This window comes from Ictalurus punctatus, chromosome 19 (assembly GCF_001660625.3).
Source record: "Ictalurus punctatus breed USDA103 chromosome 19, Coco_2.0, whole genome shotgun sequence".
NCBI lineage: Eukaryota > Metazoa > Chordata > Actinopteri > Siluriformes > Ictaluridae > Ictalurus > Ictalurus punctatus.
Genome location: NC_030434.2, coordinates 12,451,177 through 12,559,302, shown reverse-complemented (window position 1 = coordinate 12,559,302; position 108,126 = coordinate 12,451,177). Strand labels below are relative to the sequence as shown.

Genomic DNA, 108,126 nt, shown 5'->3' with positions numbered 1-108,126 from the left:
TTCAAGTTCTAATTATGAGATAAGGCTGAGATCAATCAGATGACAGAGTTTCCGAGATGGGAGTAGTCCTAAACTTTCAACATGATTGGAGGAGCGTCGTCCGTGTTTCATGTTCTTTCTGACAACAAAGAATGGGAACACTACATTCTCATAATTACCACTTCAGAAGTGGGAAGCAGGATCATTCCAATAGCACATGAAGGCAGCATATGTTTAGTGGTAAAGTATTGCCACCATTGAATGGTAGAAGGGGTTCGAGTTTGTTTTCATGTGTGACTTTTGTTCCCTTTCTTATCAGGCTTTCTTCATCTTTGACTACTTTGAAGGAGAACAAAGAAAAAAAATGAGTACCTCTCCCTCTCCTTTTGTGTGCTGATCCTGCAAGGGTAATTGCCATTTTGTCGGTCTTGGACTCAAGTCCGGTCTCTGAGACATTTTCTGTATTGACTTGGACTTGTCTCAGACTTGTCATCATTTGTACTCAGCCTTATCTTGGTTTAGGGCATTGGTATTGTTAACTATTATCTTGGTCTTGACTGAGAGTTTGTAAAAATTATTTTTGTATTGTTTGTGGCTTTTGAGATACAGAATATTTGACAAGAAGTAATCCCTTCCGACATAGACGGACTTAAACATAAGCTAGTTTGAGCTGCAGGGCTCCAGGTGAAAAAGGGGCCCCCAATTGAATCAAAACCTATCAGTAAATTTTACTGTCTGATTTGCTTAAAGTTGCACATCAGTAATATTTGGCTTTTGTTTATTTGTTCACATTTTGAAAATATATATATTTTAAAGTAGATATTTATATTTTAGATATATTTTTTAAATATTTTATATTTTATGGAGCACATTACTGTCTGTTAACAAGCCATAGTAGCGTGTATTGTGTGCGTGATGTGGCCACGTAGAGATTTGGTGCTAAGCTGGCATCATATTTCTTTTACTGCTTTAAACTTAGTTTCATATTCAGACATTTGAGTATTTCTGGTCAGTAGTGTACAAACAGCATGCCAAACTAATAAAAGACTACGTGTGATATTATGCACGGAAGGAGCCTCCCCTGTCGCACCCTGGGTAATGTTCAGTATCATACTGCTGAGCAGCTAATCCTTCTACCACGATGGTTCCAGTATGAAGTGGAACTTTGACATGAAAAGAAGAAGACATGTGATATCAAAAGAGAACCAACTAAATCTGTTTAATCAAATGTTGTTGACACATCAGGGACTATTACTAAAGTGTGGCAAGAAAACTACGTACATTTGATATTAGCAACCGTGCGATTTCAATTGAGTCTTGCAAAAGATCTATGAAGAGGAAACCACTCCAAATAAACTACTTCCTCTACAAACAAACTGAATAGCTGACAGTAGCTCTAAAAGCAAACAAACAACAAACAACAAAAGACACCTTCTACAACATCCACTATTTGGGCATATGTAATAGAATTAAATAATCTCATATTTAATTTAATATTTTAAATACCTCACATAATTTCTAACCTTTATATTGCAGTTTTATTATGATGATTAATTATAATTTTAAGATTTTCCATTTCACATTTCTGGTTTCAATCTGTCATTCAGTTTCTGTGCTTTTGTGTCTGGGGTGGACTTTGCATCTCTTTGTCTCTTTCTGCTCAAATAAGTTACTGTTTTGTGCTATAACAGCCTTAGTTTTTCTGCTTGAAGAAGTTGCATATTCATGTCGTGCTGTATGTATATTGGTCCTGATCTTGAATCTTGAGTCTTGGTCTCGCTTTCATTCCGACTCGATCTCACTAGTCCTGGTCTTGGACTTGTCCTGACTACAGTCATAGTTCCTAATCCTTCGCTTTCCCCCTTATACTCTATGCGAGTGCATATATGCGTGTGTGTGTGTGTTGTGTTGTGTGTGTGTGTGTGTGAGTGTGCGTGCATGTGAACCGGTTGTTGGTTAATGTTTTAATTTGAAGTAAAAAGAAAAACCCCCACAAATGACTGCAGTACATATTCACTGATGCATGTGCAATTTACTTCAGTACATATTTGTTGATACATAAACATTTTAGTGGCATGTGACGGTAATTATGTACATAATGATTTGCTTTGATATTTGCCAATAAATAGTTTTATTTCTTGGCCTCCTAGGTGTGACTCACTATCACTCCCATCATAGATTTTGTTTGGAAGTAGCTAAATCTGTTTCTTACAGGAAAAATGTTCAAACCTGATTCAAGACTAAATGTAAATGAACCTGTAGGAACCTGAAGGCCGGTTGTAAACATTTAAAAGGTCTCATAATTGACAGCTAATGTTAAGATGGTGGTATTTCTTCAGTTATTCTTGACGTCAACTCCAGTGCCATTAGCTGCCTATTTGAATGTTTTAGCCTTATGAGCAAGTCTTGTAGGGCAGGATCCATTTGCATTTGTCTTTAAAACAAATATTCCATTGAACAAACTCTCTCTTCGGAACACATTTGGCTATCCAATCATCATTACAGGATGGTGACATTTTCTCAATTCAAATTTGTATCATCTACATAAACAGCTAAACAGGATGCATGAAGTTGGTTCATTTCTGAATCACATGAAACGTATTCAGCAAATCTCAAACCATTTATTTGTTCCACAGTGCTGGTTTCTGTTTCCTAATCTTTAAGAAGAATGGATCTGTTTTGCCTACTTAAGATAGTTCCAAACATTAACTGAAGCATAATTACTTCTAAAGTTGTTTCTATCAATACCTTTGTGCTCTGTATCCACACATTTCCCACCAAACTTATAGTCAATTACTTAACATCCGTGTTCCTGAAAGAAACCCAACTCTGTTTTTAAGTTTTGCTTGCACTGTTGCATCAAGAGAAACTGCAGAAACAATGCAGGAGGGATGGTGCCTTGCTGCCCATTGACCCAAGACAAAGCAGTAAAATTATAGTGCAGTGTTTTGGAGATTTCTGATTAAAGGTGAAAAAATGCTATTGGACTCGTTTAAGGTGTTCATTGAATTGAAAGGGGAGGTGGGGGTGTGGTTGGGGGGGGGGAATGCTTAATCTTAAATTCATTTCCTCATGCTATTCAAAGAAGGGGACTGGGTCTGGCTATAAAATGCATGGCAGTAAGGCGTCCTTTTACACTCTGTATGCCGGTTTTATGTTCACAGGGTCAGAACATGGCTCAGAATAGTATAGTTTTAGTCATTTTAGTGTTTTTTTCAGGTAAGTGCTTTTTGTATAGATTAATATTTAAAGTTTGAACTTCAAACTGGAGGCCACACATTGTAATTGTCATGAACAATAAAACCAGACATGTATTGCACATTATTTTAATATAACACTTTAAATGTTATGTTTAATTTCTTTTTTCCCCCAGGTCAGTTTGGCTCTGTCTCAACCCAAAGCTCAAGTAAGTACAACAACAATGTACAACACTACTAGGCTTCTCAGGGTTTATGTTTTTAATGTTGTAATCATCTATTTGTTTGTGGGGGGAAAAATATAGATCATATCATTCCATTCCAACTTTTGACTTTCCAGCTTTAATTTTTTTTTTCCAGATGTGTGCAAGACCTTTGGCAGTGGGATCATGCAGACTTTCAATGGGACCAGGTTCCATGTGAAATCCACATGTCCTGTAACACTGACACACTTCTCTCATGCTGGAGTAGACTGTTTTATCTCTGTGCAGCGTGATCCAACTGGTTTCATGAAGAGAGTCGAGATTATCGTGAATAAAGTTGCTACCATCATTCAGGATGGCACACTGACTGTGGAAGGAAACAGGTATCTGGAATAAAAGAATGATAAATTAATTCAGCTTTCCTTCCTTAATCAAACTGAATGTTAATAATTGCCTTATTATATTTGTTTCATTTACAACTACTGATTTTTAATTAAAACCGAGTCACCATTGTACTTGAACTCGAATTGAACTTTCCTTAATGATTAAAATCACTTACTAGGACTAGTGAAGTTAATGATTCTACTAGGTTGTACGAAAATGATACATTTATATCTTTTATCTACCCTTATCTCGTTCTGGTATGGAATTATTACACATTTTTGTTTAAATCATGAAACATTTTCAGATTGGCCAGCAGAGGCTGGTCATTGTGCATTAGTAAAGCATTTACCGGTACAAGCATTGTGTGATCACTACCAAGTGATCCTTACAAAACTGACTTCTTTATGATTTTCCTTTGCAGCATCTCTCTGCCCTATGACCACACTTATCAGAGTGTGTATACATTTGGCATTTATACCAAGCTTAGAAGCAAAGTTCTACCTCTTTCTGTCATATGGTACAGTTTTCCTGATGGTGTTAGTTCACTTTCGGTTAGTACAGCAAGAAACTTTTTTAGTATCTCTATACAACCTGAATTAGAATTGATTTTTGATAGCATGTGATTGAAAGATATACAAATAAGAAAATGTTAGTGTCTAACATGATATTCCTGTCAACACAAGAAATAACAAGTACATTTGAATATAAAATTATTTTATATTTAATAAAAATGTATATATGTTATATGTATGTAATCAATGTTTTGTAATGCATACTGATATAAACTTTTTTGTTGTTAAATTATGACAATTGAATACTAAACATTACAATTCAGTGTGTGTGTGTGTGTGTGTGTGTGTGTGTGTGTGTGTGTGTGTAAATATATGTATATATATATATATATATATATATATATATATATATATATATATATATATATATATATATATATATATATATATATATATATATATATAGTTGGTCATAGAATAATTAGATTAGATTAATAATTAGATTTTTTTTTGCCCTTGCTATAGGTGCAGCTGGACCGGCCCTTACTGGATGGGATGACTGGGATGTGTGGGGGACTAAATAGTTCAGGTTAATGTCATGAGTCAATATTCTTATAAAAAAGTACTATAAAAAAATCCACATTGGTTTGTAGAAAATTTAATTATTTTTAATAATTATTTTTCTTAAGGATTCATTGAGATTTAAGATTATGTCATACCACTGAAATATTTTTCCACCAGATAATCAAGCACAGCTTCTTGATAAAAATGTCATCCGTGATGGGATATGTGTGATTGGTGATTCCCAACCAGTAGACGATAAGGTAAGGGTTTTAAAAACACCAGCTTTCAGGGAGCCAAATTATTCTAGAAACTAATCCTTAAATTTTATGGACCAGAAACTAGATGATGTGTGAAAAATTGGGGATTCAAAATGATGAATTAATTTTCCCTATGACATGTAACAAAAAATAAATTAATTAGCTCAACATAATGAAGGAAAATTGTCTTTCTGGTCTTTCAAAATGTACAAGCAGGTGAGGTGCCTTATCCTGTTTCTTATGGTATAGGATCTTCTAACTCAGAAAGTGTTGCCACAGGATAGCAGAGAATAACTTTCACTAATGTCTCACTAAAGACTGTTCTGTGGCTGAAATGGTTATATTTTAGTCTCCTATCATAACTATCATAGTCTCCTATCCCAGATTGTGTCTTTTTTTTGTGTCGTTTCCAAAGGAAAGTTCAGCCAAGTGCCTCTAAATCTTTGCATGTCAGAAACCACACAATCAATAGCATGCATGAATAACTGAAACATTTCAGTTTTGTTTTCCAGATTTGCAATGAGTTTAAATCCTGGGCCAGAGAGTGCCTGGGCAGCAATCTTAAGATTTTTGGGACGCTCTGCAAGCAAAACATGTATACTAACATCCATGAGTCTGTAAAGTGTTCTTTCTATGAAGAATTCATTCGCCTATGTAATGGCTCAGCCACCCTGCAATCAAAATTACAAAGCATAACTTCATGTGGTAAGTGCATTAATTTTGTACACAACACATCATTTAGAGGGCTCCTTTTTTTTTCTTTTTTTTTTTCTTTTTCAAAATTGTAGAACAAATAACAAATGTGAAATTCTCTGCAGGGGACCATCAATGTCCTGGAGATCTGCAGTTTAAATCTCAAGGGGCTGCTTTTCCTCCCACCTGCTCCAACCCCCAGCTTCAGACAGAATTTCTTACCAGCACTTGTCTTCCTCCAGAAGGTATGTATTTCTACCTGCGCTCTTAAAATGTTACATATTGACATATTTCTGCTATGAGGTCACAATTTCAGGTGACAGTATTTTCAGTATGAACCTTGTTTGCACATTCGTGGGCAGGCTTGCGAGATATTTATTTTGCAGACAAAATTGCGATTAACTATTTAATCATCCAGAACCAACTGGCATTTAAACCGTTTAGCATTTTACCGATTAACGAAAATCTTTTCAGATTTAATATTATTATCAAATTATGAGAGGGTATAATAATATTATCAGCTGTGCAACTGTGACCTGCTGTCAGTGGCAATTACGAAAACTCAGCTGGATGCTGAATTTTTTGGTGATTCTGCAGAAATGCACAGTAAACAATGACCCTGTTTTGTTGCTCAAAGTGTTTGAAGATGTCTGAGCATTGACAGGAGAGCAAAAAAAAAAAAAAGGCCACTGCACAACAGTCATTTCAGATTAATATGACAATTGGCATATCTCTTGTTTTATTGGGGAAAATAACTGATGTGGTCTATGTATGAGTTATGAGTAGCAGCATACTTCTAATAGCAACATAATCCAATGTCAAAATATTATGGGAGTAAATGTCAGTGAACAGCCCGGCAGTGTAAGACTGTGTGGAGATGATTAAATCATTAAATCACACAAACCTAGTATTGTTCTTACAGTATTTTATTCCTATTATTTTTTTTGTCGTGACCCTGAAAAGGATAAAGCGGTAGAAGATGGATGGATGGATGGATAGTCGAGTCATATATGCTTGACCTACCATTAAGTGATAGCCAGCCTTGCCATTTGTTTTTCTCTCACTCTCTCTTTTAATCTACCTCTCTCTGCTTCTTTCTCTCAGGTTTGGTCCTGAATGATCGAGCTGAAGGCTACCACAGTATTAAGGTGGAGGACTGTCCGTGTGTACACAGGGAAATAACTTATACCCCAGGGCAAAGGCGCAGCTCAAAGTGCCAAACTTGGTGAGATCAATCTGCCCTAATGTTTGGGTCATATAGTCAGATTTGAACTAAGCTGCTTATATTGTATTATCCTGGCTTAATACACATTTGCCTCTGTTTTCTTATTAGTGAATGCATCAAAGGAAACTGGAATTGTTCATCTAACACCTGTGTTCCTCCGTGTGTCATTGAAGGCTGGTTTGTCACTACCTTTGATGGTAAACAATATTCTCTGCCCGGAAAATGTACATATGTGGTTGCAATGGTAAGTAAAATATGTAAATAGTAAATTCAGTTTTTTTTAAAAATGTCATGTCATGTAAGATATGAATTTACCATGTCATTCCACAGGGACTCAACTGGACTGTGACCATCAAATTTTCTGATATGACTATAGAAGAAATGTACCTTGATGTGTATCAGGTGTGTTTTACACAATATGGAAACGACTTTAAAGCTTTTCTTTCAAATGGTTGTTAATAGTGATGTTTTTCTCGATATTTAGGAACGATACACCTTCTCCTTAAACAGAGTTCAACTAGGGGAAAATGATATCACTGTCACAGATCTGTCACAAACTGGTAGGTTCTTTACAGAGCAGTAAGAAGCTGATTTAGAGAAACTGTAGAGTAGCCTTTCTTAAGTAAAAACACTTGGTAAAGTAAATAAATAAATAATAATCAGTAGCAGTTAATCTGGTAATGCAAATAACTATAAAAAGTAAGAAAGTATGTAGTGGCATGTCGATGTAGTTTAATTCAAACAAGCAGTCATGATGATGGTAATAAAATCAAAACCCTTTAATTTAAACAAGTGGACACAAAAGTAATTTTAATTTATTTTATGCTTCATTTTAAACCATATTACATATTATAGAGGCTACAAATACTATCTATGAACTATAAAATCATCTGACAAGCACAATGACATTATTCTCAAACGTGATGTGTTTTTGTAGGCTAAAATGTCTACATCTCATAAATGTAAATCATTTTACATTTTAGAATATGTCACTATCTACTGGCAGTCTTCGATGTTTGTTAAAGTCCAGACAACGTTTGGAATGAAGATGCAAGTACAAGTTTCTCCAGAAGTTCAAATGTACATGTATTTGCGACAAAGTGTAATGACCTCAGGTATCCACAGCCTCACATTTCCCTGTTTATTGTGTGGGCTTGATATAATCATTCACAGTCACTGTTTGTTGACAACATTGTGGAATTTATGTGTGTTTGTGTGTATGTACATTTTATCATTAAAGGCCTTTGTGGATCATACAACAACAACACAGAAGATGACTTCACTACGAGCAGTGGTATTGTGGAAAACTCAGCTCAGCCTTTTGCTCTATCATGGACGCTGGGGGACTGCACAAATATCCCCCGTGTCTGCATCAACACTGACAATGGTACAATTGCTATTTTTATCATATCAAACACAATATGTTACTAGCAAACCATGCATTATGGAATAGTATTCATTGTCTTGATATTTCCTTCTAGTTGTGTTTGCATTCTCTCTCTCTCTCTCTCTCTCTCTCTCTCTCTCTCTCTCTCTCTCTCTCTCTCTCTCTCTCTCGCTCTCTTTTTTTAACTGATTTTGTTTTGGTATCTTATTTCTCTGTAGAGTTATTTGCTGAAGATAAGTGCAGCCAGCTGAGAAACATAAGTGGTGTGTTTGCCCAGTGCCATGACTATGTGCCGGTTAACCCTTATTATGACGTAAGAAACAATTCATAGCTAACTTGATGTTTTTATGAACAATTGCAGCAATTCTAAATGCAATATTTAAATCTACAGGCCTGCGTTCAGAGAACCTGCCAGGCTACTTCTGGCTTACAGGAGCGTGCGTGTGTTGGTCTGGGAAACTACGCTAAAGCCTGTGCCAGTCAGGGAATCAACATTGGTGACTGGAGAACAGAAACAGACTGCAGTGAGTCCAAATTTAATTTAAAAAGGGGCACACAGATGAATATTTTAAAATACCAACTACAGCATAACCTGCTGAACGATAGCAAACAACATACATACAAACAGAACATAACAAACCACATCGTATTATATAATTAGTTTGCCATTTATCAAATCCTATAACACATTTTAATGTCTTAAATAATGAAAGATAATACATATAATAAAATACATTATAAATTCTAATTACATTTTTTGTTGAAAATTAAACTGAACACAACTTCCCTAGCCCTAAGGATAATATACAGCATGGAATGCATTTTATTGATAAACACATACAGAGTACACATCCACACAAGTAGTCAATTGGAGACGACTCTATCTATCCAGCTCTTACCCCAAATTCACATGGGATGCATCACATAATCACATATCACATATTGGGGGCAGCAAAACCCTCGTTCTCCACATTGTTAGTTGGATCACATATGTAAGGTTGGGTCACATGATATAAAGTGACAGATGGCAGCCAGGCCTTTTTATTAACTTAAGAAAATCTAAATGATGGATGTAGTGGATGAACTTCAAATGGTAGTTAGCAGTCACTAGCAAAAAATATTGCAAACTTAGTCCTTTTAGTGAAAAAATGGCAATGATCACTGAAAAGAGCCATAATTCCCATCAGTAATCGGGTCACCCGTAACAGCTGTTAACACCAAGTCTAATTTTGTCTCAAAGAAAGGAGAACAAAAGCAGTAATGTGGAACCAATTGGTGGTTTTATATTGCCTTCTCTCTGTGTTCCAGCTCATCCCTGCTACAGTAATCTGATATTTGATTACGCCATGCAGGCATGCAATCATACATGCCGCTCATTGTCTAGCCCTGACCCGACCTGTGACATGTCAGATGACCCAGTGGAGGGCTGCGGATGCCCATCTGGCACTCACCTCAACACACCACTCAAGTGCAGCCCTCGTGCCCTCTGCGATTGCAACTACCCAGGTGGAACATCACCTCCAGGGCCCGTGGTTATTGATGGATACCAATGGTATGCTGTGCTTATTCTCCGCTTTTCAAACATGCTGCTGGAGCCAGTAAAGGAGTTCTCAAGGAAATGCTTAGAGGATTTTTCCATCAGGAAGTATTTATATAGTTAGTTATTATTCCAGCAAGGATAATCCCAGTGAAGCTAAAATAGACCTTCTCAAAGCCACATTTTAAAATACATGCGCACAATATTAACACACATTACACACAAATATAACCAAATATAAGCAAGAAAATTTATATTCTCATGCTATATATGTAACTATAATATATCTACATGACTGTTTGATATTTGTCTTGCAGCATATGTGAAAATGGAAATCTCCAGTGTTCAGAAGTTTGTGGTAAAGTTTTTCATCTTTTATATATGCAATATTGAACAATAATAAAAAAAATATACAGTGTAAACCTAAGACTTAGATTGTTTGCAAAGATTCCACCCTATTTGTAGTTGTCAGGCTTAAGATTCCTGTGCTTTCTAATGAATCAAAGCTGTTTGTTATCTAAATGTAGCTGTGTGACAGCAAATAGTAGTTAATGTAGTTAGTGATGTTAGAATATTTTTAGGAGAGGTGAGGCAGATGCTAATGAAGATTATTCATTAAGTAAAGCGCTAACAAAAAAAAAACAAAGATGTGAAAACAAGGACCATAAATATTGACAGTGGTTATGAAGCAAAGAACATACAAACTATGAGCAATACTGTGGCACACTCAACAACACACGAATACGACAACAAAAGCTTGACAAAAATGCTGAAAACAGGAACTTATGTAGTGATCCTAACTGAGGTGAAATGAGACTCAGGTGAAAATGACTGAAACATTTGATGGGCTAGGGCTGATGGGAAGTGTAGTTCAGCGCATCATTTGCGTATCATGAAAAATGACTTTAGTGGCAATACATCAGTGGATTATATTAATGCAATAATGCTGAATATTTGCTTATGCAAATATTTGTATAAAAACAAAACAAAAAAAACAAACAAAACAAAACACATTTAGTGCATTTGAAGCTGCACAATTCTGTGATTTTAAGTTATCGAATATTAAAATCTATCAAATCTATGGAACATTTTGATGCTCAGTAAAACCAAAGCAAATTATTTCAGCGTTATATTTTTTGCCTGCTTTTACCCAATATTTTTGGTGTAAACATCTCACACACTGTATATTCATGCTGTTGAAACAATAATGTATTTATAACATAACTCACTCAGAGATAGCAAGAACATTATAATTCTAAGGTCTCTAAATAGATGGGGTGTTGTTGGATGTAATAAAGGTAATTTTGCTTTAACTCAAAATGTGTGAGGCATTTCATACTGGTCTTACTTTGTCCTCTAGACTGTCCACATGGACAAATATGTGTCCATTGTGCACGAGAACCAGTAAACACAGCACAAAGGACATGTGAGAGCCTGAGCAAGCCTTCTGTGAGTATTTCTATAGCAGAGCATATTAATTATGGCATTGTACTACAATTGCAGAAGAAGCTGAGATGTCATTTATTGCACACATTATTTTGTACACAAATCATAGCTACATACACTTTTTATGTGAATATGAATACATTTGCTGAACATGTTCATAATTAAGATACATATAGATATATGACACCTAAATGGAGCAATCCAGGAAAGAATGATAAAGGTTATTGTTAGAAAATATTACCAAAAATAAAATAATTAATGCAGGTCATGTGGTGTAGTATGACAGGTTGGAACATACAGAGGACACAACCTGAGTCTATAAATTAATTTAGAGATTTAATCTATTCCTGACTGAACTGACTTGCCTTTACAGAGGACTGATGAGACATGCATCAGTGGCTGTTACTGTCCAGAGGACCAGTATGCAGACCATACAGGCAACTGTGTGACTCAGGAGAATTGCACATGTGAATTCAGTGGGATGGTTTATGAATCTGGGCAGAGTGTGGAGTCAAACTGTAAAATATGGTGAATGAAATGTCTTATGACTTGAACAAACTTCATTAACATGTGACTAGATTTTACTGTTCAGCACTCTGGTATAAATATGAAATCCAAGAATTTGTAAGAGCGATTTCATTACAGTGTCTGTGACTGTGCTTTCAGCACTTGTGGAGGAGGCCAGTGGGATTGTCAAGGGGATCCATGCCCAGGAGTGTGTGAAGTGTTTGGCAATGGACAATATAAGACATTTGATTCCAAATGGTATCGCTTCGATGGCCACTGTCAGTACACTCTAGTTGAGGTTAGTATTATTATGTAAAAACAACACACACACAAACACATACACATGTGTGTGTGTGTGTGTGTGTGTGTGTGTGTGTGTGTGTATATATATATATATATATATATATATATATATATATATATATATATATATATATATATATATACATATACACACACATACATATATATATATGGTCTAATGAAAATGTTAAGAAAATGTTACCTAATAAGGTGTACATATATGTGTGTGTCAGGACATCTATGGGCAGTTTTCCATTAAAGCAGAGAGTGTGCCTTGTTGTGATGAACTTCTGACCTGCTCCCGCTCCATCTCAGTGACACTCAAGGTGAATCTCTCTCTCTCTCTCTCTCTCTCTCTCTCTCTCTCTCTCTCTCTCTCTTGTTTATAAACTGACAACCATTAGCAAAAATCCCCACAGTCACATGCCAAAATATAGTGGAAAGCCTCCCCAGAAGAGTGGAAGTTATAATAACAGCAAAGTGGGCCTTTGATCAGATATTCAACAAGCACTTATCAGTGTGATTGTTCAGGTGGCCACATACTTTTCACAATATAGTGTACATATACTATGCCTAGACTGAACATTTAAAAAAGAGAAGAAAGTACAAGACAACATGGTTGGCTGTGGTTCAGGTGGTAGTGCGGGTGGTAGAGCGGGTTGTCCACTAATCGTAGGGTTGGCGGTTTGATTCCCGGCCCATGTGACTCCCCATGCTGAAGTGTCCTTGGGCAAGACACTGAACCCCAAGTTTCCCCTGATGGCAAGTTAGTCCCTTGCATGGCAGCTCTGCTACCGTTGGTTTGTGAGTGTGTGTGAATGAGACACAGTGTAAAGCGCTTTGGATAAAAGCATTATATAAGTGCACCATTTACAACAAGATTTTTAAGTTATGTCAAACAAATGGTCAGTATATACGTTATATAAAATATTATATTTTAAATATAAACAAAATCTAATAGCTTTTCATTTAAAAAAATTGCAATTGTGAGATTCTGACCTTTAAAATGCTACATTGCTTACTATTGATGACATTTTTCACTTACTTATATATCTGTATATTGTGTCATGCTTGAACTCAACAAAATTTGTTGCTTGAACCTCAAACAGAATGAAGTGACTTTGATCCTCCGTGATATGAATGTAACCGAGAAGCTTCTGGATGGGTGGCACTTCAGAGCTAAGTCACTGTACTCTATCCATACTGTGGGCCTGTATATCATCATCTCTGTGCCTGAACTGGGCCTCAATGTGATTTGGGACAAGCAAACCAAAGTCAAAATTGAGCTGCAGGTCTCATGGAATGTAAGAAGCACTTTCTTTGTATTAAACCTGAAATTAGTCCACTAAATTACTATAGAGGGCTTGATATTAACTTGCCAATACCATGCTATCAATAGTTTAGAACTGTCCATTGTTTGTTTGGAGTATGATCCTGTTCTTAAATCCATATACCTTGTGTCCAGGTTTCCCTGTGTTTTCAAGTCTGTCTTACTCATGTTTCCTTTGTGTGTGGACTGACAGGGTAAAGTGCGGGGCCTGTGTGGTGACTTTGATGGGAAGTTAATGAATGACATGCTGACGAGCAGCTCCACTGTAGTGGCCAGCACACTGGATTTTGGGAACAGCTGGAAGACAGCCGTGCCCCCCTGTTCAGATGTGACCCAGGAATTGTTTCCCTGTGAACACCACTCATACTGCGCTGCTTGGGCGCAGAGACGCTGCATGATTCTACACAGTGACACGTTTAAAGCCTGCCACCTAAAGGTTCTTTACTAGCAATGTTTTTTTGAACATTTATATTTAATTTATATAATTTACATTTATATTTTTAATAGTATAGTTTTCACAGCAAGCCATTTCTGATTTGCCTTTGTGCAGACATGAATGCATCTGTTACATGATCATTTTTCATGTAACATTTTTCATGTTTGCTTGTGACACGTGTGTTTGTTTTGGTTTCTGTCCTGTCTCCACCCCTGTTATGTTAGTGGTTGTCTCTTAATATGTCTCAGCTTTTTATGTTTTACCCTTGATTACGTTTAGTATTTAAACCCCTCGTGTGTCTTTGTTCACTGCACTTCATCTCCCATTCGTAGTTTCTTGATCCTGTTTTCGTCCTTGCGTTTCTGATTTTTGTTCTGCCTAGTTTAGCCCATTTATAGATCACCTGACCCCACGCCTGTTCTTGACTATGTATTTGCTTATTGATTTGGATTTGTCTCCCTGTCTCGTTAACTAAAGCTTTTTACTCTTCTTGCATCTGTCTCCACCTTGTACACATGACACTTTAGCTTTCATTTATACAGATTCTGAAGCCACTTTGGGCTTTTACTGTACCACTTTCATTTAATTATTTTTTTTATATAGGCAAGAAAGAATGAGAAGAGTTAAAAGGGGAGAGAGAGAGAGTCAGATGGGCAGGATGAAAAAAAACCCTATATTAAATTATTTTGGACCACCTGGTAAAATGAAGTTCATGATATGGAAGTTAAGGATAAATTAATTGTATTTGTTTTGTGTGACAAATAATTCATGAATGTTGTTTATTGATTTTTCATGTGCCTGTCTTGATACTTAAGAATGCATATTGTTTAGACGAGACGTGAAATAAGTGTAATGCTATTATACAGAGGTATTTATATGTTATATTTATATTATATGTACATTCCGGTCATCTGAAAGTGACCCCACCTCCCTAACTAGAGTCCCCCTAGTGTATCTTGGCCATTTCCACAACTGCTTATAACATTCAAACATCTATCTAAATTTTGAGAAGAAAACAACAGCTTTTCATTACATCATGTCTGACTTTTCAATAACTTGCAGGTTGATCCAGCACCTTATTACCAGGCCTGTATTCTGGAGTCATGCTCTTGTGATTTTGAGGGCAAGTTCCTGGGATTCTGCACAGCTGTGGCATCATACGCTGATGCCTGCACAACCCAAAATATCTGTATCAAATGGAGGACTCCTGACTTGTGCCGTACGTGTTTTGCAACATTAAAAACATTAAATATTATTGTTTCTTTTTACTTATGAAAGATGCAGTAAGGAAAGAAACGATATCTCTGAGCAATTATTTGTGAGAAGAATTGCAAATTCAAGATACATGTGTCAGATGTGAATTATTTAGTCGAAATTCTAACCATAATTTAACCAAAACAAGGTTTTTTTTAATTATTTTTTTTTTTATAGATAAATATAAATATAATATAAATATAATTCACTAGGGGAGAAAATAAAAATGGTTAAAATCATATGCCATTGTGATATAGGGGTCTTCATCAGTTTAGTTTGGGCTTCCCAAAAGTCCCAGATACTAATCATAAAATTGCTTCCTGGTGGGTGGAAATGTACTCATTAGGTGTTTGCTTACTGGTGCGATCAAAATCCATTGTGTGTGCTCTTTCTTCCACAGCGGTCTATTGTGACTATTACAATGAAGAGGGTCAGTATAACTGGCATTATGAAGCATGTCCTCAACAGATCAAGACTTGTGGGAAAAACAACAAATTCTCTGGAGAGCTTGAAGGTTTTCATTTTTCATTTTGCATCTTTTCAATTTCTTGCATCATCATGTCCTAGTTATGCTTTTTGGATAATAATGGATAACTTTATTAATTGGGTTTCTATTCTTTTTTCGTCAGTATGTAAGATGTTTGCACTAAATATTTATTATGAGTCTATTAATGGCTAACAGTTATATGGTGATAAACATTTATATAAGTGCATGTTTTGGCTAAGGTTGTTACCCACGGTGCCCTGCTGAGATGCCATATTATGATGAGAACAGAAGAATATGTTCCAGTTTGGACAGCTGCACTTGTTACTTCAACAACACTGTGGTTGGACCTGGTGCTAAAGTGACTACACCTAGTGAATGCTGGTTAGTTTGAATCATATGTGCAATTATGAGTTTTATTTATTTATTTTTTTTAAATAACCCTAATTATGAGTTTTTTTTCTGCTACCCCTAATACCTTATGATTTGTGTTCTTTTGCCATAGTGATTGCATTGGTGGGCAAATGATTTGCGGTGAGTTTTATACCCTGGATATGTTTACAAGATGTCAGTTTTGATTCTAATGTATCCAATTAAAAATCTGTTTACTAATGTGTTAATACCCACAGAAATTTGTAAAACAACACCCAAAATGACACCAGAAATCACCCCGCTAACAACTATTACAACAGAGGCAACTGTAACCACCACAACAATATTAACCACAACTGGACCTACAACTCCAACTACACTAATTACAACTACACCAGAGACACCTGTAACAACCTCTACCTTTTCAACTCCAACTACAACAGAGACAACAGTAATCACACCAACTACAGAAACCACAACTGAAGAACCTACATCAACTTCTACACCAGGAACCACCACTACAAAAACAACTGAGGAACCTACAACTACAACCCCACTTACAATTATAACAGAGACAACACTGACCACCAAAACATCAACCCCAGAAATCTCAACTGATGAACTTGAAACTACAACTCCACTAACTACAACTACAATGCCATTAACTACAAGTACAACAGAGACACCCATAACCACAATTGTGTACACAACAGAAACAACAGCACCAAACATAGAAACTGGGACCACGTCCACCCACTCTAGTCCAGATTTTCAAGTGTCAACCTTCACAAGTACTACATCAGGCACCACCACTACAAAAACAACTGAGGTACCTACAACTACAACCCCACTTACAACAATTACAACAGAGACACCACTGACCACCAAAACATCAAGCCCAGAAATCTCAACTGATGAACCTGAAACTACAACTCCACTAACTACAACTACAATGCCACTAACTACAAGTACAACAGAGACACCCATAACTACAGTTGTGTATACAACAGAAACAACAGCACCAAACATAGAAACTGGGACCACATCCACTCACTCCAGTCCAGATTTTCAAGTGTCAACCTTCACAAGTACTACATCAGGAACCACCACTACAAAAACAACTGAGGAACCTACAACTACAACCCCACTTACAACAATTACAACAGAGACACCACTGACCACCAAAACATCAAGCCCAGAAATCTCAACTGATGAACCTGAAACTACAACTCCACTAACTACAACTACAATGCCACTAACTACAAGTACAACAGAGACACCCATAACCACAGTTGTGTACACAACAGAAACAACAGCACCAAACATAGAAACTGGGACCACGTCCACCCACTCTAGTCCAGATTTTCAAGTTTCAACCTTCACAAGTACTACATCAGGAACCACCACTACAAAAACAACTGAGGAACCTACAACTACAACCCCACTTACAACAATTACAACAGAGACACCACTGACCACCAAAACATCAAGCCCAGAAATCTCAACTGATGAACCTGAAACTACAACTCCACTAACTACAACTACAATGCCACTAACTACAAGTACAACAGAGACACCCATAACTACAGTTGTGTATACAACAGAAACAACAGCACCAAACATAGAAACTGGGACCACATCCACTCACTCCAGTCCAGATTTTCAAGTGTCAACCTTCACAAGTACTACATCAGGAACCACCACTACAAAAACAACTGAGGAACCTACAACTACAACCCCACTTACAACAATTACAACAGAGACACCACTGACCACCAAAACATCAAGCCCAGAAATCTCAACTGATGAACCTGAAACTACAACTCCACTAACTACAACTACAATGCCACTAACTACAAGTACAACAGAGACACTTATAACCACAGTTGTGTACACAACAGAAACAACAGCACCAAACATAGAAACTGGGACCATGTCCACCCACTCTAGTCCAGATTTTCAAGTATCAACCTTCACAAGTACTACATCAGGAACCACCACTACAAAAACAACTGAGGAACCTACTACAACCCCACTTACAACAATTACAACAGAGACACCACTGACCACCAAAACATCAAGCCCAGAAATCTCAACTGATGAACCTGAAACTACAACTCCACTAACTACAACTACAATGCCACTAACTACAAGTACAACAGAGACACTTATAACCACAGTTGTGTACACAACAGAAACAACAGCACCATATATAGAAACTGGGACCTCGTCCACCCACTCTAGTCCAGATTTTCAAGTGTCAACCTTCACAAGTACTACATCAGGAACCACCACTGCAAAAACAACTGAGGAACCTACAACTACAACCCCACTTGCAACAATTACAACAGAGACACCACTGACCACCAAAACATCAAGCCCAGAAATCTCAACTGATGAACCTGAAACTACAACTCCACTAACTACAACTACAATGCCACTAACTACAAGTACAACAGAGACACTTATAACCACAGTTGTGTACACAACAGAAACAACAGCACCATATATAGAAACTGGGACCTCGTCCACCCACTCTAGTCCAGATTTTCAAGTGTCAACCTTCACAAGTACTACATCAGGAACCACCACTACAAAAACAACTGAGGAACCTACAACTACAACCCCACTTGCAACAATTACAACAGAGACACCACTGACCACCAAAACATCAAGCCAAGAAATCTCAACTGATGAACCTGAAACTACAACTCCACTAACTACAACTACAATGCCACTAACTACAAGTACAACAGAGACACCCATAACTACAGTTGTGTATACAACAGAAACAACAGCACCAAACATAGAAACTGGGACCACGTCCACTCACTCCAGTCCAGATTTTCAAGTCTCAACCTTCACAAGTACTACATCAGGAACCACCACTACAAAAACAACTGAGGAACCTACAACTACAACTCCACTTACAACAATTACAACAGAGACACCACTGACCACCAAAACATCAAGCCCAGAAATCTCAACTGATGAACCTGAAACTACAACTCCACTAACTACAACTACAATGCCACTAACTACAAGTACAACAGAGACACCCATAACCACAGTTGTGTACACAACAGAAACAACAGCACCAAACATAGAAACTGGGACCACGTCCACTCACTCCAGTCCAGATTTTCAAGTGTCAACCTTCACAAGTACTACAACAGAAACCACCACTACAAAAACAACTGAGGAACCTACAACTACAACCCCACTTACAACAATTACAACAGAGACACCACTGACCACCAAAACATCAAGCCCAGAAATCTCAACTGATGAACCTGAAACTACAACTCCACTAACTACAACTACAATGCCACTAACTACAAGTACAATAGAGACACCCATAACCACAGTTGTGTACACAACAGAAACAACAGCACCAAATATAGAAACTGGGACCACGTCCACCCACTCTAGTCCAGATTTTCAAGTATCAACCTTCACAAGTACTACATCAGGAACCACCACTACAAAAACAACTGAGGAACCTACAACTACAACCCCACTTACAACAATTATAACAGAGACACCACTGACCACATCAACCCCAGAAATCTCAACTGAAGAACCTAAAACTACAACTTCACTAACTACAACAGACATACCTATAAGTGTATCAACACCAGAAATCACAACTGTATCTAAGCCTACAACTTCACTAACTACTACTACAACAGAAATCACAACTGAAGAACCTACATCAACTTCTACACAAGGAACCACCACTACAAAAACAACTGAAAAACCTACAACTACAACCCCACTAATAACAACTCCATTAACTATAACAGAGACAACTGTAACCACATCAATACCAACAACCATAACTGTACCTAATACTGATTGCAAGGATCTGATTAAAAACCACACTTGGCAAGATGGTTATCAATGGACAGAGGACTGCTTCAATAAAGCTTGCATAAATGGTGTTATTGAGTTGAGACCTGTGATATGTCAAATGCCAGAAAAACCTGTGTGCCCAAGAGGAATGATACAACTGGTAAAAGATGAGCAGGGCTGTTGTGAAACCTGGCAGTGTGACTGTGAGTGCAATGGCTCTTTCTACTGTTTTAGAGCACTGTAAGACACATATAACAAACTAATATTGTTAAAATAATATCTGGGGATATTCCAAATGCGATCTCATTTGTTTCTACTACATTTTTACAACATAGTGTATAATATCGTAGATATTTAGCTATTTATTTATTTAGTTACTCAACCTGCTTTTTTCTTTTTGAGGACCTCCTGAGAAAAACTATAATCCTAAAATAAATTTTTACATCAGAACTCAACAGCAATTACAACAACAGATGGCATTGCCTGATTTCCTCAAAGGCAATCATGTAAATACAATTTCTGCTGGGCAGAGTGCCTAAAGAGGTTCTTTTATTTTACATACTCTAACATCATTAGCCACTGATATTACATCCTGAAATTCTTATAATAGAACAAGCCTATAGTCTTGAAAGTCATTTTACATTAGGATTCTTTTCAGAAGGAAAGTCTCTTCAGAATTCTACATTTTCCTTATATTTTTATTCACACCAAATATACCAGCTACCTAAGCTATGCCCTGAGATTCTACCCCTTTTGTGATTACAAATTGTGCTAAAATTTCTCCAATGTTTTCCCCAGGTCAATGTGATATCTTTGGAGACCCACACTACACTTCCTTTGCTGGACAAGACTTTGTGTTCCTGGAAAACTGTACATATATTCTGGTGGAGGAAAGGACTCCACATCACTATCTCAGCATCAGCATTGATAATTACTACTGTGAGCCATCTGCTTCCTGTGCCAAGGGCATCATTCTGAAGTACCAAAACAACACAGTCACAATTCAAGTGCTTCAAGATCCTAATGAAATGCCCATGTTAGAAGTAGGTCTATATAAATGCACAGACATGAATACCATTATTGTTCAGTACAAGTTGTACAAGTTGTTCAGTTTTGTGGTGAATCTCAGGTAGAGGTGGTAATGACTTGGTCCATGTGCATTTGAGGTGCTTATGATTTTAGTGTTTGTACATGTTAAAATATGGTACTCTGTATTTGTGCAATGTTTGTGCAATTGTAAGTTTGAATCTTCTCTGTTATATTTTCAAGACTACTCTGAATCAAGTAACAATAACACCACCATATGAAGTAGATGGACTCAGGTTTGAGAGCAGTGATGCAAAAATCTACATTCACATTGAAGAGATCCGCTCATACATGTTTCTCAGTGTATGGAACACACTGCAGATCAATCTGGCAATGGAGCACTTCGTCAATAACACACAGGGACAATGTGGTAAGTGACCAGCAGTTCGGCTTGCTTTGTAACTGTGATATATGCTTTTTTCCCCAAATAGTGTACTGAAGGCTAACAGGCATTAGCTGCAATAGCCAAATTTCACAAATATGTTGAAAAGTGAATGCCTCATACTGTATCAGTTCAAAGTGTTTTTAAATATTACTAATGTAGAGTTATACTGTAAGCACATGTATTTTCAGGTACTATAGTCATAATATTGTAATGTACTGTTCATGAGAAGTTATACCATGTATTATTTTAGTTTCTCTGTATGGAAGGAGGGCGGAGCAATGAACGAGAGAAAGTGAGAGAGAGAGAGAGAGAGAGAGAGAGAGAGAGAGAGAGAGAGAGAGAGAGAGAGAGAGAGAGAGAGAGAGAGAGATGGAAACACGCAGTAAAATGAGTCTGCAGTAAATGGTTGTCTGTGTTATCCATAAAACATTACACTGGTGACTAGGATTGGAATACCCTATGCTTAGAAATAGCAAGGGAAACTCTGAAGAATATAGCAGAACATAAGAAGGGAAAGGATGGTTGCCTGCGAGTCCGAATGGACGGAGGCAGAGAGTGTCACTAGCTTTATTCGTGGGGTAGGGTGACATCTAACGGACAGAGTGAGCAGAACAACCATGTGAGAAAATAAATTACACAGGAAAATGGCCACAATAGGTCGAGTGCCTGAGTTTACAGTTTACAGAACTAAGGAGGATTTTGATACTATTTAGAGAGATTTGAGCGATGGATCTCAGCAAATGAAATTATTGAGGGGAAAAAAGCAGATGTGTTCCTGAGTATTTTAGGACCTGTGGAATACAGCCTCTTAAAAAGTCTAGTTGAGTCATCAAAAGTACGCAGCTTAACATATCAGGAATTACTCAGATCCTGTCTGAACATTTCAAGCCCAAGATTTTACCAACATAACCAAAGTCCAGGGGAAACGATTTCTGATGAGTTTTTGGCATTGAAACATCTTGCAAGTTCTTGTGAATTTGGAACAATTTTAGGTGAGGCTCTCAGGGGCAGATTTGTCTGTGGACTTGCAGGAGAGGTTTATCACAGAAGGTTACTGTCAGAAAAGGACCTTACTTTTAAGAAGGCATGCAATGTTGCTCTCACATTAGAATTAGCGCACAAGGACAGCAAGGAGTTGGGTGCTCATCCATCAATCCTCATCCATCAATGAGGAACTGTTTAAGTTATTTACTGTCTACACTGCACAAGCCAAGGTAGATGGCATTTATATTGATATTCACAAAGGTGGTAGAACAGTTAGCATGCAACTAAACACAGGAGCTTCCTTGTCTTTGATCCCAGAATACATCTATAAAAACAAATTGAAGGACAGTAGGTTGCATCCAACCTCTATTCATCTGGTTTCATACACTGGGGACAAAAGTCTGGGGACAAAATTCCTGTGTTGGGTGAGCTCAAGGTTTCTGTCACATATGAGACAACAATGCTCATTACCATTGATTGTGGTCAAGGGAAACAAATCTCCATTGCTGGAGTGTAACTGGCTCCAGAAAATATCCTTAAACTGGAAGGAGATCTTTAGTTTGAGAAAAGTGACATCGGTGTGTGTTCTTTCCCTCTCTGATGTACTTGAAAAACATTTGGAGATGGATATGGCAAGATCAGTGGCTTCAAAGCAAAAGTGAGAGTGCAAGAAGGATCTCAACCTATCTCTTAACATATGCTCTTAAGGAAGCAGTAGAGAAGGAGCTTGATTATTTGGAGAGAAATGGAATTATCTCTCAGTTCAGTAGTAGTTATTGGGCGGCCCCAATAGTGGTTGTGCCAAAAAAAGACAAGACAGTGTCTGTGTGGTGTGTGGTGATTATAAGACTGTGTGGTGATTGTGAAGTCACAGTCTACAAATGCATTCTCACAGAGAAATATCCACTACCAAATGTGGAGGATCTCTTCACCACATTGGTCTTCAGTAAGCTTGATCTGTCATTTGCATATCAGCAGCTTGAGGTGGACGCTGAATCCGAACAGTATCTTATCATAAACACGGACAAGGGCCAGCTTAAGTAATTTCCTCGCTTATGCTTGCCTATGGAATTTCCACAGCACCTGTGATTTTCCAACACACAATGGCACAAATCCTGCAGGGACTCGAACATGTAAGTGTGTTTTATGGATGATATTTTGGTTTTGGCGGCAGTACTAGAACATCAGGTAGTACTGGACAAAGTACTCTCGTGACTTCAACAACATGGAGTAAGGGTAAAAATTTTTTTAAATGTGAATTCCTCTGTAACTCTGTAGAATACTTGTAGTTTAAAGGTGTATCTCACATGTGTTACCTTCAGGGGAGGAACACCCCATTGCATTTGCATCAAGGACCTTAACAGAAAGTGAGCAAAACTATGCACAGATTGAAAAGGAGGCCCTGAGCATAGTCTTCGGAGTCAAAAAGTTTTCCATATATTTATATGGACGTACGTTCCATCTGCTAACCGATCATAAACCTCTTCTTGCTTTCTTAGGTTCCAGGTCTGCCATTCCTACATTCCTACACTGCTGCCCTCCGCATGCAACACTGGATTTTGCTTCTGTTGGCCTATGATTAATGATAATGATAATGATAATGAGACTTTATTGGTCACATATACAGTAGAGCATTATGACAGAGTACAGACCGTTGTCTGATCACGCAAATGCGGATGTCCAGATTACCATGTGAGGAAACCTCTCACATGGGGGGGGGACTGTATTTCAAGTTTCAAATGTAGAGGAATTGCCCATCTGTGCAAAGGACATTGCCCATTTGGCAAGAGGATATCTCTTGTGGCCAGGGCTTGACCAAGACATCCAGAACTTTGTAAGTCAGTGCACTCCATGTGAATTTGGGCGAAATCAATCCCCCAGCACTCCTCTTCATCCATGGTCATGGACGAAAACACCCTGGGAGCGCATTCACATCGACTATGCAGAAATAGACAAGCAACACTTCTTGGTGATTGTGGATGTCCAGTCAAAGTGGGTGGAAATTTTCTGCACTCAGCTGACCAATGCTGAGAAGACTGTTAACCTCTTGTGTCATCTCTGGGCTTCATATGGATTTCCAAAAGTGCTGGTGTCAGACAATGGTCCTCCATTAATTTCTAAGGAGTTTGAGTAGTTCTTATGGAACAATGGTGTGCGTCATGTCTTGTCACCTCCATATCATCCAGCCACAAACGGTCAAGCAGAGATGGTTGTACAAACCTTCAAAAAGGCATGGAAAAGGTTGCACGCACAGGCTGTAGAGTAACAGAATGAACACCTGCTAAACTGTACCTTTAAAGACAACCTCGTATCTCTCTGACGTTGTTGAAGCCTGATATGTCTGCTGTAGTTGTAGTATATAATATGTCACTTATCACTTAAAAGGTATTATTGTACTTGAAGTCGTACTATATGTGAATAGTATATGAATAGTTAAGGTGCTGTATTTCTTGTTAGTATATTGCATAATAAGCTTTCAAAGAAATATAATTAATAAGTCAGTCAGTTACATCGCAAATGTTGGTTTAATTGTATGGCTTATGTATATGGGATCATTCTAGGTTCCTCTTATTCTCATTTACAGGTGTTTGTGGAGGTGCCTCATGTATACGCAGAGATGGTTCAGTTGAGCGTGACGACTGCTGTGATAAGACTGCATATGAATGGATAGAGGATGATCCACTGAAATCATACTGTCAACAAGCCCCCCGGCATGTCCCTTGTTTCCCTGACAACCCACCAACAGATATTTCTCCAACGACAGTACCACAGTGCACGGCTCCTCTCTGTGAAATCCTTAGACATGAGTAAGCTTTTCAACTCGTTCTTCAGCTTCAAAGTCAAGGAAAAGAGTTGCTGGGTTTTTATAATGTACATTACAGATCGTCTATCAAACTAGCAAATAAGTGTATTGACATACTGTATATAGTATATTCATATGCACTAAGGTATCGATTTTATAAAAGTTTGCAAAAAAAAAAGTTTTTGCATGTGCAAAAACACATGGACACTTCAAAACATCCATAAAAATTACCAAGTTGATTAACAACAGGTTTTAAGGAAATTAATGCTCTTTATTTATGCTCCTTAGCAGGTTTACTAGGTGTACCAATATAATAATTAATGAACAAGGAACTCAGCATACAGTGTATTGTTGAGAATGCATTTGCATTTACTGTACAGTGGTGCTTGAAAGTTTGTGAACCCTTTAGAAAGTAAATGACCAAGTATAATATTTTTGTTTCACTTGTTTAATTTGTTTCTCTTTGTCTACTTTTAGGACTTGTGTGGAAATCTGATGATGTTTTATGTCATATTTATCAGAAATATAGAAAAGGTTTTCAAGCTAACTTTCAAGCACCACTGTACATTTAGAGAATTTGGCAGATAATTTACAGAATTGCTTTGTAATCTCCATCAAAAACATCATGCTAACATTTTCCTCTGCGTGTGTTCAGTTGTGTTCTGCAGTGGCTAGCTTTATGTGTTTCAGAGGAAACACCTAACAATAAAGTACCCTTAAAACTAAAAGCCTATCTTAAAAAGCAGAGAAAAGGTCCAAGATACAAAACTTTATAGCACACATTTTGTAAACTTATTTATAAATATATCCTAGCCATGGGAAGGAATTTTGCATATCTGTTTCTGTTTCCATATCCATCCATCCCTCTTCTACCGCTTACTCCTTTTCAGGGTCACGGGTTTCCATATCGTTTGAGATTAAGTGAAATGACATATAATTAGAGGTAATTTAAATTAAATTAAATAGAATTATATCGCTATAAAATTAAAACAGAAAAGAACAGTGTAGACAGATGAATTTTAGTCAGGGACTACCTGCAAAAAGGGTGGTAGAGCTACATTCTCAGTTTGTTGCATTTCTATTTTCTGGTTGTTTGTAGAATATATGTAAGTATAATTAATATAAGTATGCTGTTTGAATCTCAGAGTGTTCAGCGAATGCAGTGGGGACATTGATGTGGAGAGACTGGTGAGTAACTGCAAGTTTGACTACTGTGTGGCCCACAACCGTGCCACTGTGTGCTCCCCACTAGAGTATCTAGCTAACCACTGCATGAAGATGGGCTTCTGTGTGGCCTGGAGAAACCTCATCAATGGAACTTGTGGTAAGGCTGTTTTACCTGCATGCATAGGACACTTGCAGAGATTGCAGATGTCTTATTGGCTGGTAGCGATAGAGCTGATTCAGAATACTGATTCAGACTGTCTGTCTGTCTTTTAGAAATTGTTCTTTAAGCATTAAAGGCATACCTTAGGTCCAATGACCTCTGACCCCACCCAACCTCCATCATACAAACTTCCAAATGTAATATGTCACATGATCCAAGTTAAAAAAAGAGAAAATTTATATTGGTGCAAACTGCTGTCCTACAACCAAATAACATTGAAAAAGCATTTAAGTATTCAGATCTTAGATATTTACTATGATAGCTTTCTATTATCTATCTATCTATTTAACATTTAAAATATCAGTAAGCGTAATTTATATATATTCATAATTTATTGGGTACTTTCAATTGGGAGGTGGCTGTGCTGAACCCTAACCCCTAAATTTCGACTTATGAAAATTATATTGAAATGATGTTTGCATTTTATTCCATTGTTGTCTTTAAAAATATATTTTTGATTAAAATAAAATGTGATATATATATATATATATATATATATATATATATATATATATATATAACATTTTATTTTAATCAAAAATATATTTTATATTTATATACATAATATAAATATATATATATATATATATATATATATACATACATATATATATATATATATATATATATATATATATATATATATATATATATATATATATATATATATATATATATAAACGGACTTTGACATAATTTAAATTATGTTAAATATGATTGCCAGAAATAAATATGTAGTATAGTATATGTAATATAGTAAAGCATCCATGTACTTTAGGGTTTGAAACAGATACAGGCATTTTACAAACAGGTTTATCTGCTGTGACAGGATGAAATGCTTCATGTTGTCCATTCTTTTATATGTTTTAAAACAATATTTCCTTTCTTAGACATTACTTGTCCTGAAGGAATGATTTTTGATGAGTGCCGGAGCACCCCAACTGATTTCTGCCGTGGCGGGTTAGTTTCGTGTCTATTTTGATTAACAGTGTTTAAATGTGCTGTAGCTAACTTGTGGTGAGTCTGTCTTATGTATGTTCTTCACATAGTGAGCGTGTTTCGGGGACAGAGAGGTCTGGTTGCTTCTGCCCAGACAATCAGCTATTTGCTGAGACACACAAGAAGATCTGTGTATCTGAATGCACCAGTGAGTGGTTACCATTCTTTAATGTCATGTATAAACATCATCAGGATTTCTTGTGCCCTCTGTGTCAGCATATTTCATATACATAAATTGAAATAATATGTGTTGAAAATCATCTTTAAGCTATACAATTTAAGCATGTCAGGTGAACCGACAATTTTCTTGTGGCTATAATACACTTGAATTAATGCTGACATTCTGCACTCATGTCTTTCTTTGTCACTGAAAGATTTTTGTAGTATCAAAATGTGGATTGTCTAGTTCATATGTTCTTATCTACCCCATATTTGTTGTTATCTCATTAGTGTTTTTAAACTGACATTTCCTGTGTGAGATAAATGTGTATAAATGCCTGGTTTGCTTTTTTATTAGACTGTAAAGGTCCACTGGGAGAACCCATGCCGGTGAGATATTACCTATTACCTATGATTAATAAAGGCTTACCAGTTACCCACAAATCAGTGACTGAGCATGAGGAAATTCCTGTGGCATTATAGCATGTATCTATTAACCAAAACCACAACTAAAATCTTGACCTTTTCACACACCTTCTTAAAGAAAATCAGCAAAGCCTAAAATGGCTCTGAAACAGATATATAGATAGATTGTTAGAGTGGAGCCTTTCCATTAATTTCAAACTGATCAGATTGTTAAAAAAAAAAAAAAAAAAAAAAAAAGGTTTATTTCCCACCAAGTCTCTGATTGTAATCCAAATCTCTGTCTAAGGTTGGGGCAGTATGGGAGTCAAATTGCCACATATGCACATGCAATAATCAGACTCGGACAGAAGAATGCACGCCAAAACCTTCTGCTCCAACTCCCATATGCGGTCCTGGTTCTGTTCTCATCTCTGACTGCTGCAACAACCAGATATGCGGTAATTTAGCACTTCATCAACTCCACTTCAGCCTTTCAGTACATGTGCTGTAATTACTGAAAAACCATGTCAACCCTTAAGTTCTGTTAATTAAAAAATAAATTCAATGTTCATTTCAAATAAAACTAATAGTGTGATCACCTACCTTTGCAGGAAGGATTATTTTGGGGTTCTACATCCATAAACATTCATTACATAGCTAAATACTGAGGTGAACATTAGTTATATTGGGTATTTTAAGATAATATTAATATTTCTATCAAATTTTATCAGATTATTTTACAATTTAAAGCGATGATCTGTTAATCATGTTAAGTGAACAAACATAAACGTTAAAGCACTGTGCCTAAAATATTACTACCACTCTCTGTAATGTTTGCTTTCATTAGCATGGAATCAACTATTGCAGACTTCAAAATCCTTGATAATGCTATTGACTAGATGTTGATGGATCAGTGTCACTTACTAAACCTTCATAATTTCTCAAAAGCATTGCTATATTGTTGTAATTAACATTGCTTAACCCTTTCATTCACAGTTGAGAAGACTTGCGAATATGGTGGAACAATATATAAGGTCAGTTCCCGCTATTTTGGTCTCTGTGTACAGAACGTGGAGAAGGTACTACAGGTTAAGTGGAATATTTTTACTGACCAGGATAAAGTGGTTACTGAAAGTCGATGAATGATTTTCTCACATTGTTGACACACATGAAAGAAGTAGAGTTCCCCTACCTTCTAAATCTCAATTTAACACCTGGGTATATGTAATGCAGAATAATTATCAGTATTTTATTCAAAAACATTCATATTAATCTCAAAGAGCACTCACAATTTCCAGTACTAATCACATTAGGAATTAATTAATCCTGTGTTATCCTGGGTTTAGTGTATAGCAGAGCTCTTCAGGCTTATCTGCCAATAGCTGGTGTAGCTTCACGTTGTTTAGATAGATCGATACTTACTTACTTACTTTATTGATCCCAAGGGAAACAGTCACAGTAGTGTTAAAAAGAGAAACATTTAACAATAACAATAAATACAGTAAGATAGCTCTCTACAAAAAAAAGTGTCACCAAACTTGTAAACAATGCTCTTAGATATTGTGCAAGTGTGTAAGAAAGTGGGGGAGGTGTCAGTTAAAATGTAGCATGAAGTAGTTACCGTATTATTATTATTAGTCCAGCCAATAAGAAGATACACCTAATAGTAGTAGCAGAAACAGAAATGTCTCCTGCTTTTCTGGAGTGAAGACCTACAGCACACCATCTTTTTGTGTACAAGAGAATAAGACCTATCCTGAATGACACTGAACAAATGGAGTGTATAATGCTGATGTTTTTTGCATGGACACCTCAGGTGGCTGAAACATGGAAGGACCCCCGGAGCCCTTGTGAAACATTTCATTGTACAACAGAAGGCACTGAAATAGAGAAGACTGTGTGTCCACAGCAGACCTCTCCTGAGGTGAGTCTGCCCAAAGTATAACACACTTGCAATCTTAGCATATAGCATCACTGGTATGGATTTTAAGTTCTCTCTGACTTCTTCTTTTTTTGATTGTGCTTATCTAGGAACATTGGGATGAACATCATTGCTGCTATTCATGTATGTGAAATATCTTCATCTCATTCTTTTGCTTTTAAACAAACACAGTGGAATAGTTTGGGAAAATTCTGAAGAATTTATAGTGGATAAATACATGGAGAGATTATTTTATGAAAAAAAAGTGCTTGCCAAAATTTTTTGGTGTAAGCTTTCTAGTACACTTCTGGGTGCAACATATAGATGGACATTTAACCATTACTTTCATTCAGTCATCTCTTTTTTTTTTTTTTTTTTTTTTTTACCAAAATCAACACACCCATTATTTGTAGTGACAAATGTGACACACACACACACACACACACACACACACACACACACACACACACACACACACACACACACACACATTTACTTCAGTTACTATTTTATGTTGTTCTCACTTGGCTTGTGTAAACCTTCTAGGTAACACAACGTGTGGAGTCAGACTATCCAAAATGACTGTTGAGAACTGCACTGAGGTGATGCTGCCCACCTGTGAAGGCAACTGTGCTTCAGGCTCCCTGTAAGACTCACAATTTATTAAGCTTTTTTTGGTCATGGTTAACCTTAAAAGTAAATGATACTCTTATGGCAATAAAGCTTTCTAAACAATAATCCTTAAGAGATGCATTCGTAATGTGAAATATTTACACACATATTATATATATATATATATATATATATATATATATATATATATATATATATATATATATATATATATGTATACGTACCTTTATGTGCCACCCATATTTCCCATTGTTTTGGTTCCAATCTAGTTAAAGCATGGCTGCAGTTAATTATTAATTATAATAATATTGATTTTGTACATATACATTTGTCCTTTTTGAAAGCAAGCAAATATGAGATTACAAACAATCTAAAACCATGTACATTTTCAATGCATGTGTCCTGTAGTCCATTAATCAATTAAGCCTAATATCAAAAGAATACACATAGACCTATGTGAACAAAAATTTAACACTGCTTTCAATTTAAAAAAAAATATGAACCATATGAATTCAATATGAACAAAATAATTTACTCAAGTAAATTATTGCATTTCCACACTGTTTTGGTGAAATATATTTATGCTTTCTTAAAAGTTTATAGGCAGAAATGCCCCGTCCCCTTTTTTTGTTGCCAAAATACAATTTATTTATTTTTTATTTTGTAACCTTTTTTTCATCTGATTGCCAGAATTCAGACTCAGTGATATCTGATTGGTTTTCCCCAGTTACCACACGTACATATCGAATGAGTTGTATGTTCATGGTTAAGTAATGCTCGCGTGTGCTGTTGTTTTGTAGCTGGGTGATTTCTGGAGAAGATCTGCAGTTAGAGCATAATCGGTTCAGCTGCCGCGAGAGTAACTATGAGATGAGACAGATCTCTCTGGACTGCAGTGGAGCTACAGTTGCACAATACACCTACAAACACATCACCAGCTGTGAGTGCCAGCGTGAAGTCTGAAGGTTTTTGCAATGTCACTGTAATGCTCAGAGAATTGAGGCTGAGGTTTTACATCTACAATCCATACATATATCTTGATTTGCACGATTTGTTGTCTTTATACATGATCAGTGATTGAGCTGGGAGTTTTAATTAAATTATCTGTCTTTTTTTGTGCATGTAATATCTGGTGTTTTCTGCTTTCAGTGCCAAAATCCAATATGAATTCTCTGTCAGACATTTGTTTTCTTTAAATTTTAATCATGTGATTAAAATAAAAAATCTAACAATCTCAGGTTTAAAAGTTAATCTAATATAGCTAAAGTTGAGATTGCTGCTTTAATTCTTTTATGCTATATCATATCATATCAATGCTATATCATGTTCTTGAATATTTCCTTTTTGTTTTTAAAGCACTTTATAATAATGGTTGTAAATGATTGTATAATGCCTCTCAATGATGGATTCATATGTAATCAATAAATAAAGATATGCAAAGTAGTGTTTAACATGTATTTATTTCATTGTCTGCTTTTTTGGTAACAAACTTAAAACACCATTGCTGTTCTGAGAAAAATGTCCACCTTGAAGTTTTATTATAGACAGCACTTATAGTATGTTTCACAATGTCTCTTAGACATGGAGCGATTACACTGGTTGGGATTGGCAGAGGGAGAACTTTGTACTGGCTAGATCAAATACGCTATTATAAAAGAATATTGAAAAAGCAGCAGTTAACTCCCAGAGACCCCTGCTCAGGACAATCTGTTTGCTGGAGACAGGATAATCTTCCACAAGAGACTCAGCCATTCACCCAGATAACGTAATCAGAAAGCATCACCCATTAATAGGTTGTTTGTGTGCGTGTGTGTTTTGGGGGGGACAAAGTCCCATTTAGAAAGCCACCACTATCTTTATACACGTCTCCCTTACTCTTTCCATTCTGAAGAACCTGATCTTGAGTGCAGGTAATTGACCATTTTCTTTTTCTCTCTTTCCTTATTTAAATTGTTGTAATTTTGAAAAAATTGTTTAAACCATTAGTGTAAATGTAATTGCTCAAAGTGTAAAGTATAACAAGTTATATGCATAATTGTTATGTGCAATTGTTATATTTCAGTTTGATTAATTTATAATTATATGGATTTTTGCATATGCATTTTTCCTTTTTGAAAGCAAGCAAATATAAGATTACAAACAATCTAAAACCATCTACATTTTTAATGCGTGTGTCCTGTAGTCCATTAATCAATTAATATCAAAAGAATACACATAAACCTACGTTCAAAAATCGTAGTCTGCTTTCTATTAAAAAAAACTATGAATAATACTCAAAATAATCAGTCAACAATATCATTATATTATTTTATCATTATTTATCATATTCTTTCAGTTTTTACTTCACTCTCACTTTTGCTGTTTTATGTAGTCATTTAAAAACTGTTTTGTTTGATTCTATGATTATTTTAAATGTTGAAATCAAATAAATTGAATTCAAATTGAAATTAAATAAATGGATTTTCACATATACTTGAACATATTATTAACCAAATTCTGTCCCCCTATTAAGTACCCTATTATATAGTATGTACACAAGTCTGATACACTAATCAAACTTATGTTAAAGCAGAGGAATAGTGGTGAATACACTCTTCATATAAAACCAAATGCTTTGCAGTTTGCCCTATGATATTCAAACTCACAGAATGCAAACCTCAAAAAGATCTTTTCTCTAGTTCCAGACATAATACTCATTGTCTTTATCATGAAATCAATATCATGGAGGAATTTACAAACGGAAAGGGATTGTGGAAATCATCCTCAAATCCTTTGATTTCTGTAAACACCCTTCCTTTTCTAGGAAATGGGTGGTGTTTCCTGAAAATCTCCTGAACAGGAGTCGTCAGGGGTCCTTCCTTTCGGCTTCTGTATTTTGAGAGTTCAAATAATGTTCAAAGGTTCAAAGTGCACAATAATGGTAGCTAGAAGTGTGGGTTTAATTTATTAGCCTCATTTCTCTTGCTCACATACAGGCTACCATGAGTGTGGAGAAGAAAGCACCCAGGCAGCCATGCTGCTCCAAACTGAAGGTGAGTGATCCTCTCCCTTAAAAACAACCCTTCAAATTCAGTTTCATTTTATGCTATATGTGTGATTATGTGTTAATCAGACATTGTGAAGTCATGTAACACATAATACTGTTGAGAGATTTTTGTTACATTTCTAAATGTGTGCATTCCCACATAGTCATTGTGACTATGTGTATCAATCAGTAAAGTATGCAACATTCATGCAGGTGCTGTTGTGCATTATGCAATAAACAAAATAAGCTCTATGATTCTAAAGTAGTCTTCACCACTTAATAAAAATAAGTATTGGGACACTTTTTGTTATTTGATATACTAAAGTGCACATATTCAGTAAATATTTACACACATAATATCTTTTGACTTAAAAATATAAACAGAAAAGTATGTAATCATAAATGTAAAGGGATTCAGATAAAAAAAAAAAGTTCTCAGGCAAATCGCACCTGGTGCAACACCCACACCACCTACCACCACCTTTAATATGTCTTCTGTCCATTCATCTTGTATTAACCTGTATTTATATATATACACAGGTATATATATATATATATATATATATATATATATATATATATATATATATATATATATATATATATATATATATATATATATATATATATATATATATATATACACAGTGGTAATAATATGCCCACACACCCCTGTTAAAATGGCAGGTGTTTGTGATGTAAAAAAAACAAAACCAAAATAAGTCATGTCAGAACCTTTTCTAGCTTTATTGAGAAATTTTAACCTATTAATTGAAGTGAAAAACAATAAGAATCATTTTAGGAAAAAAAGAAAAATACAAAATGGAAAGTAACCTGGTTGTATATGTGTGCACACCCCTAAACTAATACTTAGTTGAAGCACCTTTAGTTTTCATCACAGATTTAAATCTTTTTGGGTAAGAGTTGATCAGTTTGGCACATCTTAACTTATCAATACTTTGCCATTCTTCCTTGCAAAAGCATTCTAACTCCACCATTAAGAGTCCCACCATTAATGACCTTGTCCTCCGCAATGCACACCAAGCTGTCCAGGTGAGCAGATGTTGCATGGCCCTCTTGGCAGTTGGCTTAACCTATCGGGTCTCCCTCATAGTGAAAACATAAAAGGGGTTTTATCACTTCACCTCAGCCCTTTAGGCAACCTCGGCCACTCCATCATGGTGACACGCTCGTGCTCAGCGGCTCTGTGCCACTGGAGGAACATGGGTTTTATGGTCATGGCACTCCTCTCAGGGCAGTCATGTTGAGAAAAGTGGTGATGACAGATGCGTCCTCAACAGGATGGGGAGCCACCCAGGAGGGCAGAACAGTGAATGGCTGTGTTCCAGCTCAAGCATACCTGGTGTCATTAATGAAGCCCTTGATTAGTTGCATCAGGTGTGCTTGAGACAACACCTGTTTTGCATATTTGTGCTGTTGTGAGGGATTCTATTCAGGGGGTTGAATAATTTTGAAAGTGGAGAAATCATTATAAGTTGCATTTTCAGTTGAATTTGGGGAAACCGGTTGAAGCAATTTCAATTGCTTTTGTTTGAGTTGTTCATTGCAAACAGCTGAAAGTCTGTAAATTTTGACAATAAACGTGATTTGCAATGGGGGTTGAATAATTTTGATTGCAACTGTGTCTGTGTATGTATATACACACACACACACACACACACACACACACGTATCTATATGCATACATAATTAAAATGGTGTATTTCTTTTCTCATGAGTTTGTCCTAATGTTTGTGTCTTAGATGTTTCTCGTCTCCTTGGCCTTTGTCTACTTTGCCAAAGCATTACAAGGCAGTTACATGAAAAGCTCAGTCACACAGATTGAGAGACGCTTTGACATTGCCAGCTCCCAAATTGGATTCATTGATGGAAGCTTTGAAATTGGTAGGAAGAAACATGTACATTTCACCTATATATAGCTCCTCATCTGATCACCTAACATTGTGGCTTAACTTGACATAACATTTTGCTGACTGTCTATGCAATTTACAAATACACTGTGGGCAGATTAGTCCATGCTGCATGATTTGCTACTTCAGAAATCCTTATGGTTGGAATGATCCAGCCAGATATTCTCTTTATTTAAACTGCTGTGTTGCTTTTTCTTCACCTGTGTAGGCAACCTGTTGGTGATCGCATTTGTCAGTTATTTTGGAGCAAAACTTCACAGACCCAGACTGATTGGAGTGGGATGTCTGATCATGGCTGTTGGCTCCTTCATCACAGCCCTGCCTCACTTTCTCCAGGGACCGTGAGTTACAATATAACTTCATTCAGGCAAATGGGTACAGAGGATAATCCACGTACTGAGAAGAGATAATAAATAAATAGTTCATAGATAAATAGATAAATAGATAAATAATCCAAGGGACATAACTAAAAACAACACTATACAAACAATACTTGTCAAGAAAACAAATACTGAAAAGCATGCTGTATATAAGTAATTACTAACAGTTGTCATGTTAAAAAAACAAAAAAACAAACCATTAACAGTAGAAATGAGCTCAGAACTTCAGAGATTGAGATCTCTGGTGGCTGGTATGGTGAGTGGATGTTACAGAAACAGTTTGTTGTCACAAATGTTGCGTAGAGATGGATGCAATTGCATCAGGAAAAAACAAGGTCAAAATACAGGCGTGAGTCAGATGATGTGCAAATAAAGTATACTAGGCAAAAAAATCCCTTGTGAATTAAAGACAGACAATAATCAAAAAAACAAAAAGCAAAACAAAAAAAACAGAACATGTGTAGACCTGACACTTGTTGACTGCCCTTGACATTGATGTTAAAAGATATCATCACCGGTGATCCATGAATGTCATTTTTGCATTTATGATGACATCGAAGGTCACATGACCGTGCGGACATGGTGGATGTAGTATGTCCAGGATTGCAGTCATACTACACACACATACTGATTAGTACGTACTGTTTCAAAAGTTTTGCAATAGGTACTGTACTGCATCGAATGCAGTACTTACTGTCACAGTATGCGATTTCGGATGCAGCCTGGGTCCAGGTTATTGAAACGGAATAGTGTGATGGCAAACTGATGTGTTCCAGGAGTAATCAGGTGACTCAGTGGGCACAGGTGCTTAACTGGACATCATGTGATGAAATGTGGACGGAGAGCTACATACACAGGCATGACAACAAGTACCTTTCACAGTTACTTTGAGCTTGGACTTGCATAGAGAAAATGATGCAGCTACTGAACTAAAAACCCTCTAGCTCCTTTTCTGACAGAAATTTGGCATCTTTGTAAACTACCTCACCCAACTCATTAAAATATCTCTGGAGAACCTCATTAATGAAGTCTTAGAAGTGAATGTTGACCAGACCAAAAACATTTCCAGATATTCCTAGTGTTTACAGTTTATAAAATCTGTTTTACATTCAACATCTTCAAAAAGGTTAAATTGTTAATACCTTGAATGGAAAAGAAATTAGAATTTTAAATAATGACAAAGTTTGTTCTATTCTGCATGGTGAATGAAAAATTGCTCAGTCCTAGGGCCTAAGAAAAGCAGTTGATACGCAACTGTTAAAGAATCAGGATTTCCTTATCTTTTGCAGGAATTTCCATATGAGTGGGAGAAGTATACAAGTGTCATGTCAATGGGGCCTCTACACAATTAATACTCCTTTGCTCCTTGAAAAAGCAATATTATGCTGGGATAGCTACAGGAAACACAGGATCAGTATGGGGTATTCCATGGATTGGATGACACACATACATCATAAGCACACCAATATATACTGATAGGTACTGTGCATTTTATATTCACAGGAGATAAAAAATGAGGGACTTATCTGTCTTGGTGCTGGTAGTATGGGATGGTTGTGACATACGTTTAATCTTCTATACTTGATTAATTCTAATTTATTCTATACTTTATATTGTGCTCGTTCATTCGGATTCCGTGTTGAGTCTCGCGCCGGCCGTGTGCACGGATCTCATGGTCACAAACTCGCCAGTCTTGGTCATTAGCCAGAGGTAATTGACTAATACTATTTAGATGACTGCCCCATGCTTACCCTTTCCTAAATAGTACTTTATTAGTCCCCTTAGATAGTAACACTTAGTTATAGAAACGTTATCTCTAGTCAGAGGTCATGACCACTAAATCTACAGAGACAGACCAATAATATCTAAATAAATTTAGCTTATATAATCATGCCATAGTTTCATGTGTACCTGTTAACTAGAGAAAGATTACAATAACCAGAGGTTTAGACTTCCCTCTATTTAGACTGGGTCGATCAACTTTATGTTGTCCTAAACGGGTATTTCATATCGAGCCTGTACACACTAAGTATACTTAACTAGAGCCAAGTCATTAGCCTGGTCTCTTAGTTCCCTTAGTTAGTAACACTTAATTACAGTAACGTTACTTCTAGCCAGAGGTCATGACCACTAAATCTACAAAGATAGACCAATAATATCTGAGTAGAATTAGCTTTATATAATCATGCCATAGTTTCCTATGTACACACTAGCTAGAAGAATATTACAGTAATCAGAGGTTTAGACTTCATCCTATTTAGACTTGGTCAATCAACTTTATGTTGTCCTAAACGGATATTTCCTATTGAGCCTGTACACTCTAAGTACACTTAACTTAATGCCAAATTGTTAGCCTGTACTAACCTGGTCGCAGATTTGCTGTAACAAGGACTTACCGTAATTTACTAGAGACAATACATTCAGAATAATTCAGAATATAATCAAGTCTAATAATTTATTTAACCAGATATGAAAACATCCAAATCCAACACTCCTACTGATAATAATAAGAAAGAATTACATGCAACATTACATTCCAATCAAATCCAAAACATAACATTACAACATAAGAGAGACAATACTTACATACCTGGTAGAGAAAAAATACACACAGTGATCGTGTGGGAGATCTGTCTACAGATTCCACGAATCTTTGGCCAGCTCTCCCCTAAATACCCAGATGCTCTGTGGGTCCAAGAAGGTGCTGTTTGTGATTATAATTTGATGTCTGTGGAAGGATGTACCTTATTTACATACAGGAGGTAATTTGAGAGAGGGACCTTGGGAGGGTATGCCTTTAACGGCATGTACCATTTTATTTAAACTGCTGTTGAGGGAATGAGACCATATTTTCCAGTCACGCTGAGACCTTTTGTATAATACAGTAAACATGTATAGGTGACATCTTATTCACATTAAAACATGTTATGTAATGTATACAGACTTTGGGTGTGTTTAGGGTGATCTTGACACAGAGAGAGAGAAGGGTGTGAGGAGAGGCAGAGGTGATCTCGACACAGAGAGAGAGAAGGGTGTGAGGAGAGGAAGGAGGAAACAGTGTAGTGATGATTTCCTGGTCTCTTCTCAGCATGATGTGCTATCTCAGGTGTGGATGCTAATTCTGTGGGAGAAAGATTGAGTGTTCATTCTCGAAGTAGTCCTTTGTCCTCTGAGAGTAGTCCTCTCTAGGTTCAGACATCTTAGCACCAGCCTTACAAGGTCCTGTGTCTGCCCAGGTGTCTCCGTTCAGTGAGACATGCCTAATACAGCTCTAGTGGGAATTGACCAGGGCGCATCCTTTTAAGCTGCCCAAACTGTCTTAACTGGCCCCTTTCATTTTGAGGGAGCAGTGGCTGTACTCTGTTGTACCTGGTTTATAAAGCTCCTCACCCTATCTCAGTGGTTAAGCCCAGAAACCCTGTGCAGGAACCTCATTTCTGCCACCTGTATTCTGTACTCTGAACTTTATTCTTTCAGTCACTACCCACAGCTCATGATCAAAGGTGAGCATAGTGATGTAGATTACACAACAGTACGCAGAACAGAACTCTTTGTCCACAAACTGAGATCTTGCATCACTGCCACAGACCAGTACAGTAACCCTGACACAGGATTATACAAGGTACCCAATCTTATTAAGAGTTGAATAAACATGAAAATGCAAACTGGTATTCCTTTTGGGCTAGATTATTTTGCCGTGCTTCAGTGAGGCCTGTGAAGAAGGTGCAAGCTCTTCCCCTTTTCTATTTTAGCGAAGCTGGATGAAACTCAGCATGTACCAGTTCCCTCAATGCATTAACAGTTCCCTACATTTGTTGAGAGTAAGCCTCCAGAAGTTTCCCCTGTGCAAACACAATGGTTTGGAGTTCACATACCTCAACTCCATCCACTCTGTAAGAAAACAAGGAGGATTTGTGCAATTTAGAGAATCCATGTATAGAGTTTCCTAAACTCACAAGAATAAAAAAACTGCATTGTTTAATAATGGAATCATAGTCTGGACTTTCCAAGTTAAACTGAAGACCACAGGCAAATGTGTTTAGAGGGCAAACACAGCAAGATCCAAAGTCCAAAGTTATTACTACAGAAAATAACTAGAGAACATGCTAAGGAAACAACATACCCATTATAATGTATTTACAGGACTTCATAGCAAACACTATGAAACATAGCATTCATATGGACAGTGGCTAACATGTTATGTGAAATCAATAACAATGGCAACATGCTCATTAGTCCAGTGTCTGAGACATAGAGCATGCTGGTTGTGATGGTATTGTATTGAATGGATGTATTAATTTACATGTTTGCATTATTAGAGAAGTTGCTCAGCTATATCTTGTCTTTGGACAGGTACAAGTATGAGACAACAATCACGCATGTCACGGAGTCTAGTGAGACTGAATCCATTTTCCCATGTCTTGCAAATGGGAGCCATTCACAAGAGGATGAATCTAGAACAGCTGAAAGTCAAACAGGTGAGTGTTAGCCACTCTATCCAATCAGAAGACATAACATAACATAACATAACATAACATAACATAACATAACATAACATAACATAACATAACATAACATAGCACCCCAGTGGGGTTGAGAAAATGGATGACTCAGGTGCTACGAGTGCATATTTTTTTAGGATTCTTTCCAGATTTTTACCACAGCCTTTAAAATTCCCAACAAACAAAAGTCAAAAGTTTTTCACATTTGCATGTCTACACACACAAGCTCAGCAGAATGATGTCAGGACAGATTGTTTTGTTCCATGCCACGGTATCTCTTGACTCCACTTCCACACACCCCAACACCCTGGTGCAAAAAACAAAACAAAAAAAAAAAACAGGGAAAAATTAGAACATTATTTAATAACACACAGCTGTACACTAATTTATTAAATCACAGAGTCCTTTCTCCAAGACTCCTTTATTATCAAAACCTGGCTAAATCTTCCCCCACCACAAAAACACAAGACAACACAAGAGAATAAATCATTATTTATTTTCTCCCCTGCAAGAACAGTGTCTTGGGGAAAATGATGACTACTGCCTGAAACACTGAATATATCAGATGTGCATTGTTTTTCTCTTATTCTCCTTTTCCTTTTCATCACTTCTACCTTCTTTGTATTTCCATCAAGTGGCTTTGCTGCTTATCAAACTGCCATCGTTTATATGAATTTATTCTTAATTACGTGCCTGGTTAAATGAAACATAATTATAAGAAAATGTCTTTATGGATGACTCGCTATCATCATACACTGACCCAAACATACCCAATATAAATCAACATAGCAAGTTTGGGATGCTGTAATATGATATCAACACCCATTAGGCATTGTCTAGAGTTGTCTGAATGTGACCTTTGCACTTGCAGAGTGTGAGAAAACGTCAGGATCCCATTTATGGATCTACGTGTTTCTGGGTAACATGTTACGAGGGATTGGGGAGACTCCAGTGATGCCTCTTGGACTGTCTTACATGGATGACTTTGCCAGAGAAGAAAACACAGCTTTCTACATTGGTATGAAGAAGTAAAACACACCCAAAGGCTTATCAAGCTTACAGTTTTCTAAAGCATGAAGTCAAATTGATAATATTATCTGTGCTCAGTAGCCTGCAATTACACTCATATATTATTACAGCTCTAGATATTATTGTATTTTCACTTTATATGCCAGTGGTTATTACACTGTTATTGTAATGCGTTGCGGAATAAAACCTATCATACTACCATGCTACAAAATTGTTTACATTGATATTGGAAATCACTTTATCCGGCAGAAATTGAAATCTCTCTCTCTCTCTCATCTTCAATAATCTAATTCTCTGTGTACTGTGATAAGACTTGTTTTCCTAATGGCCGATGCTACTGTCTCTCTCTCTAAACACAGCATGTATACAGAGTTTTGGTATCCTGGGGCCTGTGTTTGGCTTTATGCTGGGTTCCTTCTGCGCCAAACTCTATGTGGATATTGGAGCTGTGGACTTAGGTAACAACTATAAATCAATCAATCAATCAATCAACCAACCAACCAGTCAGTCAGCCAGTCAGTCAGTCTGTCTGCCAATCCATCCATCTATCTGTCTGTCTGTCTGTCTATCTATCTATCTATCTATCTATCTATCTATCTATCTATCTATCTGTCTGTCTGTCTGTCTACCTGTCTATCTGTCTGTCTATCTATCTATCTATCTATCAACATATTTCCATCAGAGCCATCCTTATTATTGACTAAGTTTAGTGTGGTACAAAGGATCATTCTGTCGCTATCTGTTCACTCAAGGTGCAGCAGTTATAAGAGCACATGACATTTATTTACTTTTTTGTTATAGCCAGAGTTTGGGATTTGTTTTATTAAAACTGTTCAAAAAGTGAATTTCTGGTGATATATTTACTGGAGCTTCTTAGTGTAATTTATTTATTTATTTTTTTCTGTATTTTTCCTGTGATTGGATTAGTGCTTAGTATGACTGATAGAACATTAGATCATGGTAAATTACAGAATAGCTGAGGAAGTAACCAAACTGTGCTCTTGTGACTTTGTACGTAAGACACAACCTATCTTTATGTCTCATAATTAAGAATGAAGAGAACAAAAACGTCAAATAATAATACATCACATTATTTGCTCTACTTAAATCGATGATTGAACTGAATATGCGCCAGTGATGCATTTCCCATGCCAGCCACTTTAGAACATCTTACCTGTTCATCCACGCAATTATCCAGTCAGCCAATCATGCGACAGCAGCACACTGCATATACAGGTCCTTATAAAGAGAATGGTAGTGTGCAGCCAATGGTAATGTACCATAATATTTAATCTGTATATGGGTATATTTTATTACAGTGCCCTCCACTAATATTGGCACCCTTGGAAAATATGAGCAAAGAAGGCTATGAATTTTTTATTTTATTGTTTAACCTTTTGATCTTTTGTTTAAAAAAAAATCACAAAAATACTCTGCTCTCATGAATATCAAACAATTGCAAACAGAACACACAAAATATATTTGTTAAATATAAGTGTGCACAATTATTGGCACCCTTTTAGTCAGTACTTTGTGCTACCTCCCTTTGCCAAGATAACAGCTCTGAGACTTCTCCTATAATGCTTGATAAGGTTGGAGAATACATGGCAAGGGATCTGAGACCATTCCTCCATACAGAATCTCTCCAGATCCTTCAAATGCTGGTGGACTCACCCCACAGGTTTTCTATAGATTTTAAGTCAGGGGACTTGGGTGGCCATGGGAGGACCTTGATTTTGTTGTTAGTAAACCATTTTTGTGTTGATTTTGATGTATGTTTTGGATCATTGTCTTCCTGGAAGATCCAACTATGGCCCATTTTAAGCTTTCTGGCAGAGGCAGTCAGGTTTATATCTTTTGATATTTGATCGAGTCCATGATGCCATGTATCCTAACAAAATGTCCAGGTCCTCTGGCAGAAAATCAGGAACAAAACATTAAAGAATCACCACCATATTTAACCATGGGCATGAGGTACTTTTCCATATGGCTAACTCTCTGTGTGCACCAAAACCACCTCTGGTGTTTATTGCAAAAAAGCTCTATTTTTTTTTTCATCTGACAATAGAACCCAATCCTATTTGAAGTTCTAGTAGTGTCTGGCAAACTGAAGAACTTGAGTTTGTTTTGAGATGAGAGTAGAGGCTTTTTTCTTGAAACCCTTCCAAACAACTTGTGGTGATGTAGGTGACTTCGAGTTGTAGTTTTGGAAACTTTCTGACCCCGAGATGCAATTAACTTCTGCAATTCTCCAGATGTGATCCTTGGAAATTTTTTGGCCACTCGAACCATCCTCTTCACCATGCTTTGAAACAAAACATGTCCAGTTGACTGAAACTTCTTAGTTATTGCCCGGATTGTAGAAATTGGCATTTTTAATGCTTTTGCTATTGTCTTATAGCCACTTCCCATTTTGTGAAGCTCAACAACCTTTTGCTGCACATCATCTATATGGTGCATCCAGAAAGCATTCACAGCCCTTCACTTTTTCCACATTTTGTTATGTTACAGTCTTATTCCAAAATGGATTAAATTCATTATTTTCCTCAAAATTCTACAAACGATACCCCATAATGACAACGTGAAAGAAGTTTGTTTGAAATCTTTGCAAATTTATTAAAAATAAAAAATAAAAAAACCACATGTACATAAGTTTTCACAGCCTTTGCCATGACACTCAAAATTGAGCTGAGGTGCATCCTGTTTGCACTGATCATCCTTGAGATGTTTCTACAACTTGATTGGAGTCCACCTGTGGTAAATTCAGTAGATTGGACATGATTGGGAAAGGTACACACCTATCTATATAAGGTCCCACAGTTAACAATGCATGTCAGAGCACAAACCAAGACATGAAGTACAAGGAATTGTCTGTAGACCTCCGAGACAGGATTGTATCGAGGCACAGCTCTGGGGAAGGGTACAGAAACATTTCTGCAGCATTGAAGGTCCCAATGAGCACAGTGGCTTCCATCATCCGTAAATGGAAGAAGTTTGGAACCATCAGGACTCTTCCTAGAGCTGGCCACCCGGCCAAACTGAGCGATCGGGGAGAAGGGCCTTAGTCAGGGAGGTGACCAAAAACCCGATGGTCACTCTGACAGAGCTCCAGCATGTCTCTGTGGAGAGAGGAGAACCTTCCAGAAGAACAACCATTTCTGCAGCACTCCACCAATCAGGCCTGTATGGTAGAGTGGCCAGATGGAAGCCACTCCTCAGTAAAAGGCACATGACAGCCCGCCTGGAGTTTGCCAAAAGGCACCTGAAAGAGTCTCAGACCAAGACCAAGACAAAGATTGAACTCTTTGGCCTGAATGGCAAGCGTAATGTCTGGAGGAAACCAGGCACCAGTCATCACCTGGCCAATACCATCCCTGCAGTGAAGTGATTAAGGTGCTGGGTTACTGTTCAGAAAGTTGGGGGTTCAAGCCCCAGCACTACCAAGCTGCCACTGAGCAAGGCCCTTAACTCTCTCTGCTCCAGGGGTGCCATATCATGGCTGACCCTCCACTCGGACAGTCTGGGGTATGCAAAGAAAACAATTTCACTGTGTTCTACTGTATATGGACCAATAAAGATTCATTATCATTATGAATGACTAAGGAAATTTGGCCTATGTGTTACCTCATATTTACCAGTGGTACCAATATTAGTGGAGCACTGTAGGTCTGACAAAATGTAGATCATATGATGGAGTAATTTCAACTGGATAACACCATTTTTAGCATGTCCATAGGACAAACTCATACAATTTATTATTTGCTCACACTCTTATTCTGTAAATTGCACACCTAGGTCTTCCTCCCACAAACATTTAAAACATGTAAAAAATTCGGTATGAATGGAACTAATTAAACTTTAATTAATATATTTGTTTTTCCTCACTGTGTCCATAGACAGCATCTCAATTAACCACAAAGACTCACGCTGGGTGGGAGCCTGGTGGCTTGGCTTCCTGGCCAGTGGTGCTGTGATGTTACTAGCTGGAATCCCATTCTGGTTCCTGCCCAGGTCATTGCCTAAGCAAGTAGAGGGTAATGCCAGGGAAAGCCAAGATGTCCATCACAGCGAGCAAGATTCTTTTATCCCTGTGGAGAGCAAAAACTCTCCACCATCTGAGAAGGCTGACCCTGTCAACATGGTTGCCATGGCCAAAAGTACTTCACTGCTATTAAGAACCATCTCAGTTCATTTAAATAGTTTTTGATCATTTGATCATATAGTGATTCCCACAAAGTAGTCTATGAACTGATTCTCAGAACATGTCAAATAATCTGTCTTTCAACATGCCATAGAGTTCAAATGAACTGAATTTGAACTTGTGATAGGACTTGGGAAGACTTAATAGATGATACCATAAACATTAATAGCTATAAAGTGAACCACCCTCATAAAAGGAAGGGAAAAAGGTACAAGTTGATAAGTGTTTATGGGTTATCCACATCATTAAAAAAATCACCAGTCCTAAATCACAATATCTGACATGTTTAATTCAACCTGACAGGTTGCTGACAGTCAGTAAACGGTTTGTTGACTGTCTATATAGGACTATCCAAATGAAGTGGTACTGATCATTTTACCCAATTGAATAGCATTGAAATAGCCACTGGTTTGTATTAGTACAACCCCAAATTCCTATATTGTTGTGTGTAGATTATTAAACCTCAGATAATGTTTGTTGATTGTGTACTTTGGTTAATACTATAGATTTCCTGCCATCTTTGAGGAGGCTTTTCAGTAACACTGTTTACATGCTTATCATCTGCACCGGTACTGTCCAGGTCAGCAGCTTTATTGGAATGATCACGTTTAAACCCAAATACATGGAGCAGATTTATGGCCAATCTCCATCCAAGGGTATCTTATTGATAGGTAAGTGTTTCTGTCATTTTCAGAAGTGTTGGAAATGAGTAAGCTGATTTATTCACGATATTTTCAGTTTTAAAGCCATATCATAGAGTGAACATAGCATTGTAAATACTGAAATCCTGATTCACTGCCATGTCCCAATATTCTACCCTCATTTGTGTTTGATTTATACATTAAGAAAAACATGGACTTGTGACTCAGTACCTGGTCACATGTGTAGTGATGCTACAACACATTTAACAACACATTAATTGATTGTAGGGATCGATTGTAACAGACTGTAACCTGAGCTCAGTTTCAAACCATGTGAGGCAAAACAATATTCGCTTCAGCATCATGCCACCCAATAACATGGAAAAGAGTTATTCGATTATTGAATAATTTATTTTAAAAATGCCTTTGGGAAATGTTGTTACAAGATAGTGCTGCTTATACAAATCACTGGAAAATCAAATAATGGGAAAACTTAGGTTGAGTTCACAATAAAGGCCATGTTTAAAACTTAATTTTTTAAAACAACTATTCACATATCATGCTGATCAGACACCCCACCTTCACATCTAGTGAAATGAAGAAAACCCATAAGAACCTATAAGAGAACAAGTTATGATGACCAACTTGTCATTTTAACTTTCCACTTCTAACACAGTTTGCCAGTTGCACACAGTATGCACACATTCTGGCACACATAGATCAACCACTTAAAAACGTCTGGGTTACACATGTAACCCTGTTCCCTGAGAACATGCATCTGGCATCTGAAGCGTGTGTAAAATCATGCCTATTTATAGGCCTGCCATGGTCAGGTGACGTGGCAATTAAGTGCGTCAAGTGATAAAAATATGGCACCCGTGAACCACGCCGTCAGCCTCTATTATCTGAAGCGAAGACCCAATTCACAGGCCTACCCTGGTATGACAAAGCTACGCAACATCTCGTTCCCTTCTCGGGGAACATGTGTTGCCCAGACATTCCCTTTCAAAGGGACCCAAGCCCGGGGGTCACTGCAAGACACTTGAGCCTGAGGCAAAATCAATATCCAGGCTGTAATCGAATGAATGTGTGTGGCGTAGACCACCCTGCAGCAGCACACACATCCTGTAAGGATACCCTGTTGGAAAAAGCCTTCGAGGAGGTGACCCCCCTAGTGGAATGAGCCCTTATGCCCAGAGGCGTAGCGAGATCTATCTACTATCCACTATCCAAATAGAGATGCGCTGCTTGACATAGCATCACCTCTACTGTCGCCGCCAAGCAGACCAGCAGCTGCTCCGACTTACGCCTCTGGGTGGAGCGGTGGACGTAAATACAGAGAGCTCTTACTGGACACAGCAGGTGCATTCTCTTTTGTTCCAGTGTGAGGAACAGTGGAGGGCAGAAAGCTTGCAACACCACAGGCTGGGCAGCAGATGTAGGCACTTTAGGAATATAATCCGGCCTAAGATACAGGAAGGCCTTGGCGAATCCAGGGGTAAAGGCAAGGCAGGAAGAAGCAACTGAGAGAGCTTGTAGATCTACTACTCGCTTGAGAGATGTCAGGGCCCACAGAAGAGCTACCTTTAGAGTCAGAAGCTTCTCAGAGGCTGACTCTAAGGGCTCAAATGGGGCACCTGACAGACCTTCCAGGGCCACAGAAAGGTCCCAGGAAGGTATGCGCGGCCTGCAGATGGGCCTCAGCCGCTTGACACCATGCATAAACCTCAAAGTTAGAGGATGTTGCCCCACAGAGGCTCCATCAACAGGGGCTTGGCTGGCCGAAATGGTGGCCATGTAAACCCTGATTGTAGAAGGAGCCCAGAGAATGAGAAACATTCTTGTAGGAACTCCAGGACTGTAGCTATTGTGCAGTTCACTGGGTCTACAGTGCATCCCTGCGGATAGGAATCTCCCAAGGAGTGCCATCTAGCAGGGATATTATCTCTGAGAAACATATTCGAGCCGGCCAATAAGGTGCTACTAGCAGCAGACTGACTGTGTTAGCGAACTCTTGCTAGAACTTGTGGGAGCAGAGCAATTGGGGGAACAGTGTACAGATGCGTACAGATGAAGGCCGCTCCAGAGACTGTGAGCTGGATAGCTGTCTAAGACCGCGCTCCAGCCCGTGAGGGAGGTGTCTGTCATTACCGTCTTGTGCTAAGGAGACACCCGTAGAGTGTGACACAATGCTAGAAACTGGGGACACTCAAATTTTCAGAGCACAAAGGCATTGCCATGTGACACTGATTACTCTCAGAGGTTTCGTCCTTGGATGAAACCCCCAACTTCTCAGCCACCACTGAACGGTCTCCTGCGCAATAGGCCCAATGGTATGATACTGGCTGCCCATAAGCTCCAATAATCTCCCATCGTGCTAGAATTAACCAGTCGTACAGGTAGTTTAGTACACGGATGCCCTGGAGTCACAATGGAGCCAGAGTGACATCCATGCACTTTGTGAAGGTGCGAGGGGATAAAGCTAGCGATATTTCTATGTGGAAATATGCACCTTTTAGATCTATCATCACAAACCAGTCCTCAAACTGAATCTGGAGAATGATAAGTTTGGGCATCAGCATCTTGAACCTGTATGTCTGAAGAGTATAGTTCAGATGACGCAGATCTAAATTTGGCTGCATACTCCTATTTTTTGCAGAGCAGGAAATAATGGCTGTCAAAACCTCCCTCCCTCAGGGAACGGGGTACATGTTCTATGGCCCCTTTGTCCAAGAGGGATCTTACTTCCCGAGCTTACGTCCGGCTCTGGTCTGTACTGACTACTGTGGTGAGCACACCTCTGAACCGGGGGGTCAAGCTCTAAACTGGACCCGGTAACCCTTTTCTACGGTAGACATGACCCATGGAAACACATTTGGCAGTAGTTTCCACACTGCCAGACGGTCTTTTAGTGACGTTAACAATTCCACATTCTATTGGAGGGAAAGCATCAGATTTTCTTTGCCCTTTGACAGCTCGCTGACCAGAGAACACTGAAAACTTTGGACAGCCTTGGCTAGGGGAGGCCCTACAGTAGCACTGGGGGCTAACTGCCCTAACAACCTCATGTCCCCTGATACATCCCTCCACGGCACCCCAGGACTGCTCTTCTTTGTCTGCTTGGCCTTTATGACCGTTTTCATATCAGGCCTAGTCGCAGGCCGTGACTGTGGCCAACCGGTTCCCCTCACTGTCTGCAGGGGTTGGTAGGTTGCCATACTGGCCTTCTGTGTCTCGCTCGCAGTAGTGCTGGCCCAGGCTCCACTCATGGATGCCCGGGTGAACTTGACAACAGGGAAGGAACTGGCTGAATGCCGCCATATGTCGAGCTCACTCAGCAGGTCTGCTTGGTAGGCCTGCAACACTGTCATTGTCTGCAGTGACCCACAAGCAAGACAACTACTGCATAGGCCTTGCCCACCAATGCCATAGTGGCCTTACACGGTGGTTTGGATGGCAAAGCTGGCCCCCCTAAATTACCTGCTGTCGATGGAGAGAGGTAGCTCGCAAGCGCCTCCTCCACCTTCAGCATATCTAAATAGCCATGCTGTTCATTCCCCACAATGGCCGAATGATCCAGCATCGTGGGGTTATAAATATGGCTTATGCATGGTTTTCCCCCAGATACTTGATATTTTGTCATGCACTTCTGGAAGAAATGGGAGTTTTCTGCAGTATGAGGGATTTACTTTCACTGGGGTGAAAAAAGCTCATCCAGCCTTAGTAATCACTTCAAGCAGCTCTTTATATGCTGCTCTCAGTTTTAAGTACACCATTCTGGCTCCTCGGAGTCAGAGAGGAATTATTACTATTATTATTATTATAAATTGTTATTTTGTTTAAAGAGCTTATTTTTTCATTTAGTACCGCCCTTCAGAAGTGACATAAGATATTTACATGTTTCCCAGAAGACGAAAAAATAACAATTTACACCGATAATACTGTTAAAAATGTGTTGCCTTCTTGAGAATCATAGAATGTTTGCACCGTTTGTAATAGTTATGTATGAGTTCCTCAGTTGTCTGAAAACCAAATAATGTGCAGAACTTGGAGGATTTTTCTTAAGAAGAGTGGGCAGTTAACTGCTCAGGACAAACAAGGGACTCATGAACAACTATCACAATTATCATTGTTCATGAAAATTCCAGTTGGATCTATGTATTTTTCATGGAGTTGTTTCTACTGTTTCTACCAGGCATTATGAATGTGCCTGCTTTGGCCTTGGGAATCATCTTAGGAGGCTTTGTGATGAAAAAGTTCCAACTGAGCGTGCTTGGTGCAGCCAAGATGACTATGTCCACCTCTTTTCTGGCTTTTGTTCTCATGCTGAGCCAGTACTTCCTGCACTGTGGAAATACACAGGTGGCAGGACTCACTGTGAACTATCAGGGGTAAACACAATCCCAGTGTATACTTACATTCTTTACTTCTGTCGAACACTATGATGAGTTGAAAGTAGCTGGAAAAGTAAACATTAGACTTGCTACACACATACATTGTGTTAATAACCACATTTACAGATAGTGAGACGATAAAAAAACAATTCAAAGTACAATGGCACTTAAACATCAAAGATGCATATGGCGAGGTCTGATCATAAAATCATCATGCACACATTCTGTCAACAGCTACCTTATTTAATCTTTGCTGTATCGGTCTGATCATATACATGTCTGGTCGGAGTGTGTGTAAATTTGGGGATACCATTTTAACAATGGTAAATGTGTAACAATGAATAATGCTTGATTTGCAGTAAAATAATCAAAATCGATATCAAATTCATCAATAACTAAAGCATAGCAAATAGAATCACAATTTTGCATATAGGAACCTCATACAGACATATAGGTTATGGGGTTTAGTGTCAACATGTAAATTGTTAATGTGAATCAGAATTAGCAGACGTGTATCATTTCATTAGTCCTTCATTTTAGTATTTTTTTTTTATTTTATTAATTTTTTTTATCATTAGCAATAGTTGCATTTGCATAAAAGAAGCACCATAAAGTTCTGACATAAAGATGTAGACGCTTGGACATTACATGATTTTGGAGTTATATATTATATTATTTCATATGAAGACTTCATATGAAGAGCTTCGTTCTTTTACAGCACTAGCGATATTTCATGTAGGACATAATAATTATACCTACTTTGTGACTTTCCTTCTCTTATTAACAGCCAAAGCTTTTGTAATGATTATTTGGGCTTTGTTTCTGCCTGCCAGTTTTCCGGACATTTCCTCCCAGCAGCAGAGTTTGTTGTCCCAGTGTAACTCAGGGTGCGCCTGCTCTCTAAAACACTGGGACCCAGTATGTGCCTTTAATGGCCTGACATATTCCACACCCTGCCTTGCAGGCTGCCAGAGTTCCACTGGATTCGGCAAGGAGATGGTGAGCTTCTCTGCTTCAAATAGTTACCTTTATCCCAGCACTGTTATGGGTACAATAACACACAACCTGTCATTTTCAACACAAAATCTCACACACACCCCAAAAAACAAACATTTTCCCAATGTTCGACTGTCTTTATTTTCACAACATGTTAACAACACAAACTTGTCAGCATCAGCAGTTAAACAAGACAACTGAGAACAAAAGTATAGACAATGGAACAGAACAAAAGAGAAATTGTGTGTAGAGGGAGAGTAAATGTTTGTTTGTGTTATTACGTTTGGGGAAAAACTTTCAAAAGGGACCAAAACTATGCATGTACTCCAAGTGGTTCAAGAACAGCTAAATATTTTTCTTTGGGTATACCTTGGATAGGCGTTTTAGACTAATTTTACTGGATTGTTAAGAGGTTAAAAAAGTGAGCGGTTATTGCATCTGCATTCAGACCAGTGCAGCCTATCGTGAGGCTCGAGACCTCATTATATGTGATATAAACTAATTATTTAAACAACATATATTCATTAACATTTAACAGTAATGGAAGAACACTACCAAATGTAGCAAAGTAAAAGTACATTTCTGTGATTAAAAATGTACTTGAGTAAGAGTATAAGCATGCCCAGTTAAACCTACTCTTAAAAGAACATTTTTTTATTCAAAAAGTAACTAAAGTAAATGTATTGAAGTAAATGTAGCACGTTACTACCCACCTCTGCATAATGCCCAATATTACCTTTGAATTTTTCTATAAATAATGACTAGCTGTATCACTGCCAGTTCCTTAACTGTTAATCATTTACAGTTATCATCATTATCAGCATTTAACATTAGATATTTAAAGAACTGACCTCATGATGCAAACATCTGGGTTCCTAGATTACACAACCTGCTAGAAACTCACTCCTCTTGTGGCAGTTTTATTGCTGTCCAGATGCAAGAGTTTTATCACTGAGAAGACAGAAAAAAAATTATGAATAGGCTTAGGTACCTGAAATTGCCCTTTTGTTTTTTTCCTTAAAGGTCTTCCACAACTGCTCATGTATAGCTGAGGCACCGCTACCTAGTATGAACATGTCTGCCGTGTTGGGTCAGTGTCCACGCAAAGACAACTGTGACTACATGTTTAAGATTTACATGGTGGTGACTGTAATAGGGGCCTTTATCTCAGCCAGTGGAGCCACTCCTGGTTACATTGTTCTTCTCAGGTAAGCCATTACAGAACTTTTAGCATGTTTGCCTTCAAGTTTATCAGATTTTGATGAAAATAATCCTCTCCTCTATCGTTTAGGTCTATCCAGCCAGAGCTGAAGTCTTTGGCTCTTGGAATGCAGATATTAATAGTCAGGACCCTGGGTAAGAGGATTAGCATTTTGCTTCTTCTAAATATTTTGATAATGCTGATGGCAATGTATGAGAAGTCTACTAAAGTGTTTGATATAATCCTGGATTATTTTCAGGTGGAATCCCTCCTCCAATATATTTTGGAGCTTTGATTGACAGGACATGTCTGAAGTGGGGAACAAAGCGATGTGGAGGCCAAGGTGCATGTCGACTCTACAACGCTGACACTTTTAGGTGAATACATCCATAATTAAACAACAACAATAACAAAATAGTTAAAATTTGTTATTGCCTTAGCAGTAGCTTGAGAAATGAGATATCACAATGTGGAATTTTAATGTCCCAGGAGCATTTCTGGCTATGGCCATTTAAAATTTTATATATATATATATATATATATATATATATATATATATATATATATATATATATATATATATATATATATATATACACACATGATATGAATGTTTCTCTTTATTTTGCCCAGCATAGTATGAAATGTAGTTGTGGCTCTAATTGGTAAACTTAATATGGTAAACTTAAAGTAAACTTAAATTGGATGGTATGACTCGAGTAGTGTAAGATTTGTAAAAATTTTTTTTTCTTACACCTGACTGTTTTACCCTTTAGAATGACTTTCTTGGGCCTCATCTATGGCCTGTCCTCTCTGACCTTATTGCTGTGGATGCTAGTATTCAACAGACTATCACACCGCCAACGGCAGCAGGCACTGCAAAACCAGGCCAAAGGCACAGAGCCAGAAGCCAACAACATAGCCAGCGATAATGGAAATGCCCCGTTGGCTTTTGTGAAGTGCAAGGAAGAGCTGGATAAAGAGACCAGTATCTGAATTCTAATGTGGCTAAAAATGTTCTATAAGCTCTATTCGTGCTGATTACATAATGAAAATTTGTACAGTGTACAGTTTGTAATGTGAGCTGTTCTGAGCTAGGAATTCTCTTACAAGATTGTATGTGGCCCTGAGATTGCTTGTTACAACACATTTTGAATGGACCATTTACTTTGTATATTTTTCACACAGAATTCTTTACATTTCCCAAGATTAGACTGTTCCATTACCTGGTCAGTAAAACAATCAGTATTCTTAAATGTAAAATATTTAGTTATACCTTGTCATATGTTTTTGTATCTTAATTGTTTTATAGAGTTCAAGATTATAATGCAGTGAGAACTGATTACAAGTGAATAAGTGGATTTTTACAGACAATATTATTGACATTAACTTTTATGTTCCTTTATATGATTTAAACACTGCTATTTAACAACATAAAGAAATTTACTAGAAATCTCTAGTCTTAGAAAATGCAGAACATTCTGTATAACAAAGATAACTTTGGCTAACAAGAAGTGACAAGCCCTGTACTTATAAAGTTAATGCCTCTATCAATTTATTTTCATGCTTCATATTACTATAATTAATAACTTCTGTAGTAAAACTACTTTCATCTGCAAAAGAAAAAATAGTTTTGGTCTTTTTAGCTGAGAGATCCCCTCCCACATGATTGGAGTGTGGCATACATACATCTAGGCTAACTCCATAGAATTCTTGTTACCATATATTTCATGTTTTAAGTCAGTAATGATATCTATTTCATTCACATAAGAGGTCATTTCAAAATAATAACTAACAAGACAGATTTATTTCAGCTTTTACTTACTATATCAAATTTATTATATATCAAATTATATCAAAGGCCTAACAGGTTTTTTTTTCCCATCTGACCAGAGAACACTCCTTCAAAAGGTTAGGTGTTCATCCTGGTGATCACCTGCAAGCGTCAGTCTTACATTTTTTTTATATGCTGGTCTTGAAGTAGGGAATTCTTCCATGCTGCACGTCTTGCACAAGCGCAGCTGAGTGTTAAATCTTCACCAGAAGAGAGCAGCACTTCTGTGACTCTTAGACCTCCTCACAGAGCAGAATAAAGCAGCAGTTCCACCTCAAACAGTCCCCTCTGAAACTAACAGCAAGGCCAATAATTTTTGTTTTGTTTTTGATATACACTAACGACATTTGTGTTTGGGATCAACAGATGAATATGAGATATTAGAGCAGAATTTCAGCTGTCATTTCATTTGATCATATTATGTACTGTAGATGAGATATTCACAGCCTTAACAATTTTACATTTAGGAACATTATTTTGAAACCAGAGGGTCACTGCAAGATACTCAAGCCTGGGGTGGAATGAACATCTAGGCTGTGATAATGAATGAATATGTGTGGCGTTGACCACCCTGCAGCAGCACACACATCCTGTAAGGATATCCCTCTGGACAAAGCCTTTGCGGAGGCGACTGCCCTAGTGGAATGAGCCCTTATGCCCAGAGGCGTAGCGAGACCACGTGCCTCATAAGCAATCGAGACTGCTTCCACTATCCAATTAGAGGTGTGCTGCTTGACACAGCATCACCTCTACTGTCGCCGCCAAGCAGACCAGCAGCTGCTCCGACTTACGCCACTGGCCGGAGCAGTGGACGTAAGTATAGAGAGTCCTTACTGGACACAGCAAGTGCATTCTCTCTTGTTCCAGTGTGGGTAATGGAGGAGGGCAGAAAGCCTGCAACACCACAGGGTGGGCAGCTGATGTAGGCATTTTAGGAATATAATCTGGCATAGTATACAGGAAGGTCTTGGCTAATCCAGGGGCAAAGTCAAGGCAGGAAAGGGCAACAGAGAGAGCTTGTAGGTCTCCTACTCGCTTGAGAGATGTCAGGGCCAGCAGAAGAGCTACCTTTAGAGTCAGAGGCTGACCCTAAGGGCTAAAATGGAGTCCCTGACAGACCTTCCAGGACCACAAAAAGTCCCAGGAAGGTATGCGCGGCCTGCAGATGGGCCTCAGCCGCCTGACACCACGCATGAACCTCGAAGTTAGAGGATGTTGCCCCACAGAGGCTCCATCAACAGGGGCTTGCCTGGCCGAAACGGCGGCCACGTAAACCCTGATTGTAGAAGGAGCCCACCCCGCTGAGAAACATTCTTGTAAGAACTCCAGGACTGTAGCTATTACGCAGTTCACTGGGTCTACAGTGGATCCCTGCGAATGAGAATCTCCCAAGGAGTGCCATCTAGCAGGGATATCATCTCTCAGAACCATATTCAAGCTGGCAAAGAGGTGCTACTAGCAGCAGACATAGACTATCTTGGCAAACTCTCGCTAGAGAACATGTGGGAGCAGAGTGATGGGGGGAACAGCATACAGATGTGACCTCGGCCACACGTGCACCATGGCGTCCAGCCCTAATTGTGCGGGAGGAGTGAGGGTGAACCACAGATGGCCATGTGTTGTCTCCTCGGAGGCGAACACATGCCATCCCACTTGGCCAAACCTCGCCATATGGACTCCACCACTTGTGGTTGGAGCCACCCTGCTCCAGATGTGGGCCGCACCAGAGACCGTGAGATGGACAGCTGTCTAAGACTGCGCTCCAGCCCGTGAGGGAGGTGTCTGTCATTACCGTCTTGCGCTAAGGAAACACCCCTAGAGTATGACCCAAGGCTAGAAACCAGGGACACTCAAATTCTCAGAGCACGTAGACATCGCCGCGTGACACTGATTATTCTCCGAGGTTTCGTCCTTGGACAAACCCCCAACTCCTCAGCCACCACTGAAACCCCCAACTCCTCACCACACTTCACCCAGAAAGTGTGCACTATTCCCCGTGATGAAACGGGAGCAAGGCGTAACACACTTCCTGAATTCTCTCACTCATATTTCTCTCTCTCTCGCTCATTCCCCTCCTGTGCAATAGGCCCATAAGTGCCAATAGTCTCCCAAGATCCAGTTTTATCTTGCTCAGTGTTGATAGGATTGACCCTACGCATGTTGGGGATAGAAACGCCCTCATCGTAGTAGAATCCTTATAACCCCTAGAAAAGTTGTCCACTGCACTGGGGAAAGCATACTTTTCTGAGATTCAACCTGAGCCCCAAGCTCTTCATGTGGGTGAAAACAACATCTCGATGTTGAACCGCCAGTTCCCTGGATCGTGCTAGAATTAACCAGTCGTACAGGTAGTTTGGTACACGGATAACCTGGAGTCACAATGGAGCCAGAGTGACATCCATGCACTTTGTGAAGGTGCGAGGGGATAAAGCTAGCGATATTTCTATGTGGAAATATGTACCTTTTAGATCTATCATCACAAACCAGTTCTCAAACCGAATCTGTGGAACGATAAGTTTGGGCGTCAGCATCTTGAACCTGTATGTCTGAAGAGTACAGTTCAGATGACGCAGACCTAAAATTGGCTGCATACTCTTTTTGTGTGTGTGTGTGTGTGTGTGTGTGTGTGTGTGTGTTTTTCACTTTTTCTTTCCCACTTTTGGCTTTCCATAGCGGAAGGAGGAGTCACAACGCGAGCTCCAAAATCCAGCGGAGAGCTGGACCCGGAAGACAGAGCAAGAGATGGAGCAGCGCTCGTCTCCGGCTCCTCTTCCAGATCCATAAGAGATCCCCCGGACCTGAGACGGCTAGCTGCCTCGGCAGTGGACGGCCCAAATCCGTGAGGCTCCGAAACCCAACTCGCTTCTGGTTCCGAGAAGAGCGCGAGTCGCGAGCCAAGCTGCTTAATGTAGGCATTACCATGAGCAGCCTCTCGAGGCTGCCATCGCATGCTACACTCCTAAACACTTCACCCAGAAAGTGTGCACTATTCCCCGTGATGAAACGGGAGCAAGGCGTAACACACTTCCTGAATTCTCTCACTCATATTTCTCTCTCTCGCTCATTCCCCTTTTTTCTTCTCTTTTTTTTTAAAGGGATAGAAAAGTTATGAGATTTTGAGAAAAGATAGAGAGGAAAAGAAGCGTCTTTTTGTTTTTTTTACACAAACAACAGACATGCAGTCTATCAGAAAATAATAAGGCTGGTGGAGTGGTTCACATGTGCCATATTTATATCACGTGACGTGTTTAATTGCCACGTCACCTGATCATGGCAGGCCTATAAATAGGCATGATTTTACACAAGCTTCAGATACCGTCACGCGCGAGAGGCACTTCCCATAGTGTTATGCTAAACGCAACGTCGAAATTTCCTTTGAAAGGGAACACTAATTTACTGCTTAGCCGCTCATACTATATGTGGTTACAAAACAAACCAAAAATACATCCAAAACTAAAGTCAACAAAATAGACACTAACCCGACAAAAAATAAGAGAAAAATAAAAGACTAGGACAAACAACAAGAACAAGAAAGAATAACGTGAAAACAAAACAAGAAACCAATCAAGCAAAACAGTAAGTAAAGTAGATCGGGTGAAACAAAACAATGAGGTAGCGCAAAACACTGAAGTAAAACAATACAATTAAAACCATGAAGCAAAACAGTAAGTAGAACCAGAAACCGTTCAAGCAAAACAGCAGCGGCGTCACATGTAGCGTCTTTGGCTAGGGATTTGCCTTAGATTAGATTTAGATGCTCAACTCCCCACTCTCACCTTAACACAAAGACTGGAGTCAAACTAAATCTACCAAGTCCCAATGTGAAAAAGGGAGAGATGTACTTACCATAGGGTTGAACAAACACCAGACGCGAAGTTGTAGGATTACTCACAGGTACTGCGGCTCGACATACATATTATTCAGCCACCAGCTAAATGTTGCGATCACTGAACACGATATCTCACAAAAGTGAGTACACCCCTCACATTTTTGTAAATATTTGATTATATTTTTCATGTGACAACACTGAAGAAATGACGCTTTGCTACAGTGTAAAGTAGTGAGTGTACAGCTTGTGTAACAGTGTAAATTTGCTGTTCCCTCAAAATAACTCAACACACAGCCATTAATGTATAAACCACTGGCAACAAAAGTGAGTACACCCTTAAGTGAAAATGTCACCGCATCGCGACCATGTGATTACTTCACAGAGATCTTCATTGAGTCTAGGCGGGTCTTCTGTCACGATTGAACTGACATTGGATTAAAAACATGGTGTGTGAATTAATCCATATCCGTTTTAAAAAAAAACCCCCAAAAAACCTTGAGAATACTTACCCTCAAAGTTGTTGGTATAAGTCGAAACATAGCATTTAAAGCCATTCTCCTTCTTACTAGATGGAGTGATAGATGTCAACCTCACAATGTGACTGACATCTTTAACAGTAATCTGTGGAAGATCTTGCAAGCAGTGAGTGTTGCTGACAGCACTCATTGAACCGGTCAGTAAAACTCACTTCAAGTCACAGTGGCCACTGAGACTAAATGCATAATCCATTCCACTGCGTGAGTAACGGCTTCATCTACATGCCTGAGTCTCCAAATGGCTCCAACATGCACATTCACTCCAAAGACTCTTTCAAAATGGTACATCGTCTACATTGGGATTGTGTAAAATTATAGCTTTAGCATGTTGTCTTTAGTTCTTTTGTGGTTTCTGTTTTTATTAAAATATGACTTTATCCTGCTTTTCTGCTCTTCAACTTGAGAAAACCATGTAAAGAACAAAGCATTGAACTAAGAGACATGTGTGCATTAGCATATAACAAAAAGAATTTTGACATTTTAAATTGTCAAGGAGAGAATATTTATGGCATATCAAATCTATTTTACAGCTGCATAATTTGATTAGATCTGCTCAAGATAATACATATCAAATCCAGATTTTTTTTAAATGAGGCTAAAAACAAGTTTTGGCTACAATTGCAGATATTATGGTGAAGATACAGTGTATGGGGGACATGTTGTGGATGTGACTATCACACACATGTGTGGTTCTTTTCCCTCACTTTTTTGCATGCAAAACACAGCAGTCTTTATTATGTTTTTTGTCTGAAAAGTGTCTCTTACATAATATAAGCTGTTCTGTTCTGAGGAATGGGCTAAAATTCATCCAGGCTGATGTGCAGAACTGATCAACAGTTATTGGAAATGTTTAGTTGCTGTTATTGCTGCACAAGGGGGTCACAACAGATACTGAAAGCAAAGGTTCACATACTTTTGCCAATCAGAGATATGCAATATTGGATCATTTTCCTCAACAAATAAATGGCCAAGTATAATATATTTTTATGTACTTTTAAGACTTGTATGAAAATTTTATGATGTTTAGGTCATATTTATGTAGATATATAGAAAATTCTAAAGGGTTCACAAACTTTCAAGCTCCACTGTATAGCTGTGTCAAATACAAAAATGAAAAACATGTTTACTCAAGAAACAAGAGATAAAGCCAATAAATAGAAATGAAAATAAACAATTTTAAAAAAATCATAGTTGCAAAAAAAGCTTTCACAATATTTAGTGAACACACACACACACACACACACACACACACACACACACACACACACACACACACACACACACACACACACACACGAGTATACCCTCTTTCAATTTTATCTTTTTATTTATCAGGGCCTAAATAACAATTTGTGTGGTCCTCACCAACTTCTACAAACCAACAAATAATCTCAGGTGAACAGATTTCAATATGTACCAATAGTTTTACACAAAGTAAACCAATATTTGGAAACCAGGTGGGAAAAATAAGTATACCCTATAATTGAATACTATGTACAACCCTCTTTGGCAAAAATAACTACACATTTAATAATACACATTTCCTGTAGGAGTTTATCAGTCTCTCACACTATTTCAGAAATTTTGGCCAACTCTTCTTTAGAACATTGCTTCAGTTCAGTGATGTTTGAGGACATTTGTTTATGCACAACTCCCTTAAAACCCACCACAGCATCCCAGTTGGGTTGAGGTCTGGACTTGGCCAACAGCTTGATTTTTTCTTCTTTAGCCATTTAGATGTCAATTTGCTGATGTGCTTGGAATCATTGTCCTGTTGCATGACCAAATTTCGATCCAGCTTAAGCTTCTGGACAGATGACTTCAAATTTGTCTAAACAATATTCTGGTATAAAAGTTCATTGTTGTCTTAATGACAGCAAGCAAGTTTCCCATGTATCTGGTTATGATCCAAAACATACAAGCTAATTGGTCAATCATAGTGGAGGTAGTGACATGGCTGCTTCTGGAACGGTTCAATAATCTTTATTGATGATGTAGCTCTTGATAGTAGCAGAAGAATGAATTCATAAGCTTAAAAAAACATACTGTCTGCCAATTTACAACAAAATGCATCCAATCTAATTAAGAGGATCATACAGCAAGACAATGACCCAAAACACACTGCAAACTCAACAAAGGACTTCATCTGGGGGAAAAAGTGAAAGGTTTTAGTCTGGCCAAGTTAACCACCAGACCTTAACCCAACTAAACATGCATTTCAACTCCTGAAGAGGAGATTAAAGGGATAAACCCCCCGAAACAAACAACAAATGAAAGAAGCTGCAGTACAAGCCTCAAAAAGCAACACAAAAGAAAAATGCAACAGTTTGGTGATGCCAGTGGGTTGCCAGCTTAATGCAGTTATTGCATGCAAGGGATATGCAACCAAATATTAAGTGTTATTTACTTAAAATTTACTTTAAGACTATCTGTTCCTATAGTTTTGCTCACCTTAAAATTTGGTAGACTGCCAACAAAAGTCCCATGTTCTAAGTTGTTTAACACAACTAGATGTAAATATCAGGAAATGAAGCTGAAATTCTGACCTTTTGATTTCCAACCCAAATGTCTTCAGTGTATAGCAAAAACAGTAGAAAAGGAACTGTATCTCCGTATATGAATAGGTCATATGAAGATAAATATTTGGTGACTTTGCTGTCAAAGTTGTTTGTGTGTTATGGACAAACTGTCCTGTATATAAAAGATTTGAAATATACAATCAGTTTTTTTTTGTGTGTGTTGGTGTCTCTAAAATTGAGCATGGTAAACAAATTTTACAGAGAAACACGATGTATCTGGATCAATGTCCTTCATCACAAAGCAAACATGTAGATAAAGGTTCCAAAGAAGCAATACACTTCCAGAGAAACAGGATGTTTCAAGCGGATGTACTTTAACAAATCTTCAATCAAAGAAATACACAAAAATACCTTCGCTGGTTTACCTCTGCTTATCAGCTATTTAAGCAAACAAACTCACAAAGTTGACATATTGAGGTGTACGTGTGTTTGTAAACCAAACACTGAATTAAAGATTTGGAGTGGCCTAGTCAAAGTCAAAGGTTTCTTAGGTTGCCTTTGTTTCATGATGTATTTCGTATGAAGATCTTAAACTATTTAGTATGACACATACACAAAAACAGAAAAAATCAGCAAACACATACACACAGCACTGTGTGTATGTGTGTATATATATATATATATATATATATATGTATATATATGTATATGTATATATATGTATATGTGTATATATGTGTATATATATGTATATATATATATATATATATATATATATATATATATATATATATATATATATATATATATATATATATATGTATATGTATATATGTATGTGTGTGTGTTTTAGGCACATGCAAAGAAATGTTGTAGAGCAAAGATGCCTTCAAAATAATCAAATTAAATGTTTCTACTTTTAAACAGTAGTAAATGAATCAAAGTCAATATTTGGTGTGACAAAAAATAGAAATAAATATAGTAGTCACTGGTACACTTTGTGCAGTTTTATAAGGAAATGAGCTGTAAGTTTTATTGAGCATCTTACAGAAGCAGCCACGGTTCTTCTGGAAACTTTGACCGTCACACTCCTTTTTTTTGCGGCAAAACCCAGCAGCCTTCATTGTGTTTTTTGCCTGAAAAGTGTCTCTTACATAATATGCTGCTTTCTTTAATGACATAACATAACATAACATTTTTTCTGTAACATTTAATTTTGTGCTAGAAAACTAATTTTTGCTAATCTAAAATTATTTTGGACTGACTTGATAATGTAGAGGTCATCCTCTTTCTGATGGCTTTTCTTTGCAAACCTGATAGCACAGTGGTTAAGAAGTATTGATCATGAGTTCAAACCCCAGCACCACCAAGCTGCCACTGTTGGCCCCTTGAGCAAGGCCCTAAACCCTCAACTGCTCATGTAAGTCGCTCTGGCTAAGGGCACCTGCCAAATACTATAAATGTAAATGTTAAATTGGTTTATCATTATTGATGGAAATTTTTTTTTAAATGTAAAGATAAAGTAATCTTTCTCTCATTGGCACTGAAAGGTAGTATTGCAAAAGATGCAATCATCAGCTCACCTGTCTTTTCTCACTATACTATGTTGCATGAAATTAATAATTAAATTGTATATGATTATTGTGCTCCAGATATCTTTTCTATTTTCTCAACAGTGGACTCAGAAACAGCCCTGAAGAAGTTGATGGGGTCCTCCATTCTGTCAAAGAATTTCAATTCAAGTACATAAACATTTGATGTTACCAAGACCATTTGTGGAACATCTAGAGATGATGCAATATGCAGAAATACAGCTCCTTTTCAAAAACATGCCTACATGTTCTTTCTTTTGCTCTATGACACTAATTTTAATAGACTGATGACAACCCTTCACCTCAGCAGAATGAGACCACATTAGAAATTAGAGAAACACCGATGTATCAGCCAATACCGATTATCGGCAGATACATCGGTGCATCTCTAATTTCTAATTTCTAAAGGCTATTTTTCACACTATCTGCCGATAGTTTAAAAACATCCGATGTTCAGGGCCAATTATATCCTAGCATTCAAAAGAGGGTGGGAAAACACATCGATTTCATGCTGTGTGTAAAGAAGATGTCTCTTGTGTGGAATGATGACAAGACTGCAGTTTGTAATCTCTGTAATCTCTGCACTGCTAAAATTTTACACCGGAAGTGAGCAGCAGTGAAGCGGGAGTTTGGGTAGGAGTCAATTTATTTTCATTTTTTTGCTGTGCTGCTCGAGCTAAATTAAAGGGCCAGTATACCGTTGAAAGATTTAAATGAACATGAGTTGACAAAAAAGTATATATTGCAAAGAAAAATATGTTTGTAGTGTATTTCATATCCAGTTAATGTTAATATATAAGAAAGTTTATATTATATATTACCTGTTTGATGTTCAATGATGAAGTAGAAATGCTTTTGTTTGTGGTGTGTGAATGTGAGCCTAACAGGAGGTTTTTTATAATTCAGTCAATGTTAATATGAATTAATAACATTCAATATGTTAAGAAATCTTACTTTAATCTTCAGAATTTAGTGCGTGTGTTAATGTTAATTTGAGTAATGTGTTTTCTGTTTATGAGACCAGTTACTGTGAAACGTCTGGGTTACGTATGTAACCCTGTTCCCTGAGAAGGGAACTCCATGTTGCGTTTAGCATAACACTATGGGTGCACCCAACATCTGAAGCTTATGTAACATGCCTATTTATAGGCCTGCCTTGATCAGGTGACGTGACAATTAAGCGCATCACTTGATGTAAAAACGGCACCTGTGAACCACGCCATCAGCCTCTATTATCTGAAGTGAAAACGCAATTCACAGGCCTATCCCGGTATGACAAAGCTACGCGACGTCTCGTTCCCTTCTCAGGGAACAGGGTTACATGCGTAACCCAGACGTTCCCTTTCAAAGGGAACTCCACATTGTGTTTAGCATAATACTATGGGAACGAGAATACCCACTCCATCATACCGAGGGTACGGCCTGTTCAAAAAGACCGAAGCCTGAGGGTCACTGCAAGACACTCAAGCCCATGGCAGAATGAATATCCTGGCTGTAATATCGAATGAATGTGTGTGGCATAGACCACCCTGCAGCAGCACACACATCCTGTAAGGATAACCCATTGGACAAAGCCTTCGAGGAGGTGACCCCCTTAGAGGAATGAGCCCTTATGCCCAGAGGGTGATAAATCAGCCCTCTGGCTTGAGACAGTAGATCCCTGTGGATGGGAATCTCCCAAGGAGTGCCATTTAGTAAGGATATTATCTCTGAGAACCATATTCGAGCTGGCCAATATGGTGCTACTAGCAGCAGATTTAGACTGTCTTGGCGAACTCTCGCTAGAACTTGTGGGAGCAGAGCGATTATGGGAAAAGTGTACAGACGTGACCTTGGCCACATGTGCATCATGGCGTCCAGCCCTAATTGTATGGGAGAAGTGAGGGTGAACCAAAGCGGGCAGTGTGTTGTCTCCTCGGAGGCGAATACATGCAATCCCGTTTGGCCAACCTCTGCCATATGGACTCCACCACTTGTGGATGGAGCCACCAATCCCTGGGCCTCAGCCCCTGCCTCAACAGGATGTCTTCCCCCACATTCCAGTTGAGCAGAATGTACATTGCACTCACTGCCAAAACTTTCCCTCTGCCCAGAAGAGAATTAGTTGCGCCTGCCTGAACAGGGGGCGCAGACATAATCCTCCCTGGTAGTCAATATATAAGACCACCGCTGTGTTGTCTGTAAACACATGGTGACCTCTCAATTGACATTGGCTGCTATTGACGTTGGCTGCCAAGCTCCAGCTTTATCTTGCTCAATGTTAATAGGATTGACCATACGCATGCTGGGGATAGAAACGCCATAATTATAGTAGAATCCATGTAACCCCTAGAAAAGTTATCGACTGCAGTGGAGAAAGCATACTTTTCTGAGGTTCAACCTGAGCCTCAAGCTCTTCATGTGGGCAAGAACAACATCTCGATGTTGAACCGCCAGTTCCCTGGATTGTGCTAGAATTAACCAGTCATCCAGGTAGCTTAGTACACGTATGCCCTGGAGCCACAATGGAGCCAGAATGACATACATGCACTTTGTGAAGGTGCGAGGGGATAAAGCTATCCAGAAGGGAAGAACCCGATTTTGGCTATGTGGAAATATGCACCTTTTAGATCTATAGTCACAAACCAGTCCTCAAATTGAATCTGTGGAACAATAAGTTTGGGCATCAGCATCTTGAACTTGTATGTCTGAAAAGTACAGTTCAGATGACGCAGGTCTAAAATTGGTTGCATACTCCTCTATTTTTTGCAGACCAGGAATAAATGGCTGTAAAAACCTCCCTCCCTCAGAGAATGGGGTACACGTTCTATGTCCCGTTTGTCCAAGAGGGATCTTATTCCTGCTCTAATGTTGGGCTCTGGTCTGTGCTGACTACTGTGGTGAGCACACCTCTGAACCAGGGGGGTTGAGCTCTAAACTGGACCTGGTAACCTTTTCTATGCTAGACAGAACCCATGGAGACACATTTGGCAGTAGTTTCCATGCTGCCAGACGGTCTTTTAGTGATGTTAACTATTACACATTCTATTGGAGGGAAAGCATAAGATTTTCGTTGCCCTGTGACAGCTCGCTGAACAGAGAACACTGAAAACTTGGGACAGCCTTGGCTACGGGAGGCCCTACAATAGCACTGGGGCTAACTGCCCTAACAACCTCATGTCCCTTGACGCATCCCTCCATGGCCCCTCAGGACTGCTCTTCTTTTTCTGCTTGGCCTTTATGACCATTCTCAGATCAAGCCTAGTTGCAGGCCGTGACTGTGGCCGACCGGTTCCCTTGGCTGTTTGCGGGGGTTGGCTGGCTGCCATACTCGCCTTCTGTGTCTCCCTCGCCCTAACGCTGACCTGGGCTCCACTCATGGATGCCCGGCTGAACTCGACACAACACGGAAGGAACTGGCTGAATGCTGCCATATGTCAAACTCCCTCAGCAGGTCTTCTTGTTAGGCCTGCAACACTGTCATTGTTTGCAGTGACCATAAGCAAGACTACTACTGTATAGGCCTTGCCCACCAATGCCACAGTGGCCTTACACGGTGGCTTGGATGGCACAGCCAGCCCCCCTAAATTTCCTGCTGTTGATGGAGAGAGGTAGCTCGCAAGCGCCTCCTCCACCTTCAGCATAGCTAAATAGCCATGCCGTTCATTCCCCACAATGGCCAAATAATCCACCATCGTGGACTTATAAATATGGCTTATGCATGGTTTTCCCCCAGAAGCCCGATATTTTGTATTTCTTCCACTTCAGGAAGAAAGGGGAGATTTACTTTCACTGGGGAGAAAAAAAGCTCATCCAGCCTTAGCAAGCAGCTCTTTATATGCTGCTCTCAGTACACCATTCTGGCTCCTCTGAGTCAGAGAGGAATTATTACTATTATTTTTATGTGTTTTTTCTTCCTTTTCTTTTATTGGAGGGTGCACTGGTGGAGTCCATATGGCGGAGGTTTTGCCAAGCAGGACTGCATGTGTTCACCTTCGAGGAGACAACAGACTGTGGTTTGCCCTCACTCCTCCCTCACAATTAGGGCTGGACGCCATGGTGCACGTGTGGCTGAGGTCACATCTGTATGCTTTTCCCTGATCGCTCTGCTCCCACAAGTTCTAGCGAGTTTGCCAAGACAGTCTATGTCTGCTGCTATTAGCACCTCTTTGGCCAGCTTGAATATGGTTCTGAGAGATGATATCCCTGCTAGATGGCACTCCTTGGGAGATTCCCTTTCACAGGGATCCACTGTAGACCCAGTGAACTGTGAAATAGCTACAGTCCTGGAGTTCTTACAAGAATGTTTCTCAGCGGGGTGGGTTTCTTATACAATCGGGGTTTATGTGGCCACCAGTTTGGCCATCCACGCCCCTGTTGATGGAGCCTCTGTGGGGCAACATCCTCTAATTTCGAGGTTTATGCGTTGTGTCAGGCGGCTGAGGCTCCTCTGCAGGTCACGCATACTTTCCTGCGACCTTCTGTGGTCCTGGAAGGTCTGTCAGGCGCCCCATTTGAGCCCTTAGAGTCAGCCTCTGAGAAGCTTCTGACTTTAAAGGTATCTCTTCTGCTGGCCCTGACATCTCTCAATGAGTAGTAGATCTACAAGATCTACAGTTGCCCCTTCCTGCCTGGCCTTTACACCTGGATTAGCCAAAGCTTTCCTGTATCCTAGGCCGGATTATATATACATCTGCTGCCCAGCCTGTGGTGTTGCCAGTTTTTATGCCCTCACACCAGAACAAGAGAGAAAGCACCTGCGGTGTCCAGTAAGGGCTCTCTGTACTTACATTCACCACTCCAGCCATTGGCATAAGTCAGAGCAGCTGCTGGTCTGCTTGGCATGCAACAGTAGAGGTGATGCTGTGTCAAAGCAGCGCATCTCTAATTGGATAGTGGAAGCAATCTCTATCGCTTATGAGGCGCACGGTCTTGCTATGCCTCTGGGCATAAGGGCTCATTCCACTAAGGGGGGTCGCCTCCTCGAAGGCTTTGTCCAACGGGGTATCCTTACAGGATATATGTTCTACTGCAGGGTGGTCTACGCCACACACATTCATTCGATATTACAGCCTGGATATTCATTCTACCCTGGGCTCAAGTGTCCTGCAGTGACCCTCGGGCTTGGGTCTTTTTGAACAGGCCGTACCCTCGGTATGACGGAGTGGGTATTCTCGTTCCCATAGTATTATGCTAAACGCAATGTGGAGTTCCCTTTGAAAGGGAATGTCTGGGCATGTAACCCCATTCCCTGAGGAGGGAACGAGACATTGCGTAGCTTTGTAATACCGGGGTAGGCCTGTCAATTGCATCTTCACTCCAGAAAATAGAGGCTGATGGCGTGGTTCACAGGTGCCATATATATATCATGCGACGCACTTAATTGCCACATCACTAAATCACGGCACAGCCTATAAATAGGCATGATTTCACACAAGCTTCAGATGCCGGTCACGCACGAAGGGCGCTCCCATAGTGTTATGCTAAACGCAACGTCTTGTTCCCTTCTCAGGGAACAGGGTTACATGTAGTAACAGGGTTTTCTGCAGTGTGAGGGATTTATTTTCACTGGGGAGAAAAAGAGCCCATCCAACCAAAGTAATCTCTTCATGCAGCTCTTTACATGCTGTTCTCAGTTTTTAGCACACCCTTCCGGCTCCTCGGAGTCAGAGAGGAATTATTACTATTATTTTTGTGTGTGTTTTTTTAGCCGGACCCGGAAGACAGAACAAGAAATAGAGCAGCGCTCGTCTTCGGCTCCTCTTCTGGATCCATAAGAGATCCCCCGGACTTGAGACAGCTAGCTACCTCGGCAGCAGCCGGCCCAGATCCGCGAGGCTCTGAAACACAACTCGCTACGGCTTCCGAGAAAAGAGCAAGTCGCAAGTGGAGCTGTATAATATAGGTGTTATAATGCACAGTCAGACCTCTTGAGGGCTGCCATCACATGCTCCCTTCTAGACACTTCACACAGAAAGTGTGCACTACTCCCCATGATGAAACTGGACCAAGGTTTCTCACTCATATTTTTCTCTCTCCCTCTTTCCTTTTTTTCTTTTCTTTTTTTAAAGGGATAGAAAAGTCCAGAGATTTTGAGAAAAGATAGAGAGGAAATGAAGCATCTTTTTGTTTCTTTACACAAACAACCGACATGCAGTCTCGCTGAAGATAATAAGGCTGACGGTGCGGTTCACAGGTGCCATAAATATATATATATCACGCGACGCGTTTAATTGCCACGTCACCTGATCACAGCAGGCCTATAAATAGGCATGATTTTACATAAGCTTCAGAGGCTGGTCGCACACAAGGGTGCTCCCATACTGTTATGCTAAATGCAACATGGAGTTCCCTTTGAAATGGAACAACTTGGAGAGAATAAAGGTTTTTTTCTTTTGCATTTCTTTCAGAATTGTGGAATTAATTATTATAAATTCAAAAGAAGGTATAAAAGGCAGAACTATCGGTATCGGTTATCGGTATCGGCTGATATCACTCTGAATAATCGATTATCGGTGCATCTCTATTAGAAATGTTTTGTGGCAGGGGCATGAAACTTTATGTAGGATAATTCCAGACATGCAAAGGAAGCTGCAATATGAGTCTTAAAAAATATATGAATCTTGTATTAAGCAGTTGCCGCACAACTACTGAAGACAAATTGGACCTTTTAAAAATAAAGTAAAAGTCAAAATTTACAATCAGCATGTTCTTTAGATATCCAAAGTCCTTGAGCTTTAATTTGTGCAAAAAAGGCAGCAAGCATTCACTGATGCTAAAGGAGGAAACACACTACATTAAGAGCAGGGTGATGTAAACTTTTGAACAGGGTGCACTTGACCATAGGTGAGGATAGGGACATAAATTGACAAGTAAACCACTGGAGTAGAGGATGAGCAAGCACAGCATGTAGGGCAGGGGGGGCCCAGCATTCAGAGGCCCCCAGATCAGGACAGGAAAAAACAACCACACAAAAAGTTTAAGGTGCTTTTACATAGTAGTCAGTTTCTGAGTTCAAATCAATGAAAATCATATCACATTTCAGTAGCACTTCTGTTCTATTTGCTTACTTTGTGACTCGTCGCTTATGTTAGCAGCTTACATAGATATATAAATGTCGCCTGCAACCCAAAACACAGGGCATGTTTGGTTTCACTCACTGTATTTGGCTCAATTTAGCACTGAATCACTTTCGCACTGCCTGTGACTCACGCTAGAATTCGACTTAAACCTTACCGACACCATCTCAGCAAGATTGCTGTTGTCCACTACGGAGTGTGATTGCTGTGCTCTCACCTGCACAAATGAACAGCAACAAAGAGGAAATTGCACCGGGGCTCAATTCAACCAGACTAAAAACTGCATATGTAAAAGCACCCTTAATTATCTGCATGGATCATGGATATTAACGAAAGAAGAAAAGCATATTTTGATCACAGTTAAAGGTAATAATGTAGCATACTTTTTCCACAATTCCATGTTTACAAATATGGACATCTAAGTAGTAGCATTTGAAAATTTCACACTGATGTGCTTGTGAGAATAAAATTTCTTTGTTCTTTTGGCTGGGATTAGGGTGAACATTTTATGAGGCAGCTTAAAACCACTGGTAGTAAATGTCTAAAGTATGAGACCTCTCAATTTGAATGGACAGAAGCCAGCCAGCTTGAGTCAGTGCTCATCAATGATATTTTTACAATGTAGTTTCGGCCCGGTAATGTTACTCCCTCACCTGGTCCCATAGGGACCTCTCCCTTGCTCTTGCAGCATACCCGGTAATTTTGCATTACACCACTGAAGTAGAAATAGAACTTTGACTTCGAACTGAGCTCTTGCTTCACCAGCACAGACTTGTAGCGTGACTGTTGCTGAATCAATCCTGCTGTCCCTGACTCTTCACTTTATTCCATCACTCATAAAGATCCCAAGATATTTAAACTCATCCACAGAAGTAAGGTCTTTTCACCTGAATAGGACATCCCAATCTTTTCAGGAAGAGAACCATGACCTCAAACTTTTATCTTAGCCACGTCAGACTGAAAACATTTCTGTTCATTTGTGCCTTTTAAAATACATAAGCAATTGCACTGCTCTTTTGGTATTTTTCATGTTCTATTTCTTTACTAATCACATTTGGCTATATGATCCCCTTTACAGGATGCTGCTATTTATTCAGTTATAATTCAAAACAGCTAATATTTACATGCTTTATCTATCAACATTTTTCTTTGACAACTTAGTGTATTTATGAGGTTGGTTCATTTCTGAATGATCAACCTTCTGATGGTTATCAAATAAGTTACTTATCTGGTGTTTACTTTGCCTCACTTGTGACGGTTTCTGTTTCAACCACAGTCTTTATAAAATATTCATTGTATGCACTGCATGTTTGAGCAGCCTTGCGCTCAATAAACTCTCAATAAAGCATCAATTTAAAAAAACCCTCACGTTGCCCTTGCCTAACTTGTGATACTAAAGTATTAAACATAATACAATTGTTTGTTTTTGTGTGTTAATATTGGCACGTTTAACCTTGTAACTCAAGAAATGATGAACATTGTGTTGGTGCATTGTAGTCAGTAAATATGCATATATCTGCTTTGCAAAATGTTATTAATGTTTCATATATTGTGGTTAATATTTCATATATTGTGGAATACCTTACTTTTTGCGCTTAATCAAATAACTTAAATCATTATTTTCCCCATAATTATGAAAGCCATCACTGAGTATTTAGATATGTTATTTCTTTACATATTTCAAATATTATTTTTTTCTTTAATTATTTAATATTTATTTGTGATTTTCTGTCCTGTTGGTGTATACATTTATTTTAGATACTAAACTTTAAGCAGTGTCCGTCTACAGAGAACGGAGACTAGGAATATCATTTCCAACAAAAGAAAATAAGGTGCTTAATTTGTAATTAGTCTTGCTATAATGATGACCAAGACACTGTATGTGATGCTTTGAAATTAAGTTATGAAGAAAAAAGATGGGGAAGGTTATTAAAACTTCAGCAAAGCTTTGAAGCACTGTGAAATCCATTACAACAAAGTGCTTAGGCGTGATTGGCAATTGTCAGAGAAGTGTCCGAGAGTCTAGCTACAGAGATCTATGGGAGAGTGGTCAGAAGAAAGCCACTTTTGAGAAAAGCTATGTTAAAAATGTAAAAGATTTTGTTGTCAGCAGAAACCAAATACAACCCAACTCCCTGGTAACACCATTCCTGTGATCAAGCACGTTGGTGGTAGCATCATGCTCTTGGGTTGCTTTTCAACAGGAGGAAATGGAAAACTTGCTCCAAATATAAGCAAATTGTTGAGGGGAATCTGTTTCAGTCAGTCATACCTCTGCATTAAAGGTGGAAATATATGCTCCAACAGCACAATAAGGCAAAGCACAAGCCAACCATTACAAAGGACTAGCATAAAAAAGGTTTGTGTTTTGGAATGGCCGAGTCAAAGCCAAGATTAAATCTAACTGCTTGACCAGAAATGTGACCAGAAGCTGTCTACCAACATTCTCCATCTAATTTGGCAGAGTTAGAAGGGATTTGCATTGAATGCATGCACACCATGTATTAAATTGAATGAAAGAAAATGCCAAAATCAAAATATGTAAAGCTCATAGATACAAATCCGAGACAACTTAAATCTGTTATTGCTGCAAAAGGACGAGTAACACTGAGAGGGTGAATACTTATCAATTAAGCAACAATTAATTCTGATATCTAAATACTTTATTTATTTTTTAAAAATATGTTTATATTTAATTTCTGAAAAAAGTAACTTCTAAAGGAGCAGCAAAATATCCCATTCTGATATGCATTTTAACATTTGAACATTTTGATGCTCTCAGTTGTAGATGGACTTGAATGAGATTACACAAAAACTCACTTCCAACCATTTATTCATCCCACAGTGCAGTTCCTGTTCCTTCATCTTTCATCATTTTTTCAACTTTTTCTTTTACAAAAAAACATCAAAACATCCATTGATGCCTGACTTCTTGTATTAATAGTTTTGTTCTCCGTATCCACACATTTCTCGCCAAACATATAGTCAGTTACCCAGCATCTGTGTTCCTAGAAGAAACTTCATTTTGTCAAAGCTTTGCACACAGAAAATGCAGAAACAAAGCAGGGGGGACAGGGCCTTGTCTTAAAAGCAGAGATATTCCTCACAAAGCAAAAATGACAAATACATTTAAATTACAGTGTCTTTTGGGTGAATTTTATTGATAAAAGGTATTTAATATATAATCTAAGACATTCATTGAATTGAAAGGGGAGGGGTTCTATGCTGGTACATTCATGGTAAATTAATTTCCTCATGTTATTCAAAGTATGGAACTGGGTCTGGTTATAAAAGGCATGGTGGGAAGGCATCCTTCACACTCTTAATTCATGTTTGGTAGTTACAGTGTCCAAACATGACTCAGTACAGGACACTATTAGGGATTTTAGTGTTTATCACAGGTAAGTGCTTTTGCTTGGACTAATTTATAATTATAATTTTCTAACTACATTGTAGAGGCTTTGCATGTTATGTCATGAGCAATAACACTAAAATGTTATTTGAATAATGCACTTTAAATGTTGATTGTATTTTTCTTCCAGGCCAGTTTGGCTCCGTTTCAACCCAAAGCCAAAGTAAGTAGTCATCCTTGGACCTAAATACATACATTAGAATTTACAACTCTATCTCAAATGCATCTCAGAAATGCAGGGTCTGGTCAGCTAATAGTGCCCAGATTTTTTAGGACAATTCATGGTGAGGCAAATTTCTGCTACTATGCTGCCCTCAACTGGAGATATGTACAGCTTTTACAATTTTCAATTGCAGAATGAAAACAGTTTATGCATGTTTTCCAAAATCCTCAAGCAAGTACTACTACTGTACTACTCCAACACTTTAAAATTCACATTCCTTCTACTTTATTTTACTTCATTCCTAATTAATATATCTTTATTTTGATTATTTTAATCTGGATCCTATTTTAATTAATGATAATTATTTAAATAATAAAAACCTCTGCATTGCCTTGTATATTAAGTTGTGATACAGAAATATACTTGTCTTGCTTTCTCTACTTATTTATTTTTTATTTACTTTATTTATTTTTAGATGTGTGCAAGACCTTTGGCGGTGGGACCATAAAGACTTTCAATGACACCTTGTTCTATGTGAAATCCACATGTCCTGTAACATTGACACAGTTCTCTCATGAGGACGTCGACTGTTTTATCTCTGTGCAGCGTGATCCAACTGGCTTAATGAAGAAAGTCGAGATTGTGGTGAATAAAGTCGCTACCATCATTCAGGATGGCACACTGACTGTACAAGGAAACAGGTATCTCACACAACACCTAGAATAGACACAAGAATGACATATTGATTCATCATGAATGACATATTGAGTACTTTCCTGAATTAATGTTAGTCATTACCCTAGTATCCATATTTCCTGTTTAATTAGAACCGAGTCACTATTGCACTTGAGAACTTTCCTTGATATACATTTACATGTATTCATTTAGCAGACGCTTTTATCCAAAGCGACTTACAAATGAGGAAATACAAGCAAAGTGATGCATCAAGTGGAGAACAATACAAGTAGTGTAATTGAGTTGTAGAGAAGCAAACTGCACAGAGTAGAGGTGTAAGAGTCAGAGTAAGGTGTATTTTTTGTTTTTTTTAATAATGTGGTGTTGGCATTTTAGGGGTTAGTTAAGTGCTCATTGAAGAGGTGGCTCTTTTGCTGTTTTTTGAGGATTAAAAGCACACACTTTGCTAATATATTGAATTATTATACCAGGTTACAGGAAAATGATACTTTTATATGTTTTACCTAATGTTTCATCACCTTATGGTATGCAAAAATTTTGTATCCTAAAGTTTTTTTAGATTGGACATAAAAGTTGTCATTATACATTACTTGTCAAATACAAGCATTGTGTGATCACTACAAAGCGATCCTTACTGATGTTTTAATGACATTTGTTTACAGAGTCTCTCTGCCCTATGACCAGACCTATCAGAGTGTGTATACATTTGGCATTTACACCAAGCTTAGAAGCAAAGTCCTGCCGCTTTCTGTCATATGGTACAGTTTTTCTGAGGGTGTCACTTCACTTTGGGTTAGTACAGCAAAAACATCACGACGTTTCTCGTGCCTCTATACAACCTCAATTAAAAATGATTATTCAGAGTGATAATAGTTATAACAGTTGTGAGGAATTATCCCGGGGAAGGGCGGCGTACAGACCCACAGGAGGCAGAAGAACGTTCACAAACGGTGGTTTATTGGTGCAAGGGTGAAGTGAGTGGGTTGTGAGGGGATGAGTGCGGGGCTTGTGGAGGCGTGACTGCCGGTGTAGCCTACTCGTGGCGGAGGCGGGATTCCCGAGACTGGGCGAGGGTTTTCCCGGGCCGGCGTCCTCCGTAGGTGGGACTCTCACCACCCGGCGATCTCGTCCGCGCTTGCGCCTTTGAGAGAGAGTGAGTGAGAGAGAGAGAGAGAGAGAGAGAGAGAGAGAGAGAGAGAGAGAGAGAGAGATTAGCGTGGGGCGTGAGGTTACCGTCGTGCTCGGTAATTGCGAGTCGCTATGTCGCTGGAAACCACGCACCGACTCCATCTTGTCGCTACGGTATTCTCTCCTCTCGTACGGCCGGAAGCGCGCCCTTTTATCCTCCTCCGCCGTCGCCTGAGTGGTGGAATTTCTCCGTTGGGTCCCCCAATCGCTGGCCGGTGTCGCGTCAGTCCCGCCCCGCCGCGGTGGTCCTTCCGGCTGGCGGAATGTTCGGCACGAAGCTGCCCACGTCGTGCCGGTGCGGCAGTTGGAGAAGGAGCGATTTCCTTCTTGTGTGCGCCGGCTCTCTGGCCGTCGCGACACAGTTTCTATCTATCTATCTATCTATCTATTAGAAACACCTGTACAACTGCACAGTTATTTAATCAACCAATCATGTGGCAGCAGCACAATGCATAAAATCCTAATAATAATAAAAATAATAATAATTCCTTAGAGTGCACGGTGGCTTAGTGGTTAGCACGTTTGCCTCACACCTCCAGGGTCTGGGGTTTGGTCCCTGCTGGGGCCACGTGTGTGCGGAGTTTGCATGTTCTCCCCGTGCTGCGGGGGTTTTCTCTGGGTACTCTGGTTTTCTCCCCCTGTCCAAAGACATGCATGGTAGGCTGATTGGTGTGTCTAAAGTGTCTGTAGTGTATGAATGGGTGTGTGAGTGTGTAAGTGATTGTGCCCTGTGATGGACTGGCACCCTGTCCAGGGTGTACCTTGCCCTGTGCCTGATGTTCACTGGGATAGGCTCCAGGTTCCCCTGTGACCCTAAAGAAGGAGTAAGCGGTAGAAGATGGATGGATGGATGGATAATTACTTAGATTTATATTGCACTTTTATAGGTACTCAAACCATCCACCTGGATGATGCAAAGGCAGCTATAGTGCGCCAGAACACCCACCACACACCAGCTATTAGTGGAGAGGAGAGAGTGATGTAGCCAATTCAGAGAAGGGGATTATTAGTGGGCAATGATGGATAAGGGGCAATGGGGGAATTTCACCAGGACACCGGGGTTATACCCCTACTCTTTTATGATTAGTGTCCTGGGATTTTTAATGACCACAGAGAGCCAGGACCATGTTTTAACGTCTCATTCAAAAGACGGTGCTGTTTTACAGTATAGTGTCCCCATCACTATACTGGGGCATTATGACCCACACAGACCACAGAGTGAGCGCAACCAGTAATCATTCTCAGTATAAAGGGAAACATTTATGGATTAGCTAAATTAGCTACAAAGCACATTTGCTCAAAGCACTTTGTAAACAAAGCTATGTTTCATACAGTAGGCCTACTAACAATCAACTAACATTAACTGTACAACATAATAAAGAAAAAAGCATATTACCTAACACAAAATATTCCACAAAGCTGCTATGTCAGTGTCCTCCTACTCTTCCCTGTGTTACTTTAAGTGTCTGTGGCAGTCCTGTGTCTCTTACATATGTATGAGCGCATAAATGGCTCTGGATTAAACTCTGTAAGCAGTGGGCGCACATTGTTCAAAAACATCAGAGACAAGATGGTAGGGATGATAAGGGATGCACACTGTGAGCTACAAATGAGATTCATTTTGGAGAAACCCTGCTCGCACTCCACTCAAGAATGGTATGGTATTCACAGTAGGCAACAACTGCCTCAGTCCTGGATCAGTTTTTTTTTTTTGTTAAATTTTTTTTTTTGTTTGTTTGAGTCCCTGTACTCTCTAAAAGCCCGAATGACTGTACATGGGCTGTTAACTCCATTTAAGCCCTGGTAGTCATTTGGCAAATGGTCGCCAAATTTCTTCATCAGTGACTTGCTACTGCTCACTCTCTACTTGACTTTTTAGTAGTATTCAGTTTTCTCATTGTTGATGTTTGTGTTCTTAAAAATGCTTTCTTTTCGTCATGACACAACAACACCTGCTACATGACTGTAGGCTTTGCTTTGTGACAACGAATTCAGGTAAACTTTGAACTTCAAGTAATAACAAGAAATAACATTATGTGAAAGAGGCTATTGATCGGCTGGTAGCAAAATTTGAGCGTCGGTACTATAAGATTAGCATATTTATTGCAGTTTTTGTTGTTCTATTTTATCTTTGGTGGATTAAAAACTAAAACTATTTCCTTTGATTATATTGCTGCATAAGATTTTAAACACCCAGCTGCAGAGGTGGTGGATCAACATGTAAAGGTTCTGGAATGCATGTCTGATACATTTTAAAGGAGCAAATTAAGCTCTGGGTACCAGAAGGGCTGGTACCTGTGAGTCTGTACTCATGATAGCCTCAGATTCCTGCTCTTGGTTGACAGGAGTGGAACCTGATGTGATTTTCTGTTGTTGTTGACCATCCACCTCAAGGTTCGATATTTTGGGTGTTCTGAGATGCTTTTCTGCTTACCACGGTTATAAAGAGTGTGTAAAGAGTAATTTTTTTTGAGTTTCTATATCCTTCTCGGCAGCTTAAACCTATCTGGCCATTTTCCTCTGACCTTTTCTTATCAACAAGGCATTTCCACACACAGAACTGTCACTCACTGAATGTTTATTTATTTTTTGCACCATTCTGTGTAAACTCTAGAGATGTGATGTGAACATTACCCAAAGCTCTTTTGCATTGTGCTGCTGCCACATGACTGGCTGATTAGATACTGTGACTGCATGAATGTGCAGGTGTACAGGTGTTCCTAATAAAGTGGATGTTGAGTGTAAATATACAAATTTCATAACTTATCAAAACATATAAAAATGATAAGTTTACAATAGGAAATGATTATCACCTTGACTACCAGGATCATCCAAATCAATCTCTGTTTGATCATATGAGGTAAAGATGTAAAATTTTTTATCTCTCAATTTTCTTGTTATTAATGTATTTTAATAGGCTATTTAACATTTCATGTTTAAAATGTTTTGATGATGATGATGATGATGATGATGATGATGGAGCAGGACCATTCGCACATTCTGACAACCAATATCTGATAAGTGTACTAATTCCATTTTTACAACAGTGTGCAGCTATCTAATTGTTCTTATCAATTTTAGACATGTTTAAGCAGAACATTGCTTTTGTTAAACAATTTCCTTACCACATGTGATCATTGCAGACATCATCAAGACACCAAGTTTAGAAAATAACCTTTTTTTTTGTTGTCCAGTTTTTAACTGCACTGACAGGTTTTTATACACCATCACACACAAATAAGATTTTGGAGTAAGCTTTGTTTTTGTTTTCAATGTTTCAATATTTGCTATAGGTTCAACTGGACCTGCCATTAGTGGATGAGATGACTGGGATGTGTGGGAGACTAAACAGTGACGGTTAGTGTCAAGATTCAACAGGAACAATAGGAACAAGTCCATTTTGCTTTATAGCAAATGTGGTTAATAACATCTTTTTCATGAGCACTTTTATGATTTATTGAGATTTATGAGCATGTCCTAACACCATTTTTTTCCCCACAGAAAATAGAGCACAGCTTCTTTATAGCAATATCATCCGTGATGAAAAATGTATAATTGAAGATAATACAGAAGTACCTGATACGAATATGGTAAGTGTTCTAAAAACAATCCTGCTTCAGAGAGCCATCATAGAATTATTCAATTATTCTAGAAACTACTCCCTAACTTGTATTGACTAGAAACTAGATGACATCTGAGAAATTGGGTATACAAATAGCTAAATATATTTTACTGGCAATTTTACTGAAATTTACTGGCTGAATACATAGTGTAAATTTATATATATATATATATATATATATATATATATATATATATATATATATATATATATATATATATATATATTTATATATATATATATATGTATATATATATATATAATGTGTATATATATATGTATATATATGTATATATATATATGTGTATATATATATATATATATATATATATATATATATATATATATATATATATATTTTACAAAGACCTTATGAATCAGCTTAATCTGGAGTAGTAGAGTAGTAGAGCAAAGTTTTCTTTAAAATTATTGCGAATAATGAAATCAAATAATATTTCTTGAATTATTATATTAAATTCTTGTCCCTGTCATGTGAACATCGCCATCGGCATCGAACATCTGCTCCTAGAATACAGCGCAGCCTACAAACATGGCCGCCAAGGACTACAATTCACAGCCATTACAAACACTCTTGCATTCATGTTCATCCTACTACTGTTTGTACACACCTGGACTCAAACATACATACAATATAAGCACAGTCACTGAACCTTTGCATTGTGATGTATTTGACTTGTTTATACCAGTCATTACCAAACTTTTGTTGGCTTGATGCTTATGCACTGACCTCCTATCATAACCAAGCTATCCCAGATTTGTTGCTTTTTGCCCAAAATAAATTCTGACTAAGTCACACTCCATTTTTGTATGTCAGAAATGACACAATTAATTGCATGCATGAATAACTCAAACATTTCTATTTTGTTTTCCAGATTTGTCAAAGATTTGGTTCTGAGGCCATGGAGTGCGTGGACAGGGATTTTGGAAAGCTCTGCAAGCAAAACATCTATAATGTACATAATCTTGTAAAGTGCTCTTTCTTTGAGGAGTTCCTTCGGCTCTGCAAGGACGTCTTATTCTTTCCCCCACAATCAAAATTGCGAGAAATAACTAACTGTGGTAAGTGTGCAATTTTTTACACAGCATATCATTTAGAGGGCCACCATATTGTCAAATTATATTACATATAATAAATGTGAAATTCTCTGCAGCTGAACCTGCATGTCCTGGAGATTTGAAATTTCAGGATGAAGGTCCTGCTTTTCCTCCCACCTGCTCCAACCCCCAGCTTCAGACAGAATTCAATACCAGCACTTGCCTTCCTCAAGATGGTGTGTATTTCTAGTTGTCAGTGCTGCGATGAAAATTATAACCATCAGTGTTTAAAGTGTGTTTTATTCTTAAGTACACTGGTCGTCTAATGATTAACATAAGCAAACAAATGACATAATTTGACATATCAGCTCACGGTGTTGGGCAACAGGTTCTGAAGGATGAACGTTTTTTTTTGCAGATTCAAATTCAGTGTTTAGGCTTGTGTAATGTTGATTTTCTCCTACTCCCACAAAAATCATGATTTAATTGTCCAGACCGGCAGGGCTAGTGCATACCTATAGGTGAACTAGGCAGTTGCCTAGGGCAGCAGCACAGCCAAGGCAGCAAAAATGAGAGAGAGAGAGAGAGACAGAGAGACAGAGAGAGTGAGAGAGACAGTTTAATTTTATATTAACAAAATATGTCAATTCATTTGTCAATTCATCAATGGAATTATCACAGTCATATCAAAACATTATATCACACCATTAGTTCTAAATCTAAATTCAGAGTTGGGTGTAATGTGTTACTGTGATCTAATTACTTTTTCTGATAATGCTGTAATGTAACACATTGCATTTTAAATTTATGGAATTTGATGGCAGTTAATGAAGTCAATAATTACGTTACTTGCATTACAAATGTATTGTTAAGAAAAATATATTAAGTAAAATGTATTTTTAAAATAAATCACGTTTTGCCCCGAAGATTTTTTCTTTAGCCCCGAATAATTCTCCACTAGGAGCAGTTTGTCACTACGTAACTGAACGTCAGTAAAAGAAGAGCACCTGTAATTTTATATCTTCAGTGAACGAAGGCCACGGTTTACAGGAAAATACATTGAAACACTCGTGTCTTACTGGCTGACAGTTTCTCAATTCTGCCAAACACTAGCTCACAGTCAGTTTGAGGAAAAATACATATACGCCGATTTTTTTTAACCAGTAAATGGGTTGAAACTGAAACACTGTCATCCTCTGATGCTGAGCAGGAAAAGAAGGTGTGTAAATGTCTATATGAGTTCCAGTTTACATGAACATGATAAGGATAGATAATGTACTTTGCATAACACTGTAGCAGTTAAACCCATTCAATGATAGCTTAGTTGTGCCTCCCCTTGTCTAGTGACACCAAACTAGACTAGTTAGAAAAGTTTTATATTTAATCGGTCTGGTATTCCTACAAACAGTGACAACACCCAAGGCAAGTGTCCTGATAAATCCAACTTTTTCTGATCATGTCATACATTGACTTGCGCTAAAATGACTGAAAGCACTACGAGTTTCACTTTGTAGTATATTTTTGTAGGTTTGATATGTTTTGAAAGTAACGTGAAAGTAAAGTAATTAGTAGTATTCAGGACAGTACTAAATAAAAAATAACATGGGATTTTTATGATCCCTCTTATTTTGTTAAAAGTTTCAAGATTTTGGAGATTTTGCAAGGCGTATGTAAACATCCGACCGCAACTGTATGTGAGACTGGGGGAAGTGGGCAGGGGTGGTTTCAGTTAATATCACAAATTGCTCATACTTGCATACTCTGATTGTAAATTCTGGAGGTGCTATAGAAAATGTGTAAAGCTTGGCAGACCTGGTAAGTAATATAATCTGAGCAAATGTCACTGGACACTATTATAGTATAAGATTGCGTAAAGCTCATTTAGTTGTTATATTGCTCATGCCTTATTTTGTTCTAATTTATTCTTATTGTTTTCTTTCTCACAGTTTGAGGCATATATGCTTGACATACTATCAACTGATAGCCAGCCTTGCCATTTATTTTTCTCTCAGTCTCTCTTTTACACATTCCTTCTCTCTCGTTCTCTCAGGATTGGTCCTGAACGATCGAGCTGAAGGTTACCACAGTGTTAAGGTGCAGGACTGCCCTTGTGTGCACATGAGAGTAACATATACGCCAGGCAAAAAAATCAGTTCAAAGTGCCAAACTTGGTGAGAACATTTTGCTTTAATATTCTTGTTTTATCGTATGATTGGATCTGGTCTCTTGAGATGCTGTTTATAGTGCTTTATCCTATCATCGTACTTTACAAACCATATTATATAATTAGATTGACATTTATCAAATCATATAATATTGTTTTAAGGTTTTGAATAATGAAAAACAATACACACAACAGAATACAGTTTAAATTCAAATTTAAGTTGAACACAAACTAATGACATGGAATGCATTTTATCGATAAACACTTATGGATCAGTCCAATCAGTGAGAACTGGACCTTATGGATCTTATTAGCTCTTGCCCCAAATATTTGCTAGATGCATCACATAAGTGTTGTGACTGGCAGTCAATTCAATTTCATCCCGTACATGGTCCACATACTCTGTTGGGTATGAATTGACGTTTAGGCTACATAGCCTACACTCTGCTACACAATTTCCCAATAAAGTGTAATATTATAAACATAATACAACATCAATCCATCCATTTTCCATACCACTTATCATACACAGGGTTGTGGGAGAGCCTGGAGGCTATCCCAGGGCACTCAGAGCACAAGGCATGGGTACACCCTGGACAGGGTGCCAACCCATTGGAGCGCAAAACGCACACCCATAAACACAGTATGGACAATCTGGAAATGCCAGTCAACCTACATTGCATTGCCACCCCACAGCCTGTGTTTGATTGCGTGTGTGCATGGTGCCTTGTGATGGGCTTGCTTCCCATCTGTGACCCTGACCTGGATAAAATGCTTACTAAAGAGGAATGAATAAATAATTAAATTATAGGACATTCTGTCCCAAGCATAAGAGAACAAAAAGAGTAATGTGGAAGCAACTAATGGTATTTATATTGCATTCTCTCTGTGTTCCAGCTCATTCCTGCGACAGTAATCTGAGGTTTGATTACGCCATGCGGGCATGCAATCGTACATGCCGCTCAGTGTCTAGTCCTGACCCAACCTGTGACATGCCAGATGACCCAGTGGAGGGCTGCGGATGCCCATCTGGCACTCACCTCAACACACCACTCAAATGCAGCCCTCGTGCCCTCTGCCAGTGCAAATACTCAGGTGGAACAACGCCTCCAGGGCCCGTGGTTATTGATGGACACCAATGGTATGCTGTGCTGTTCAGTCACACTGCTGTTAAAAAGGTGTACTGGCATAATTTAGATTCACCTTGTTGGAGTAAAGAACTAAATGCAGAACCACAAGTACTCACTCCAGTAAAATGAGTAGAAACATTTAAAAATATTCTAGAATATTATATATACATATACATACATATACATACTTATATATATATATATATATGTATATATATATTTTGTGTGTGTGTGTGTGTGTGTGTGTGTGTATGGGTGAAATCATATGTATACTACATTCATAGAAACATGTACAAGCAACAAATTTTAATTTATAATTTTAATAATACAAATAAGATATATGTAAATTATGCTGGATCTTTGTTTTGCAGCATTTGTGAAAATGGAAATCTCAAGTGTTCAGATAATTGTGGTAAAATTTTTCTTCTTTTACATAAGCAATATTGAGTTGTCAATAAATGACTAGCTATATGCTGTAATGACTGTGGACATTAATGGTTATAGTGTAGTGCTTATTTATGCAAATATCTATTCAGATAATCATATGGGGAAAGTGCAATGCAAAAAAAAATCTGGCAGAAGTAGATCAAGAGCTTTGAATTAATGTTTAAATCAAATATAAAATGGGGGTGGGTGAAATGTTATCTCAGTGACACTGACTATGGCATGGATTTTGGTGCCAGATGTATTGGTTTCAATATTGCAAAAACAGCTCATCTACAGTAACTCAAAATGTGGTGAACAGAAAAGCATCTCAAAATGCTGCAACAACAGAAGACCACATTGGCTTTCACTCCTGTCAGCCAATAACAGGAATCTGAGGCTACAGTGGGCACAGGTCCACTGAAACTAGACAGTTTCCAAATTAAAAAAAAAAAAAGATCAAGTGATGTTTTTCCAATGTTCAAATGTCCAGGTTTGGCTGAGCTCCTGACCTGTATCTGCAGGAGTTTATGGCTGATTGGATAAATGCATGAATGAGCAGGGGTACAGATGTTCAGATTACAATCCAATTAAATACAATCAATATTCCAGTTCAATTTGCAGTAAACATTAATTTAAAAAAGCAAACAATATATATTGTTTTTTGTTTTGTTTTGTTTTTTGTTTGTTCGTTTGTTTGTTTTTTGTTTGTTTGTTTGCTTTTTTTTAAAATTAACTTTCACTGCAAAAATGAACTGGCATTTAACTTAAATTACCGTTCTAATAATTTTGTTAAATATATACCAAAAAACATTAGAATTCCAAATTGTCTCTAAATAGAGGATTGCCATTGGAGGTAATTACAGTAATTTTGCATTATCTCAATGTGTCATATAAATGTGAGGCCTTTCAAAGTGTTCTTACTTTGTCCTCTAGACTGTAAAAATGGACAAATCTGTGTCCATTGTGCACAAACATCAGTTAACACAGCACAAAGGACATGTGAAAGCCTGAGCAAGCCATCTGTGAGTATTTCTACATCAGAGTACATGAGCTGTCTCACTGCAGAATTAGCTGAGATATAATTGAATCCATGCATCATCTTGTAAATAAGAATAAATAGGAACGAGTATTGGAATGGAATATCAATCTTTATTAATCTTTTAGTACAATTTAGTACAGCCTAGGCCAGACTGAATGAAAAAAAAATCTGCCAGATTTACACACATTTCAGAAATGTTGATTTTTGTCATACACATATGCACATATGCACAGAAAGTGTGAAATGAAGACAAAATGATGAAAGAAATGGAATTTCTCAGAAGCAGAAGTTTTGACTCACATATTATTCAGCCATATAAAAGGACCTGAAAATGCTTAAATCTTTAGACAGAAAATGTGAATTAGGTGTGAATTAAGTGTGGTGAAAAGGAAATAATTCGACAAAAAAAGATATGTACACTGTATCTAATTTATCATGGACAACAAGCGCATCATGTAGGGAAACTGCTATGTTTAATTGTTTAAAGTGTCTCTGTGACTGTTATACCCTCATTGATGCTCATTGAAATGCCCTCATTGCTGCTTATTGAAATACCCTCATTGCTGCTCATTGAAATGCCCTCATTGCTGCTCATTGAAATGCCCTCAGTGCTGCTCATTGAAATACTCTCACTGATGCTCATTGAAATGCCCTCATTGCTGCTCATTGAAATGCCCTCAGTGCTGCTCATTGAAATGCCCTCGTTGCTGCTCATTGAAATGCCCTCAGTGCTGCTCATTGAAATGCCCTCGTTGCTGCTCATTGAAATGCCCTCATTTCTGCTCATTGAAATACCCTCATTGATGCTCATTGAAATACCCTCATTGATGCTCATTGAAATGCCCTCATTGATGCTCATTGGTGTTGAAAAAGCATAAGGTTATGTGTCATAAGGAAACGTAAAACAATATGACCTGAAAATGAAAGAATGAATGCAAGTACTATGATGCACATGCACTTTACATCATGATTGACAGACAGAAGTCAGGACTGAGTGTATAAATTAAATTGGTGTTTTTTCTGTTTCTGAATTGCCTTTATAGAGTGATGATGAGAGCTGCATCAGTGGCTGTTACTGTCCAGAGGGCCAGTATGCGGACCATAATGGTAGCTGTGTGACCAAAGAGAACTGCACATGTGAATTCAGTGGGATGGTTTATGCATCTGGGCAGAGAGTGGAATCAAACTGTCAAATATGGTGATCAAATGACACATAAAATTGACATTTTGTAGTACTTTTCACAGTTTAAATGAACAAAAAAACAGATCTGTCACATGGAAAAAGTAAGTACGCCCCTACATTTATGACAACTTCAAATCCATAAAATTAGAATCAGGTGTTCAAGAAACTGCTCATGGAGTGCAGGTGTTATATTTAAAACTCTCACATCTAGTGTCTGGTGTTCCCTTTGTTATTGAGGTGTGTGGTGTCATCATGCCAAGATTTAAGTTGAGTTCTGTAAGGCCCTCAGAAAAAAAGGTTGGGGATATCTATGAATCTGGCAAGGGATTGAAAAAGATCTCAAAAGTATTTGAAATCCATCATTCCACTGTAAGGAAAATAATCTACAAATGGCACACATTTCAAATGATTGCCAATTTGAAGTTGCTGGCCATCAAATTCAGCTCAAGAGCAGATGATCTGATGCAAAAAGAAGTCTCCAAGAACTCCAAAATTTCATCACAGGATCTGCTAGTAAGTCTCTGAACTGTTGGTGTCAAAGTGCATGCTTCTACAATTAGAAAGAGATTGCACAAATATGACCTGCATGGGAGGCATGCCAGGAAAAAAGCCCTTACTGTCTAAAAAGAATATTAGAGCAAGACTACAGTTTGCCAGTGAGCACATAGGGAAAGACCAGGCATTTTGGAATAATGTGCTCTGGACATACAAATCAAAGATAGAGTTGTTTGGCCACAGTAACAGCAGACATGTTTGGCAGATTTGAATCCCACTGAAATGTTGTGGGGGATTTGAATCAAGCAGTACATGCAGGGAAACCATTAAACATCTTGCAACTGAAAGAATATTGCATGGAAGAGTAGTCATAAATTCCAGCAAGCCAATTTTAGAGACTGGTGGACAGTTATGCAAAATGCAATACTAGCTTCTGAGGCCAAGGGTGTACTTACTTTTTCCACATAAGAATATCTTTTGATATTTCTGTAGAATAAATAATTGAACAAGCTCATTTTCTCTCAGCACTTGCAGAGGAGGCCAGTGGAATTGTCAAGGGGATCCATGCCCAGGAGTGTGCGAAGTGTTTGGCAATGGACAATATAAGACCTTTGATTCCAAATGGTATCGCTTCGATGGCCACTGTCAGTACACACTGGTTGAGGTAAGTTAAGATCCTACAAATCGAAAGAATTATTGTATGTAAAAAAACAAAATCTTTCTGAGTGGAATGACTAATGAAAATGTTAAGGTACAATCATTGATGTAATATTCCATGAACGCTCACCTGTTAATCTGTAGTATATGTGTGTGTGTGTGTGTGTGTGTGTGTGTGTGTGTGTGTGTGTGTGTGTGTGTGTGTGTGTGTGTGTGTGTGTGTGTGTGTGTGTGTGTGTGCGTATTAGGACGCTGGCAACGAAAAGCAGTTTTCCATTAAAGCAGAGAGTGTGCCTTGCTGTGATGAAGTTCTAACCTGTTCCCGCTCCATCTCAGTGACACTCAAGGTCAAATCTTTCTTTGTGTTATTCTGAACAAGTATTTTATGGCTATGTTCACACTGTAAAGTTAAGCACTTTACAAGTCTGTGTTATTGTTTAAATAACTGTTTTTTGACTGCCATGAGCAAAATAATATGTTCAAGATTAATTTCTGTTGTGATTGTGGTTGCATTGTGATATATTATCCATGTATCAGAATATAGTACCACATATCTGACACCCCTTGCTTACTGCCACCCCCTGTTTGTGCAGATGGAGTCAAAAATGCTTAATGTAAAATAATAATAATAATAATAATAATAATAATAATAATAATAATAATAATCAATTCTTATCCTATCCCATTTCTTATAACTCAGTTTTGTGGATATAAGCAATTTAAAGCTGCAGTACTGAGCTTTGTCTCTCTATCGCCATCTCTACATCTGTAAAAGAAGATGGTGGTGTTGTAATTTTGTATCTTCAGTGAACGGAGGAGAGACCAATCAGATAGGGTTTACAGGAAAATACGTGGAAATACTTGTGTCTTATTGGCTGACAGCTCTCAATTCTGCCAAACGCTAGCTCACACAAACAGCGTGAGGAAAAATGGATATATGCTGTTTTTTTTAAACCAATAAAGGGGTTAAAACTGAAACACAAACATCCTCTGATGCTGAGCAGGAAGGTGTGTAAATATCTTTAAGGACAGCTAACATACTTTGCATGTCACTGTTACGGTTAAACCCATACAATGATAGCTTCGTTGTGCCTCCCCTTAGCTAGCAAAACCAAACTAACCTAATCTCATGTTAGATAGCCAAAAAGTTTTATATTTTATCGGTCTGGTAGTCCTGCAAACAATGATAAAACCGGAGGCAGGTTTTATTAGAAATTTATTCGAAAAAATTTAAAAAATTTTTAAAGCAATTATCCCCCGAATGCAAGAACAAAAATGCATGCAAACAGTCTATTTAGAAGTACATTTTAAAAAGTTTTTTTATGGAGAAGAATCTGGGCTCAGCCCCGGATGATTAACAGTTCAACACCCCTAGTCTTACCTGTTCAGCAGAAAAAAGCCTTCAATCCCTTCAGATCTTGGAGATCTCGCAACCTCTCAAAAGCCATGCCGATATTTATTCTCATTTTAGCATGGGCGCGGTCGCCTTCCCTTTTTGACTGCAGGCTCCTTGCAGTTCAATCTTTCTTGGTTTTGACAACAGGTTCTTCCCCAGATGTCAATGATGATTGCATGACAAGTTTAAATTCTAAGCAACTGTTGTAAGAACAAGCTACACTCCACCATCCTCAGCCCCCACACACGCGCTATAGTAGCCAGGTCTTCTTCTTTCTGTTTACTGATGTGAGTAACCATGCAAAGACAAATGTCGTCAAAATGACATTTCACACAAAATCTGACCAGACAGCTCAATTTATAAATCATTATTATTGGCTTACTGTTGTGTATTGGAATAAGGTAAGGAGACAGTTTTGAACACTAATTTTTATGTACTTGCTCAATAATTGATTTTTGTTAAGTTTTAACCTAAAAAAGTTCTGTACTGCAGCTTTAAGAAACTTCACTTTAATATAAACAGGCTACTTCATCCAACTAATAATTATTTCATCCAAAACAACAACAAAAAAACTCAAGTTGTAAATATTAAATGTGAATCAGTTGACACCTCAATCCATACAGTATTTTATAGAATCGTTTGAATGTCTAAAAAATAATTAAGCACTGCAGTAGCCAAATTCATTGCTATCATAGCCATAAGAAATTAGGTGATATTTATCAGGGCCCAAATAACAATTGTGTGGTCCTCACCAACTTCCATAAACTGACAAATAATCTCAGGTGACAACAAAAGTAACCTGAATCTGAATCTGAAAAAGTGACTACAATTGAAATATTGAAATTAGGCTATTTATTTGTTTATAGAAGTTGGTGAGGACCACACAATTGTTATTAAGGCCTTGGTAAATAAAAACGTAGACTTGAAGACTTTCTTTTTCTCATGGCTCTATGACCCTAGATCAAACTTGATTTAGGTAACAGGAAACTTTCAATTCAATTACTGTTCACCAGACGATTTTAACAGGGATTCTACATTAATTTGATGGAAAGGATTACATCATTAAGTCTTGTAAAACTAGTAAGAATCATGAAAACTTCATTTCCATTATAAGCATGCCCTTGAGATGATTTTTCTGTTCACTTTGTCTTAAATGAATTTGGGTGACTTTTACTATGAAATAAAAATTTTGTTCTATTTGTTCCAATGAATGTACAGTGTATATATATTCATGCACATAAAATTAATCCACTTAAAACACATTTGAACAAACAAAAAATTGAGAGATTGTGACTGGCCATGGTTTCAGAAAGGCAATTGTGAGGTTTGTTGTGAAATTTGAAATGCTACTAATGACATTTTATTCAAGTAAATATTTATAGATTGTGTCATACTTGAAGTTTGTTGTAACTGTACATAAATTTGTTGGTCTTGAACAGGATGAACAACATAATGAAGTGACTCTAATCCTGTATAATATGAATGTAACTCAGAAGCTCCAAAAAGGGTTGAGTGCCCAGTCACTGTACTCTGTCCACACTGTGGGTCTGTATATCATTATCTCTTCGACAAAACTGGGCCTCACTGTGATTTGGGACAAGCAAACCAGAGTCAAAATTGAGTTGCAGACCAACTGGAATGTAAGCAGCAGTTTATTTTTATTACCATGTAAATAGATTTCTGGCCTGACTGATTAATAATGGAGATGGCATGGATCTAGGATATAACCTTTTTGACCTAAACAAACCAAGAACAAGGTTATTAAAATGCCATAGTTTAGCCTGGTGTTAACTTGCATGCTAAAAGCATGCTCAGCAGTCTGGAACTGTCTGTTGTCCATTTGGAGTATGATCCTGATGCTATAGGCATTTTTCTGCATGCTGGTTTCAGAGTTGTGAATCCAAATTCCTTGTGACCAGGTTTCCTTGTGTTTCCCAAGTCTGTCTTGTTCATGTTTCCTTTGTACTGACAGGGTAAAGTGCAGGGCCTGTGTGGTGACTTTGATGGGAAGTTAATGAATGATATGCTGAAGAGCAGTTCCACTCTAGTGGTCAGCACACTGGATTTTGGGAACAGCTGGAAGACACCTGTACCCCCTTGTTCAGATGTGACCAAGGAATTGTTTCCCTGTGAACACCATTCATACTGTGCTGCTTGGGCGCAGAGACGCTGCATGATTTTACACAGTGACACATTTGAAGCCTGCCACCTTAAGGTTCTTTACCAATAATGTTTTTAAACAATGTTTATATTTAATTTTTTTTAAATAATATTTTTTGTTTTGCCTTTACATGCCTTACAGACATGAATGCATCTACATTACATGATTAACTTTTTCAAGAAGTTTTCAGTATAGCTTTCTAATAACTTGCAGGTTGATCCAGCACCTTATTACCAGGCCTGTATTCTGGAGTCATGCTCCTGTGATTTTGAGGGCAAATTCCTGGGATTCTGCACAGCTGTGGCAGCATACGCTGATGCCTGCACAACCCGAAATATCTGTATCAAATGGAGAACTCCAGACCGGTGCCGTACGTGTCTTGCAGCATTGACAACCTTCAATGTTACATTTTTTACTTGTTTGTGGAAAATTATGTAAAGAAGACAGATATGTCCCTGTTTCAGTTATTTATGAGATTTTATCATATGCAATTCCATGATTATATATTGTGTCAAAGTGTTTGTTGCTTTAAGATTTAATCATAGTGTAACCAAGAGATGCCTTCTCTGAAACTATGTTTTTTTTAGATTTTATGTGCGTATAAGAATCTCTTTGAGAGTGGAAAAAACCCTGAGTTGTTAAAAATGATATGCCATTGTAATACAGAACACTCTGTCAATATAGTTTGGGGCTTCCCAGAAGTCACAGATAGTAATTATAAAATTACTTCCTAGTGGGTGGAAATGTAATCCTACATTATTATAAGTGATGAGATCAAAATGTTTTGTGTGTGTGCTCTTTCTTCCACAGCGGTCTATTGTGACTATTACAATGAAGAGGGTCAGTATAGCTGGCATTATGAGGCATGTCCTCAACAAATTAAGACTTGTGGGAAAAACAACAAATTCTCTGGAGAGCTTGAAGGTTTTCATTTTTCCCTTTGCATTTTTTCAGTTTATTTCAAATGCCCTAGTTCCACTTTATGGACTGTAATAAATAAATCCATTAACTGGGTTTAGGTACTGGTTTGGTTGGTAGGGGAGATGATAAATATTTAAGAGTTTATTAATGATTGACTTTTATATGGTGATAAGTAATTAAACGGGGACATTTTTGGCTAAGGTTGTTACCCACAGTGCCCTGCTGAGATGCCATATTATGATGAGAACAGAAGAATTTGTTCCAGTTTGGACAACTGCACCTGTTACTTCAACAACACTGTGGTCGAACCTCGTGCGACAGTGACTACACCAAGTGAATGGTGATTAGTTTTTATTTTATATGCAAATATAGTAAAATGTTTTGTTACATGGCCTAATACCTTATAATTTGTTTTCATTTGATATAGTACTTGCAGTGGAGGGCAAATTATTTGCGGTGAGTTATAATAATTTGTTTATACTTACAACGTGTCAGTTTTGATCATTTTAATGTACTCATTTAAAAACAAAACAAAATAAAAACCCTGTGTATTAATGTCCATACTGGAGTGCATACTTACCCCCTCAACTCCATGTACAACCACAACTCCAGAAACGACAACTACAACTTCAGGTACAGTCACAACTACAGAAACCACAACTCCAGTAACCATAACCACAACTTCAGAAACAACTCCAGAAACAACAACTACAGAAACCACAACTCCAGAAACCACAACTTCAACTATAACCACAACTTCAGTTACAACCACAACTGCAGAAAGCACAACTCCAGTAACCATAACCACAACTCCAGAAACAACAACTCCAGACACCACAACTCCAGAAACAACAACTACAATTACAGAAACTACAACTCCAGAAACAACAACTACAGAAACCACAACTTCAACTACAACCACAACTTCAGTTACAACCACAACTCCAGAAAGTACAACTCCAGAAACTTCAACCACAACTCCAAAAATAACAACTACAATTACAGAAACTACAACTCCAGAAACAACAACTACAGAAACCACAACTTCAGTTACAACCACAACTACAGAAACCACAACTCCAGTAACCATAACCACAACTCCAGAAACAACAACTACAATTACAGAAACTACAACTCCAGAAACAACAACTACAGAAACCACAACTTCAACTACAACCACAACTTCAGTTACAACCACAACTCCAGAAAGTACAACTCCAGAAACCATAACCACAACTCCAAAAATAACAACTACAATTACAGAAACTACAACTCCAGAAACAACAACTACAGAAACCACAACTTCAGTTACAACCACAACTACAGAAACCACAACTCCAGTAACCATAACCACAACTCCAGAAACAACAACTACAATTACAGAAACTACAACTCCAGAAACAACAACTACAGAAACCACAACTTCAGTTACAACCACAACTACAGAAAGCACAACTCCAGTAACCATAACCACAACTCCAGAAACAACAACTACAATTACAGAAACTACAACTCCAGAAACAACTACAGAAACCACAACTTCAACTACAACTACCGTTACAACCACAACTACAGAAAGCACAACTCCAGTAACCATAACCACAACTCCAGAAACAACTACAATTACAGAAACTACAACTCCAGAAACAACAACTACAGAAAGCACAACTTCAACTACAACCACAACTACAGAAAGCACAACTCCAGTAACCATAACCACAACTCCAGAAACAACAACTACAGAAACCACAACTCCAGAAACAATAACTACAGAAACCACAACTTCAACTATAACCACAACTTCAGTTACAACCACAACTGCAGAAAGCACAACTCCAGTAACCATAACCACAACTCCAGAAACAACAACTCCAGACACCACAACTCCAGAAACAACAACTACAATTACAGAAACTACAACTCCAGAAACAACAACTACAGAAACCACAACTTCAACTACAACTACAGTTACAACCACAACTACAGAAAGCACAACTCCAGTAACCATAACCACAACTCCAGAAACAACTACAATTACAGGAACTACAACTCCAGAAACAACAACTACAGAAACCACAACTTCAACTACAACCACAACTACAGAAAGCACAACTCCAGTAACCATAACCACAACTCCAGAAACAACAACTACAGAAACCACAACTCCAGAAACAATAACTACAGAAACCACAACTTCAACTATAACCACAACTTCAGTTACAACCACAACTGCGGAAAGCACAACTCCAGTAACCATAACCACAACTCCAGAAACAAAAACTCCAGACACCACAACTCCAGAAACAACAACTACAATTACAGAAACTACAACTCCAGAAACAACAACTACAGAAACCACAAATTCAACTACAACCACAACTTCAGTTACAACCACAACTCCAGAAAGCACAACTCCAGTAACCATAACCAAAACTCCAGGTAAGTAGTAAATACTACTACCTCTGGAATGTAATTGTATTATTTTAAAAGTTTAGCTGTTTTATAAGACGTTTCACAAATATTCTTAGCTTGCACCAAATATAAATACACTTTTTCTACCAACATTAACCCTAGATTGCAAGAATCCACAGGACAACAAAACATGGCCAGATGGTGCTAAATGGACTAAGGACTGCATCAATTATGCTTGCAGCAATGGTAATATTCAGATGAAGTCTGTGACATGTCCAACTCCAGTCATTCCAGTGTGCCCCAGAGGAACTCCAACGATGGTAAAAGATGGCTGTTGTGACACCCATCGATGTTACTGTGAGTGCAGTGGCCCTTTCTGCTGTTTAAAAATACTATAAAAAGCCTTTAACTCTTGTATTTCTTCAGGAAAATGTCCATTTAAGGACATTCAAACTTGTAGTTTTTCCTCAGTAAAATTATTATGAACATTGTAGTATATAAAGAAACCTTCTAACAATGTTTAATTTTTATTTACTTCATTTTTATTTAATATTATAGACAATGCTATAATCTGTATAGAAGTTTTAAAACAGGCTAATAGTATTTCTCTCCCTGTTTTGTGAATTGATACTATGCAGAGATTTCTCCAATGTTTATGTTTCCTCAGGTCAATGTGATGTCTACGGAGACCCACATTATGTTACCTTTGAAGAAACAAAATTTGACTTCCTAGAAAACTGTACATATATTCTGGTGGAGGAAAGGACTTCACGTCACCATCTCAGAATCAGTGTTGATAATTATTACTGTGAACCATCTGCTTCCTGTGTCAAGGGCATCATTCTGAAGTACCGTAACAGCACAGCAATACTAAAAGTGCTTCCTGAAAAACTGCCCATAGTAGAGGTAGGTCTATATGAATGCCATTAAACTGTTCAATCAGGTAATGGTCATCATGATTTGGTTCCTGTGCCTTTGAAGTGCTTTCTATTTTATTGTTTGTACATATTGCAATATGGTACTGTGCGTGTTGTGCAAGATGCATGTTTGGGCCATGTTAGTTTGAATCTGTTATGTTTTCCAGGTTACTCTGAATCATGTAACAATAAAACCACCATATCAAGCAGATGGACTTAGGTTTGAGAGAATAGGTGCCAGGGTTTACATTTACATTGACGAGATCCGCTCATACATTTTTCTCAGTGCAAAGAGCACACTGCAGATCAACCTGGCAGAGGAGAACTTCTTTAATAACACGCAGGGACAGTGTGGTAGGTGTCCAGCATTTTGGCTTGCTTTGTAGTTGTGAAATATCCTTCTTCCAAATAGTATAGGTCAAGAGGCTCTAGCTACAATAACCAAATTTTGCAAATTTTGTAAGTTTTTAATTATTACTGTTGTACTGTATGGTTATAGTTATAGATTTGTATTTTCAGGTACCATAGTCATACAGGTTGCCGTAGTCATATTACATATTATGTCATTATTGTACTTATTAACTTAATGAAGTTGTATGGTATAGCAATATTTATTTCTAAAATGTTTGTTTAATTGTACAATTTAATGTTACAGTGCCCTCCACTAATATTGGCACTCTTGGTATATATGAACAAAGAAGGCTGTGAAAAAAATGTCTTTATTGTTTAATCTTTTGATCTTTTGTTAAAACAAGTCACAAAAATACTCATGGATTTCACACAACTGCAAACAAAACAGATTTATTGGGGGGGGGGGGGGGGGGCGTAAATATAGGTGTGCAACAATTATTTGCGCAACATGTTTTCATATGAGAAAAATATATTTGATCCATTGATATTTAAATTTTTTTTAGTACACCTGGGTGACTAGGAACAGGAAATTGTTAAACCTTGACTTGGGGTATTAATATGACTTAACACAGGCTAAATTCCCTTAGTCATTCATAACAACGGGTAAGACCAAGCTGTGATGTGCAGCAAAAGGTTGTTGAGCTTCAAAGAATGGGAAGTGGCTATAAGAAAATAGCACAAGCATTGAAAAGGCCCATTTCCACCATAAGGGCAATAATTAAGATGTTCCAGTCAACTGGAAATGTTATGAATCAACCTGGAATTGGACGTGTGTCTATATTGTCTCAACGCACTGTGAAGAGCATGGTTCGAGTGGCCAAAAAATCTCCAAGGATCACAGCTGGAGAACTGCAGACGTTAGTTGTGTCTTGAGGTCAGAAAATCTCCAAAACTACAATCTGAAGCCACCTACATCACCACAATTTATTTGGAAGGGTTTCAAGAAAAAAGCCTCTACTCTCATCCAAAAACAAACTCAAGGGTCTTCAGTTTGCCAGACACTACTGGAACTTCAAATGGGCTCGGGTTCTATGGTCAGATGAAACCAAAATAGCCCTTTTGGCAATAAACACCAGAGGTGGTTTTGATGCTCACAGAGAGGTAGCCATATGGAAAAAATATATCATGCCCACGGTTAAATATGGTGGTGGCTCGTTAATGTTTTGGAGCTGTTTTTCTGCCAGAGGACCTGAACATTTTGTTAGGATACATAGCATCATGGACTCGATCAAATATCAACAGATATTAAATGAAACCTGACTGCCTCTGCCAGAAAGCTTAAAATGGGCCGTGGTTGGATGTTCCAGCAGGACAGTGATCGAAAACATACATCAAAATCAACAAAAAAATGGTTTACTGACCACAAAATCAAGGTCCTGCCATGGCCATCCCAGTCCCCTGACTTGAAACCCATAGTAAACCTGTGGGGTGAACTGAAGAGGAGAGTCCACCAGCGCGGAAATTTTAAGGATCTGGAGAGATTCTGTATGGAGGAATGGTCTCAGATCCCTTGCCATGTATTCTCCAACCTCATCAGGCATTATAGGAGAAGACTCAGAGCTGTTATCTTGGCAAAGGGAGGCAGCACAAAATATTGACTAAAAGGGTGCCAATAATTGTTTAACTCCTATATTTAACAAATATATTTTTTTGGATAAATTTGTGTTTAGTTTGCAATTTTTTGATATCCATGAGAGCAGAGTATTTTTGTGATTTTTTTTTAAAAACAAAAGATCAAAAGTTTAAACAGCCTTCTTTGCTCATTTTTACAAGGGTGCCAATATTTGTGGAGGGCACTGTATCATTCTAGGTTCCTCTTATTCTTGCTTTCAGGTGTTTGTGGAGGTGCCTCATGTACGCGCAGGAATGGTTCAGTTGAGCGTAAGAACTGCTGTGATAAGACTGCATATGAGTGGGTAGAGGATGATCCACTGAAACCATACTGTAAACCACAGAATGTGTCCTGTGACACAATATTACCAACTAGTTCTCCAACACCACCATGCAAGGCTCCTCTCTGTGACCTCCTCAGAAACGAGTAAGCTTCAGCTTTGTTTTCGGAACATTTTTCTTAAAGGTTTTTGAAAAGAGTTGCTAGATTTGCTAATATACTATACATAAGAGATTATTTGCATAAACAGTGGTTAGGAAAAGGGTTTAACCCTCTGGAATCTAAGGTATTTCTGAATTCTTGCAACAGATATAGTTATATTATACCATCTTAAAAATGTTTTTGATGACATGGTTTTCAGCAGAACCTCAGGGTTTTTTTTTTATTATTTTTTTTTTTACTTTTAGATACTGTAATGAGAATCCAAAACCCACAAAAAAAATAAATAATAATGCCTATGGGGTGAAAAAATCATATATTTTTATTCATTTTATGAAAAAAAAACATTTAGTTCAGCAAAAACTAAAATGTTTGTTATAGAATCTAATATGCATAAAGTAATAAACAAGCAGCAAGCAACAAGCGTTATAATATAAAGCAAATGACCTGTATAATAGCCTCTTTTTACACTCATTTTAAATGGAAGTGATGTAAGAATGTTTATTATACAGCAGTATTACAGCTCAGTGTCAAATATTGTATTTTCGTGCTCCACATCATATACATTTCAGATGAATTACTACTGAGTGAGCAGTACTAAATCTGTTTCATCAAGAGAATGAGGTGACTATTACTAAATCGCAGTTTTAAAAGTACTTTTCTGAGTAAATTCATCGATTAATTCATATCCAGCAGATTCAAGAGTGTTTTTCCTTTTTTCCCTGTTTGTTTTTGCCAGAATATGTCATAATATATGCACTGAACGACATGTACACAATAAGCAAATAATTGCGTATGATTTTAAAATAAGATATCTTTGCGTCTGCTTAGTATGCAGACATAAACTAGATATCATCATGTAGAATTCATATTTACACAAAGTTGACAGGTTATCATTTATATAATAATTAGTTATTATAGCAAATTAATTATAATTATTTGGGAATTAAAGTAAATCAGACCCTGAGTTACCAGTTTGCTAGGATTACCAAAATAATAATTAATAAACTTAGAATTCAACATATATTATTGAGAATATTGTTACATTTACAGCATTTGGCAATCACCATTTTCTAGAGCAATGTACAGACATGCTTTGTATTTTCATTCAAAAGCACCTCCTCATGTTAGTACAAGTAGGTCAGGGTCTAAGAACCTGAACTATACCAAGGATGGCTTAAGCAGGGTTAGGAAAGAGTGCAGCATCTGAGGAGCAAAATGTTGATAGTCTTTTGGTTGATGTAATTCAGGGCGACACTACTCAGTGTGGGCATCAGTGACCTCACATATGCAGAGTTTTCATTTTCCTTTTAGTGTGTACAGCTGTGTCCTTCAAGATGCCCTTTTGTGTCTGGTTCCTCTCAAGATTTCTTCCTCATGTTGTGTTTGTTTGCCTCTGTCACCTCTGGCTTGCTCATTAGGGATAAAGTTATAAATTTAAAATGTATATATTTCTTTAAGGCTGCTTTGTGATAATGTCCATTGTTAAAACACACTATACAAATAAAATTGAATTTGAATTGCATCTTTCCTGGTTCGAAACTGTTGTGTGATAGGTGAGAGCTAGTTAGTGAGTGGGAATTGGTAAATGACCAGATTGGGAGAAATATGTCTCAGTGTGCATAGGATAGAAGGGACACATGGGATACATTAACTGCCTCGCTAACTGCTGCACCTCTGACCAATACAGATGCACTACCCATGATCAGCCACAATCAGCCCACAATTTTAGAAACCACTCTTAACTACACACCTGAGACAACTAATTTACTAAAATAATACTAAAATCAGCAGAGGCTATTAAAGAGCACACTAAAAACTGGAAGCCTATACCTAAGCAAGCAAAGAATAGATCCAAGACACTATCATGGGAAAGAATTTCGTGTACCTTTTTTCTATTTCCATATTGTTTGGGATGAATTGAGATGAAGTATTCTTAATGGAAAATTAAATAACTGAATTATATTGCTATAAAATCAAAACAGATTACCTGGACCAATGGGTGACAGAACAGAATAGTGGGGACAGGAGTATTTTGGCCAGGGTCACAAAGTGCAGTAGAGCTGCATTCTTGCTGTATAACATCTCTCCCTGTTATATAAGTGTTACTAATATATGTTTTCTTTTTCAATCTTAGACTGTTCAGAAACTGCAGTAAGGGCATTGATGTGGAGATGCTGGTGCGTAACTGCGAGTCTGATTATTGTCAGACCCATAAAAACGACACTGTGTGCTCCCCACTAGAGTTTCTATCTGATGAATGTAAGAAGAAGGGCTTCTGTGTGGCCTGGAGAAAGCTCACCAATGGAATTTGTGGTAAAGTATCAGTTTTACTTGCATGCATAGGACACATGCAGAGAATGTAGAAGTCCTGTTGGCTGGTAAATACTGAGCTAATTCAGAATATCTGTCTGTATTTTAGAGAGAATTCCTTAACAATTAAATGCTGGCTTTAGGTCCAACAACATCTGACCCCACATGCAAACTTCCAAATGACTGTGTAATTTTTAGCATGATCGATTATAGGTTAAAATATAATAAAAATTGTGTTTAGATAATAAGCTGCATCACTATGAATTAATCTTTGAATTAAATGTGACTACATGGAAAAGCATCCACACATTTAATGAATAAAACTGATAAAAGCATACTGTGTTTGCTCTGCCATAATGAAATTCTTCAAATTGTCCATCCTTTTATATGTTTTAAAACAATGTTTCTTCTCAGACATCACTTGTCCTAAAGGAATGATTTATGATGAATGCCGGAAAACTCCAGCTGATTTCTGCAGTGGCAAGTGAGGGCGGGTTTCTTATATGTATATATTGATATAAAAAACTTATCTAGTTTGTAATGTGCTGTAGATAGCTTGATTTGAATCTGTGTTATGTGTGTTCTTCACATAGTGTACGCGTTCCAGGGCCAGTTTTTGATACAATGAGACCTGGTTGTTTTTGCCCAGACAACCAACTACTTGCTGACCCACACAAAGAGTTCTGTGTACCTGAATGTACCAGTGAGTGCTTACCATTTTTATACAGGTCAAAGAACAGCAGGATTTTCTTGTGCTCTGTGTATCAGTACATTTAAAATGAAACAATATGTACAGAAAGTCAGCTTTAAGGTATAAGAGTTAGCCATATCAGGTAAACATTCAATTTCAAGAAGTAAAGCTGCATTTATTTAATGTGTCAGTAAAAGGCTTTTGTAGTAATAAAATGTTGCTTTGTACTTACCTAGCTCATATTTGTTTTCAAATTGGTTGAGTAATTGCTCTCAAACTGACAGTTCCTGTGTGAGATAAATGTGCATAAATTCCTCACTTGCTTTTTCATCAGACTGTAAAGGCCCACTGGGAGAACCCATGCCGGTGAGATATTACCTATTAGCCATGATGCAATGTTTCTTAATACAGATCACAAAGGCAAATAAGGCTCCAAAATAAACTGATTGGATTGTAAGAAAAAATTACGTTTATTTCCCACCAAGTCTCTGATTGCACTCTAAATCTCTGTCTAAGGTTGGGGCAGTATGGGAGTCAAATTGCCACATGTGCACATGCAATAATCAGACTCGGACAGAAGAATGCACGCCAAAACCTTCACTTCCACCTCCCACATGCATTCCTGGCTTAGCACTCATCTCTGACTGCTGCAACAACCAGATATGCGGTAATTTAGCACTTCATCAACTGCCACTCTGTGCTGTAATTACTGAAAAACATTTTCAACACTAATTTTGTTTTTATTCTGCTATTTATATTCATTGATATCTCACTTTGAATTGTCATTTAAAATTAAACTAATTTTGAATATAAAGATTTTTAAATTATGTCTGCATTACTGGGTTTTATTTACATTTACATTTTAAATAATTTAACTTAAGAATTAAGAGTGCTTTTATGTGTTCAGGAAGGAATATTTTTGACTACTTATTTATTATTTATATATCTAATTATTGAGAGGTATTAAGATGTTGTTACTGAATATTTTAAGATTAAATATTAATACCACATTGTTTTCGAATCTAAAGAGATATGTCTGTTAATCAACAGGGCATTCACTGTTAACTAGTGAACATGACATGAAAGTTAACTCACTGTGCCTAAAATATCATTAACACTCTCTGTAATGTCTGTGTGCTCTCATTAGCATGGAATCAACACTTCTCGTATTATGTTTCTTCCCATGTAGAGTATACACTACAGCTTAAAACACTTTCGCAAATGATCAGTGCCACTTAGTAACATCTTGCTTGTAAAGATCTTCCTCGTAAAGCAAGGTTCCTCGTAATTTAGGTTGTTTTCCCCTTTCTCTCACAGTTGAGAAGACTTGTAAATACAATGGAAGAACATATAAGGTGAGTTCCCCCACCTTTAGTGTATGTGTAAGGAAAGTGGAGAAGGTATTATAATTTAATGAAACTATAGCATGATGGCTTAGTGGTTAGTACATTTGCCTTGCACCTCCAAGGTTGGGGGTTTGATTCCCGGGTTCGAGTTTGCATGTTCTCCCCATGCATCAGGGGTCTTCCAAGTACTCTGGTTTCCTCCACATTTCAAAAGCATGTGATGTACGCTGATTAGTGTTTCCAAATTGTCCGTAGTGTATGAATGGTTTTGTGATTGTGCCCTGCGATGGGTTGGCACCCAGTCCAGGGTGTCCCCTGCCTCATTCCCTGAGTCTCCAGGGATAGACTCCCGGCTCCCCTACAATCCTGTGTAGGATAAGCGGCTGGATGGATGGATGGATAAATCATAGCATGACATAATGATGATGTAATACAGTTTCACAATGCTTTATACAATTGTAGAATGTTTTCCTTCAGGTAAAGTAATTATGAAATGTTTTGTATACAGTGGTCCCAAAAGTATTTGGACACTTCCACTACATTTACAAATGTATGAATTTCACTACATTAGAAAAAAGTTAGAAAAAATCTATCCAAGTGCCATTTATTTTTCAAGCAAAACATTATTTAAACAAGAGATAATCATATTCATAGGTAATACATAGTTAATGTGATGAACTGCACCACAAGGTTATTCTGCTAGGGGTACCTGTATGAAATTGAAGGATAATTGACAACATACATCCACTATACATTTCCTTGAGACCAGCTGGTTAAAAGTAATTGCAAAAAATATCTAAGAAGAGGGACGCAATCTATGAGAAAAAGTCTAGCATCATCTGCACAAAGAATGCCAGATCACCAAAATACTAAATATTCCTTCCTCCACAGTTGAATATATTGTAAAAGGAAAAAAAAAGGTCTAAGATGAGGGACTTGTGAATGAAAACAGAATGTACAGATATAATTGGGAGTAAAATCTAGAAAAACAGGTGATGAACAACAGCAAGAACTGCCTTAGACATCAGTGAGAATTACCAGATAGAACTTAATGCACAACCTATTCAAAACAGCATGGGTACATAGGGAGAGTAATGTGATATAACCTTTCATCTGAACACAAGAATAAGAAGGTAACATTTGCAAAAGAACATGCACAAAATGAAAACATTTTTTTTAGAAAACTTATTTTCAGAGGAATCCAAATTTAACTTACTCGGATCCAATGGTAGAATTTTTGTGTGGAGAAAGCCAGGAGAAAGATTGTGGCTGTTTTTATGTTTCACTACAGTGGAGCTTGTGTTCATTGATGGCATCATAAACTCAGAATTTCCATTCCCAGACATTCAAGACGTTCTGCAAAACAAAGCATGGCAAACTAAATATTAACTATAGTTAGCTATATAACTATTTTTACACCACTTTTAAGTGTCCAAATATGTTATGACCAGTATACCTCTTTGGGAGGGAGGAAGTGTTTCGCTTGAAAAGTGTGTTTATGGTATCTTTCTTTACAATAAATGGCACTTAGTTTGATGTTGTTTCTAATGCAGTGAAATTCATACATTTTTAAGTGTGGCTTAAGTGTCCAAATACTTTTTTGGGCCACTGAATTCTTTTGATTACATTAGCTGAAAACCTTAAGTCACATCAACCATTTGTGGTTGGTCAAATGAAGTCCTTAGAACAAAAACAGATATATTGTAGACTGAAAACAAGTGAAACATAAATTGTGCACATATTGCTGAGATGGTGGCACAATGTGTAGCACTGCTACCTTACAGCTTCAACATCTTCGGTTTGATCCTGGGCTAAGTAAGTGGATCAGTGATTCTAAATTTTAGATGTGTACAGGACTGTTTTTAATCACACTCCCTACGAAATTTTGATCAATAATGCAAACTCCCAGAGGTCATTATTGTTTTATAATACAAAAAAAAAAAAATAATAATAAAATCATTGCATCTTATTTGGTTCAACTTTCCAAAATATAAACAAATGAATAATTTAAACCACAGAGAACAAAATCACAATTAAGCATCTACTGAATCTGATTAAAGGAAAATGGTAAAAGTGATGTTAATTTCGTATTTGACCGTCTTTCCCACCCAAATGAAAATAAAATGACTTTTTTTTTCCTTGGCCCTGATGCACACCTCTACTCTTAACCCAGACCCAGATAAAGTGATTACTGAAGATAAACAAATTAATGATTTTTTCCCCACATTGTTTCAGTGCATGAAAGAAGTAGAGTTCCACTATCTTCTAAATCCCAATTTAACCCTTCGGTATAAGTAGTTCTCATAGTGCTCAATATCTTCCAATAGAATATGAATGGCTGTTGTAACTGCAGTTTGTTTATTCCAGCCAATGATAAGCTACACGTAATAGTAGTAGTGGAATCGGGAATTGCTCCTGCTTGTCTGGAGTGAAAATCTGCAGCCACACCATCTTTTGTTTTATTTGTTTATTTATTTAAATAAGACCAAAGACCTATGTATTCTGTATAACACTGTGTAACATAACAACAAATATGTAAAATGAAGAGCACAGTACTGATGTTTTTCGCATGGACACTTCAGGTGGGTGAAACATGGAGGAACCCCTGGAGCCCTTGTGAAACATTTCATTGTACAACAGAAGGTACTGAAATAGAGAAGAGTGTATGTCCACAGCAGACCTGTCCTGAGGTGAGTCTGCCCAAATTATAACACACTTGCAATCTTAGCATATAGCATCACTGATATGGATTTTAAGTTCTCTCTGACTTCTTCCTAATTCTGTATATCTAGGAACTCCGTGTTTGGGATGAACATCATTGCTGCTATTCATGTATGTGGATTATCTTCATCTCATTCTTCCTCTTTTAAACAAACAGATTGCAACATTTTGGAAGGATTTTGAACATTTACAAGGGTCATAGTGGATAGATATATTCACAGAGATTTTGTATTGGAAAAAACATCTTTTTGCCAAAAATCCTACTTTCTAGTTATATGGTGTGTGGGTGCTTTCATTCAATCATCTTTTTTGGTTTGATCAAAATCCTAATGAAATCCTGTCCATTCCTGTTAATGGTTAAAAATAGACATCACAGCCATTATTTGTGCTGACAAATCTGACACAAGTGTACACACATTTACTTCAGTTACTATTTTATGTTGTTCTTACTTGGCTTGTGTAAAAAACCTTCTAGGTAACACAACGTGTGGAGTCAGACTGTCCAAAATGACTGTTGATAACTGCACTCCGGAGGTGATGCTGCCCACCTGTGAAGGCAACTGTGCTTCAGGCTCCCTGTAAGACTCACTATTTATTCAACTTTTTTTTTTTTGTTCATGGTTAACCTTAAGAGCAAGTGATACTCCTACAGGAATACGACTTTCTATATGTAAACGTAAATAAGTGCATTTGTAATAATAAACTCGTGATTCCCCCATGTCAATTTGGTATACCTCTATAACTCAGCTTGGGCCTGCCCTTATTTCCCACAATTTTGGTTAGGAAACTACTGCATTAATTGCAATATTACACGGCAACACTATGATATATCCACATCACACAAACAAATTCCATGCCATTTTTATAAAATATAGTTATGATGTCTATAGTTCTATAGTTGAATTGTTATAGAACCCCCCCCCCCTTTGCCTTCATGAATAATATCAATAATACCACATCAATAGCTTTGAGCAGAAGATGTCCTTGGATTAAAGAATGCTCATTTGCTAATTTTTCACCTCTAACTGATGAGGTCACTTGCTGTAATTTTCCTGCTATATTTCATGAATCGTAATATTTTGTTTGTGAATGAATCTGTGTTTTTGAACGAGTCTTTTAAGTGCTTGTCCACTTCATGTACTGACATATTTTTGTTCACTTAAGTCCGGGCCATGTAAAACATGTGACTGCATTGGCAGCTTTTCCCTGCTTTTTAAAGACTGCAGGCTGTGAAGGAGCATATCATTGGCTGGGCATGTTGAACGAATACACCCCTTACTTTGAGTCTGAATGAGAGTGGTAGCCCTACTGATTCTGAGTGAGCAAAATGAGCAAACTGGTAATTGTCGTACATGAACGAAATGAGCAAAATGGAAATTATCGTTTATGAATTAAATGAACAAATTAGGTGATCGGACGAGGATCTGCTGACTCACTGGCGATGGCTCAGTTGATATATGCATGTCGTTTGTTCAGTTCACGAACCTTTTACCAAGAAGAGACAGAGGGTGGAACAGTGCATTTGAAAAGTGTGTAGCACTAAGATAAGCCTTATGTGTTGTTGTGTTGTTCATATCATAGTCCACTATACAAAAATGTGTTCATAGCATAACCCACTATACATGAATGTGTTAATATGAATGATGGCTATTTTATTTAAATGATTGTAGCACTGAATACTACTTTATACATATATGTAAAAATGTTTAAAATATAAAAGGTACAGTCGTATGCTCATTCGTTACAACTTTCTCAAAACTAGCCTGCGCCGACTGAAACGTCTTTCTTGAAAATAAATACACCAGACCTTCTCTTTGTGGATTGGACATGCCAATTTTAATAAATCATAATGCTAAAACTTGTCTCTTGAAAACCTGGCATTTTTAAATGAACGTATCCAGTGAATGAAACAATGACTTATAATATCTGGATAAAGACACACGCTGACACCGCCTACTGGTGTAATTATGTAACTTATGGAAAGGGACACTGAACAAATCAGTGAACGATTCTGAACTAAACTTATTTTTGAATTGAATCAAAATATTCGAGTCACTGGGAAGAATTGAAATTGCTACTGTTATCATATGACCACAAGAGGTCGCTTGATTACATAATGAAAATAACTGGCAGAGCCAGACAGTTATGTAATGTTTGCATGTGCTGTTGTTTTGTAGATGGGCGAGGTCTGGGAAAGATTTGCAGTTGAAGCATAATCAGGTCTGCTGCCGAGAGAAAACCTCAGAGATGAGAAATATTTATCTGGTCTGCAGCGGAGACAGAGCCACACAGTACACTTACAAACACATCACCAGCTGTGAGTGCCAGAGTGAAGTCTGAAACCTCGAAAGATTTACAATGTAACTGTAATGCTCAAAGAACCAGGTGTTTACACCTACAATTCATTCATATATTGGTGGTGTGATTTGATTTGCATGGTTTGTTATTTTCCATATGGTCAGTGCATTGTGATTGAAGATTTGAATTTTTTATTTTTTTGGTAATATCTGGTGTTTTCTGCTTTCTACTGTGAATGTCCAGTACCAAAAACATATTGATTCCCTGTGAGATGTTTTTCTTTCATTACATTTTCCAAGTCATTTGATTAAATACTAAAATTCAAGAAAATCAGGTTTAAATGATAATCTAATATAGCTATCAAAGTCCTTGACTATTTGCTTTTTGTTTCTTTCTTTTCAAGAATGGTGGTAAATGATCATCTAATGCCTGACATATACATATGATATAATCAGTAAATAAAGATATGCAATGTACTGTGTTGTTATTTCATTTTCTGGTCAACATTTTTAAAATATAAGAAGCACAATTACTGGTCTGACAGCCTTGAAGTTTTATAATATGTTAATAGCATGTTATAAAACAGTTAGTTCCAGCCGACTAAACTGATTGGACAAATGGTGTTCCAAGAGTGCTGATATTTAGTAATAACCACACTGGTACATTTCACTGTTTGCATCGCTCAACTTGTGTGTGTTCGTTATATAAAATTCCAATTCTAGCAATAGTTCATTACATTTAAAGTGATATTGACTCTGAAATGTCAGTTAAGCAAAATTAATTTCTTATTTATAGAACTGTTGTATAAAAGCAATACCATACTCACAATTGTGCTGTTGTACTGGATATCAGGATGGCTGTAATTATAGTTGAGGCAAAATGTTTACATAGACCTAGGCTAAA

The 108,126-nt window shown here is 37.9% G+C and overlaps 3 protein-coding genes across 3 annotated transcripts; all 3 read left to right on the top strand.

Moving 5' to 3' along the window:
- The first annotated feature begins 3,073 nt into the window (after window positions 1-3,073).
- LOC108279973 (mucin-2) lies at window positions 3,074-32,142 on the top strand. The gene is made up of 42 exons (XM_053688355.1): window positions 3,074-3,198; window positions 3,353-3,385; window positions 3,537-3,762; window positions 4,185-4,314; window positions 4,801-4,864; window positions 5,017-5,099; window positions 5,609-5,801; window positions 5,915-6,034; window positions 6,894-7,014; window positions 7,123-7,258; window positions 7,345-7,416; window positions 7,499-7,574; window positions 7,998-8,129; window positions 8,255-8,401; window positions 8,620-8,714; window positions 8,793-8,925; window positions 9,710-9,953; window positions 10,256-10,296; window positions 11,299-11,387; window positions 11,758-11,912; window positions 12,051-12,189; window positions 12,428-12,520; window positions 13,304-13,498; window positions 13,718-13,960; window positions 15,023-15,179; window positions 15,615-15,728; window positions 15,941-16,082; window positions 16,204-16,232; window positions 16,328-20,128; window positions 20,724-20,968; window positions 21,195-21,381; window positions 24,965-25,187; window positions 26,329-26,507; window positions 27,461-27,530; window positions 27,620-27,717; window positions 28,087-28,118; window positions 28,441-28,591; window positions 29,130-29,167; window positions 29,950-30,057; window positions 30,165-30,198; window positions 30,601-30,700; window positions 31,488-32,142. The coding sequence occupies exons 1-42, from the start codon at window positions 3,093-3,095 to the stop codon at window positions 31,648-31,650; spliced, it is 8,937 nt and encodes a 2,978-aa protein (XP_053544330.1). The 5' UTR covers window positions 3,074-3,092; the 3' UTR covers window positions 31,651-32,142.
- A 295-nt stretch (window positions 32,143-32,437) lies between these two features.
- On the top strand, window positions 32,438-54,541 carry LOC108279995 (solute carrier organic anion transporter family member 1C1). Its single transcript, XM_017494712.3, has 15 exons — window positions 32,438-32,597; window positions 33,663-33,719; window positions 35,476-35,617; window positions 35,852-35,984; window positions 40,377-40,501; window positions 41,397-41,543; window positions 41,914-42,012; window positions 45,451-45,711; window positions 46,262-46,426; window positions 50,592-50,787; window positions 51,624-51,789; window positions 52,810-52,994; window positions 53,078-53,142; window positions 53,247-53,364; window positions 53,764-54,541. Exons 2-15 carry the CDS (start codon window positions 33,669-33,671, stop codon window positions 53,981-53,983), a joined length of 2,073 nt encoding a protein of 690 aa, XP_017350201.1. The 5' UTR covers window positions 32,438-32,597; window positions 33,663-33,668; the 3' UTR covers window positions 53,984-54,541.
- A 19,169-nt stretch (window positions 54,542-73,710) lies between these two features.
- On the top strand, window positions 73,711-107,688 carry LOC108280038 (mucin-2). Its single transcript, XM_053688119.1, has 34 exons — window positions 73,711-73,756; window positions 73,898-73,930; window positions 74,406-74,631; window positions 75,289-75,489; window positions 80,330-80,361; window positions 80,522-80,728; window positions 82,543-82,632; window positions 83,554-83,797; window positions 84,158-84,198; window positions 85,146-85,234; window positions 86,295-86,449; window positions 87,455-87,593; window positions 87,835-87,933; window positions 90,422-90,622; window positions 90,955-91,197; window positions 91,357-91,513; window positions 91,954-92,067; window positions 92,266-92,404; window positions 92,492-92,520; window positions 92,677-94,503; window positions 94,639-94,833; window positions 95,144-95,382; window positions 95,561-95,747; window positions 97,638-97,842; window positions 99,992-100,170; window positions 100,582-100,651; window positions 100,761-100,870; window positions 101,193-101,224; window positions 101,375-101,525; window positions 102,176-102,213; window positions 104,787-104,894; window positions 104,997-105,036; window positions 105,401-105,503; window positions 107,103-107,688. Exons 1-34 carry the CDS (start codon window positions 73,711-73,713, stop codon window positions 107,263-107,265), a joined length of 6,132 nt encoding a protein of 2,043 aa, XP_053544094.1. The 3' UTR covers window positions 107,266-107,688.
- Window positions 107,689-108,126: the final 438 nt, after the last annotated feature.

Coding starts and splice junctions, on each gene's coding strand:
- LOC108279973 (XM_053688355.1), top strand. CDS start 3,093: ATGGCAGTAAGGCGTCCTTTTACACTCTGTATGCCGGTTTTATGTTCA. Junction 5,802..5,914: donor ACAAAGCATAACTTCATGTG/GTAAGTGCATTA, acceptor AATTCTCTGCAG/GGGACCATCAATGTCCTGGA. Junction 27,718..28,086: donor CTGTGTATCTGAATGCACCA/GTGAGTGGTTAC, acceptor CTTTTTTATTAG/ACTGTAAAGGTCCACTGGGA.
- LOC108279995 (XM_017494712.3), top strand. CDS start 33,669: ATGAGTGTGGAGAAGAAAGCACCCAGGCAGCCATGCTGCTCCAAACTG. Junction 35,985..40,376: donor CCTCACTTTCTCCAGGGACC/GTGAGTTACAAT, acceptor GTCTTTGGACAG/GTACAAGTATGAGACAACAA. Junction 50,788..51,623: donor CTCACTGTGAACTATCAGGG/GTAAACACAATC, acceptor TCTGCCTGCCAG/TTTTCCGGACATTTCCTCCC.
- LOC108280038 (XM_053688119.1), top strand. CDS start 73,711: ATGACTCAGTACAGGACACTATTAGGGATTTTAGTGTTTATCACAG. Junction 84,199..85,145: donor CAAGTGTTCAGATAATTGTG/GTAAAATTTTTC, acceptor TTTGTCCTCTAG/ACTGTAAAAATGGACAAATC. Junction 100,871..101,192: donor CTGTGTACCTGAATGTACCA/GTGAGTGCTTAC, acceptor CTTTTTCATCAG/ACTGTAAAGGCCCACTGGGA.